The sequence below is a fragment of the Delphinapterus leucas genome, chromosome 20 (genome assembly GCF_059928025.1).
Source record: "Delphinapterus leucas isolate spDelLeu-1000000601 "Yukka" chromosome 20, BTC_Dleu_Yukka2, whole genome shotgun sequence".
NCBI lineage: Eukaryota > Metazoa > Chordata > Mammalia > Artiodactyla > Monodontidae > Delphinapterus > Delphinapterus leucas.
Window position 1 is genome coordinate 6,866,278 of NC_143148.1, and position 142,457 is coordinate 7,008,734.

General features: G+C 50.8%; 3 protein-coding genes across 4 annotated transcripts; 2 read left to right on the forward strand and 1 right to left on the reverse strand.

Moving 5' to 3' along the window:
* The first annotated feature begins 2,928 nt into the window (after positions 1-2,928).
* On the forward strand, positions 2,929-9,068 carry NAPSA (napsin A aspartic peptidase). The gene is given in 11 exon segments (XM_030761341.2): positions 2,929-3,583; positions 5,283-5,439; positions 5,535-5,658; positions 5,852-5,970; positions 6,297-6,502; positions 7,515-7,637; positions 7,845-7,989; positions 8,534-8,611; positions 8,613-8,645; positions 8,845-8,917; positions 8,920-9,068. Coding segments are annotated over 11 exon segments (1,278 nt in total). The 5' UTR covers positions 2,929-3,512.
* Positions 9,069-13,534: 4,466 nt separating this feature from the next.
* KCNC3 (potassium voltage-gated channel subfamily C member 3) lies at positions 13,535-28,166 on the forward strand. 2 transcript variants are annotated; one of them, XM_089902209.1, is made up of 5 exons: positions 13,535-14,508; positions 18,638-19,745; positions 20,289-20,291; positions 20,933-21,124; positions 25,230-28,166. In XM_089902209.1, the coding sequence occupies exons 1-5, from the start codon at positions 13,612-13,614 to the stop codon at positions 25,364-25,366; spliced, it is 2,337 nt and encodes a 778-aa protein (XP_089758335.1). In that variant the 5' UTR covers positions 13,535-13,611; the 3' UTR covers positions 25,367-28,166. The 2 variants fall into 2 exon arrangements, with proteins under 2 accessions (XP_089758335.1, XP_022441806.2); XM_022586098.3 differs by lacking the exons at positions 20,289-20,291; positions 25,230-28,166 and adding an exon at positions 21,359-23,811 and having other exon boundaries at positions 13,609-14,508.
* Positions 28,167-29,146: 980 nt separating this feature from the next.
* Positions 29,147-119,889, reverse strand: MYH14 (myosin heavy chain 14). The gene is made up of 42 exons (XM_022586090.3): positions 119,845-119,889; positions 114,353-114,763; positions 109,463-109,619; positions 106,379-106,406; positions 106,149-106,251; positions 105,435-105,458; positions 103,784-103,876; positions 103,350-103,413; positions 100,621-100,719; positions 99,524-99,664; positions 88,910-89,005; positions 86,524-86,642; positions 85,135-85,287; positions 84,872-85,045; positions 84,389-84,562; positions 82,251-82,365; positions 78,728-78,915; positions 75,737-75,858; positions 73,359-73,428; positions 73,061-73,221; positions 71,820-71,928; positions 68,920-69,051; positions 67,877-68,083; positions 65,156-65,293; positions 63,223-63,346; positions 62,474-62,645; positions 60,351-60,563; positions 59,629-59,773; positions 58,763-58,969; positions 54,292-54,396; positions 54,047-54,199; positions 52,568-52,816; positions 48,023-48,235; positions 45,462-45,674; positions 44,120-44,281; positions 41,764-41,892; positions 41,093-41,181; positions 40,885-41,008; positions 33,851-34,059; positions 32,003-32,111; positions 30,160-30,332; positions 29,147-30,000 (listed from the first exon to the last, which is right to left on the reverse strand). The coding sequence occupies exons 2-42, from the start codon at positions 114,758-114,760 to the stop codon at positions 29,841-29,843; spliced, it is 6,024 nt and encodes a 2,007-aa protein (XP_022441798.2). The 5' UTR covers positions 114,761-114,763; positions 119,845-119,889; the 3' UTR covers positions 29,147-29,840.
* Between the last annotated feature and the right edge of the window lie 22,568 nt (positions 119,890-142,457).

Sequence of the window (142,457 nt, forward strand, 5' to 3'; positions counted from 1 at the left end):
TTGCTTCCACTGCAGGGGGCACGGGTTCGATCCCTGGTCGGGGAACTGAGATCCAGCATGCCGCGCAGCACGGCAAAAAAAAAAAAAAAAAAAAATTGGGGCCGGAAGATGCAAAAGCCAGGTTTGGGGGGGACTCTGAGGTGTCAAGACTGAGTATTCCGGGCTTCACTGGTGGCGCAGTGGTTGAGAATCCGCCTGCCAATGCAGGGGTTCACGGGTTCAAGCCCTGGTCTGGGACAACTACTGAAGCCCGCGCGCATAGAGCCTGCGCTCCGCAACAAGAGAAGCCACCGCAATGAGAAGCCCGCGCACCGCAACAAAGAGTAGCTCCCGGTAGCTGCAACTAGAGAAAGCCCGCGCGAAGCAACGAAGACTCAACGCAGCCAAAAATAAATAAATAAATAAAATTTAAAAGAAAAGAAAAGAAAAAGACTGAGTATTCCAACTGCTGAGACAGAGGAGGGGGAGATGTGGGGAGAATTACTGTAGAGAAACTGGCCCTCCATCTGCTGTGTCAGGGAAATCCCTCAGCGCAACGAGTGCTCGAAGTGGTTGTTAAAAATATTTATTGACCCTTTGCAAGATGCCAGGCGCTGTCCTAGGTGCTGAGGACAGAGTGGCAAGTGAAACAGACCAAGATCCCTGACGTTGTGGAGATCAGATTCTAATGGGGAAACAAATGTTAAAGATAATAAGTAAATCACCAGTATAGAACGTATCACTGGGACTTCCCTGGTGGCGCAGTGGTTGAGAGTCCGCCTGCCAATGCAGGGGACACGGGTTTGAGCCCTGGTCCGAGAAGACCCCACATGCCGTGGAGCAACTAAGCCCGTGCGCCACAACTACTGAGCCTGCACTCTAGAGCCCGCGAGCCACAACTACTGAGCCTGCGGGCCACAACTACTGAAGACCGCACGCCCAGAGCCCGAGCTCCTCAACAAGAGAAGCCACCGCAACGAGAAGCCCGCGCACCACAACGAAAAGTAGCCCCTGCTCGCAGCAACTAGAGAAAGCCTGCGTGCAGCAATGAAGACCAAACGCAGCCAAAAATAAATAAATAAATAAATTAAAAAGTATCACTGGGCTTCCCTGGTGGCACAGTGGTTGAGAGTCCGCCTGCCGATGCAGGGGACACGGGTTCGTGCCCTGGTCCGGGAAGATCCTACATGCCACGGAGCGGCTGGCTCCATGAGCCATGGCCGCTGAGCCGGCGCGTCCGGAGCCTGTGCTCCGCAACGGGAGAGGCCACAACAGTGAGAGGCCTGTGTACCGCAAAAAAAAAAAAAAAAAAAAAAGTATCACTGATTCTAAGAAGCACGTGGTTTACTACTGATGACATTAATTATGTCGTGTTAATTTCAGTGAATGAAATGTTAGAAGATGTCAAGTGCTATGGGGAAAAAATAGATCAAGGTAAAGGAGATTGGAAATTCCGGGGGAGGATGGTTGACATATTCAATAGGGTAAACAGGGTAGACTTCACTAAGAAGGTGACATTTAAGCAAAGATTTGAAGGAGGAGAGGGAGTGAGTAAGGTTTTCTGGAGGGGAAACACTTGGACAGAACAGCCTGTGCAAAGGCCCTGAGGCAGGAGTATGTCTGGGATGTTTGAGGCACAGCCAAGAGTGAAGGAGGGGGAGTGAGAAGAGATGATGTCAGGGAGGGGACGCGGCCTAATCATATAGGGCCTTTCCATTCTGTAATGCCTTTGGTACCTCTGATCCTTTGATCCTACCCTTTTTTTTCCTGTTTCCCTTATCTCTCATGTCCTCCCTTCCTTAGGCTGCATAGATTCTGTGGTCAACCACCATAATCGTGCCCTTGCACAAACAACATTAATGCCCTTACTCTTTCTCCCTCAGTCATACTTGCCTGGCAAAACCCCAACTCTGGTTAAAATGAACTCACTGCCTCTGTGTGCCTGCTCTCACCCAGCTGAGCTTGTGAGTGGACACACTTCAGATGTGTGACTGCAAACACTCAGAACCAAACTGCAAGGCTGCCACAGTTTTCTTCTCCAGTCCCTAAGAAATCATTTTCTCATCTTCTTTCTCTAAACTTCTAGAAGCCCTCGCCCTTTTCGTTCTCACTTCTTCTTTTGCTGAAAAAAATAGAAGCAATCAGAAAGAAACTTCCCCATGCTTGCCTTAGGGACACTACTAGCTCACCTTCAGAGGTACACTGCTGTCCCTCCCATGACCATGTTTGGACAATCTGTAAGAGGCCAACCCCTCCACATAGGCACTGAATCCCTTCTCCTCTCCCTATTCCAAACTTTCCCTCTTGCAATGTTTCCTTCTCTCTCTTGCATCATTACTTGTACAACGCTTAAGGCTTTGTTCCTTTAGGATTCCTCTTCACTGGATGCCCACACTGCCCCGCGGTGCTGCTGAGGATGTTTCCTGAAACTTGCGGGTCCTAGGCCCTCCCTCTTTGCAACTTCGCCCTGAAGCTCACTTTCCTCCAGCATCTACCTAAGGGACTTTCCGGCTACAACATCCTAAAGGAAACCCAAGTTCAAGAGGTGGGGCCCCAACCATTTTGAAAGCGGATCTTCTGGCCTTACTGAAGCCTTCAGACGATGGCAGCCTCAGCTGACATCTGTCTGCAACCCTATGAGCCAGAACTGCATGGTCAAGCTACTTTCAAATTTTTAACGCAGAAAGCCCCCCCCAAAATAATAATAAATGATTATTTCTGCCTTAAATCACTCAGTTTGGGGGTGATTTTTACACAGCCTTAACTAACTAGTACACTCTCCCAAGTTTGCTTTTCTCTAGGTCTACCCAGTCCTTGTAAATGGAAATAACATTAACACAGTTGTAATAATGTAAATGAATTGCTTTTCCGGCAGATTCTTGGGCTCTGTCTCAGGCCTCTGGAATCAGAATCTCTGAGGGTGGTACCCAGAAATCTAGGGCACTTTTAAACTGGGTTTTTGGGTGCTCCTAAATATTTGAGAAACTTAATTATGGAAAAGGGGGCAGACAGAGAGACACTGCAAATTATTTTTATGCTTTTTCAATGGTGGTAGGGCTATGGACTTTTTGTGTGTTTCAGTATTTTCCAAATAAAACAATAGGAATCAGGGGTCCTGACACTTTGTCAGTCCCACTTAATATGGGGCAGAAGACGTCTAGTCTGACCCTCTCTTCCTTCCCCCAGACCTTTCACAAACGCCCCGCCCATACATTTGCTTGCCCCAGAAAACTCTTGTGGTTAATGAGAAAAAATGAAGTAAAAGTTATAAGTAAAGAATGGGTAAGGGAGGGGCGCAGGAGACTCTCCACCACCACCGAAGTCAGGAGTGAGGCACGCCAATACTTCCGGCGACCCTACCAAAATATTTGGCACATTCCTCCCAAAATACCACCCATCACTCCCACATCACCCACCAAGAAACTCCGTGTCTTAGTCACCTCTCAAACCTGGAAGTAGGCAGTGAACAGGGCGCAGTCTCGGGGAAAGAAAACGGAGCCGCAGGACGCCTGGGTCCACACGGGTCCCCAGAGATGTCTCCGCCACCGCTGCTGCTGCTGCTACCGTTGCTGACCATGGAGCCCACTGGGGCCACGTTGATCTGGTAATGGGGACCCCCACAACCCCAAAACCTGGGACGGACTCCCTCCCTCTTACCCTTCAAGTCTGGGGCTCCCCAGTTCAGCGACCCCCAAACCTGACACCCCAGAATCCATGATTCCTATCTTTTGGGTTCCCAGATCTCCAAATTGGGCTCTCACCCCTGAGGGGTCCACCCTGATATCTCGTAAGACCCAAGCCCTTTGAGTCTAAGGTCCTGCACCCTGAGACCCTTGGTTGGGGACCGTCCCAATCTTCTTAGTACACATTTTTGGGAGAACTCTGCTGATCCCACCCTGAGCTTTGATGATGTGATACTGAGCCCTCCAGACCTGTGACACCCATCTTCCAACAGATCTTGGAGCCCCAGATCTGTGACATTTAAAGTGAGACTCCCCCAGATTCGCATCTTCCAAATTGTTGAGGTCTCAAGAAGTCCAGTTTTGGGGACTCCTATGACCTCCCCCCCACCTCTGGTGCCTCCCCCAATCTCTCCCTTCCTCTCTTCTCTCCACTCCCTGGAACTCTTGATGGGGGGAGGGGGGTCTACTTTTCCAGGAAACACTTTTTCCCCACTTCACATTCTTAAGCCTCTCAAAGACTAAGTCATGGGTGGTGGCCGCAAAGATACGGGCGGCAGGGCCCCAAGGAGAAACTACAGGCAGATACAAACAGATTACTGCTTGTGATGTTTGCTAACCTACTTTTTGAGCTTAAGAGGTCATAGCCACTTCCCAAATCAAGGCAAAGAGCAATGATTCTCTGAGTTGACTCAGGACCACCAACATCGGCTTGAGCAGGCCCCAGGAGCTTGTTAGAAATGCAGATCCTCAGGCTCCATCCTAGACCTACTCAATCAGAAACGAGCAGTTCTAGAGACTTCCCAGGTGGTCCAGTGATTAAGACTCTGTGCTCCCAATGCAGGGGGCATGGGTTTGACCCCTGGTCGGGTAACTGAGATCCCGCATGATGCATGGTGTGGCCAAAAAGGAAAAGAAAAGAAAAAGAAAAAATGAAATTTAGCAGTTCTAAATTTTAACTAGCCCTCTAGGTCAGGGATTGGCAAAACACTCAGCTCAGGAGCCAAATCCAGCCTACCACCTGTTTTTGCAAATAAAGTTTAATGGAATTCAGCCATGTTCATTTGTTTACCTGTTGCCTATGGCTGTTTTTGTGCTATATTGACAGAATGAGTAGGACCGGGGCACGAACCCGTGTCGCCTGCATCGGCAGGCGGACTCTCAACCACTGCGCCACCAGGGAAGGCCGTTTTGGGCATTTTTAAAAGTTTATTTTATTGAAGTAGAGTTGATTTACAGTGTTGTGTTAACTTCCGCTGTACAGCAAAGTGATTCAGTTATACACGCTATATATATATATCCGTTTCCGTTACGGTTTCTCACAGGATATTGAATATAGTTCCCTGTGCTATGCAGTAGGGCCTTGTTGTTTATCCATTCTATTGATATATACATAATAGTCTGCATCTGCTAATCCCAGACTCCCCATCCATCCCTCCGCCACCACGGCCCCCCACCCTGGCATATGTTAGGGTCTTTGGAAGACTTTGTGTATGTCCATTCTGGAATGGCTTACTTTACATAATTTGGAAGGTCTTTTATTGAAACGTTCGGGGGAAAGTCTGTTTGGAATGGTGCGCTCTTGTAGAATCTTTGGGGAAATTTGTCATCGTGGTTTGGTAGGTGTTTGGTAGGGTTTCTACCACTTTGCAGAGTCTACACTGGACTCAGGGCCCTGAACCCACTGAGGGGATGGGATAAGCCAGCAGAGCCCCCCAGGTTGGAGGCTCCATCCCCCGGGGACAAGGACTTCTTTGTGCCTCTCTCCAACTACATGAACGTGAGTCACAGCCCCACACAGCCCCCCGCCGTCCCCAACCTTCCTGCCCTTGAAGTCAAGCTCTTCATCCAGGACCTCTCCTGTTTTGCCATCAGGTCCAGTATTACGGGGAAACTGGGCTGGGAACGCCACCCCAAAACTTCTCTGTCATCTTTGACACTGGTTCCTCCAGTCTCTGGGTCCCGTCCGTGAGATGCCACTTCTTCAGTCTGCCCTGCTGTGAGCTGTCATGGGGGAGAATAAGGCTGAATGGGGGTAAAGGGAGAAGGGGGGCTGGGCCCGGTCTTCCCAAGGGTTTTTGAGGACCTGTTCTCTTCCAACACACCCTCACAGGTGAGTTGGCCGGAAAGGCAGGAGGCACACTGGGGAGACCTCTTTCCACCAGTGACAGCTCCCTCACCTTCTGACCTAGGGCTCCACCACCGCTTCAACCCCAAAGCCTCCAGCTCCTTCCGGCCCAATGGGACCAAGTTTGCCATTCAATACTGAACCGGCCGCCTAGAAGGCATCCTGAGTGAGGACAAGCTGACTGTGCGTGACCTTGGCCCCGGGAAGGCTTGAGCCTGGGAGAAGCCCACCTCTAAGATTATCTGGTTTAGGGAGGGGCTTGAAGAGGCGGGGCCTCCAGGGTAAACGGATGGGGCTTTTGAATTGCGAGGCAGGGCTTCCTGGGGAAGAGGGCGGGGCTTCCCAGACAGGGGTGGGCCTTCTCAAGTTACAAGGCAAAGCTTCCTAGGCAGTTGGAGTCGTTTACAGATGTCCCCAGACCTGGGATTCATGCCTTGGTTTGGGAGACTTCAGAGACATGTAGGTAATGTCCTCCCGGAAGTAACTTACTCCATTTGAATCTACCCCAGATTGGGGGAATCACAGGTGCATCGGTGATTTTTGGGGAGGCTCTGTGGGAGCCCAGCCTGGTCTTCACATTTGCCCACTTCAATGGGATATTGGGCCTCGGTTTTCCCGCTCTGCCTGTGGAAGGAGTTCGGCCCCCACTGGATAGACTGGTGGACCAGGGGCTTCTGGATAAGCCTGTCTTCTCCTTCTACCTCAACAGGGAATGGCGGAGGGTCTACCTTCCTCTGAGTCCTAGCCCCAAGAAGGAAGTTCTGCCCTCCTTCAGGAAGTCACCGCCCCAATATAAGAAACACATGAACCCTATTCATAAGTTCCACTCACTAAGCAACACCTTAAGACCTACTAAAGAAACTCACCATCACTTAAAACGTTCCATGTTTCAAACTCAAACCAGGAAATTCCATGCCCTACCCCATCAAATACTGAATTTAAGAACCGCATCTTCACCATAAAGAAATCCCAATTCCATTGGAGAACACATGTCAGAAGTCAGGAATTGCCCATTTTAATCTAAGAAGTTACATTTACCTTTTAGGAAGCTTAAAACTTATGTTTAGAAAGCCCAAGCTGTTATCCAGGCAGTCTCCAGGCAGGAAATTCTGTGTCCCTTCAGTTATCCGGACGTCCAACCCAGGAAGTCCACCCACCTCTTTTTTTTTTTTTTTGGCTGCAACTTTTGCCCCCCTGCAGTGGAAGGGCGGAGTCCTAACCACTGGACGGCCAGGGAATCCCCCCACCCACCTCTTAGTAGATCCTGACCTTCCACACTTCCAGGAAGTGCCCGCCCCTACCCCCCGCCTTCCTATCACTTTCAGCCAACTGAGGAAGTCTAATTCCCCGGAAGTTCTAGACATGCAGTTCAGAAAGTCTCATCATCCACTCGGGGAGACTGATTTCTCACAATCACACCTACCAAGGCCAGTTCAGAAACCTCAATGCTCCACTCCCCCCAAAAGTTCTACCTTCTACAGTCAAATCAAGTCCTATGCCCACTTCAGGAAGCTCCCAAGACCCTAAAATCCTAACCTCCACCAAGAAAAGCCCCATTTCTCTTCACTTCTTGCCTTGCTTCCAGTCCCAACATCAAGGCCCTGCCTGCATCCCACTATCCCACCTAGAACCCAGACACCACCCCATTGGCAGAAGTCCCTCCCTTGGCCACTCCTGGGGCTGGCAGGAGAAGTGCCCACGACGCCTACAGCTGTCTGCCTCTGCAGGGACCCTGGGGCAGCTGATGGTGGAGAGCTGGTCCTGGGTGGCTCAGACCCAGCACACTACATCCCACCCCTCACCTTTGTGTTAGTCACGATCCCTGCCTACTGGCAGATCCACATGGAGCGGTGAGGAACCTGGCCTCCTAGGTCTGGGAGGAGTGGGCTAGAGCCTAAAATCCAGTGTCCTGGGGTGAAGGGAGCCGAGGACCCAGACTCCTAGGTCTGATGGAGGAGGGGTTGTGGGCCGGGACTCCTGGCTCTGCAGGAGGAGGGGGCTGGGGGTCTGGCCTCCTAGGATGCTGGCTCTAATGACTGCCTCCTTCTGCCTCACAGTGTGGAGGTTGGCACAGGGCTGACTCTTTGTGCCCGGGGCTGTGCTGCCATTCTGGACACAGGCACGTCTCTCATCACGGGACCCACCGAGGAGATCCGGGCCCTGCAGGCAGCCACTGGGGGAGTCCCCCTGCTAATGGGGGAGGTGAGGACCTGGTGTCTGGTGGGTGTGGGCTGGGGAGGCTAATAGGGATTTAATGGTGGACATTGGGCAGGATGCTCTGGCCTGCGGGTGGGAATCGCATGGCTAAGAGGTATGCACGGGCTGAAAACACTGGACCTTGTGAGTGACAGGCCAGGGGTTAGTGAGGGGAAGCAAGGACACCTCCCAAGTGTCTACTCAAGTGACTCCGGGGACAGGACAGGATGAGAGCGAGTAAAGTTATAATTAGTATAAGACTAATTACATACACCTATAGGCCCAGTATGGCCCGTGGGCCACGAGTTTTTGATTTTCAATGAGAGGAAAAGAGGTTTTGATCAAATGGGAGCCTAGAGGAAGTGGCAACAACTATATAGGAGTGAGGGAAAAGCCAATAAGGCTACAGAAGACAGCAGAGCCTGACCACACAAGGTCCTGAATACCTAGCTGCCCAAAACGGACATTTCCCTGTTGCACTGGGGAGTCACGGAAAGAATTTGAGCAGAGAAGGAATCCCTCGTCTCTACTTACTCCTCTTTTCCCTCAGTACCTCATCCAGTGCTTGAAAATCCCAACGCTCCCTCCAGTCTCCTTCCTCCTTGGCGGGGTCTGGTTTAACCTCAACGTTAACCTTAAAGGCCCAGGACTACGTCATCCAGGTAGGTGGCAGTCACAATGACGTCAGAGTGACGGGTTGAGAGGGTGGGGCTGGGAGTGAGACATCACTAGGGCCAAGCAGGGACCACATAAACATTTCTAGTGCCCACGGTAGTGGGCGGGGCGAAGCTCTGGCTCGTAGGAAGAAGGAACACCGGTGGGCGTGACACGACACCTGTGATCCGTCTTGTCGCCTTGTAGATTCCTCGGGGTGGCGTCCGTCTCTGCTTGTCTGGCTTCCAGGCTCTGGACATGCCTCCGCCCGCAGGGCCCCTCTGCGGGGCGATGTCTTCTTGGGCACCTACGTGGCCGTCTTCGACCGTGGCGACAGGAAAAGCGGGGCGCGAGTGGGGCTTGGGCGCGCTCGAGCTCCTGGAGCAGGACAGTGAAGGGGTGGGCTTGCGCAGGCGTAGTTCTCCGGTTGAGGCCCTGGTTATGCGCATGCGCATCCCCCGATACTCAGTAAAAATCTATTTCTATTAAACTTACCTGGGTCTCTTCCTTTTTTTTTTTTGCGGTACGCGGGCCTCTCACTGTTGTGGCCTCTCCCGTTGCGGAGCACAGGCTCCGGACGCGCAGGCTCAGCGGCCATGGCTCACGGGCCTAGCCGCTCCGCGGCATGTGGGATCTTCCCTGACCGGGGCACGAACCCGTGTCCCCTGCATCGGCAGGCGGACTCTCAACCACTGCGCCACCAGGGAAGCCCCCCTTTTTTTTTTTAAGCGCGTGATTTTTTTCAGAAAAAAGTTAGTGTCCGGCTCTCTGGAGTTGAGAAAGAAAGGAAGGAGAAAGGTATCACTCCTCTCCAAGGCGCACACTGGTGCGAGGGTCCTATACTACGAAGCCCATGAAGCCTCTCGCCTACACTGCCTCTCCTCAAATGCACTCGACGCCGCGGAGCATCACGGACGTTGTAGTCTAGGCGGTGTTCACGTCCTAACGGGGGCGGGCGCAGCCACAACACGCGTGGGAGGCGACAGGTCGCGACGGCAGCGACAGGTGGCAGTGGGGGGTGGCTGAAATCGTAAAGGATTTTCCAACCCTTGTTCTAAGGGGAGGAGATACCATTCCCGCACACTTAATCTCCTGTTCTTCTCTACCCTTGGGATTCCCCGGGTTGGGGGGAGCTGGGCTGCCCCTCCTCCGGCGATGATGTCACTACCCTCCTCCGCAGCCTCTCGCTGCCCAGAGCTGCGGGGCTGGGTCACCCCTCCCCCCATCGCTAATCCCGGATTCCCCCATCCCCGCCCCGCCTCGACTTGGGGTGAGTACGGGGGAGGGGGAGAAGGCACAGGGTCCGGGGGCGGTAAGACAGCCCAAATCCCAGTTTTGGAGGCGGGGGACTCGGGAGAGGAGGACTCAAAGGTTACAGCGGAGAGGTAATTCGAGGGTCTCGGGGGACCAAGGATCGTAGGCAGAGTCCCCACATTTTCAGCTTTAGTGCCTGGAAGATCGTCTTTCCTGGATTTAGAACTGATAGGAATGGGAGCGGAGGAACAAGGAAGGGGTCTTGGAAGGCAGGAAGGGGAAGACCCTTCCCCAATTCCAGGGCTTTGGGGAATGGGGGAGGGAGAGTTAGGAGGCGGCGCCAAGGATGACTGAGGTGAGAGTCTGGGGCTTTCAGGAATTTTGTGCCTTGAAGGCCTGAGAAGGGATAGACTGGGAAGGAGGAGGGATGGGGAAAGGGTCTGAAGACGCGAACAGACATTGGCCTCCCCTCCCCTGGTGTCCGTCGCTAAAAATCGAGTCCACGTCCCTCTGGCCTGTTTGCCGAGCTGGGTGTCCCATAACCCAAGCCCTCATTATGCCTCCAGAAGCCTCCCCTATGGGTGCAGAATTCAGGCTTACAAATCCCCGCATACCCTGGTGGGGCCTGGAGAGGGCCATGTGGGAGTGACGGCACCCAAATTTCCCAGGGCCTGATGGAGTCTGGATCATCCTTGACCGAGCCTCTTCCCCCAATCCCACGGTCTTTAATCCCGAGTCTCATTCCCTATTCTCCCCTCTTCCAGCCTCCTCGCTCCTCACCCCCCCCATCCCTGCCTTCCCCACTTCCCTCTGCCCCAGCCCGCACCTTCTCCCACATCTTCTGACCTCCGCAAAAACGCTGGTTTGGTAACTTGATCCCGTGCCTGGCTGCTATCAAAGGCTGAAGAGAAAAGTAGAGTTGGGTGGGGTGGGGGGAGGGTATAAGGGAGGATAGGTGACTTAGGTCCTTACCCTAGCCCTTACTCCCAGCTCCTAGTGCCTACCCAACCCCGGCCCCAGCATCCACCCCCACGCCCCACCTGCCTAGAAGCCTCACTCAACCCAAGACCATTCCCTCACCTCAGGATTCACTGCTTCTGCCTGGGGATACACCAGAATCCGGGGCAGAGAAGAGTAGGAAGCCCCGATGTCTTTTCTCTACCCTCCTGGGTCCCACGGGGGCTTGAGGACTGCCTGAGAACAGTGGATCAGGGGGCAGTGGGGGGAGTTGAGGTAAACTACCTCCCTGGTCCGCAGGACGGGCTCCGCTTCTGCAACTCTCTGCAGTGACGCAGCCTCGAGTCCTGGCCAGGTTGAGGATTAGAGACGGTGATGCGGTGGGAGCCTGAGAGAAAGGGACAGAAATCCAGAGGGAGGGACAGAGACTGAAGGACAGCAGGACAGAGCCCCAAAGAACTGGGGACAGAGACCCAGAAAAAGGGGGACAGGGATTCAGAAAGGGGTGAAAGAGGCACGGGGTGGGGGTGGGGGATAGAGGCCCAGGGAAGGGAAAGAAAGAAAAAGGACAGAAAGAGAAAAGGCAGTGACAGAGGGGGAAAAGAGACGGAGGAGGGGAAAAAGACACGGGGAAGGAGGTAGTAAAAGAACAAGAGCTAGGGGGACGGAGACCCAGATGGATGGGCAGAGACCAGAGAGAGGAGGGAGCCTGGGATGCCCTGGGATGGCGGTGGTGGTGGGGGGAGTGGAGGACAGACACAAAGAGGAGGGACAGAGACTGGAGGGAACAGAGACCCAGAGAGAGGCAAATCCGAGAAAAAGGTCCAGAGGTCAAGATGAGACTGGGGGTGGGGAGATCGAGACACAGTCAGGGGAGAGGAGACTGAGGCTTAGAGAGAAGAGGGGCAAGACTCAGAAGGAGGGGGACAGATACAGAGAACAATGGGACAGAGAACCAGAGGGAGCGCAGAGAGTAAGGAGGGGCCAGAGCCTCAGAGGAGTAAGGGCAGAGAGGGGGGGACAAATATTCAGAAAAGGGGAGAAAAAGAGACACTAAGAGACACAGAAGCGGGAGTGGGGGTGGAGAGGGAGGCGATACCAACCAGCCGCCGTACCTGCAGAGGGAGGAGGCGGGCTGGGAACAGTGCAGACCTGGGACGCCCGCAGCCCCTGACCCACCCACTTCCCTCCCACAGGCACAGCCTCCTGCCGCCGCAGCCGCAGCCGCTGGCCCCGCCCCAGCCCCCGCGCCTGCGCTCTACCACCCGGGGGGGGGCCAGTCCAGCCCAGGGGGCGGGGCCTGACAGGCTCCGGGGCCGTCCGCCTAGTTCTGGCCCCGCCCACCATTGGCCCCGCCCCAACTTTCTGCCCTCCCACCAGGACTCTCTGAAACCTAATCCCGCCCAATTTCCTATTGGCCCCGCCTATTGCCTCAGCCTAGACTATGTTTCCCGGCCTTTTGGTTTCTCCCCTCCGCCTCTCTTAAGACTCTCCTTACCAGTTCTCATCCATCCCTTGGTTCTGCTGGCTGCAGTCCGCCGTTATCTAGACCTCGCCCACTTTCCCTCACCTCGTTCCCCCTTCTAAGGCCCTACTGACCCTTAGAACTATCTCCCAGGCTCTCTGGCCCCCAAGACTTCCCGTTCTAGGTCCCACCGCTCCGTCCATCCCGGTAGCTTTGTACTCTGCAGGTCTCACCTTTTCCTTAGCCATTCTCTACACTCTTAGCCCTGCCCCGCCCCCACCTGGCCTGGTTGCTTTCAAATCCCTTAAAGCGCCGCTCCTCCCTTAGTCTTGCCTTTCCACAGCCCATTCAAGACTTTTTTTACCATTCGTGGATCCCACCCACCTCCCGCAGTCCCTCCGAATCCTTCCTGACATTCTCCCGGCCCAGCCCCGGCTAAACGGGCCGCGTTTCCAGCTCCGTCCCTGCCCCTTCTTTACCTCGCCTTTTCCCTTAGTCCTAGCCAGAAGCTCTCAGGTTTCCAGGCCTCGCCCATTTCCGCCCCTTCTCACTGGGTCTCAGTCCCTGTTCCCCTTGCCGTGTCCCCTTTCAGTCCAGTCTAGTGCCACTCTCCATTTCCAGTTCCCGCCCCTCATTCAGTCCCGCCCCCTCACTCTCCTAGCTCAATCAGGACTGTTTCTAATTTCTGTGGCGCTGCCTCTTCTTAAGATCCGCTCTGCCCCGTCCAATCAATGTTAGGAGCTCAACCCGGCAGTCTCCGTCTGCCCCACTTCACCGGGTATTGCTTGCCGGCTCTTTAGGTCCGTCTCTATGCAATCCAGACGGGCGCCCCGATGTGGCCCTGCCCCTGACTCCGCCAGTCACGGACAGTCAGGCCCCTTTAAATAGCTCGGACCTGTCCCCTTCCTCTGCCCGACCCGCTCCTTTTCTTAGTTCTATCAGATCTCTTTCTTATATTTAGCCCCGCCTCCTCTGTTCTCCCAGTGCTGCCAAACCAGGCAACTTTAGCCTCCCATCCCGCCTTAACACCTCGCTCGGCCCCGCCCCTTATCCCAGAAAGACCCAATCGGTGTGTTCCATTTGCGGCCCCGCCCCGCCCAGCTAGGCGGAGTTGGAGTCCGGGCCCTTCTCTCAGCTTTAGCCCCGCCCCCCACCTCTTCCCAGGCCAATCAATTCAGTTTCTCCCTCCCTGCGGTCTCGCCCCCTCCCTCCATCACCTCCTATCACCCAATCACATCTCTCTCCCCTGCGGCCCCGCCCCCTGAGACCCCGCCCCTCCTTCTCCGCCCCCCCATCCAATGCTGAGCTCAGTCTGCGTCTCATCCTTCCGCGGGCGCCAGGGGTCCAGCAAACAGCAGCCAGTGTCGCCGCCGCAGCCGTCCGAGTCCCCGCTGCCGCTGCCCCCGCCACCGCCACCGCCACCGCCGCCGCTGCAGCAGCAGCAGCAGCAGCCTGCGCAGCCCGGCCCCGCCGCGTCCCCGGCGGGCCCCCCGGCACCCCGCGGGCCCGGGGGCCGGCGCGCCGAGCCATGCCCCGGGCTGCCGGCGGCGGCCATGGGGCGGCACGGCGGCGGCGGTGGCGACAGTGGCAAGATCGTGATCAACGTGGGCGGCGTGCGCCATGAGACGTACCGCTCGACGCTGCGCACCCTGCCGGGGACGCGGCTGGCCGGCTTGACGGAGCCCGAGGCGGCGGCGCGCTTCGACTACGACCCGGGCGCCGACGAGTTCTTCTTTGACCGGCATCCGGGTGTCTTCGCCTACGTGCTCAACTACTACCGCACTGGCAAGCTGCATTGCCCGGCCGACGTGTGCGGGCCGCTCTTCGAGGAGGAGCTCGGCTTTTGGGGCATCGACGAGACCGACGTGGAGGCCTGCTGCTGGATGACCTACCGGCAGCACCGGGACGCCGAGGAAGCGCTCGACTCCTTCGAGGCACCCGACCCCTCGGGCGCCGCCAACGCTGCCAACGCTGCGGGCGCCCATGACGCGGGCCTGGACGACGAGGCGGGCGCGGGCGGCGGCGGCCTGGACGGCGCGGGCGGCGAGCTCAAGCGCCTCTGCTTCCAGGACGCTGGCGGCGGCGCCGGGGGCCCGCCGGGGGGCGCGGGCGGCGCGGGCGGCACGTGGTGGCGCCGCTGGCAGCCCCGCGTGTGGGCGCTCTTCGAGGACCCCTACTCGTCGCGGGCCGCCAGGGTGAGCGTGCTCTCGGAGCCCCCATCCCCCTCCCCTCTCCTGGAGCTCCCAGACCCTCAGAAACGCCCCATCCTCGCCCTTAATCCCTGGTCCTTCCCAGCCCTTCCTGGTCTCTCGGCCTCCCAGCCTCTTAGTCTCCCATACTCTGAACACACCCCCGTCTCCCGGCCATCCCCAGATCCTCAGAAGATCTCTCTGCCACCTTCAGAATACTCCAGACCTCTCTAAACCCCACCCAGCTTATCTAGGCCATCGTAGGCTCTTAGAAACTTCCTTTCTGACCGTGAATCTCTTAAACACACCCCCTGGACAACCCCACATCTGCCTTTCCTGGACCCCTCCTGAGACCCTCAGAAGACATTTCCTCAACCCTGAGTCTTCCTAGCCCCTTTTAACCTCTTCTCACCTCTCTTGGCCACCCCTCAGACCCTCAGAAGACGCTTGTCCAGCCCTCAGTTTCTTGTACCTCCTTAGATCCTCAGAAGACATCTCTTTCTAACCCTCAAAGTGTCCCAGGCCCTGTGAATACTGTCTCCACCCCCTGCAGACCCTCTGAAGCCTGCTCTCTAGCTTCCAGTCTTCAGTCCTGAAGCCTCTCCCAGCACCTCTGATTCTCCTTCTGCCCGTCTCCACATCCCCTCCCTATCTCCAAGTTTGAGTCTCCTGGTTACCTTTGAACCCCCCTTGCTTATTCTGCCCTTAAAGTCTCAGAATAGTTCCCACCCCAACCTCAGAGTCCCCTGGACTCCTCTGAACCTCCAAACCACTTGCTCTGGCTAGTATACTTCCCCCTCACTGCAACAGAGTCTTGGGGCTTCTTCTCTCCTGGGACCCTGCTGCCCCCTCTGTGTTCACATCCCTTCCTGCATCCTCCACACCAACTCCCCTCCCGAGGATTTCCCCATACAGCTCCAGACTTCCCCCAAGGCTTTCACACTCCTCCTCAATGTCTCCAGAAGAGTCCTGAGCCCCCATGATATGCTTTTCCTCTCCAGAACTTCCCATATGCCCTCCAGAATAGCTTCTCTCTCATCCACAGATTCTCCCAACTTCTTCCTTCATCTTTAAACTGCATAGCCCACTCTCGATCTCTGGGACGCCCTCCTCCCACCCTCAGCCTCCCAGCCTCTTTCCTAGTGGGTAAAGGACTTTCCTTCCCGCTCCAGAACTTTACCTAACCTCAATCCTTGGGACCCTCCTCAAGTTATCAGCCCCAAAACTTCCTCCTCAAAATAGCTCCCAGGTCTTTCTGATCTACCTTGGTATCTTCCCACCTGACGCCCCTCCCCAAGCCCTGCTCGCTTCCCCTTTCCTAACGCCCCCCCCCACTACCCATTCCAAAGCACAGGACTGGGCCTCTCAGACCCCCCTCCGCCCCCCGCAAAGTGAACCAAAGAGCCCACACTCCAGCCTTCTCCTCTCTCCAGTCTTATCTCTCTCAAAATTCCATATTTCCCCCAAAGCTCTCTTCGTCTCCCCCCCCAAAAAACTTTCCTCAAACATCTGTAACTTCCCAGGCTAAATAGCTACCCTTCCCCCTGGTTCTCATTTGAACCTCTTCCTCCTCTTAGCTTCCTCCCTGTGTTGGAGGAGAGAGAGGACAGTTCAAGATGTGGGGGTGGGAAATTAGAGAGAGGAGGGAAAGAGGAGAGACTCCAGGCCCCTTTCTAGCCTCCTGGGGACCCAAACACTCGGAGGAGGCGGTCCGGCACCCTCCCCCCACCGTGCCGCGTCCTGGGCCGGCCAGGAAGGACACGGAGGACCCGCAGTGCCGCATTCGCACTGGGGGAGGGAGCGAGGGGGAGGGGGGCCGGAGGCACCGCATAAAGTTTGGTCCCCGGGAAGCGCTGAGTTGGCAAGATTTGGGGTTGGGTGGGGGGGAGGTGGGGGAGAGGAGGTGCAGAAAGGACGTGGCCCTATATGCCCCCTCAGGCCTCTGAGCGGCACCCTCCCCCCATGGCCTGAGGAACCCTTCCCTCTTGTGACCCCATTGAAGTGTTCTGAGGTGAAACTAGGGGTCTGGGACAGCTATGGGGGACATTCATTTACTTTACAGAAGTGTTTTGAGTGTCCACGCGGTGCCAAGCATCTTCTAGCCGCCAAATAAGAGTTTGAGAGTTGAGAGTTGAGGCCAACGCAAAGTGGAGGGTCCGGCTCTACCTCCCTCTCACTCCTCTCCCCATAATCTCCTCTTTCCTTCTTACAGGGACTCCATGCCCTCCTCCTACCCCTTCTGCTTTTGAAGCATCTCTGGACAAGGGGGTCCTGACGCTGTCCAGCTTCTAAGCTGCGCACTGCGACGGGTGCCCACCTTTCTTTCTGTGTCCTGGGAGGGAAGGAGTTAATCAAGCTCCTGGCCTGTGGCCTCCCGCTGTGAAGCGGCACTGCGGCTGCGCACTGCCTGCTCGGCAACAGCCTGGAATGGGTTAAGACAGCTCTCAGGCCTTGCGGCTGCGCACTGCGATGGGGGAGCTGTCCGTGGTGCTGCCCCCCGCGCGCCCCGCCCCCTGGTCCATCCGGCCCGCCCCCACTGCGGTGCCGCAACCTGCGCCCTGCGCCCGGCTCGGAGGGGGGCGGGGGAGCACCAGGCATGCGCTCTGCGGAGGCCTCTGGCCTCTTAAACCACTGCGGAGAAACGAAGAGGGGGGCGGGGCAGAGGGCCAGAGTTGGGCCCTAGCCCACCCCAAGATCTAGGGTCATCTCTGAGGCGGACGCTGGCCCGCCTCTCGGCTCTGCACTTCAGATTAAAGTCAAGGTCTCCCAAGCCCGGACCTTGTCCCCCATCCCGTGGAGGAAAGGGAGTGCAGAGAGGGACAGTGCTGGCCCGGGAGCCAACCCTGGCTCTCCTCTCTTCTCTGCACCCCAGGCCCTCTCTCCTCTACCCATCTGATTAAAGCCCCCTCTGCCTCAAAGCCTATCCCCTTCCTTCTCTAAGGACTAACCCCACTCTTTCGACCTCCCTTCTACATATCTGATAAAGCCAACTACAATTTCTAGGGGCCTTCTCCAAGAGCTTGACCCTGTCTCTTCTCAAGGCCTTCATCAAAACCCACACCATTGGGCTCAGGACCATCTTGAAATGAACCAGGCACCCCTGCCCCCATATCTCTGAACCTCTGACAAGCCCCTTCACCTCTCCTTGGGCCTAGCCCTGCCCTCTCCCCTTGCCCTATGTTCAAGCCCCTGACATTCCCTTCCTTTCCAGAGCCTTAAACCCCACCCCTATCATCTTCCCTTTTTTCAGTCTTGACCCTTCACCTCCTTCTTCCTTCAGGGACCTAACATCCCTCCTCCCCTCTGTGGGTCCAACTCTGCGCTGTTCTCCCTGGGTGAGGGCCTCACTCAGCCTTCTCCCTTTTCTGAGACCCAGTCATTAGCATCAAGGTCCTTAAACACGGCACCTATCTGAGGCCTCAACCTTGGCTCCCTTTAACTGATGCCGCAACACCCTAATAACGGCTCAAGCCTTAATAAGTTCCAAACACTAGATCAAGCACTAGTTTTGGAGTCAGGCCCTTTGTATACTCATCTAATGTAATCCTTACAATAATCCTGTAAAAAATTTGAGGTTCGGAAAGATTAATCTCCTTGCCCAATTAGGCAGGGAAAAAGCTGGATTCAAACCCAGGCTTTCTTACTCTTAACCACCTCCTGGTTCTGCCTCCGACCCACCTTCTCCCCTTCGCCTTCCCTCAGCTCCAAGCTAAGCCCCAAAGCCTCTGAGACACAGGATGTATGATCTTAGTCTCCCTACCCACATCCCCCAGCAGAATGCTTGGACCCTGCCAGGGACCCCTGAGATACGACACAGGGAACAGGAGGGGGGGGGATGGTCTAGGAGACAGAGCAAGGAGGCAGAAATTGCTGTTTCCAGGAAAGAAGTGGCCCATCTGCTGCTGCCTCTGGGGCCAGCTCTTCTCCCGAGCTGGGGGAGGGCTGCCTCTGATCCTTTTGCAAGATTTAGAGAGAACAGGATGCAAGAAGTGATGGAGGCACTGGGGTTGGGACACCGGGGTTTCCCTGGAGTTTGTGTCTGGGAAAGGGGCCACTGGGAGGGTCTCAGGGAGATGGCTAATTGACCAGATGCCTGGGTCACCTTTTGCCCTCTCTCTCCTGTCCTGCCCCGCAGTATGTGGCCTTCGCCTCCCTCTTCTTCATCCTCATCTCCATCACCACCTTCTGCCTGGAGACCCACGAGGGTTTCATCCACATCAGCAACAAGACAGTGACGCAGGCCTCCCCGATCCCTGGGGCTCCGCCGGAGAACATCACCAATGTGGAGGTGGAGACGGAGCCCTTCCTGACCTACGTGGAGGGTGTGTGTGTCGTCTGGTTCACCTTTGAGTTTCTCATGCGCATCACCTTCTGCCCAGACAAGGTGGAGTTTCTCAAGAGCAGCCTCAACATCATCGACTGCGTGGCCATCCTGCCCTTCTATCTGGAGGTGGGGCTCTCGGGCCTCAGTTCCAAGGCCGCCAAAGACGTGCTGGGCTTCCTGCGGGTCGTCCGCTTTGTCCGGATCCTGCGCATCTTCAAGCTCACGCGGCACTTCGTGGGGCTGCGCGTGCTGGGCCACACTCTCCGTGCCAGCACCAATGAGTTCCTGCTACTCATCATCTTCCTGGCGCTCGGTGTGCTCATCTTTGCCACTATGATCTACTACGCTGAGCGCATCGGCGCGGACCCCGATGACATCCTGGGCTCCAACCACACCTACTTCAAGAACATCCCCATCGGCTTCTGGTGGGCCGTGGTCACCATGACAACCCTGGGCTACGGAGACATGTACCCCAAGACGTGGTCAGGGATGCTGGTTGGGGCGCTGTGTGCCCTGGCTGGGGTGCTCACCATCGCCATGCCCGTGCCCGTCATTGTCAACAACTTTGGCATGTACTATTCGCTGGCCATGGCCAAACAGAAGCTGCCCAAGAAGAAGAATAAACATATTCCCCGGCCTCCGCAGCCCGGCTCGCCCAACTATTGCAAGCCCGACCCACCGCCACCGCCCCCGCCCCATCCTCACCACAGCAGCGGCAGCATCAGCCCTCCACCACCCATCACCCCGCCCTCCATGGGGGTGACTGTGGCAGGGGCCTACCCGCCAGGGCCCCACACGCACCCCGGGCTGCTCAGGGGGGGAGCGGGCGGGCTCGGGATCAGGGGGCTGCCTCCTCTGCCTGCCCCTGGGGAGCCTTGCCCGTTGGCTCAGGAGGAAGTGATTGAGATCAACCGGGCAGGTGAGGAGGGGGCGCGAGGGGTGGAGGTGGGGGGCGCAGGCAGAGGTGGGGAGGTTGTGAGGGGGGCAGGAGGTAGTTGCTGAGACTCCGGAGAGATGGGGTGGTCAGCAACAGAGACGGAAGAGAGGAAAGTGAACAGCAATTGCTGAGGCCAGAGAAGAGGCACGGAAATAGACAGTGATGGAGAAGCAGAGATTTCGTGTGGAAGAGAGTTTTGGGGAGAGACAGACTTGCAGCCAAGGTATTCAGGGGAACCAGGGGGGTGGGGGGCAGAGTGGTCAGCCATATGGTGAGAGGGACTCAGAGAAAGAGATGGGGGGGCGGCTCAGAGCACAGGGAGAGAGTCTCACATGGGAATCAGGGGCCAGAGACCGAGGCCAGGGCACTGTTGCAGTGTCTGATGAAGGAGGTGAGCGGAGAGGAAAGTTGACTGAGCCTGTGCTCATCTCTCCCCCCCAGGGGAGTCTGTGTCTCAGAGACAGTGATTGGGGCATCAGTCCCAGGGAAGGGAGAGGCTCGGGGGCCCCACCCCCATGCCGTAAGTAGGTCAAGAAAGGGAGCTGGGCTGCCCGGCCCCCATCTTGCTCCCTCAGCCGCTGACCCAGTTTCACACCAATTAAAAATAGCTAAAGTCAGAGCCTGGGGGACCCCCACCTCCCCCCTCCCTCATCTGTCACCTTCCCAACACCTCCCACTGTGCCCTTGCCAGCGTCCGACACCCCTCCCTAAACTACCACCTCCCAGCCCCCTGCATCCCTCCCAGCCATCCCTCCAAACCTATCCCAAACCATGCACCCTACCCCAGCTGTGCCCTATTCGGTCCACTTCAACCAACCATCCCACCCTCCACTCTGTCTCAGCCTCCTTCCCAGCACCCGGTTCACTTCCCAACCACCTCTTCCCCCGTCCCTGTCCCTTCAAACACCCGACACCCTACCTCAGTCCTGCCCTTCTCAGAACCCAACACCCCGCCTGACCCCCACTTCCTAGCCTTCAACGCCCTTCCCTACCCTTTTGTCCTGCCCGAACTCAACACTCTCCCCACCCAGGACCCGCTCCCCAAATCCACCAGCCACACCCCCTAACCACCTGCACCTCCATCACCTCTCCTTGCTGACCTTGCCCTCTCCATGAGTTCCCACATCTCACTCTCTCCTTTGTGTCTCTGTCTGACCCTCGGGACACAGATCCCCGCCCCAACGGGGACCCTGCAGCAGCTGCACTTGCCCACGAGGACTGCCCAGCTATTGACCAGCCCGCCATGTCACCAGAAGACAAGAGCCCCATCACCCCCGGGAGCCGGGGCCGCTACAGCCGGGACCGAGCCTGCTTCCTCCTCACTGACTATGCCCCTTCCCCTGATGGCTCCATCCGGAAAGGTGAGGTGCCCTCCTCTGGCCCCCTGGGACCCTCCCTCTCCTCCCCTCCCCCAGGGGAGGGGAGAGAGGGAGATGAGGGAGGAGGTGCTGGACTTCCCTTCCCCCATCTCCTGGCCCCAAATTCCCTCCCTCTTAGACGCCCTCCCCCAAATTTCCTCACCACTGACCCTTCACCTGTCTTTATTCCATCTCCATGTCCCCCCCCGACCCTCTGGCCTTTTCCCCCACCCCCAGCCACTGGTGCTCCCCCACTGCCCCCCCAAGACTGGCGTAAGCCAGGCCCCCCAAGGTTCTTGCCCGACCTCAACGCCAACGCTGCAGCCTGGATATCCCCCTAGTGGACGAACCCCCTCCCCCCAGGGTAAGTAGCCCCCACCCTCTGAACCCCCTCCCTCCTGACTAACCCATCTGAGAACATGCAGCCCCCATTGACCAAGACTCCTGTCCCCTCACTCCGAACAGCTCCATCCAATTAACCCCCAGCCCTGACACTGGCCCCGCACCCACCTGCCCAGGACCTGCGGTGCCCCTCACTAACCCCTAGAACTAAGCCCAACCCTCCCCACCATGTGCCTGACCTCCCTCCCCGCCCTTACGACTGACCCCCATTCTCAGCCCCATCCACATCTCTCTCCCTGCCTCCCCCCTTGGTTTTGCTTTTGTTTATTTAACCGAGAAAATGGGGTACACACCCAGGACATTCTTCTGGGTGCAGGTTGGGGTGGGAAAGACTCAGCCACTCACGCAGTCACTTGTGGATTGGCCAGCACTGACAAAGCACACACAGGTTCCCGGTGCAGTGCTAGGCCCAGGGGATTCAACAGTGAGCAATCCAACCACACCCCTGCCCTCCACGAGATCTCAGTTTGGGGGAGAGGCAGACACAGACCTAGAACTGAGGCCGAAAAGCAGGGCTGGGCTGAGGAGCCTTGTCCCAGGATCTGGGGAGAGGCGGGTCTGCTCTGGGGCTTCGTGAGGACGCACCTGAGTGGGGAGACTGCAGTTCAGGAGGCTGGGGAGGAGGCTGGGATGAGGGTCCAGGGGGAGAGGACAAAGGCTGAGCCGGGGTCAGGGCTATGGGGGTGGAGAGGAAGGAAAGAGACAGAGTCGGGGGGCCAGGGGTCAAGAGAACAGGGTCAGGACTGGCCAGTGGGGGAGGTGAGGGAGATAGAGTGAGGAGACAGTAGATGAATTATTCAGCAAACATAACGAAGCACTTTCCACGTGCCAGGAATCCAACATATATTCTGTAATCCTCACAACAACCCCAGCTAACCCCTAACTTCATTCATTCATGCATGCATGCAGGAACTGATGATTGAGGGTAGAATTCCAGGCACTGGAGATTTAGCAGGGCACAAAGCAAGAATCTGCCATCAGAGTTGCTACTCTAGAGCCTGGGTCAACATACTACAGCCACGGGCCAAATGTGTCCACCAGCTGTTTTGTAAATAAAGCTTTATTGGAACACAGCCACTGTCTACAACCGCAGACTGGAATAGTTTCGACCGAGATGGTATGGCCCACAGAGCCCCGAAAATTTTGACCATCTGGCCCTTTACAGCGAATGTCTGCCACTCCATGATTGGAGGAAGCAGAAAACAAACAAAAGGATAATTACTCTGGCCAGGTCAGATAAGGGGTGAGAGTCTTTCTGAGAAGGTGACATGAAACTTGAAAGCTGAAAAAGCTCCAGCCAGGCAGAAGAAACAGCAAGTGAAAAGGCCCTGAGGTGCTGAGGTGGGATGAGCTTGGTCTGTTAAAGGAATAGCAGGAGGGAAGTGTGGCTGGAGCTGAGTGGCCTAAGGGAGAGGGGAGGAGTCTGGGGGGGGGAAGGTTTTTTTGGCCATGGTGAGAGGCTGGATTTGATCTTTAAAATGATGGGAGGCCACCTGAAAGCATTTGATCCATCGCTTATTCATTCAACACATGCCTGTGGAATCTCCCTTCGCAATACAGAGATACATCCTAAAGAATCCCTACCCGCAGCCTAAGGAGATGCCACAGCAGGACTTAGGGAGCCTCCAAGGACAGCCACATCTAAACCCCCTTGTTTTACAGAAGTTCAGGGAGGTCCATGGCCAACCCCCAGCCACAGAGCAGATGGGGGACAAGAACCCAGGCTTCTGGGGTCCTAGTCCAGAGGGGACTGTCTGGCTCTTCTTGTTCCATCCCCGGACCTCTCCTTGTTGCAACCCGCCCCCCACCTCCATCATCCTCCACTTTCATCTCATTACCAACCCCCTGCCTCCCCGCTCCCATCTCACCCCTCCCCCTGCTTGCACCCAGTCCTGTTACCCACCTCCCTTTGTTCCCCACTCCCAGGTCTGGATGGGCCCCTATGGAATTGAGGGGCAGGGGGAGGGGGGAGGATTCGGGAATGTGGGTGAGGGAGGACTGGGGGGGGCAGTTGGGGGGAGTTCCCTGCTTCTCTTGCCTCGGATGCCAAAATCCATTCATTGAACTCAAATTATGGCTGGAGCTGATGGGGCTGACTGAACTCCCTCCCCCAAGGTCCTGGATCCCTCCCTCTTCCACACAGCCTCCCTTCCTAACTAACCTTCCTCCAGGACCCACCCTCCACTATTACCCCCCAACCAAGATCCTTCCTCCTGACCTGACCCTCACCCGCCCCATGACCCCTCCCTTCTCCATCTCCCCTCACCAACCACCGGATTCCCGCACCTGACCCGCGCTCCCCCCTCCTCCCCAGCCCTCCCCCTCCTCTTTCCTTCATCCTCCCCTTCCCCCTCAGCCACCCCGGAAGCTCCTTCCATATTTGATGTCTCTGGCCGCCCCCATTTCACTGCTCCCCTCCCCCGGAAAACACCAGAGAGGAGGAAGAGATCTCAGCTTTTCTCCGTCCCCCCCACAGTGCGGCTGTGTTGGGGGGTTCCCCCTGGCCACCCGCCCCCCCGTGACTCTGTGTATTTCTGTCCCCAGCTCTTGTCACCGCCTGAGACCTCGTGAGACCCTCGGTCCCCCCCTGCCCCTTCCCCCCAGGTTAGCAATTGGGAATGGCTGGGAGGGGGTGTCCCCAAGATACTGGGCTTCCAACCTCCCCCAGGCCCTCTCTCCAACAGTCAAGATGCCCTCGTCCAGACAGACCCCTTCGTACTGCCTAGGAAAGCCCTAGAAGAGCCCAGACAGTGGCAGAACTCCTCAGACATTCCTAAGTTTTCAAGAAACCCCACAAGTGCCCCTAAGCCTTAGATCCCTTTGACTATCAAGACATTGTCAGGACCTTCCCATCAGAAGGTTCTCGTTTAAAGGCTTCTTGACCCTTTAAAGATACCCCATTACAGCCTTCAGCTGAGTCTTGCCCTCATCAGACTGCTCTAGGAGCTGTCCTCCTGCACCACCACCCCCCACGCCCAGGGAGGAGGCACTGCCAACTTGTGCTCCATTCAGCCCCTCACAGCGTCCCCACCCGCCTGTCTTCATTTCTCTACATCTAGGTTAGCCCCCTACCCACTGCAGCCCCACCCATTCCCTCCCAAGGCCTCTCCACCGGCTGCTCCCCCACTGGCATTCCACCCACGCTCCTTCCCCACGCCCGTGCTGCCCACCATCTGCCTCGCTGCCCCCCACCGTTTTGCCTCAGACGAGGGGGCCAACAGGGGGGAGGGGAGTTGAGGGGGGCTGCGGTGGGGGTAGGGTGGGGGAGGCTCGGTGGCTGCCACCCTGCCTCCTAACCCTGAGTCTCTCCCCCCTCCCCATGTCTGAACCTTTCTCCTTGATGCCGACTGACTGTCCAATTTGTTCACTTCTCTCTCTCTCCGTCTCCTTGGTCCGCCTCTGTCCATCTCTCCGTCTCTTGCCATCTGTCACTTTGTGTCTTGGTGTCTGTCTCTCCATCTCTTATCCTCTCTGTCTCCCTCACCGTCTCTCTCACCTGCCTTCTCTCTCTGACTCGCCCTCTCCATCTCTTCCTGTCTCTTGCCTTTTCCTGTCTCTGTCTTCTCTCTTTTTCCATCTCATATCCCTTCTGTTTCCCTCCTGCTTCTCTCTGTCTTGGGGTCCCTCTGTCTGTTGGACCCTCCCCCTGCACCCCTATCTCCTCGATTCCTCCCCGTGTTTCTGCCCTTCGCCCCCCCCCACCCAGGTTACGAGAAATCCCGCAGCCTGAGCAGCATCGCGGGCCTGAGCGGGGTGTCCCTGCGCCTCGCCCCCCTTGCCACTCCCCCTGGCTCTCCCAGGGCCGCCCGCCGCGCTCCCCCAACCCTGCCCTCCATCCTCTAGCGCTCCCTTCCCCCCCGTGGGGGGACTCGGGGGTGACAGGGAAGGTCAAAGGAGCTGGGGGTGGGGGGTGGGGGAAAGGGTTTTTTTTTTTTTTAAATCAAACAGTCATTAATAATATGCAACCGAGACGACGATGCCAGCAGACACCCCCGGGCCCCTCACCTCCACCTGGGTCCCCAGGATGGAGGGGGGGAGGAGCCAAAGCCCATCCCCCCAACTATTCGCCCCTCCTGAAAAAAAGCCTTCTCAGGTCTCCATGAACCATAGGAACCCCCCCCCGAATCGACTCGTGTAAATACGTCCAAATTACATCAATTACATTTTGGGGCGCCTCCCCAGTACTCTGCATGCCTCCCCCAAACTGGATCCCCGCCCTCTCCAACTCCACCTCAGCAATAAGCCGCCAGGAGCTGCATGCTGCGTGCGAGGGAAGGGGCATTCTGGGAAGCGGGTGGGGACCTCCATGTGGGTCGGGCTGGCCTTTAAGCTACCGGAGGGTCTCCTAGCCTCCTACCTTCCACCCCAGGAGGGCAACCCATCACGAAAAAAAAAAAAATAGCAGCAATGTGGGGGAAGGAGGGACAGTCACCCAAGCCAAAAACCGGAGCTGAGCCAGACGGTAGAAGCGGAGGCACGGGGGGAGGGGTGGGCTGAGGACAGCTGCTCCCTCAGCCTTTAGGAGCATCCCTCTGGTGAATTTCACTCTTTCCTCCTCCTCCCCCAACCCCCACCCCACCCCACCCCCGGGGATCTGCTCGCCTCTATTGCTGCATGGACTCAGACCTCCCATCCCAGTATTCCTGGGATGCTCTGGCCCTAGCACACAAAATTCCCCAACACCCCCTCCAGATTCCCATCACATGAGGCCTGCCCCTAGAATTCCTGAGACTGAGTCTGGCATCCCGCGTCCTCCAAATCCCCACACGCTCCTGGGACTTAACCGCTGCACACAGATGCTGTCCCCACCGCCCCCCCCCCACCGCCCACCCATTCCCTGAGCTGCATCCCAGCACCTCAAACCTCCAAGACTTGATCCAGCCCTTCAGCTCACTTTCAGCCTTTGGGATGCTCCAAATCCTTCTCACACTCTGGACATTTCCTCGACACCCCTAAATCTGACATCAGACATCCTCCTCAGGTTCCCCTGACGCTAGATTTTCAAGATAAGCTCAATCTGTCTGCAATTCCAGGGAACCAGACCTTCCCGGGGCACCCCCTTTCTTATGCCTAACCCTGCCCCTCCAAGAGCCCCTTTCTTTAAATGGTGCCCCAAAGGCACCTTCTTCATAGACGCCAGTGTTTCCCAGAGGGTCATATTTGTACCCCTGGCGATGTGCTAAGGTTTTAGGCAGTACAAGGACAAACACTTATTTTTAAAGTTTTGTCTTTCCTGGCATTTCGCACATAAGCCGGTAAGTCCAGATATTGCTGCTTGGCCAGGACACCGTTTATTTAGGTTAGAGGTGTTTACATTTAAAATGTAGAGGCTGTTCCCTAGTGGAGGGACGCTGGAATATCAGAAGCTTGGGAAACCACATATCTACCTGGGCTGGGATCCCAGCTCGCCCTTCCCCGGCCTTCTTCAACCCCCCACGTTCGCGGGTGGAAAATCATTTCTCATACCCCATCCTGGCTCAAGAAGGATGTGCTACCTACCCCAAGCCCAGGGACCATATCGGTCCCAGAATCCTTAAGGGACTACCCCTTTTGGAGCATGGGGCTCATGGAATTAGCAACCTCCCTCCCTCTGCTCCCACGGCCTCAGGAACCTCCCACCCCCCGCCTGAGGATTGGTGGTGGGGGTGTCACTGAGCACGGTTCTTGATGCAACGATTCCTATGCAAGGGGCATTTTTGAGTCCGCCCATCCTTCCCTTGGACCCTAAAACCCTGGCGAACCAGGGTTGAGGGGTGGGGCGGGTTCTGGGGGGAGCGGGGTGGGGTGGGGCAAAGGGCTAGGGGCTTTAAACACCAGGGTATGGGGTTGGAGACTGATTATATTGCCAAAGGGTTTAACTTCTTAAAGCAAAACAAAACCCCAGATACCCCTGACCCTCACGGAAGCCGAACGGTGCAGGGAAAGGGGGTGAGGATTTTTCTAAAGGGTACGGACCTCTTCCCAACGTCTCCTCCCTGCTCGCCAATCTGCCACACGTACCCAGCTTTTTAGTTCAGCTTTTAAAAATAGTCACAATCATTATAAACCTCTACACACGTTATTCTCGTTCCCCATCCCCCAAGTCAACAGTGTGGGATTCGGGGAGGGAGGGAGAGAGCTAAAGGGACAACTTCCAAGTCCCGACTCCCCTTTTCCCCCCGGCCGCCAGGGTGCCTGCAACTACATGCATGCGCTGCATGACGCGCTCCCCACACGCATGTCGCGCCCCTCCTGCGCTCCGGGAACGCACGGACACGGGGCGGGGGCGGGGTGATTGGGGAAGGAATGAATGGCGGGGGGTCTTTCTGAATACAGCGGCTCCTCCCCAACACACACACACAGCAATAAGTTTCTCTCACTCAAAAGTGGGCGGGGCGGGCCTGTCCTGTTGTTGGGGTGGGGGGGAGTGGCAAGGGGGCGCTCTCAGGGATGGGGGAGGGTGCCCGGAGTCAGTCTGGGGAGGGGAGGTCTGCAAATCGTCCAACTCTGGTGCTAATGGCGGGTCTTCTCAGCCCACCCCCAGGGCAGGGAGGGAGGGGTCGGCACGGCCCCTCCCCCAAGTCTCCCCCACGCCCACCCTGGGTGCATGAACCGCCCGTTGCAGAAGCTGCCGCATGTCACCCCCCCCAAATAAAAAGTGTCATGCCCCCTTCCCACCCACCCTCTCACTCCCCACCAAAATAAAAGTTTCCTTTTCATTTAAAAGTTTCATCCTCTTTGTCTCCAGAGAGGGCCTCCTGATGGGGCTAGGGGCTCTGGGGGCAGACAGAAGGTTGGGACAGAAGAGCAGGGTCGTATTAAGATGTCAAGGGCCTGCACTTTGAGGGTCCAGACATCCCCCTCATCGCCGGCTCTCACCTTGTGATTTTGGCGGGGGCAAGTACCTGCTTCAGTTTCCCTGATGGTAAAAATGGGGATCCACACCCCTAACTGGAAAGTCTGTGAGGGCACCTGGGTCATGTGAGCTCCTGGGTCATGTGCCGGTGACTAGTCCCCAGAAAAGGAGTGTGGGCTCAGGAGTTACCCACTCTGAAGCCAGACTGGGTTCAATTTCTTAGTAGCTGTGTGTCCTTGGGCAAGTCTCTCAACTTCTCTGGGCTTGTTTCCACCACTCTAAAAGGGCAAGGGGGGTGATCTATTAATTCAGCAAACATACTAAGGCCAACTACGTGCCAGGAACTGTTCTAGACACTGGAAGGCAATGAAATCCCTGCCTCTAAGGGTTGTGCTGAGGGTTGAGACTAATGTCCCAAGTTTAGCTCAGCTAAACAAATAGTACGCAGCAAACAGCTCAACAGTCACTACTATCATTGCTTTGCAAAGACTTGAGGGTCAACTAGAGTGCAGCACCCCTTCTGCCACTCGCTGATGGAGAGGCTTGGAGCAAGGGACCCTGGAGCACTGAGCCTCAGTTTCCCATCTGTATAATGCAGGGGATACTTTGGAGGAAGGTTGGGTGAGGGGAAAGTGAGTTCTTTCACATTAAATGCTGGGTACACGTGAGGTCCCCCGACACTGGCCAGCTGGATTAGGACCAGCAGACTGCCCCCCTCCACTCGCTGCCCCTTGCCCACCCTGTCCCCCTACCCCTGCAGGAACACATACAGCCCCCGAGGGGTCCAGTCGAGGTTGGAGTTTATTTCTGCCAGAGTCTGGAGCCTGGGAGGGTATGGGGGCCTCCTCCAACTCCCATGAGAAACTCCAACTGAACTGTGATCACACAAGAGCAACCAGAAGGGAGCATGGGGGGAGGGGGAATGCGTGAGATCCCCTTATCTTGCCCCTCTGCAAGGGTCAAAGGCTGGTGGTGGCCTGGGGCTCAGGGTGCTGTTGCTCAGAAGTTCTGGGGTCAGTGGCTAAGTGGAGAAAGACACGGGGAGAGAGAGGGAAAGAGGGAGCGGGAGGGGGAAGGGGGAGACTTAAGGGGGAGGGGGAGGAGAGAGAGGGAGGGGGAAGGGGCGTGGGAAGCCCTGGCTGAGGAGGGCAGGGGAGCCATGCTCCCTTCCTAATATAGATCATTCATAACTGAAGGAAGGATTTGGAGCTGGATGGGACCCCAGCTTGCCAACTATACCCGAATTTCTCCCGAGCGAGAGCGCCCCAGTCCTTTCCTCCCTGCTTGCCCGCTCCTCTGTGTTTAGGGGTTCACGGGAAGTCTCAGGCGACCCCCCGCCCCCCCCCCCCCGTGGGGTTGATAAGTGCTGTTATGCCAGAGGGTGGCACCATTTCCAAAGTGCAAGAAGCCAGAGGGTTGTTCGTGGGACAGGCACCAAGTGGGCCAGGGAGGGAGGGCCCGGTGGCTGCAGGCAGGGTAGGGTCACTGTGTTGGGGCCGCAGGGGACCCTTCGGGCTCCGCGGGCAGTGGCCCAGACCCCGGCTCCGCCTCCTCCGCCGCCGCCTCCTCGTCGGACACCACGCCCTCCTCCAGTCGGAAGACCTGGCGCACTGAGCGGGTGGTGAAGGTGAGGGGGCCGCGTCTGCGGGGAGGAGAGACCAGGGGGCAGAGAGAAAAGTGAGAGATAGGGAGATATGGAGAGACAGAATAAAATGGGGAAGGGGGCACAGAGAGATGAGGGGACAGCGAGATACTGGGGTTTATGGAGCGAGGGTGCGCATGTGCGGGGTGGTGGCCTTACCGAAGCCGGTTCCTCAGCGTGTTCAACTCCCGGTTCATGGACTCGGAGGCCTCTGTGACATCCTCCAGCTCGTGTTGCAGCCTCCGGCGGACTGCCTGGGCCCGGGACGCCTCCTCCTCGGCCTCCTCCAGCTGCCGCTTCAGCTGCTTCACTCGAAGGTTCCCCTTCTCCAGCTTGGCGTGAGCAGGGGGGCCGGGTCATTTCTCTGGGTGCTACCCTTACCCAGAGCTCCCCACAGCTCATCCCTCCTACATCCTGACTCTGTCCTGTGCCCTGCCATCTATTCATGCTTTGTTCTTTTCTCCTAGATCCTCTCACCAGCCTCCACCTCAGATTCAAATGTGAGGTCATCCCCCACTCGGCCTCAGAGGGATCTTTCTATGCTCAGGGCTGACCCTGCCCCTTCCCTGCTCAAAGTCCTCCGTGATTCCCCAGTACCCCTGGGACAAGGTCTCAGCCCTTCAGCCTGGCATTCCAGGCCCTAAAGGGTCTTCTTCCCAAAAACACACTGATCAGACCATCTTCACTGAGACCCTCCCCAGACCCTGTCATCTCTCTCTCCATGGAGGGGACATACATAATCTGCCTCCTACCTACTCCTCTGACCTCATTTCTTATCATTCAACCCCCCCAACCTCATTCTTCTCTCAAGCAATACTGGTCTGCTTTTTTGCTTGGAACTCACCAAGCTCATTTCCATACCCCAGGGTCTTTGCACCTGCTGTTCCCTCTTCCTGGCTCTTTCTCACCCTTCAGTATCAATTCAACTGTCACTTCCTTAGACAGGTCTTGCTGACACCCCACCCCCAATCTAGGGGGGATTCCCCAGTCCTCTGTGTCCCCCCTCTCTCTTCATTCTCTTTTTTCTTCATAGCCCCTGTCACAATCTGTAATTATCTTTACTTGTTTATAGGTTTATGGTATCTTTCTTTTCCTACGTTGAAAATGTGAGCTCTTTGAGAGCACAGTCCTTCTCTGTGTCATTCACAGCCACATCTCCAATGCCCTGCATAGTGCCTGGCACATAGAGGGTACTCAACAATTGTTTTGTGAGATGAATGGTGAATAAAACACAGCTGAGCTTTTAAGGGCACAGCAACTAGAATCAGTCACATTTGAGCCTGGGGTGGAAGCTGGCAAGAGGATCTCTCTCTATTGACTGTGTGACTCTGGGGCAAATTATATCCCCTTTTAAAGTTTCCATTTTCTCGCCTGTGAAATGGAGCTGATGAGGGAACGTAAGCATGTATTTTTTAAAAAGCAGGTAGCATACTACTTGGGACACAGTAACTGCTCAATAAATAATTAAGAAAACAGACTCTGCAGCCAGAGTGCTGGAGTGTGAACTCTGGCTCTATCTCTTACTAAATAAATAATTGTGAGCAAGTTAATTCACCTTTCTGTCTCAGTTTTCTCACCAAAATTAGAGGGAAAATAATAGTTTAACCTACCTCATAGAGTTCGGATAAGAATTAAGTGTACTATATGTTATGTTTTTAGCATATTGCCTGGCTCGTAGAAAGCACTCAGTAAACAGCAGGTGTTGTTATTTTAGCTGTGGCCTAGCCTCTGGATAGGGTTTAACTTCTTCCCTCTCCCTGGCTGTCTAAGGTCCCCACCAGGGCCTTTCCTGGATTCCAGAATTTATGGATCACAAAGTCACTGATTCCAGCTCTCTGCTGGTGCACCAAGCCCCAGGATGGTGTCTGCACTCAGTTCCAGTCCAGCACCCACACGTTCTCTTGTGATGGGAACTCACTGCCTCCAGAGATGGCATGTGCTACTTCTCTGTCAGTGGCCCCCCCACCACTCCCACTGCACCTCAATGACATCAGCTGCTCACCTGGTCCCGGAGCTGGTCAGCCACCCTCCGTTCCTCCTCCACCTGGAGCACCACCTCTTTAAGCCTCTTCTCAGCCCTGCGCACCAGCTTGCCAGAGAGGATGCGCTCCCTATGGAGAGGTATGAATGGGAGAATCAGGAGAGCTGCTCACCTGGGGCTCAGTCCCCCAAGCCTCGTCCAGTGGCTACCTGTTCTCAGAGTGGCCTCTGCCCTCTTTTCCACCCACAACTGGCTCCCACAGTCTACTCAGGCCAGACACTGGCACCCAGGCTCCCACCAGAGAATCTAGTCCCTAGCTTCTAGTAAGATGCCTGAAGGTCCTAAAAGTGTCTCCATGTCTATACCAGTTTTCCATATCCCACTCAGTCTCTCATATTCAACTGTATTCCCCCACCACCCCGCCCCCAGTCTTCCTCCTCTCAGGGGACTGACCCACTGACCACCAGTCCCTAAGTCAGACCACCAGGCATTGTCCTCACCCCTTCTCTCTCCTTTGCCCCACCCCCAGCCCGTTAGTAACCGAACCCTGTCCCATTGCCCCCTGGGCTCTGTTGTGTCCCCTCCTCAGCCTCACAGCCCTAGCCCCCAGTTCAGGACTCAGCATCTCCCACCTGACCTTCCCTCTACCTGGCCTGGAATTCTCTCTCAATTTCTTTCTCTAGCTTTCTGTGTTTGTGGAACAGTCTGGAAGCCCAAAGCTCCATCTCCAACCATCTCTGTTGTCTTCTCCCCTTCTCACTCACACACTTTCCCCGGACAAGCTCAGCTGTGCCCCAGGTTTCTACAACCATCAACAGCCTGTTGTCTGCTAAATCCGTCTCCTGAGCTCCAGCCTGGTTCAGCCCCCAGCCTCAGCTATCCCCAGACCCTGCACACCCTGCACTGGGCTCAATGCCTTCTCCCAAACCTGCTCCTCCTCCTAATCCCCCACGATCCACCTAGATATGCAGGTCAGACTGATGGGGCCATCCTTACCTCCCTCTCTTCCCTCCCGTCTCCTTAATTTCCCCCATCCCCACGGTCCCTGCTCATCCACACCTGGGTGAAGTCCATGTGATGGGGCCCCTAGCAATGGGCAGTGCTTGGCAGCCATGACCTGGCAGCCATGACTCGACATTCCCTTAAATCTGAGCCAGCCACATGACTTTCTTTCTTTCTTTTTTTTTTTGGCCGTGCCATGTGTGGCATGCAGGATCTTAGTTCCCAGAACAGGGATCAAACCCATGCCCCCTGCAGTGGAAGTGTGGAGGAGCCCTAACCACTGGACCACCGGGGGATTCCCTACATGACTTGCTTTAGTAACAGGATGTGACAGAAGTGACATTGTACCAGTTCCAAATCTAGACCCCAAGAAGCCCTCACTCTTGGAACCTTCACTTTGTCATGTGAACAATCCTGGGCCAACCTGGAGCAGAGACAAGTTAGCCTAGTTGTCCCAGGCCAGGCTGGAGACATACGAGAGCCCAGCCAAGATCAGCAAATCCATCTAGCTGACTTTCAGCTGAGCAAAGATGCATGAGTGAGGCCCACCAAGCTCAGATCAGCAGAACCTACCAGCCAACCCAAAGACTCATGAGCAATAATAAAAAATTGTTTTAAGCCACTTAAATTTTAAGGTGGTTTGTTATGCAGCTATAGCTAACTGCTACATTACTGTTTAAATTATATAGTGGGAATGCAGTTACTTGCAGCACAAAGCATCCTAAATGACATAGGAAATCATCAACCATTAATATTATGATGCCTTTTGGATGTTTCTAAACCATGTGCTTGTAACACAGCTCCCCTTCATCTCATTGACCAGAATGTGAGGATTGCCCTCCAGCTGTGCCCTCCTCTCCTGCCTACCTGCTCTCCTGCTCCAGCTGCTCCTCAGCCTGGGCCAGCTTAGACTCAAGGGCAGCGATGATCATCTTCTGGCGGGCCCGGGCCCCAGCGTCTTCCTCACCCAGGCGTCCCCGGAGCTCCTGGACCTGCCGCTCCAACTGCTGCCGCCCGCTCTCTGCCTTGGCTGAGAAACTGCGCTCAGCTGACAACTCTGTGGTCAGTGATTCCACCTGCATCAGTGGCAAAGGCAGGACTGTCATGGTGGAGTCTCAGAGGGAAGGTGGGAGGTAAATGCAGGCACCTCCCACAACTAAGTGAGTTGATGATTGTTAAATAAATAGCACAGAACCTGGTATATACTAAATACTCAACAAATGGTAGTGTGTATTTTTCTCCAATTGGCTCATCAGCCAATGGCAGTGCCAGCCCTGGGTTTTAACCTTTTAGATAGGTTTTTGCTATTTTAATAAGCCCACAAGATTATCACAAACTTGTTTAAACGCTATAACTTCTACCTTTGACTGTGAATGAGTCTATTCCAAGGGTTATCACAGTTTTGTTTTGTTTTGTTTTCTTTTTTGTGTGCGGTACGCAGGCCTCTCACTGCCGCGACCTCTCCCGCCGTGGAGCACAGGCTCCAGACGCGCAGGCCCAGCAGCCACGGCTCACGGGCCCAGCCGCTCCGCGGCACGTGGGATCCTCCCAGACCGGGGCACGAACCCGCGTCCCCTGCATCGGCAGGCGGACTCCCAACCACTGCGCCACCAGGGAAGCCCGGGTTATCACACTTTTGTTCGCACCAGGCTCATCTGGGGAGCTTGTTAAAAAATTGTGGACTGCAGGGTCGCCCCACTCCAGAGATTCTGATTCAGCAGGTCTGGAATGGGGTCCACGAATCCGCATTTTCAACAAGCATCTCAGGTGGTTTTGAAACGAATGATATGCAGGACCGTTTTGAGAAATGCTGGCTCAATGAACAGGAGCTACTACATTGGGAATGTGTAAACATACCTCTAATAATAGTGCTTGTTTATTTATTCAGCTCCTACTCTGAGTGAGGTCCTATGCCGGGGACACAGAAATTAGTCAGATCCAGTCTGATTCATACTTTACTTCATTTCACCCTCAACTTCATTTCACCCTCAAAGGAAGACATCGACGTGGTGATTAGCATATGCTTTTTTTTTTAAACCTTTTTTGGAAAATAAAACCGTGATATAGAAAAAGTAAAAAACAGATCAAATATATGGCTTAATGGGTTTATAAAAGGCAGACATCATTGTCGCCCCTGCCCAGGTCAAGAAACAGAACTTTACGCACCCATCCTAATAACAACCTCTTCCTTTTCCCCCAAATAGTATGTCATCCTGACTTTGGGGGTGATCACTTCCTTGCTCTTTTTTCGAGTTTTATTACTCAAAGATGCATCCCTAGATCCTATAGTTGAATCCTGCCCATTAAAAAAAAAAAAAAGAAACTTGTATGGACTTCCCTAGTGGTCCAGTGGTTAAGACTTCACCTTCCAATGCAGGGCGTGTGGGTTCGATCCCTGGTCAGGGAGCTAAGACCCCACCATGCCTCACAGCCAAAAAAACCAAAACATAAAACAGAAGCAATATTGTAACAAATTCAATAAAGACTTTAAAAATGGTCCACATCAAAAAAAGCTTTAAGGGACTTCCCTGGTGGTCCAGTGGTAAAGAATCCACCTTCCAATGCAGGGGACATGGGTTCGATCCCTTGTTGGGGAACTAAGATCCCGCATGCCGCAGGGCAATTAAGCCCATGCACCACAACTACTGAGCTCGAGCGCCTCAACTAGAGAGCCCGCGTACCACAAACTACAGAGCCCACGCACCCTGGAGCCTGTGCACCACAACTAGAGAAGAGAAAACCCACATGCCACAACTAGAGAGAAGCCCACATGCCGCAATGAAAGATCCCACATGCCTCAACTAAGACCTGACGCAGCCAAATAAAAATAAAAATGTAAAAAATAAAAAAAAAATCTTTTAAAAAATTTGTATATGACTTTTAAGTCTCTTTTAATCTACAGTTCCCTACTCCATCCCTTTTATTTCCTTACAGTTTATCTGTTGAAGAATCTGGGCTGTCTGACCTACAGAGTTTCTCTGCATCTGTATTTTCCTGATCACACATTCACGGTCTAACTCAGCATGCTTCTCTGTTCGGTTTCCTTCAAATAGGCAGCTCGGTCCAGGGAATTAATTCTTTTTCTCTATGAGTTTTCAAGGTAATGAAATGGTTCCATATCATTTTATGAAGGTGACTCTACCGTGTTGAACAGTCATCCACCAAGAACTCATGCCCATCTGGAACCTCAGAACGTGACCTTATTTGGAAAGACAGTCTTTGGAGGTGTAATTTGTTAAATGAAGATGAGGTCATACTGGATTGGGGTGGGCCCAAAATCCAATATGACTGGTGTCTTTACAAGAAGAGAAGGAGGCACAGACACATAAAGAAAACACAGGGAAGGCCGTGTGAAGATAGAGGCAGAGATTGGGCTGATGCATCTACAAGCCAAGGATTGCTGGCAACCAGCAGCAGCTGGAAGAGAGGCCTGGAACAGATGCTCCCTCAGAAGGAATCAATCTGATGACACCTTGATTTTGGACTTCTAGCCTCCAGAACTGTGAGAGAATAAGTTATTGTTGCTTTAAGCCACCCAGTTTGTGGCAATGTTACAGCAGCCTCAGGAAATTAATACAGTGACTAATTAGTATTTTTAAAAATATCACTGTGAACTCGTGTATTTAAACAGATTTGATGGATTTAAAGCGGTGCGATTCTGGCCCTTGTTGAAGCTCAAGTTGCTCCATTTGGGGCCAGTGGGAGCCTTTCCAGGTTGACTTCTAAGTGCTTTTGAGATAACCAGGGTGTGTTATGGACTGAATGTTTGTGTCCCCTCCAAATTCATACGTTGAAGCCCTAATCCCCATGTGATGGTACCTGGAGATGAGGCCTTTGGGAGGTAATTAGGATTAGATGAGAAATGTGAGGGTGGGGCCCCTACGATGGCATTAGTGCCCTTGTAAGGAGATACCAGAGAGCTTGCTCTCTCTCTACCCCCACATGCACAAAAAGTCGAGGCCAGTGAGTGCACGATGAGATGATAGCCACATATAAGCCAAGAGAAGAGGCCTCAGAATGAAACCTATCTTACTGGCACCATGATCTTGGACTTCACAGTCTCTAGAACTGTGAGAAATACATTTCTCTTATTGAAGCCGCCCAGTTTATAGTATTTTGTTATGGCAGCCTGAGCAGACTAAGGCATGGTATGACAAGATGGTCCAGGCTACTCTGATTCATTTCCTGATTCAGATCTGGAGTGAGCCATTTCTTTTGAAAAAAAAAAAAAGCCCCATTTTCTTTTAGTGGGGGAAATGGTATTTCTAGACCACGATGTTCATTGCTGTTGGGTTGGTTATTGTTTAGAGGCTTTTTCGGTGGACAGAGATAGGATGGATCTATACAAATTACCCCATAAGTTCACATGAATACATCCAAGTCAAATTTGGGACTAGAGGGTTTTTGTGTGTTTTTTGTTTTGTTTTGTTTTGGCCATGCCACACAGCTGTGGGATCTTAATTCCCCAACCAGGGACTGAACTCGGGCCACAGCAGTGAAAGCCCAGAATCCTAACTACTAGGCCACCAGGGAACTCCCTATTTGTTTGTTTTTAACTTAGCCTGTTCTCCATGACATCTATATATTGGTTCTCACGTGCTGATGATCCTCAGATTATGAACACAGGTAGAGATGATAGAATTAGAATATCCCATCCTTAATCATTTACTTTATCCCACATTATACACATAATATTACTATTACCAATATAATTACTGAATATAGTAATAAATTTTTCTTTGCATATTTGCCCATTCTCTCCATTTAAAAAATAGTTGTGTTATAAATAAATGAGCATTTAGCCAATTATCCTTCTTATTCCTTTTCAGCCTTCACTTAGTTGTAGAGCTACGGGCAGACCGTATGCTCGTTACTCTCTGTAGCTGATGTCTCTCTAGTGACCCTGATCATCTGAACCTGGATCTCCAGGGCAGTGGTTCTGACTCCTCATGCCTCAGAACCACTTGGAGAGCTTGTTAAAACACAGATTCCTGGGTTTCCCCACCTCCAGCATCCCTCATTCATTCGTTCCTCATTCGCTTGGTTGGGGCCCCAGAACTTGCATTTCCAACAAGTTTCCAGGTGAGGCTGATACTGCTGATCTCGGGGCCACACTTTGAGGACTGCTGCTCTCCTAGATTCTTCAGGAAGGGCTCCTGGGAATAACAGTCTCTTGCACGTTGACAACTTGTTTATGTCCTTTATACATGAAGGTAAGTCTTATATCTTATAGGTAACCAACAAGGACCTACTGTATTGCACATGGAACTATACTCAATATCCTGTAATGGAAAATAATCTTAAAAAGAATATATATGCATATATATAACTGAATCACTTTGCTGCACACCTGAAACTAACATAACGTTGTAAATCAACTCTATTAAAAAAGAAAACCAAATATCTGCACATAAAACAAAAAAGAAAAGAAAGTAAGTCTTGCTTGATACAAAATCCTTGGCTCACATTTTCTTTCTTTGAGTATCATAACTATATCCCTCCATTTTCTCCCAGCATAAAGTCTCGCTGTGAAAAATCTGATGACAATCTAATTTTCTTTTTCTTATATATCACTTGTTTATTTTTTCCTGGATGGCTAAAGAATTTTTCCCTCTCTTATAAGTCCAATCTGTCATGGTATGAGTTAGTATGGGTCAATATCTTCAGGTACACAGTGGCTACAAACTTTTCTGCTTCAGGAGTTTTCTTGCATTATGGTTTTTGGTTTATTTGCTCTGACCCCTTGCTTTGATTTTCTTCTTTGGGGGCTCCTATCATCCATATGTTGGATCTTCTCTGCCTGTCTTCAATATTTGCCATTTTCTTATGAATTCCTTTTTGTGTCTTTTATAAGTTTTATTTTGGGGACTTCGCTTCTGCCGCAGTGGTTGAGAGTCCGCCTGCCGATGCAGGGGACACGGGTTCGTGCCCCGGTCCGGGAAGATCCCACATGCTGCAGAGCAGCTGGGCCCGTGAGCCATGGCCGCTGAACCTGCACGTCTGGAGCCTGTGCTCCGCAACGGGAGAGGCCACAACAGTGAGAGGCCCACGTACCGCAAAAAAAAAAAAAAGAATCCGCCTGTCAATGCAGGGGACACAGGTTCGATCCCTGGTCCAGGAAGATCCCACATGCCACAGAGCAGCTAAGCCCGTGTGCCACAACTACTGAGCCCACGCACCACAGCTACTGAAGCCTGCACACCTAGAGCCACAACAAGAGAAGTCACTGCAATGAGAAGCCCGCACACCACGACAAAGAGTAGCCCCCACTCGATACAACTAGAGAAAACCCGTGCGCAGCAGTGAAGACCCAATGCAGCCAAAAATAAATAAATAAAATAAATAAATAGGAAATAGGTTTAAAAAAAAAAGTTTTATTTTGATTTTTTTTAAAAGGTTCTCCTTTTCACCAACAGCCAAAGATGTGGGCTGGGCTAAGTCACATCATTCTTTATATGACTGTAGTATCCCACGGGCTCTCCACTAGGCATATACTGGCTTATTTATTTCATTTATAATGAGCACCCAGTACTGTTTTAGGTAAAAACTAAGAACTAAAACTAAGACAGAGGCCCTATGCTCAAGGTGCTTACACTCCGTTGGGAAGATGGACCACAGACAAATAAGTAAATATATAATAGAATGCCAGGCAGTGGTAAGTGATATGAAGAGATTAAAGCAGAGAGAATGGAGAGAAATTATGGGAGGGAGGGTGGCTGTTTCACACAGGGTGGTCAGGGAAGGCTGTTTTGAGGGAGTGAGATGTGTGATGGTTTGGGAGAAGGGCTTTCCAAGAGGAGGAAACAGCAAGTGCAAAGGCCCTGAGGTAGTAATAAACTAGGCATAGTCAAGGAATAGTGAGGAGGCTGGTGTGGCTGAAGCAGAGTGAACTAGGGGAAAAAGGGTTAGAGATAACTAAGGTCTGAATTAGCCAGGGACCAGAGTGTGGGGCCTTTTTGGTGACTGAGATTTTACTCTGAGTAAGATGGGAGTGCATCATCATGGTGTATGACTGCTTCTCCTACTGGTCTAGGGGCTCCCCCAAGGGCTGAGCTGGGTTCTTACTCCTCTCTGAGTCCCCAGCATGAGAGGTCTCAAAATGTATCTTTTAAAATGTATGAAATAATAAAGATGTAGGTCTCTCTTTGGAAATCTCACCCCTCTAATGTCTGCTTGGCAAACTCTTAACTTCCTACAAGACCTCTTAAGGAATCACCTCTATCAGGAAGTCTTCCCTGATAGCCCCCAGCCTCCAGGCTGGATACTGATCCAGTCTCCTCTACATTCTCACAGTGTCCTGTGCTTCCTCCATTTTCATTTGAATTTCGGTATTGGGATAGGCTGTTTCCTCCATCAGACTAGGATGTCCTTAAGGGCAGAGACCTGGAATGATCCATCTCTAGGTCCCTAGCACCACCCAGAATAGGATATGGGCCTCCAGAAGCCTCATAAAATATTTATAAATAAATAAACAAATGAAATATGCTTTTGTCTGTCTGCCTAGCTCCTATGTATCTTTAAAACCCAGCCAAATGCCCCTTCTTGCAAATGCCTCTCTTGCAGAGAGTTCTCTCCCTCTTGTTACTGGGCCCTCAATGCTTATATTATCACACATGTCACTCTGTAATGTCATGGTGTAATTCCCTGTCTGTTTCCCCAGGGAACTCTGCAGGATAGAGACCCCACATAATTTATCCCTGAATCCAGCCTTTGAGAAGCTTCAGAAATACAAGTGAATGAATGTATCAATGTCTCCCCCACCTTGAGAACTCCTATTCAACCTTCAAAACCCAACTCAAATATTCCCTTTTCCTACGTCTGTTGAATAAGAGAACTGAAGGTGTTATGGTCCCAGGTCAGCAAGGACCCAGGCTGGCAGTGGGTGACCCAGCTGTGCTCACCTGCAGAAGCAGCTTGCGGTAGCGGTCATTGAGCAGCTCTGCATTGCTCTGCTCCTCCTCCAGCTCCTCTTCCATTTGCCCCAGGCGCCCCTCCAGCTGACGCTTCTCATCCAGAATGGCAGCCCTAGGGAGAACGGGCACGGGGGCGGTGAGAGAGCAGGATGGCCAGAGGAGGGCGCCCTGCCCCACATTACCAGGGACCACTCACTTGCTAAGGCTGCCGTTGGCCACCTCATCTGCCATTTCGTCCCGCTCCTGCTGGGCCTGCCGCCGGGCACGGTCTGAGGCGGCTAGTTCCTGTGATGAGCGAGAGAGGGGGTGGTCAGCTGTGGTGAGGGGAGGCTGTCTGGGCACTGGTCTCCCTGGCCCTCACACCTCAAGTCTCTTGGCCTTTTTTTCTCTGCACTTGAACATGCTGCCCCTGTATAACCTTGGAATGAACTTCAGTCTATAGGCAGATGTCTCCTAAATCCGTCTCCGGAGCCCCTGGTCCGTGTCCACCTCTTGCTGCCCCTCAAGGCCCCTCACCCTCATAGCCTCCTCACTGAGCCCACTATCTCCTTTCAAGCCAGTTCCTCCTCCAGTTTCCCCCGGTCATCGGGCCAGACCTCCTCGACTCCTCTGCCTCCTTACCACCCATAGCCCTGTCTGTCCTGCCCTTTTACTCTGCCCTGGTCCCTCCTCTGCGTCCCACAGCCCTGGCTCAGGCTTCATCCTCCCTCCCCAGCCTCCCAGCCTCCATTCTCCCCCTAGTCCATGCCCCACACCGCCCCAGAGAGGGCCTTGCGGCTGTGCCTCAGGACCCTCTCTGGGCTCCCAAGCTTCCCCCAGGCCCCGCCCCCCTCCCTTCCCCCACGGCCCCGCCCATCCTGGCATCACCTCCTGCAGTCGCAGCACTTCCGCCTCCAGCCCCTTGAGGCGCTTCTCACTCTCCCGGTTCTGGGCAAAGATCTCCTCCCGGGAGCTGCGCGACTCCTCCACCTCCCGCCACAGCTCCTTCATCTGGGCCTGGGAGGAATTTAGCGAGTGAGCGGACCCAGCCTGATCGTGACTCACGGGGACGCCCCCTACCCTCGCATCAGCCCTGTGGGGGCTCCCCGTGAGCAAGCAGAGCCCTGCGGACCTGGGCTTCTGCATCCCGCCCCCGGCCGCTGGCTGTGTGACCTTGGGCCAGCCCCTTCCCATCGCGGGGCCTCACCTCTTTAAAAAAGAAGCACATCAAAATTAAAGTAAGCCTAAAATGGGGATAATATTTGGGCTCTGCAGTAATAATAGGGATGGGAAACACCGATCACTTACCTTGGGCCAGGCTCTATTCTACAGACACACTGACTCCTTTAATCCTCACAACTCCAGTTGGTGGGGACTATTTTCCGCCCCAGTTTACAGATGGAGAAACTGAAGCACAGCGAGGTTCAGCAACGTGCTCAGGGTGGTAAGTGGCAGAGACAGACTGAACCCAGGCTGCCTGGCCCTGGAGTTCACCCTTTTAGCCACTTTGATACCTGGCCACGTTATTGATGATTGATTGATTGGCCGCGCCAGGTGGCACGCGGAATCTTAGTTCGCAGACCAGGGATCGAATCCGCGCCCCCTGCCGTGGAAGCGCGGAGTCGAAACCACTGGACAGCTAGGAAAGTCCCAAGCTACCTGGTCACATTATTAAGAGTGTGTAGGGATGCTGGTAAAAGGGTTTTTCTCCTCAAAGGTGCTTAAAATAAAGAAAAATAAAACACAAACGAAATGTCCATCGCCGTTAAAAAAAAAAAATCCCCACCCTATCTTTACAATGGTGTAGCTAGGGAGGACAGCGGGCAGGCTTGGTAGTAGAAGGATAACTACCATCACTGTTACTAATATTATTATTATCTGCTTGATAATAATAGGTTTTCAGTGTAGGGGTTTTTGCTCAGTGATGACATGGTTTATAATTTTCACTTTTTGGGAGGAATCTTCATACATCAGTGCTGCCCAACAGAAATACACTGCAAGGACCTAGGTTCTTTAACGTTTTCTGTTAACTACATTAAAAAGGTAAAAGGAAATAGGTAAAACTAGTTTGAATACTATATTTTATGTAGCCTAATATATCCAAAATATTATTATTTCCATTTATAATCAATGTGAAAATTATTGAGATGTTTTACTTTATGAAGTCTTCTGAATCTAGCATGTAACTTGGATTTTGGACCCACCCACCTTTTTTTTTGGCCTCGCCAGGTAGCTTGTGGGATCTTAGTTCCCCAACCAGAGATGGAACCTGGGCCCGCAGCAGTGAGAGCAGAGTCCTAACCGCTGGACCGCCACGGAATTCCCTTTTTTTTTTTTCCCCTGCCACATTTTAGATGCCCAGTAGCCACATGGGGCTGGTACCCTCTGTATTGGACAGGCCAGGTCTATACTTAAAAAAAACAAAAATAGAGACTTCCCTGGTGGTGCAGTGATAAGAATCTGCCTGCCAATGCAGGGGACACGGGTTCGAGCCCTGGTCCGGGAAGATCCCACATGCTGAGGAACAACTAAGCCCATAAGCCACAACTACTGAGCCTGTGCTCTAGAGCCCACGTGCCACAACTACTGAGCCTGCGTGCCTAGAGCCCATGCTCCCCAACGAGAGAAGCCACCGCAATGAGAAGCCCACGTACCGCAATGAAGAGCAGCCCCCGCTTGCGGCAACTAGAGAAAGCCCGGGCGCAGCAACTAAGACCCAATGCAGCCAAATAAATAAATAAATTTATATTAAAAAAATAGACTTTACTTTTTAGAGCAGTTTTAGGTTCCCAGCAGTTTGGGGCAGAAGGTACAGAGATTTCCCACACAGCCCCTACCCTCACACATGCACAGTCTCCCCCATTATTAACATTCCCCACCAGAGTGGGACCTACCTTGATGGTAGGTATCAATGATGAACCTACCGTGACACATCGTCATCCAAAAAAAATTCTTTTTAAACAACCATGTATAAGTTTCATAATGGGGCTGGGGGGGAACCCGAGGTATTTCCACTTCCAAAATGAAATACAATAGGAAATTGCACTTACACATTATGCATTTTAAATAAAGGAAGTAAAAAACAGGAAAAGAACCCAATGAGCCTTTGGGGCATGGATGTTTACAAAGCTGTTGCCTACGCTGGGTGCAGCTCCTGGGATCGAGAGGGTGGGGCCCCAGTTGGTTTTGGAGCCGGAGGGAGGTGGGGCCCTCCCTGGTCCGAAGCTTAAGCTCCGCCCCTTACCTGCATCTTGCGAAGCTGCTTCACGGCCTCCTCCTTGCCCTGTCCGCTGGCCGCGGTCTGGGCCTTCAGCTCCTCCAGCTCGGCCTCCAGCTTCTTGCGGGCGGCCACGGCCACAGCGCGCTGCTTGCGTTCCTCGTCGCGTTCCACCTCTGCATCCCTCAGCTGGGACGGGGGAGGCCGGGAGGGGCGGGCTCAGGGGACGGGAGGCCCAGTCTCCCTCTACATGCTAGTGACATAGATGTCTACCCTCCAGCCCTGGCCCAGGCCTCCAGCCCCGTTCCTCCTGCCCCTTGCCTCTCTCCACCGCCAAACCCCATCATCCTCTCCAACCCCACAGCCCCAGCTCAGGCCTCACCCTCCCCCCTTGCCCCAGCTTCCTCTCTGCTCCCATCTTTCCCCCGCCAGCCCATTCCCGATGGCTCCAGAAGGGTCCTTCTACAATCAGAGCTGACACTGCCCCTCCCCTGCTCATGGCCCTCCTGCGGCTCCCCAGTGCCCCCAGGACTAAGTTTTGGATGAGCCCATGGCTGGATCAGTGGAGCCAGGCGAGATCAAAAAAACACCCAGAGACACCCCCACCCCACCCCCCCGCCTTGGATCACGTCTTCATCTCTCTCAGGGCCTCCCAGCTCCAGTCTCCCCCGCTCCAGTCTGCTGCCCACATGGCCCCAGAGGGGTCTGACACTCAGAGCTGACCCGCCCCTCCCAGGCTCAGCACACATCACCTAGCAGAGAGCCTTGCCCACTGCAGACCACAGGAAATTCCTCCACTGAATGAATACTGAATGAATGAATGGTGCAGAGACAGAGAGAAAGAGATGGAATGAATGAGGAAGCAGGTGAAGGAGTAAATGAATACGGGAGGAAGGTCGTGGATGAAGCGGGGTACAGATGAGCTGGTCAATGAATGCGTAGATGAGTGCCTGGGTAGGTTGTGGGTGTGGAGGGCTAGATAGTGGAGTGACTGGGCTGGGGACAGGAGGTTGATTGGAAGCGGGTGTTGGGTGCATGGAGGGGAAGTCAGATGCAGAGTTGGTTATGTAGAAGTTCTGGTTGCTGGGGAGGCTGTGTATGGGCGGCCAGGTGGCTCAGTAGATGGGGTGGTAGCTGGGTGGAGGGTTTTGGCGGATGGAGGGTGTCTGAATGGGTCAACAGGATGTGCGTGTGGGTTCATGGGTCATGATGGGTGAGTGGGTTGGGAAACAGGAGGCTGGCTGGCTAGCAGGAGGGACTTGGGTAGAAACACGGAGTGGAGTAGAAGGTGGGTGGGTGAGACTTCCGGCCTCTCTTGCTGCCTGTAAGCACCAGGGCATCCCCCGCTGGACGGGCGCCCTGCCTGTACCTGCTTGGCCAGCTGCCGCCGCCTCTCCTCACCAGCCTCGTCTCGGCCCTGCAGGTCCCGCTCGTGCTGCGCCTTGAGGGCCTGCACGGTCACTTCCAGGCGCAGCTTGGCATCGTCAGCCGCCGTCAGCTCATCCTCCAGCTCCGTCACTTGTGTTCGCAGGTCGTTGGCTGCCTGTTCGGCCACCCGGCGGGCTCGCTCCAGCTCGTGTACCTGGAGGGGAGGGAGAGTTAGCACTGGGGCACCTGGGTGACCGAGGAATGGGGAGGCCAGGACCCGAGATCTATCCTAGGCTAGAGGGGAGGGAAGCTTTGACAGACGAGGGGGAGGCAAGTTGACGTGCCCATCCTAGTTCGTTCATTCACACGTTTAACATTTCCTGAGCACCTACTTACTATGTGTCTCATTCTGGATCATCCTAGAACATATTTTATTAATAACCTATGCACCATAATTCTATTATCTGAAGCTCCTGAGAATCCAATTCCAGTGTTTGTTAGGTCGGCTGACTCTCACTCATGGTGGATTATTTCCTCGTAGGTTTTGTGATCTTTTTTTTTTTTTTTTGGCCAGGACCTGCGCAGCTTGCGTGATCTTAGTTCCCCGACTGGGTATTGAACCGGGGCCCTGACAGTGAAAGCTCAGAGTCCTAACCACTGGACGCCCAGGGAATTCCTGGTCTTGTGATTGGTTTGTGAGCTCACTTCGTTGTGGCTTCACCTTCAGGAATCCCATGTGGAAATGTGTTGAAGGCACGTAGCTCCAGAGTTAGCAGTGTTGGTTTCTGCCAGACTCCCCAGGATATTACCAACCCACTAGCGACTACTATTTTTTTCTCAGCGTGGGGCTTTCCAGACCTTTCAGGGAGGTGTAAATGAAAACCCCAAATACCCTGTGAAAGCAGACCTGGGCTTATGAATTCTCAAAGACACCCCCCCACGGCCTCTCCTTAATTGTCACCTCCTCAGAGAGGCATCCCCTGGCCTGTCAGGGCCTCCCTGTTACCCATGCTCCTGGCACTGAGTCGCTCTCTGACTCAGCCCTAGTCACGGTGGTCCTTTTCTATGTGCTTATGTGTCTTTTTGGGCAACACCCACCTCCCACATTGGCCTGTACGCTCCACAGGGCAGGGACTATATCTGCTTATCACCCCTGCCTAATTACCCTCATGAAAATGCTGGTCAGTGACAGTATCTACTTTCAGTGCTTAGAAGGGTCCAACTGGTCCCCCTTTTATTTGGCACCTGCCAATCAACTTGGTTGACTTGAAGGACTCAAACTTCTCCCATCAACATCCTACTTCCCACCAAGGCCTTTGGAGTCACTATATATAACTTAACACTTTTCCCAAAGGACAGACCTTAGCAGTTTGAGCATGAGTTGGATTATCCTTGGGGCTGCAGGCCAAGGGTGTGCCATGGGGATGGAGGTTCTTTCCAGGCCTGGCTAAAAGCTCCATTGGATTAATGCCAGAGCATGTGGAGAAAATAAAGCCCTCAGCCATTGCACCCCTGGCAATAAGGAAGGATGCTGGGACTGTGTCTGCCCAGGGACCCAACTAAACACGCCTTCCATCAGTGCCTCCCGTCATTAGCCAGGGTGGCTTGTGGCCCTGGGCCTGTTCTGGTAGATGCTCCACAAATATATTTATTGCGCACATGAAAAAAGGATGGTGTGGAGGGTGCCTCAGACCTTTCAGAAGCCTGGGAGGCTGGGATACTGGCTGGGTGAGGGGGGACTGGGAACTGGCCTGGGAGACCCCCGCACAGGCCCTGGAGGGATGTATGTGTTGGGGGAAGATAGAGATCTGGTAGGGGAGCCTGTGTGTGCTCAGTGGAGTTGCGGGGTGGCAAGGCGGGGTGTCTTCACAGTGTGTGTGTGTGTGTGTGTGTGTGTGTGTGTGTGTGGTATATGTGTGATGTGTGTGTGGTATGTATGTATGCGATGTGTATAATGTGCGTGTGGTGTGTGCGCTATGTATGTATGTGGTGTGTGTATATGTGTGTATGTGCATATATGCGTGTGTTGTGTGTGCACGCGTGTGCACATCCGCATGTTTGTGGAGTGCGTCTCAGGCTGTATGTTGTGGTAAATTTTCTTCATTTTCTTTTTTCTTTCTCTCTGAGTCACATACACACAAGATGAGTGGTTCTCATGCTCTGTGTGTACACATGAGCAGGCGTGCTTAATGGAAGAGTCGCCTCACATTCCATGAACACACAGGTGAATACGTATGTTTTTTAAGCAGCGCTCATGTTCAGTGTGTGAACATATACGTTTGCTGGAAGATTCTCCTCCTGTTCTGTGCCCGTGAACATGCACGGTGATGACTGGCTCTCCTTACTTTCTGTGTGTGTTGTGTGCACGCGTCTGCTTGGCAGAAGATTCTCCTCCCGTTCTGCACGTGTGCATGAACACGTATGTCTGGTACGTGAACGTGGGGCTCTGATGCTGGTTCCCTTCACCCCGCGTGTGGGAGAGCACACACGTGTGTACGTGCGCCCCAGCGTCACGGGTGCTTGTGTTGCCACGTGTGTGTCCCCGGACGGGGGGCTGCTCACGCTCTTGCCGACGTCATCCTTGCTGCTGAGCAGCGCCTCCAGCTCGGCCCGCAGCGCCCGGTTCTGCCGCTCCAGCTCCTCCCGCGCCTCCTGCTCCTCCTCCAGCGCCCGCGTCAGTGACAGCGCCCGGGCCTCACGCTCCCGGCCCTCCGCCTCGACCCGCTCGCGCTCCTCCACCGCCCGAAGGACGGCTGCCTTCTCCTCCGCCAGGAGCTTCCGGGGTGAGGGAGATGGGGTGGGGGAGACAGGTTAGCTGAAAGGAATGTACAGGGGGATGGGGAAGACAGGGCAGCCAAGGGCAGAGACAGACAGACAGACAGACAGAGGCAGAGACACAAGAGGGAGGTAGAGGGATTAAAGTCGCAACCATGTCCCAAAGCAGCCCAACTCTTCAATGGACCACACGGTTGGTGGGAATGTAAACTGGTGCAGCCACTATGGAGAACAGTATGGAGGGTCCTTGAAAAACTACGAACAGAGTCACCATATGATCCTGCAATCCCACTCCTGGGCACATATCCAGAGAAAACTACTATATGAAAAGATCCATGCAACCCTATGTTCACAGCAGCACTGTTTACAACAGCCGAGACATGGAAGCACCATAAATGTCCATCGACAGATGAACGGATAAAGAAGAGGTGGCGTATATACACAATGGAATATTACTCAGCCACAAGAAAGAATGAAAGAATGCCACCGGCAGCAACATGCATGGACCTAGAGACTGTCATACTAAGTGAAACAAGCCAGACAGAGACAAATATCACATGATATCGTTTATATGTGGGCTCTAAAAAAATGATACACATGAACTTATTTACAGAACAGAAGCAGATCCACAGACATAGAAAACAGACTTACAGTTACTAAAGGGGAAAAGGGGGGAGGGATAAATTTGGAATTTGGGATTAACAGATACATGCTATTATGTATAAAATAGTTAACCAACAAGGACCTACAGCACAGGGAACTATACTCAATATCTTGTAATAACCTAAAGGGAAAATTATCTGAAAAAGAATGTGTATATGTGCGTATATATATATACATACACACACACACATATATATATACACACACACATATATCTGAATCACTTTGCTGTACACCTGAAACTAACACAACATTGTAAATCAACTATACCTCAATTTTTAAAAGTTAAAGGAAATTCTGAGTTAAAAAAAAAAACCTCTTAAATGGGTCAACTGATCAGCCCCTCATTCTAGATAAACAACTGAGGAAATGGTGTTCCTTTCTTCCTCTTGGGGTAATGGCAGGAAAAAAATACATAAATTTTTAAAATGTACTTCAACCTTCACTGTTTTTTAAGACACAGCAATTGACAATGAAACCTACAAGACATGCAAAAAAGGAAGAGAATGGGACTCACAGTCAAGAGAAAAATCAGTCCATGGAAACAGACCCACAGATGACCTAGATACTGGGATTATCACACAAGCACTTTGACTGTGTTAAGTAAGTTTCAGGACAAGATGGATACAATGGGTGAAGAGGCAGGGTTATTGCAGGAGGCATTTGAAACTGTAACACAGAACCAAAGGAAAATGCCAGAACTTCAAAATACAATATCTGAAATAAAAAGGTCACTGGATGAAATTGAGAGCAGAATGGACACACGTCAGAAGAATCAGTAAACTTGAAAACAGGTCAATAGAGATGATCTAACAGAGCAAAGAAAAAATATTGTAAAAAAAAAAATTAGCAGAGCTTTAATAACCTGTGAGACAGTATCAAGCAATCAAACATACATGTATTTGGAGTCCCAGAGGAAAGGTTAAAAAAAAAAAGGAGAGGAAGAAGTAAAATTGTCTTTAATCACAGAAAACATAATCGTAGCAAATCCAATGGAACCTACAAAACACCTACTAGCACCAAAATGTGAGTTTAGATAGATCGTAGGATACAAGATCAATAAACAAAATTGATTACACTTCCATATTCTAGCAATCAGAAATTAGCATCAAAAATGAAATACGTGGAAATAAATCGGACAAAGATGTGAAAGATGGGTACTGAAAAGTATAAAACATTTCTGAGATTAAATTAAAGAAGATCTAAATATATGGATATATATATCTTGCTCCTGGGCCAGAAAACTCAATATCATGAAGATCAATTTTTCCCAAACTAATCTACAGATTCAAAACAATCTCAAACCAAGGAGATTTTTTTTTGCTGTAGAAATTGACAAATTGATTGTAAAATACTGAATACACATGGGAATGCAAAGGGCCAAGAAGAGGTAAAATAACTTTGAAAAAGAAGAAAAAATTGGAGAACTAATGCTATCTGATTTTCAATATCTATGCAAAGCAAGTCAGTGGAGAGAGTCTTTTCAACAAATAGTGTTTGAACAACTGGATATCCAGATACATATAAAATTAACTTGGAGCTATGATAGCACCATATATAAAAATTAACTCAAAATGGATCATAGAAAATTAAAAGAAAAATGGATCATAGACCTAAAGGTAAAACCTATAACTAGACAACTTTTAGAAAAAAACTCATAGAAGGAAACCATTGTGACCCTAAGTTAGACAAAGATTTCTCAGACACAACACCAAAAGCATAATCCACAGAATAAAAAATTAAAACATTGGACTTCATCAAAACAAAAACTTCTGCTCTTTGAAAGTCTCTACTAAGAGAATGAAAAGAAAAGCTACAGACTGGATGAAAATATTTGCCAAGCAATATATCTGATAAAGAACTCATATTCAGAATATATAAAGAACTTTAGAAATTCAATGATAAGAAAAGAAACAATCCTTTTTTTAAAAAAAAAAAAAAGGCAAAAGATTTGAACAGGGACTTCACCAAAGAATATGTATGGATGGTAAATAAGCACATAAAAAGATGCTCAACATGGTTTATTGGGGAAATGTGAAGTAAAACCACTACATCTCTTGGAAACGTTAAAGTTTTATTCATGACAGTCAAAAACTAGAAACAGCAACTCAAATGTTCATCAACAGTATAGTACTTTTCAAAATGTGGTCTAGAAAGGAATAATAATCAGCAGTTAAAAAAAAAAGAGGAATGAATTATTGATGCATGCAAAAACATGGATGAGGGACTTCCCTGGTGGCACAGTGGTTAAGAACCCACCTGCCAATGCAGGGGACATGGATTCAAGCCCTGGTCCAGGAAGATCCCACATGACGTGGAGCAATTAAGCCCGTGTGCCACAACTACTGAGCCTGCGCTCTAGAGCCCGTGAGCCACAACTACTGAACCCACGTGCCACAACCACTGAAGCCCACGCGCCTAGAGCCTGTGCTCCGCAACAAGAGAAGCCACTGCACCGCAACAAAGAGTAGCCCCCGCTCGCCGCAACTAGAGAAAGCCCACGCGCAGCAATGAACAAACACAGCCAAAAATAATAAATAAATAAAATAAATAAATTTATTTAAAAAATGGATGAATCTCAAAGTAATTTTTCCAAGTGAAAGAAGCCAGTCAAAAATGAGATTTATATAAAAATAATTTATATAGAACTCTAGGAGATACAAAAAATTTTTCAAAAACATTTAAAAAATGTTTGATGATCTATGGAATGATATTAAGCAGTCAAACACACATGTATTTGAAGTCTGAGAAGAAGAGGAAAGAGAGAGAATGGGGCAGAAAAATATTTGAAGAAATAATGGCTGAAGATTTCCACATCTGATCAAAAACACCACCCCAAAGATATAGGAAGCTTGGCAAAGATAAATACAAAACCCCACAGCTGGATATCATAGTCAAACTGCTAAAAACCAAAGAGAAAGAGAAAAAATTAAAACCAGCCAGAAAACCACATCACACTACCTGCAGGGAAACAATGCTTTGAGTGACCACTAACTCTTCATCTGAAACAATGGAGGCCACAGATCATGGAATGATCTCTTTGAAGTGTGGAAAGAATAAAACCGTTTACCTGGAATTCAACAGTCAGTGAAAATACCTTTCAAAAATGAAGGCAAAATAAGGACTCTCACATTTTGCAGATGAAGAAATTGAGGCACAGAGAGGTCGGGCGATTTGCCCAAGCCACACAGCCAGAAAGGGCCTCAGCTGAGATTTGAACCTCAGGGTTGCCTGATCTTAATGCTCTGGGGTTCTGAGAACTTTATTCCATCCTCAGATTGCCAGCTGCTTAACATTATCCCTATCTCCTAGATGGGCAAACTGAGGCTGAAATGGGACAAGCAGTTTGCCTGAGGTCCACAGGAGTCAGCAGGAGAAGCAAGGTGTGTTATTTCATTTCATCTTCCTACAACCTTCTGGTGTACCTTCAGGACTCTTTTGGGAGTAAAAGTGGGTACCACCAATAATTATTTTGGGGCAAGAGACATAAGCCAGGATGGATGGGTGTCCTATTTTACAGAGGCTCAGAGGGAAGAGGCATCTGGCCCTAAGGTCCTCCCAAGTTCACAGCTGAGCTGTGACATCACATGTTACTGATTGCTCACAATGACCATGGGCAGCGTGGATCAGCATCCCAATTTCCCAGCTTGGTAACCCGAGGTGCCTCACCTGGTCGAACTTGCGCTGCTTCTTCTCCAGCGCGCTCACAAGCTGCCGCTGCTGTTCCAGGTCCACTGTGGCATCGTCCAGCTCTTGCTGCAGCCGCCGGCGGCCCCGCTCCAGCCTCTCCACCACTTCTGTCTTTTCTGCCAGGCGCTGGGTCAGGGCCTCAACCTCTCGGGTGGCCCGGCGCCGTGCCTCCTCCCCTGCCTCCAGCGCCCCCGCCTCTTCTTCCTGGCGCCGCCGCCACTCTGAGAGCTGGGGTGGGGGAGGAGAGAGAGGGAGGGTGTCACTCATGGCTGCGATCCAGGTGTGAGTTGGTGGGGCCCCATTTCCCAGATGAGGAGACTGAGGCCTGAAGGGGGAAATAATTCACTTCATTGGGCACTTCTGCCTCATGAGTAGGGATGAAGTTGTGAGTTCTATGAGCCCCAGCTCCTCCAGGAGATTAAAATGGTTCCCATCAGGGCCCAGAAGATGGATCAGGCCTGGGCTCTGTCCTGGGGAACCCCCAGTCTGGTGGGGGAGACTGAACATCACAGCCAGGGTGATGGAGGCTAAGGTAAAAGAAGTATGAGACCCATGGGAGTCCACAGGAGGGGTTCAAAAATCTATTTAGAACATTCAAGAGAGAATTCCTGGAGGAGGGGGCATTTGTGATGGATCTTGAAGTATGCATAGGAGTTTTCCAGTTAAAGAAGGATATTTGCAAGCATACATTCATCACTCATTCATTCAACAGGCATTTCTCAAGGTCTCCTATATGTCAGGCTCTATGTTGGCCTATGCTGGGGATCCAGACCTAACTCTGATGGGGTCCCACTTTCAAGCTGCTCCCAGTCTGATGCGGGGACTCATGGGCAAAGACAGTTCCAGCCAGGGTGACTGGAGTGGGGACAAAGGAGAAAGAAGGGTTGTGGGAGCCCAGAGCCGAATGGTCAGGGTTTTCCCAGAACAGGAGAGGCTGATGCTAAGTCCTGAAAAATGAAAAGGGTGCTCCCGAGAGAAGTGAAAAAAGAGATGAGAGATGAATACAGCTAAACATGAAGGAAGGACCAGAGAGTGCAGGGCCTCTGACACCCAGCTGAGAGGCATGGGTTTGGTCCGGGGGGAGCTGGAGAGCCATGGGAGGTCTGTGAGCTAGGGAAGGGCAGGGTCAACTCAGGGTGTAGAAAGACCCTGTGAAGTATGAGCTGGAAGGGGAGAGACTAGGGGCAGGGAGGTTTGAAGGGAGGCTGAGATGAGGATCCAGGTGGCTGGGGCTGTGGGGACAGAGAGTAGGGAATGAAACAGAGAGTTGGGGACAGGAGGGATGGGAGTCTGCACCTACAGGCTCTGGGGCTGAGGGAGAGACAGAGGCGGGTATGGCTTGAAGGGGTCTGGCCTATGACATGCTGGGCAATGGGGCCACCCCGGAGCAGGGGAACCCAGGAGGAACAGGCTGGGAGACTGGGCATCCCTTTGAGATCTCCCTGCGGGGCTGTTCACCTGGGCCTGCGCAGCCTGCAGCTCGCGGCCCGCCCGCTCCCTGGCAGCTGCCTCCTCATCCAGCTGCTCCCGCAGCCCTGCCGCCTCCGCCTCCAGGGCTCGTGCCCGGGACCCCAGGGTCAGCTTCGCTCTGGTCTCCTCCTGCAGCAGCTCCTGAAGAGGGATGGGAGAATGGATGTTACGTGTGGGCAGGAGCGTGGGGAGGCCTGGGGGGAGCCCGGTGGTGAGAGGTGGGCTGGGATCACCTGGGCATCGTGGAGCTGGGCCTCCATGCTGGTCAGCTCCTTGCTCAGCCTGATGGCTTTGGACTCGGCCTCGCTCAGTGCTCCAGACACAATCTCGAGTTCAGCCTGCAGGGAAGGGACATCTTCTAATGGCGGCTTCCAGCCAGCCAACCCCTCTGCTCCTCTGCCTCTAATCCCTACCACCATTGCTGGTGAGGATGCACCAGCATGGAAGGTGCAGCTGCCATGGAAACCAGTCTAGCAGCTCCTTAAAATGGCTCAATGCAGAGTTTCCATACAGCCCAGCAATTCCACCCCTAGGTGTGTACCCAGGAGAAATGAAAAGAAGTCTAGGCAAAAACTTGTACAGGGGTGTTCACGACAGCATTATTCGCAATTGCTGAAAAGCAGAAATAACTCAAATGTCCATCCACGGATGATTGGATAAACAAAATGTGGTCTATCCAGACAATGGAATATTATTTGGCCATAAAAAGGAATGAAGTACTGACACATGCTACAACATGGATGAACCTTGAAAACATTATGCTAAATGAAAGAAGCCAGACACAAAAGGACAAATATTGTATGATTCCATTTCTATGAAATGTCCAGAATAGGAAGTCTAGAGAGACAAAAGAAGGGGATTAGTGGTTGCCGGGGCAGGGGGTGGGACTGGAGGATGATGGCTGCACGGTACAGGATTTCTTTCTGGGCTGATGAAAATGTCCTAAAATTAGGTTACGGTGATGACTGTACAACTCTATGAATATACTAAAAACGATTGAATCGTACATTTTATTTTATTATTTTTTTAAATATTCATTTATTTATTTTGGCTGTGCTGGGTGTTAGTTGTGGCATGTGGGATCTAGTTCCCTGACCAGGGGTCAAACCCAGGCCCGCTGCATTGGGAGCACAGAGTCTTACCCACTGGACCACCAGGGAAGTCTCAAATTGTACATTTTAAATGGGTGAATTATACGGTATGTGAGTTATATTACAATAAAGCTGTTCCCCCGGCATGCACATCACCACCACAATGATCCCGGGTGCAGCTCCTGGTCTCACGTTCCTTCGCTGTAGGAATCGGGCAGCAGCTTACCACTTTCTCCCCCCTGGACTGTTGCCTCCATAGTGTAGGACCTCATCTGCTTTGTTCCCTGCTGTGTCCTCAGGGCTCAAAACAGAGCCTGGCACACAGTAGGTGCTCAGAAAATGTTTGTTGGGTGAGTGCCTCCAGCACACGTGTGTTACCCTGAACCTTCTTCTCTCCCTTTTTGAGGTTCACTTAACAAACAAGGTTGGGTTCAAATTCTGGCTGGTAAGAAAATTTATCTGAAAACTTGGAAATAAGAAAAGGCAGTGGTCAGGCATCCTTTAGAAAGGACAGGACTGGGACTTCCCTGGTGGCGCAGCGGTTAAGAATACACCTGCCAACGCAGGGGACATGGGTTCGAGCCCTGGTCCGGGAAGATCCCACATGCCGCAGAGCAACTAAGCCCGTGCACTACAACTACTGAGCCTGTGCTCTAGAGCCCGTGAGCCACAACTACGGAGCCCGTGTGCCACAACTACTGAAGCCTGCGTGCCTAGAGCCCGTGCTCCGCAACAAGAGAAGCCACCGCGATGAGAAGCCCGCACACCACAACGAAGAGTAGCCCCCGCTCACAGCAACTAGAGAAAGCATGCGTGCAGCAACGAAGACCCAATGCGGCCAAAAATAAATAAATCAATCAATAAATCACTTTGTTGTACACTTGAAACTAACACATTGTAAATCAACTACACTTCTATAAAGCTTACATTTGATTGCCCTTTGGGACATTAACCGGTTTTGTCTCTGACTGCGCCATTTCGTTCTGGCATTCTCTCTTTTGCTGACTACACACACACCAATTTGTTGTTGTTTCTCTCCTTGAACATCTTTGACATTCTGCTGGATCCCTCATTAATGCTTTTTTTAAAATATTTATGTTTTTATTGAAGTATAATTGATTTACAATGTTGTGTTAGTTTCAGGGGTACAGCTAAGTGATTCGGTTATACATACATTATACACATATTCGTTTTCAGATTCTTTTCTCATATAGCTTATTACAAAATATTGAGTATAGTTCCTTGTGTTATACAGTAGGTCCTTGTAGTTCATGTATTTTATATATATTAGTGTGTATATATTACTCCCAAATTCCTAATTTACCCCTCCCCTGCAACTTTCCCCTTTGGTAACCATAAGTTTGTTTTCTATGTCTGTGAGTCTGTTTCTGTTTTGTAACTAAGTTCATTTGTATCATTTTTTTAGACTCCACATATAAACGATATCATATGATACTTGTCTTTCTCTGTCTGACTTACTTCACTTAGTATGATAATCTCTAGGTCCATCCATGTTGCTGGAAATGGCATTATTTCATTCTTTTTTATGGTTTATTAATGCTTTAAATAAATCTTTGACGTGGGCTTATTATGTCTTTGTATGACGGTCATGCTTTGAACTTCTGAAAATGATATTTTGAGCTGACCTTGGTACCTCCTGGCTGTGCGACTTGGGCAAGTGATTCCTATCTTTTTTTTTTTTAAAAAATTATTTATTTATTTATTTGGCTGCGCCAGGTCTTAGTTATGGCATGCAGGATCTTCGCTGTGGCATGAGGGATATTTTAGTTGAGGAATGCATGCGGGATCTAGTTCCCTGACCAGGGATCGAACCCGGGCCCCCTGCATTGGGATCATGGAGTCTTAACCACTGGACCACCAGGGAAGTGCCTGATTCCTATCTTTTTGGTGCTCAGTTTTTCTCATCTGTGAAATGGGGATGATAACAGGACCTACCTCCCAGGGCTGCTTTGAAGAGTCAATGAAATAATGAACGTAAAGTGACTAGCTCAGTGCCTGGCATATACCTGTGCTCAATATATAGGTACATCTGACAATTTTTGAGAGCCTACTGAGAACCCAGGAACTATTCTAAAAGCTTTCCAAGTTTAGGCTCGCTGGATTCACACACCGACCCTATGAGGTAGATACTATTATTAGTCTAAGTTTACATAAAGGGAAGCCGAGGCACAGAGAGGTTAGGCAATTTGCCTAAGATCACACAGCTACAAGTGGTGGAACTGAGATTTTAGCCCAGGCAGAATGGCTCTAGAGCTGCCCTGTCCAATATGGTAGCCACTAGCCTTAGGTGGCTATTTAACTTTAAAGTAATTAAAATTAAATAAAATGAAAATCCAGCTCCTCAGTTGTACTCCTCACATGCCAGGTGGATAGTGCAGTTACAGAACATTTCCATCACTGAAGAAAGTTCTACTGACCAGTGCAACCTAGAACTCCTGCTATCAGCCACCAGACTCTACTCCTGGTGTCACTTTTATTTCTGTAACACGTAAAGTGCTTAGGAGAATGAGCACTACATAGCTTAATTCCATGGGGGCAGCCCCTAGCTGTCCCCCCAAATCCCTTCTTCCCTGGTCCCACTGTGACGGGCTGTTAGGTAGGCCCATGGCTGCCAGCTAGAAACTATATTTCCCAGTCTCCTTTGCAGCTAGCTGTGGTCATGTGATTATGTTACGGCCAATGGAATGCAAGCAAAGTGATATATGCAAATTCCATCCCATCCTCTTTTCCCCTTCCTAAGCTGGAGCACACAGGTGCCCACAATCCAGATTTAACTCTGAAGATGAGGTCAATGCCCTCAGGGATAATGGAGTGACCTCATGGAGCATAAATGTCCCGCCAGCCTCCACTGCTTACTCTGAGCCTATTTCCTGAGACGGAAGACACATGTCTTTTATTCAAGCTGATGAATTCTGGAGTCTCTTTGTTATATCGACTTAACTTTCACCTTAACTATACACTCTGTTAATCCTGAAATTGAAAATGGTAACAGTGTTTTCCCCGCCTTGGGGCTGGGGAATTAAAAGTCATTCTTACCCTCTTTCTCCTTCTTTGTATTCCCAGTAATAAACAGGTATTGGTCGCTTAGTTAAAAAACATAATAAAATTTTTAAAACCCACATTTTTTCTAACAGTCATAGTATGATATTGTCCTGACACAGGCCCAAGTATTCACGCTGGGTTTTTCTAATCAGACCATGGATTATTTAAGACCAGAAGATAAGAGGGTGGAGGGTGGGCGCTGTGGCAGGGTTAAGAGCTACAGGATCAGTCATGCCTGGGTTCACGCTTTGGCTGAGGGACCCAAGACAATCAACTTCACCTCCCTGGGCCTCAGTTTCCTTGTGTGTAAAATGGGAACAATATTAGCACTTCCCTCAAAGAAGCATTAGGAGGAGCCTTTGGCAAAATACACAGGATGTTTGGTGCATAGTAATCACTCACCAAATACTAGCTATTAATGTGTGATTATGTTGGAAAAGTTGGAAAGGACAGTAGGGTTGATGTGGACCAAACTGAAGTCCAGAGAGGGCAGGCATCTCACCCAAAGCCACACAGCACAGACCACCCCCTACCTAGCCGCCCCACTCACCTGGGCTCGCTGCAGCTTCTCAGTAGCCTCTGCTCGTGCCCGCTCCCCATCGCCAGCCCGGCCCTGCACCTCCTGCAACTGTGACTCCAGGCGACGCCTCCGTTGCTCACCCTCCTGACGTGCGGTCTGCAGGTTGCTTAGCTCCGTCCGTAGCTCAGACACTTCAGCCTCCAGAGCCAACCGGGTCTTCTCCCATGTACCTTTGCTCTGGTGGGGGAGAGAGACAGCAATGATTTTATGATTCCCTTTCTCTACCAGACCAGGCACATGAACGCCCCAAGTCCTTTGTACTGTCTATTCCCTCTGGAACTCCTCACTGTTCCTTAAAGACCCAGGCACATTCCTGCCTCAGGGCCTTTGCACTGGCTGTTCCCTCTGCCTGGAACATGTTTCCCTGTGATGCCAGGATGGCTCACCCATCACCTCCCTCAGTTTTTTACTCAGATGTCATCTTTTCACTCAATCTCTCCAAGGCCTCTCTATTTCAAATCACAACACGCCCCCACCTGGCCATTAGCACTCTGAAACCCCTTTTCCTGTTCGTCATCTTCCCGTAGCACTTATGACCCCGCTATATATTATGAATGTGTTTAGATTGTTTACTCTCTGCCTTGCCTGCTAAAACGTGAGCTCCACGACGGAAGTGGGTATTGGTTGCTTGGCTCACAGCTGGGGCCCCCAGTACCAACCCGGGAATATACTACATGTTCAATTAACATCTGCTGAATGCAAGATGGATCAGGGACATGGATACGTGAGGAGAAAAATGGGCTGGCCTAGAACCAGCCAGAGGTACCTCCTCCAACCCAGCATCCTGCTTCCCCTCCCCATGGCTCCCCATACACTCCTCCCCCATCTCAACCCACCCTCCGGGCTTGCTCCAGCTGCTCTGCCAGCTCTCCCAGTGCCTGGCCATGGCGCTGCCGCAGCTCCTGCACCGCCACCTCATGAACGCGCGTTTCCTCCTCCAGAGCCTTCTTCAACTCTGTCACCTCCTGTTCTCTCTTGGACCTTTTATTGGGGAAGGGGAAGGGAACAGAATTTCAGAATAGAGGAAGGCTGGGACTTCGAGGGAGCCCCTGACTGCTGGTTGTGCCTCCTTTTATTCTTTCCCTCCAAGGATGGGGACCTCACTCTACATTCCCCAAGGGATCTGGGCAGTGATGCTGCAGAAGAAGGGTGGCTTTAAGGGTGAGCTCCTATGCATCTTTCAAAAACCTTATTCAAAAGGCCCCTTCTCAAAGAAGTCTTTTTGGACTCCCTCCCATAGAGTGATACAAGGGCCCTCTCTGATCATCCACGATGCCCTGTCGTACTCCATTAAAGCTCACTTTGTTCTGCACTGTGTCTGTCTTTGCCCGAATCTGCCTACCCCTGGACTGGGAGGTCCTGAGGGCAATGCCTGAGTCTTGACTCATCTCTGTCCCCAGCGTGGCCCACGCTGGGCCCAGAGCCCGTGTCCAATAAACAACTGTTGAACGACTAAACAACTGTGTAGATGGAGAGCTTGGACCCACATCCTTTTCCCTGCCCCGCCCCCAGCCCCCATGTGCCCCACCTGTGCCAGCTGCAGGCCACCCAGCCTCACCGGAGCTCCTGCTGCGCATTGGTGGAGTCCAGCGTGTCCTCCAGCTCGCTCCGCAGCGCCTCCAGCTCCTCACCCAGGTCCCGGCGCTGCTTCTCTGCCTTGGCCCTGGCTGCGCGCTCAGCCTCCAGGTCCTCCTGGGCCTCGGCCAGCCCCGCTTGTGCTTCCCGCAGGGATTTGAGCAGCTGGGCCCGGGCCCCGCCCTCATCCTCTGCCCTGGGGGTGGACGAGGACCAGGGGGTTGGTATAGGGGCAGGCAGGGGGTGGGGACGATTTCTAGGGGTTGGAGGGCCAGACACGGCCAGTCCCCGGTTAAAAGCCCAGCTCTGCCCTTGGGCATGTGTCTCCAGTACTCAGAGCCTCAGTTTTCTTAGCTGTAAAATGGGGATGACACCACCAGTAATCACAGGGACACTTATTAAGCTCCTGCCACTTGAGAGCACTTTATCATTTTGTGTAACATTCATGCCAAATGAGGAAACAGAGGCCCAGAGCGGGAAAGTACTTGCCCTGGTCACACGGTCAGTGGGTGGCTGACCCCAGAGTCCCTCCTCATAACCCCTATGGGATCGAGCTCTTGCAAAGAGAAGCTGAATGGAGCAGCAGCGTGGACTCTGGGTTAAATGGCTCAGGGAGGTGGTCCAGTGGTTAGGACTCTGCACTTCCACTGCAGGGGGGTGTGGGTTCGATCCCTGGTCTGGGAACTAAGATTTCACAAGCCGTGCGGCAGTGGCCAAAAAAAAAAAGAAAAAACAAAAAAAACCCTGTAAGAATGGCTCAGGGAGATGCACCGACCACGGTCTGTATCCCCTGCTCGGCCACCTGCCCTGGCAAGTGACAGCTTCTCTGAACTGCAGGCTCCTGATCTGTGAGAAAGCGTGATTGCCCCCCTTCACAGGGCTGCCGCGAGGTTGGCAATGTAGCGCCAAAGGCTACGTGTTATATGATTCCACGTGAAAGAGTAAGAATTGGCAAACCCTATGCGGACAGAAAGCAAATCGGTGGTTGCCGGGGGTTGGGGGCAGGGGAAACTGGAAGTGACTGCGTCATGGGATTTTTTTTTGAGGTGATGAAAATGTTCTGAATAGAGGTAGTGGTTGCACAACATTGCAGACACACCAAAGGCCACTGAACTGTATGCTTTAAAATGGTTAATTTTTTTTCTTTCTGGCTGTGCCACGCATCTTGCAGGATCCCAGTGAAAGCACGGTAGTGAAAGCACGGAGTCCTAATCGCTAGACCACCAGGGAACTCCCTAAAATGGTTAATTTTGTTATGTGAATTTCACCTCAATACAAAAGAAAACGGAAAAAAATAACGGCAATAACGGAAGGTAGGAACAGACACACGCAGCATCTAATGAGGGCTTAGGGTGTGCCAAGCATGTTCTCAGCCCTTTCTCATTTAATCCCTACACTAATCCTAGGAGAGTTTCTATAATCATGCCCTTTTTCCAGATAGAGAAACTGAGGCTCGAGAGGTGATGTCACCCAGGTGAGCTCACATGGCCAAAAAGGGGGGGAGCCAGGATTTGAACCCAGAAGTCAGGCTGGAGGGTGCGTGTTCTTAACCCCCCTCCACCGACCCCGTGTCCCATCGATTCTCAGATGCACGTTTTCCCCACATTGTAACCTCTCTGAAATCAAGCTGCGCCCATACACAAGGGCACCTCAGGTCGCATGGAGTGCAGTGGGTGAAAAGCACTTGAAACACCGCGCATCATATCTGGCACACAGTAAGTGCTCAATAATTGTGAATGACTGTAAGTATGATGATTATGATTCCTAAGATGGCCAGACCACCTATCCAATCACAGCGGACTCTGGGCTGTTTGGTTTTGAGAGGCTGGGGTTGTGGGAGAAGAAGAAATAGCATTTCCTTGCCTCTGTGCAAGAAACTGTGTAAGTCACCAGACACGTAGGGCCCGGTTTCAGTTTTCCCTTAACCAGGTGGGCTTGGAACTCTGTGTCCATCTTACAGAAGGGGACACGGAGGCTCAGAGTGGGTGTGCACGGCTGGTGAGCGGCTCGGCCGAGCTCTGTACCTGCGGGAGGGTCTCGCCAGGCGCCCCCAACGCTGGCAGGCGGTGCCCCCGTGCTGTGCACCCCACCTGGCCCACTCCGCACCTGGCCAAGGCGACCTGCAGCTCCTCCTCCTTGCGGCCCAGCTGGGCCCGCAGCTCCTCCGCCCGCTGCTGCTGTTCCACCATCTGCTCCTGCAGCTCTGAGCCCTCCACGTCCAGCCGCCGCTTCAGCTTCTCCAGCTCCTGGCGGCTCTTCTCCTCCTTCCGGAGGCGATCTGGAGGCGGGAGGTGGGGGGGTGGGGCATGCACAAGGGAGCCAGACCCACACACCCAGGGAGACCCACGGCCCCGCAGTCAGGCTGAGCTCAGCGTCTCTTTCCACCCCTCCCGCTCCTTCCCAGCTTCCCCATCCCTGGGATCGCCCACTGGTCCCCAGACCCCCAGATGCCTTCTCCCCTCCGGCCCCCAGGGACAGCCCCTGCTCCTGCCTGCTGGCTCTCTCTGCCCTGCCCTTTCCTCCCTGCCTCCCCGGCCTCCTCCTGTGCTCTCTCCCTTCCGCTTCTGCTTCTGAGTCCACAGCAAGGGACAGAGATAAAGAAGGGTCTGAAACAGCTAGCGGGACCGTCAGATTGAGAGAGACCCAAGACACTTAGGAGAGAGTGAGAGAAGTGGATGGAGAGAGACAGAAACAACTTAAGAGCTGGGAGGACACCTAACCTGTCCCGAGTCTTCTTTCCTGCCCCCATTTAACAGATATGACCACTGAGGCCCCACAGCACATGGAGGTCACCCGAGGTACCCCCTGACCCCGCTGGAGTGTGCACGGGCCCCCACTGAGGGGCAGGTGCTCACCCTCCATGTCTGCAATCGTGGCCTCGTATTTGAGTCGAAGCTTATTGAGGCTCTTGACTTTCTCCTCCTCCTCAGCTGCCTGGGATGAGAACTCGGCCAGACGCTCCTCCAGCAGCTTCCGCTCCTGAGGGTGGTAGGAGGTGGGGGTGGGGCGTCAGGGGCCCGACCCTCATCTTCGATATCATTCTCATCTGCGTTTCTGCTTATCTCCATCCTTCCCTGACCTTTCCTGCTCCCACCCCCTTCCCTCCTTTTGCATTCTTTAGGGTCTAGGGACCCGTCCTACCCCCACCGGGTTCACGCCTGTTAACTGTGGAGACTCCCACTATTTGAAGGACACTCCCATTCATTAACCCATTGGCCCACAGATGGATACTGAGGTTGATTCAAATCAATTGTTATTATAAACAACACTGCAGTGAACATCTTTGCACATGTGCTGCACTTATGGGTGAGTTCTGGAGCCTTGTGACTACTACAGGTCCAGCTCATGGACCAGCAGCATCAGCACCAAACGGAAGCTTGCTAGGAATGGAATCTCAGGTTCCACCCGAGACGTGCTGAATCAGAATCTGCATTTTAACAAGTTCTCCATATAATTCCTGGGCACGGTGGAGTTTGAGAAGCACTGGCCTGGAGCAGCTCTTTTCTTTTTTCTTTCTGTTTATTATTTTTATTTATTATTTTATTTTTAAATTTATTTTTGAGCAGCACTTTTCAAACTGTCAGTGGTTTTGGAAATCAAGGCAGGGGGTCAGCACTACCTCAAAAAGGAACAAATAGAACAGAGTAGAAGAGAAGAGCCACTGCATCCAAGGAATGTTGCAAAAAACTGTGCATCCTTGAGCTCTCAACTCAGGCACCATTGCCTCCAGGAAGCCTGCCCTGACTACCCGTAGCACAAGTCAGGCCACCCCACTTCCATGGTTTTCTGTTCTTTTCTGACAGTTTATAATTAGTTCATGATGTGTGGTTATATTGATTTCCTGGGGTGACTCATCTAGCTTCCCTCTCCCCCCATGCCCCTGTGAGGACAGAAATGGTTTTCTAGTTAGTTAAATGCCATATCCCCTGTGCCTAGTCCAGTCCTGGCTGTGCCATGTTAAAGATGGTGGCAGACTCTTCACCATGTCCCCAGCCAGAGGCAGAGTCTAATTCCCCAACCCTTGAATCTAGACTGAGTCTGCTTTAAGCTCAGTGGTCTGCAGACCACAGCCTGCAGGCCAAATATGGCCCACTGCTTGTGTTTATAAATAAAGTTTTATTGGGACACAGTCACGCCCATTTGATCACAGACCACCTGTGGCTGCTTTCATGCTACAATGGCAGAATTGAGTGGTTGTCACAGAAACGGAGTGGCCTGCCAAGGCCCGAATATTTACTATCTGGCCTTCTAGAGAAAATGTTTGCCAACACCTGATCTATAGAATTCAAGGGAAGTGATGCCGTGTCGGTTCCAGCCTTAAGCCTTTCAGAGACCTGCCCACTTCCACTTCTTTTTCTGGGAGCCCTGAGCTGCCAGGTGAGAAACCCAGGCTCTCCCGTGGGCAGAGAGGTCACACAAAAGAGCACCTGGACACCAGCCCTCCAGCGCCCGCCACTACGTCATCGCGACTGCCTAAGGGGACCACAGTCCAGCCCACCCACACAACGATGGGATGTAATGAAACGGGGGTCGTTTTTAGCGATGCGGCCTTGGGGTGTCGGATGATCCAGAGATAGATAATGACACATAATAGCTGCTCAATAAATACCAGCTTGAGTGAAGCTGTGACAGAGACGCAAGGAGCTGGAAAGGGTTCAAAGGAGACACAGCCAAGACCGAGAGTTTGAAGACCCCTAGAGGTGGGGCAAGCTGGGGGGGATGCAGAGAAGGACCTGTGCTCACCAGTGAGCCCACTCCCCCTGCCCTTGGGGCTCACAGCCCACCCACCTTGCTCAGCTTGGCGTTCTGATCTTCCAAGAGTAACAGATCCTCCCCAAACTTTTTCAGCTTTGCCTCCGTCGTCACTTTCTCCAGCTGCAGCTTCTGCCGGGCCCCTTCCTCAGACTCGAGGTGGGTCTCCAGCTCCTGCAGTGGGGAGAAGGTAGGGTTGAGGACCCAGCGGCTGGGGACTGGCGTGTCATGGGAAGGATGGGTGGAGGGGATGGTTCACGGATCTCCGGGGCTCGTGGCTCAGACAGGTCCACAGTCTGAGTGGGGCTGGGAAGGATCCAACGCTTACTTTTCATTCATTGGGTCAATAAACACTGATTGAGTGCCTGGTGGGGGCCAGGCACCGTTTGAGGTATTAGGATAGATAAAAATCTTTGTCTATCACATTGAAATCACATTCTTGTATGTGTGTGTGAAGATTATAAACAATAAACATGTCACAGAGATGGGCACCGTCCACTACGGCAGTCGCCAGGCACGCGGGGCGATTTGTGGTGTGAGACTGGAAATTAAGATTCAATATTTTGCAATGACATGAACGGACCTCAAGGGCATTATGCTAAGGGAAATAAGTCAGACAGAGAAAGACAAATACCAGACAATCTCACTTATGAGTGGAATCGAAGAAACAAAACTAAAACAAGAAAAAAACACAAGCTCAGGGCTCTCCTGGTGGCGCAGTGGTTGGGAATCCGCCTGCCAATGGAGGGGACACGGGTTCGATCCCTGGTCCGGGAAGATCCCACATGCCGCGGGGCAGCTAAGCCCATGTGCCACAACTACTGAGCCCAACTGCTGCAACTACTGAAGCCTGCGTGCCTAGAGCCCGTGCTCCACAGCAGGGGGAAGCCACCTCAATGAGAAGCCCGCGCACGGCAAGGAAGAGTAGCCCCCGCTCGCCACAACTAGAGAAAGCCCACACACAGCAACGAAGACCCAACACAGCCAAAAATAAATAAATAAATGAATAAATAAAAACGCAAGCTCAGGGAATTCCCTGGTGGTCCAATGGTTAGGACTTGGTGCTCTCACTGCCGAGGGCCTGGGTTCAATCCCTGATCGGGAAACTAAGATCCTGCAAACTGAGTGGCACAACAAAACAAAACAAAACAAAACCCACAGGCTCATAGATGCAGAGAACAGATTGGTAGCTGCCAGAGGTGTGCGGGTAGGGAGGTGGGAGAAATGGGTGAAGGGGCTCAAACTTCCAGTTATGAAATAAGTCATAGGGATGTAATGTACAGCATGGCGGCTGTAGCTAATAATACTTTATTGTGTATTTGAAAATTGCTAAGGGAGCAGATCTTAAAAATTCTCATCACAAGAAAAATTTTTTTCTAACTACTTAAGATGCTGGATGTAAATTAGACTTATTGCGGTGATCACTTTGCAATGTATATAGGTATCGAATCATTATGTGTACACCTGAAAGTAATATAATGTTATATGTCAATTACACCTCAATTTTTAAAAATTCAATATTACGTGTGGCCTTGATGGCTGGTAAAATTGGGAGTCCCTATAATGGCCTAATCACAAGTCCTTCTACCTGCCCTGCTACCAAAGATAAGGTCCCCTAACCAATAACCCTCTGTATCCTGGGGACCAGACAGGGTACCTGCTTATCCCTATCTAGTAAGCTTCAGTTACCTGCTAGTCCTTGGAATTATTTAAAACAAACCAATCGGGAATTCCCTGGTGGTCCAGTGGTTAGGACTCTGCGTTTCCACTGTAGGGGGCATGGATTCGATCCCTGGTCGGGGAACTAAGATCCCGCATGCTGTGTGACACAGCCAAAAAATAAATAAATAAATAAATGAACAAACCAATCACATCTTCCTGCAGGAAACAGGGGTCACCTCATCCTCTTGTTACTACTAGGCTTGCCTCTCACAGCTGCAGCTTGTTCATGCCATTCCTGAATGCAACCCCACTGTGACTCTCTGTGCCATGGTGTCTGCCTCCCTCAGGCTGTGAACATTTGTGACTAATAACGTGCTTTCTGTCTCATCTGTCCAGGATCAGGTGTGGTGTGTTAGGCCATCTCCATAACCACAGGGCAGGATCCCCGCCCCCCTCACCAATGGGGTCAAGAGGAGGTAATTAAAGCACTACTGAGTTCTTAAAATGTGACCAGTCTAAAAAAAAAAAAAATGTGACCAGTCTGAGTCATCGAATTTTCAATTTAATTCGATTTCTTTTAAATTTAAAACCAGTCACTCAATTAATTATTGGGGAACTTTTAAGTATGTTTGGATCAACTTGGGGATGTTAATCTACTTTTTTTCACAGAAGAAGTTATGAAACACAAATGCAGATGAAGTCCTGCCAATGAAAATTGAGCATCTGAATTGAGACGTGCCTTAAGTGTAAAATACACAATGGATTTTGAAGGGGAACCATGGCAGGGCAGCCTGCCTTGGAATGCAGCAGCACAGAGGCAAATGGAGCCAGGAGATGGAGAGAGGCAGAGTACTGAAGCTACTGCTTGAGCACCCGGATCCAGCCATGCCTGAAGCTTACACATACTAGAGTCTCCCATTAATTTGAAAGCCAAAAAAAAAGTATTCTTTTTGCTTAAGACACTTGGAGCTGAGTTTTGTTTTGTTTCATTTTTTCAAATTCATGGCCAAAAGAGGCAGGGTTTGCTGAAGCACAGGTGTGTGGGGTAAACAGAAGGGGTGGAGGGAGGCGGCCTCGGGCGCACGGGGGCCAGACCTGTATATGTTGCTGCAGCCTCCTCTTCTCGGTTTGCAGCTGGCGGCTGCACTCCTCCTCCTCGCCCACACGGGCCTCTAGCTCCGACACCACCAGTTCCAGCTCCTGCTTTCGGGCTGCCAGCCGCCCCCGCGTCTCCTCAGTCTCAGCACACAATTCTGCCTCTGCTCGCAGCTGCTCTGCCAGGCGGGCACGCTCCTCTTCCAGCTGCGGATGGGGTGGGAGGTCAGCGTCCGTTAGGTAGTGCTCCCAGGATGGCCCTCAGTGGAGCACAAGGTCCCTCCTGCCCCCTGAGTTACTTTGCCCTTTGAGGCCTGGGGGGCAGGAGGGAGAGATGGAAGACAGTCCCCCATCCTGCTCTTCATCTCAGGATGACCCCTAGTCACCAAGTCAGACCCCTGGGGGCCTCCCTCTCCCTCACCTCCCTACAGCCCATCAGTCCCCAGCTCCATCCCTCCTGCCCCCCTCCTCTCTCCCCATAACCCTAACAGGCTTGAGCCTCATCCTCTCCCAATGGACTCTCTGCCCGCTCTCCCAGCCTCCAGTCTCTCCATCTCCAGTCCATCCTCCAAATAGCCCCAGGGAGGACTTTCTATCAGCTCACAGTGCATTTAATACTCCTACGCCTAGAAATTTAACCAAAGGAAATAATTCTGAAAAAACAAACAGAAAAATGCTCAAGAAGGGGTTTGCTTCAGCGTTATTTTAAGATTCCAGAAATACTGGCAACAGTTAAAAGTCCACCGCCTGTGTAGGATAGCCCAGCCCCTGCCCTGCCCGATGCTGGACCAGCCTCCTGATCATCTTGGCTCTGCAGCAACCAGCCCCACCCCCACTCAATACCCTGGCTACATCCCCAGGGCCCCGCTCCCAGCATCTCGCTGCTCAACCACACCAGTTTCCGCCCCCATTCGGCCCCAGTAAACCTCGGTTCTCCGCCAGCCCGCAACCTACCCCTGCCCCCGACCCAGCTCAGCTGGAAGCCCCGCCCACCATCGGCTCCTCCCACCGCCACGCCCTCACCCGGGGACCTCGCCCCTTACCTGCGCCACCCGGCCCTGGAGCTCGCCCACCTCGCGGGCACTCTGCTGCTGCAGCTCCTGCACTTTCTGTAGTTCCTGCGCCCGTGCCTGCAGCACCTCATCCTGCCGCGTTACCTGCAGCAGTGGCTTCACCTAGGGGGACAGGAGGGATGGTGGGTGACTGGCTCCCACCGTGGGAGGCCGCTGGGCTCAGGAGCTAAGAACTCACGCTCTGAGCAGGGCCGCATTCCTGGGTTCGCATTTCAGCTCCTCCACTACTGGCCTTGTGACCTCATCAGTCGGAATGAGTGAATGACTTCACATTTGCCAACAGCCTAGAACAGTCCGGGGTACAGTACAAGCAGCACTAAATGTGTCCCTTTTTTGCTACAGGGTCCCTTTGCCTACAGGAGACACTTGCCTCAAAGTTCTTGGTCCAAGGTCCATAGTGAGAGATGCACTTTACACTGTGTGATTCCAGGCTGGAGTGACAGGCCAGCCCGCCCCCCCCCCCCGCACATGAATAACCAAAATGAAAGTTTCACCAAACCACCCTCCCCTTTGCTAAGCGGGATATACTCTGCTCATGTCTGTTCTATTGCTTTTCTTTGGTTCTCCTCAACTCCGATTCTTCTCAACTTCTCTACTGTATTTGATTTATTTTATTATCTTCTTTTCTGAGCTAATTCATAGCATTTATCACAGCTATAACTTTCTGTTTATTTGTGGGATTCATTCACTGATGCCTGTGTGGACCAAGAATGTTGCCGGACGTCGCCTGACATATCGGTAAACAGAGGATGTTAAGGCCATCAAGCCGTGAGCCGCTGCAGCTGCCCCCAACGGCGCACCCTGAGGGGATTCAGGATGGAGGAAAACAGGATACTGGCCCTAGGTCATTAAGGTGCATATCAAAGGAATAATTTCATTCAGCCCAGACTCTTGCATCTTCCCATTCAGAGAAAAGCGCTAAATTCATTAACTCAAGATGGCTGGTTTTTCTTTAATTAGCAGTAATCTTGATGTTTGACTACCTGGTTTTGTTTGCTTGTTTGTTTGTCTCAAAACTCCTATATATCCCGGCTCCTCCCTTACCTCTTTGGAACAGTCCCTCAGAGCTATCTGAGGGCTGTATCCCGGGCTAAAGTCCTCAGTAAAGCCCCAAACAAAACATAATTCTCAACTTGTAGGTTGTGTATTTTTTTTCAGTCCGACACCTGGCAAACCACACCTCCTGTCCCCAGACCTAGGATAGGCAAACTTTTTCTTAAAGGGCCAGCTAGGAAATATTTGAGGCTTTGCAGGCTATCCTGTCTCTGTTTTAACTACTCCATTCAGCTGCTGTAACTCAAAAACAGGCACAGACAATACAGTAACCAAACCAACGGGCATTTACAAAAACAGGTGTCTGGCCCATGGGCCATAGCTTACCAACCCCTGCCCTAAACTGCGGGCTCCACGGGACAGGGCACTGTATTTTTTTTTTTAATTGAAGTATATAGTTGATTTACAACGTTGTGTTAGTTTAAGGTGCACAGCGTAGTGATTCAGTTATATATAACTATATACATTCTTATATATTCTAATATATATATATATTCTTTTTTAGATTCTTTTCCATTATAGGTTATTACAAGATATTGGGTATAGTTCCCTGTGTTATACAGTAGGTCCTTGTTGGTGGGGCATTGTCTGTTTTTATTTACCATTTTATTATTGTACCCTCAAAAGTTACTGGCACATAGTAGGTGCTCAGTTAACATGGGCTGAGGGCATGTAGGCTGACAGTTCAGACGTCATATTCAGAATTACACTGAACAGCTGTGTTTTTGCCTCCAAATCTCCATCCTCCTTCCTGCTCTCCAATTTCCCATTGGGAGAACACCCTGCCTCGAAGCTCAGACACTTGGCTCTGCCCCTCTGCATTGGGGAGGCATGTGATGCCGGCCTGGCTCATCTGATGTGTACTGACTGGTTCTGGGATGGTCATATGACTCCAGCCAGGCCAGTGAGAGTGAAACCTGGGACTCTGGCTGGAGCTCTCTGATAAGAAAAGACCACAGTGGCCTAGTTGGTGGCCGCCATGTGGGAAAAGTCTGCAGGGATCATCATGGAGGAAAGTCACATGAGAGGCACAGAATGTCAGATAACTAACATTGTTTGGGCCCTTGTGCAATAAAGGGTTAACTCAGCAGGTCTGGGTTGTTCAAACCCTGCATATTTCAAGGAAAGGACTGGCCCTTGGCTGGTTCCTGGGAGATCATCTCTAAACCTTTGGATTATCCTGCCTGATAAGAGTCCTTTGTTTACCTTGACCTCTGGAGGGGCTGGAGTAACTAAGGTCAACCACGTGGACAGTCAAGGGGGTCAATCACATGCCTATGAAAACCCTAGACACTAAGGCTTGGGTAAGCTTCCTTGGTTGGCAATATTCCATATGTGCTGTCATACAGCATTTCTATAAGAATTAAGTCCCATCTGTACAATTCTACTGGGAGTGGACAATTGGAAGCTCGTGTCTGGTCTCTCCTGGACTCTGCCCTGTGCGCCTTTTACCTTTTCTGATTTTAATGTCCATCCTTTCACTGTAATAAACTGTAACCATGAGCATAACAGCTTTTCTAAGTTCTGTGAGTCCTTCCAGTGAATCATTGAATCCTAGGGGGTCTTAGGGACCTCAACTCAACCCTAGATCCAGCTGCACCTAAAGCTGTCCCATATCTTTTATCCACGTTGGTTTGAGTCAGATTTTTTGCTGCTTGTTACCTCAAGAAGCCTGATGAACAAAAGGTGGGCTGATTAGTCCCATTTTACAGATGCACAAAACTGAGGTCCAAACCAAGAAAGTCACTTGCCCAAGCAGACCTGGCCCCAAGGACCTGTCTCCTTGCCACTTGGGCCACCTCTCCAGGTGCCCTCACCTTGATGAAGAGCCGCCACCACTGCCAGTGTCTCAGCTTGAGGTAAGCTGCACAGTTCCGCTGCATCACCCTCAGAGCACTCTGCTGCTGCTGGCGCTTCTGGAAGGCCCTGGGTGGGGAGATGGGTGGGTGGGACAATGGAGACTCAGCCCCTCCAGGCCCTGTCCCCTTAGCAAGGGAGCAAAGCTCTCTTCAATTAGTCAACCATTATTAAATGCCTACTGTGTGCAAGCACTGCTCTATTATCAGTAAATCTTGTTGGGTTCCGTCTATCAGTCTCTCTGCCCTTGACTCTCTCTGCCCTATTCCCTCCTCTCTGTTCCCACAGCCCCAGCCCCAGTTCAGCCCCAGCCTCATCTTCCACCCACTGGACCCTCACCCCAGCCACCTCCCCAGCTTCCCAGCCTCCAGAGAGGGCTTTCTATGTCCACAGCTGACCCACCCCTCTCCTGCTCCTCAGTGCCCCTGGATATGGTCCCTGCCCCTCTGCCTGGTGTTTGGGGAGTCCTTTATTCTCTGATCCTTCCTCTGGGCCAGTTCTAAGGGAGAAGGAGACTCTCCTGAAAACTCCCTGCATTCCTGAAATGTACCAGGCTCTCACATCACTAGGCCTTGGCACAAGCTGTCACTCCTGCCTGGAACACCTTTCCCATCCTCCTTCATCTACCTGGTCTGAAGGGCCTCTTGCTGTACCTGTATGACCCCCATCAAAGCACATCTCGCCCTGGACTGTGACACTTTGTGCCCGTGTATGTCTCCCCCTCCAGATTGGAGTCCCTTGAGGGAATGGCCACTAAGGTGATCACACGGACCTGGTTTGCCTGGGACTTTCTCTGTTTTAGCACAGAAGACCATGCATCCTGGGAAACCTCCAGTCCCAGGCAAACCGGGATGGTTGGTCACCCTATGGCTGAGTCTAGCTCTTCTCTGTGTCCCCAGCATTGCTCAGGAGCCTCAGGGACTGTAGAACGAAGAAGCCTGGGCATCCAGTGGCTCCATCCTTTTGTTCTCAGCCCTTCTACCATCCTGGAGGCCCTGACATCTGGAGCCAACTGATCTTCTACCATCCTGGAGCCTCCCTGACCCAGCCTCTGGGGCCATCTGGTCAACCTCCTTCCTGACCCAGCCTCTGAGACCATCTGGTCAACTTCTCTCTGCAGCAGCCCCTGGGGCCATCTAGTCAACCCCTCCCTGAACCAGCCTCGGCCAACGTGACCCCAAGAGATAGTGTGGAGCCGCACTTGCGAGCCAGGTATCCCCGGGCAGCTGCCTGGAAGGACACAATGATGTCTGTGACCTTCAGGTCCCGCTCTTCTTCTAGCTGGGCCAGAACCCCTGCCCGGAAGAAGATCTTGCTTTGTCCCACGCGGTAGAGGTTGGGGTCCAATTCCAGGGCCTGGATCTGTGAGAGTGGGGGAGGGGTCATGAGGAGGAAGGGTGATGAAAGGGGAGGCTCCAGTTCAACCTCCTCCACCACCTGAGACTGTGCACACACGTTCACACTCATGCACACACCCTCAGCCTCCACCCCACACTCACCATCTTCTCACAGGCCTGCTTCCCATCCATAAAGCCCTTGGGGATGGCATTGGGTGTCAGGATCTCGTACCTGAAGTGGGTGGGGAGGGGTGGGGGAGGGGTGAAGAGTAACAGCAAACTGTCACCATGGCCAGGCACTGGGTTCAGAGTGACAAATAGCAATAATAACAATAACAATAGGAACAGTAAGAAAAACAAATATTTAAGTATTACCGAGGGCCACACACCAGGCAGAGAGCGTTAATACCACCACCAATGGCAACATCATCAATATGTCCTAGGTGTGTCCACCCCTAGGACACACCACGTGCTGATTACGACTGTTTAATTACACCAACACCATAGGTCATTGAGACGTAAAAGAAAAGCGTGTCTCGGAAGTGTGAGAATACCAACAAATAGGGGCTGATGCTCTTGAACTTATTACGTGTCAGGTCCTGAGCTAAGTGCTTTACAGCTGTTTCTTTCACATTTCTCAGTGCAACTCCAAATTTTAAAAGTACGTTTCATAAGCACACATGTGTCTGTCCTCAGAGCCTTTCTCCTGCTGTGCCCTCTCCCTGGATCCTGACATTTCATTAAAAATAATGCATACTAGATATACAACATATATACACAAACACATATATCATATACATAATATTATATATTAATGTCATATATTAATATGCGATATTTTTTGACTGGTGATTGGGAAATGTGTGTGTGTGTGTGTGTGTGTGTGTGTGTGTGTGTGTGTATCAGAGTGTATCAGAGTTTCTCAGTCACCAGGGATCTTGTTAAAATGCAGATACTAATTCAGTAAGTCTGGGGTGGGGCCTGAAAATGTGCATACCCAGCAAGCTGTCAGGTGATACTGATGCTGCTGGCCTGGGGACCACACTTTGAGTATGAAACTGCAGACCTGCACTGTCCAGTGCAGCAGCTACTGGCCACACGCAACTACTGAGCCCCTGAAACATGGCTGGGGCAGTTGGGCAACTGGATTTTTAAATGCGGTTCATTTTAACTAAGTGAAATTTAAATTTAAAAACTGAAGCAGGAGGGACTTCCCTTCCCTGGTGGGCCAGTGGTTAATACTCTGCGCTCCCAATGCAGGGGGCCCAGGTTCGATCCCTGGTCAGGGAACTAGATCCTGCCTGCTGCAACTAAGACCCAGCACAGTCAAATAAATCAATAAATATTAAAAAAAAAACAAAACTGAAGCAGTGTAAAATATTTTTCTGTTCAACACAATTTATTTCTTTTCTTTTTTTTTGGCCACTTGTCTTGTGGGGATGTTAGTTCGCCAACCAGGGACTGAACATGTGCCCTCAGCAGTAAAAGCAGGGAGTCCTAGCCACTGGACCGCCAGGGAATTCCCACAATTTCATTGTTTTGATAGGACTACATTTCACTTTGACCACTGGAAATTTAGTGTCTGAATTGAGATGTGCTACAGGTGTAAGACATACACCAAATTTCGAAGACTCAGTAGGAATAAAAGAATGCACAATGTCTCAGTACTAATTTTTTATATTGATTACATGTTAAAATGATCTAATATCTTGAGTGTACTGGGTTAAATAAACTCTTATCATGTAATTTCACCTGTTTCTTTTTACTTTTAAAAATATGGCTACTAGAAAAATTTAAATTGTATATGGGGCTCACATTCTCTTTCTATTGCATGGTGCTGCTATATACAGCTTGCATGAAGCATAATTTTTGTTATAATATTCACCATATTACTGGCTTATTATATGTTGATATTTTTTTCTTCTCTCCTATTCGACTGCGTTTTTTTTAAAAAATAAACTTATTTATTTATTTATGGCTGCATTGGGTCTTTGTTGCTGTGCGCGGGCTTCTACTCTTTGTTGCGGTGCGCAGGCTTCTCATTGCGGTGGCTTTTGTTGTGGAGCATGGGCTCTAGGTGCATGGGCTTCAGTAGTTGTGGCACACGGGCTCAGTAGTTGTGGCTCACAGGCTCTAGAGCGCAGGCTCAGTAGTTGTGGTGCACGGGCTTAGTTGCTCCGTGGCATGTGGAAATTTCCCAGACCAGGGCTCGAACCTGTGTCCCCTGCTTTGGCAGGTGGATTCTTAACCACTGCACTACCAGGGAAGTCCTCGACTGCATTTTTATAAGAAATGCCGATTGCGATACCCAGATCGCAACATAGTACTCTATGCCCTTTCTCTTGGGGAGTCCAGTGGATGGGGGCATTGCTCTCCCATATCACAGAGGAGAAAGCTGAGACTCAGTAACCAAAGGAACTTGCCCGGAGGCCCCGCCCCTCCACTCGCGCTGAGGCCCCACCCCTGACCCCTCCCAGAAGTAGCAGTTGGGGTGCTTTGGATGCAGGCACCCAAGCCCTACCCCTCCCCATGCCGCTCACCTCTGCCGGAATTCCTGGAAGAGGATGCGGTTGGGAAAGCCCTGGCGACAGATGCGGATGCCCTCCAGGACGCCGTTACAGCGCAGCTGGTCCAGCACCAGCCGCGGCTCCAGCTTCCCAGCCTGCAAAGAGCAGTCACAGACATGCGAGGTCAGTGGCTGCCACACGGAGGCGCCACTCACTGGATGGCAGCTGTCAGGGGAACTCAGGTGGATGGCAGTTTGGGCAGGTCAAAAATGGTTGGCAATTTCATCTGGTTCAACCTATAATTTACTGAGCACCTACTACATGCCAGGCAGAAATGCCTGCCCCAGGGAGCTCACTATCCACTGGGAGAGGTCGACAATAAATGAGGTCAAGACATCACAAACGTCAGAAGTAAATGAGTGCTAAGTGCTAAGGGGCAAAGAGCAGAGGGGAAGGAGGACGGAGAGTGCTCAACTTGCATAGGACAGTCTGGGAAGGTGATGTGTGAACAAAGCACGTACATCATCATTTTTGGTAGTTAACTTTCATTGCCTTTTCTTTCTCTTACTTGCTTTTTTTTCCCCCAAAGTAATACACAAATGGTAAAAATCTAAACACTACAAAAAAATGCAAATTACACGTTGTGAAAAACAACTCTTGCCTTGCCCAGGCCCCCAGAGTGGTCAACACAATACCCAGGTTTTTATGGAGCCTTCTAGATCAGTGGAGTCCCCTCACATGCTTAAAAAAGCAAAAACAAACAACAAACAAAACCAAAAAAAAAAAAAAAGCCCTGGCCCCAGGCTAGGGCAGAATATAAATATCTGGTGGGGACGAGGGTTAAAAAATGAGAACCACCATTCTGTATCTTTTTCAAGGGCTATCTAAGCATACATGTATTTATTCATCCATCAAACGTTTATTGAATATTCACTGTATACCACACAATGTGTTCTAGGCACTGGGGACTTAGCAGTAAAAAAGGAGATAAAAGCCCCTGCCCTCAGAATGTCCCAGCAAAAAGGGAGTTTCTGTTTATTTATTATTATATATGTTCCCTATTCCTTGGTAATCACGCTTCCATTCTGTGGGAGGGAGGGCGCTATTCCTCCCCCTATGCTCTCAGTCCATGAGTGGCTAGGACTGACCTCATCCTGGCTCCAGACATGGTCATGTGACTCAGGCCAGGCCAATCAGGCTGGTTCAAGGGTGGGCACAAGGGCCATCCTAGGCCAGTGAAAGCCAGCCCTGGGACTTCTGCTACATCCATGCTGCCAGAGGCTCTCTCTTTCCTTTAGGGTTGCTGAACTGAAAGAATGAAAGTCTGGAGCCACTGGTGGCTGCCGTGCCACCCTGAGAATGGAGACAGAGATTCATCAGAGAGGAGGCAACACATAGAAAAGCAGAGCCAAGCAAAGGAAAAAGATTCCTGACATCACCGTTTGAGCACCTGGATCCAACTGTGTCTGAACCTAATCATGGAATCTTCAATTATGTGAATCTATACATTCTCACTTTTTTTTTTTGGCCGTGCCCTGTGGCTTGTGGTATCTTAGTTCCTCAACCAGGGATGGAACCCGGGCCCTCGGCTGTGAAAGCGTGGAGTCCTAACCACTGGACCGCCGGGGAATTCCTGATACATTTTCACTTTTGCTTAAGCCATCTTAGTGGCTCTCTCAAAAGAGCCCCAAGGAAATGGCTGAAAATAGCTGGAAATTGGAAATAATATATAGGATGGTCTCACAGTAACATTTTGGTTTTTTCCCTCCCTCCCTCCCTCCTTTCCTTCCTTCCTTCCTTCCTTTCCTCCTTCCTTCCTCCATTCCACCCTTCAACAAGACATTTGGCAGGCTTGAGTGGGAGGTGCCCAGCAAGGTCAGGAGACTGATTACTAAAAGGGGACTGAGAAAACTAGTAAATCTGTGCTATATTACAGGATCTCACTGTTGCTAAAAAGAGATGTTGGGCTGGAACTTGACATACGGGTGGGAACTCATAGTTTTCAATATATAAAGATAGTTATAGAAATAAACATAGATGTTTAAGTGTATGTACACATATGTGTGTGTACATGTATATACATATGTGTATGCATGCATGTACACTAGTGTGTACGTACATAGCTCTATTTACTGAGAGGTCCTGGGAGTGACACCTTGATACCATGGAGCACACCTAGCACCCAGATCTTAGACTGTAAGCACCATTCTCCACTTAAAAGGACCAAGGCTCTTTGGAGAAGTGGCTGAGTCCATGTATGCTATATTTCATCAAATAAAAGCCACTATCAATTGTAAAACACACTGTTATCTTATATACCACCAAGAAAGAAAAGCTCTTGTCAATTAAACTCTGACAGGCCTTTGATTGTAAGCCACATCCCAACTTCAGAGATGCTAAAATGTCACAATAAATGTGTCTTAGATTTGATAAAATATGGTATTTACAGCTATGAGAAACACACAGATCCACCTACTCAATAACCACAGCTCCTACTTTCTGAGGACAGTATAAGCCCCAGGCACCTAGTTTCACCTTCTACTATGCTGACCCTTTTCTACAGGGCCTATTCTCTGATTTTCCCAACAAGAAAACTTATTGGTGGCCTAGGAGGCCAGGCATGGTCTCCCCACACTTACATGACACTCCCAACTCCAACGGTCTTTTTTCCATCCCTTGTACCTTTCATGCTCCAACCAACCACTGGGCTTCTGCACAAGCTGTTCTCTGCTTAGAATACCACTTATCCTTCCAAGCTCAGACCTCACCTTCTCCAGGGAGCCCTCCCTGACTTCACTGTATTCCCACTACCTGGCACTTAGTAGGTGCTCAGTAAAACTTACGTCCTATGAATGAATGAATTTTCCTAACAGGGCATTGAGCCTGGGAGGGAAAACAACTTGCTCGAGGTCACACACCCAGTCAGAAGTGAGCCTGGGGCCAGACATGGTTCCAGCCACATCCAGCGACTGGGACTTTACCCACTGCCAGAGCTGCCTTCCCTCCCCGGGCTGGGTCACTCACCCTCTTCTCGTGGTTGGGGATGATACAGCGGACGAAGCTGGGGTTGGTGTTGCTGAGTGTGGCCATGAGGCGGCTCAGGGACTCCTTGTAGAGCTGTCCCACCGTCCGGAACATGCCCCGGCGTGGGCGGCCACCAGGCGGGCCATCCCCAAGGCTGTTCACCTGCTCCAGCCCCACGATGCCCTCCACTGTGGGAGGAGGAAACAGATGTAGAGAGCGAGTAAAGTCAAAGGTCAGTTTTAGGGGGCTGGGTTGGCCAAAGGTCAAGGATCTTATTATTTATAGGACCTGGCACTTTACATATGAAACACCTCTCACAGCCTAGTAAGGTAGGTGTTATCAGCCCATTGGACTGACCAGCAAACTGAGGCTCAGAAAGATGGAAGACTGTGCCCAAGGCCACACAGCTTAGGATCCGAAGACCCAGGATCTGAACCCAGGCAGTATGAATCTTCTCGAACCCTGGTCTCTGACCCTTTTCCATTTTCCTTATCAGCAAATGATGATGATGAAGATAGAAAATGCTTCCTTAGCACTTATTCTCTGCCAGGCACTGCTCAAAGCACTTGACATACATCAGCTTATTTATAAGCCTATAAAAATCATTCCCATTTTATAGATGAGGAAACTGAGGCACAGAGAGGGAAAAGGGCGATAACCACAGCTGCATTTTCAGGAACTTGAAACAGTGTCACATTAACAATGTAATGAAGTCTGGTTTTATTACGATATTTGAAATAAAGCAATATTTAAAATAAGGCAAAAAATTAAAAATACATAAATAAATGAAAAAACATAAAATAAAATAAGGCAAACTGCCTCCATAGTCACCATTTTCCCAGAAAGGCCTGATTTCATGATAATTTTTTTTCCCTATTGTCATTTGATGCTGTCACTTCAACTAGTGAGAAATATGCACTCCTTTGTCTCAAATTCTATGTACTGAATCATTCCCAGTTTCTCAAGAACCTGCAGCTGGGGCAGAATCTGATGGCCTGCAGTCCCCAATCACGAGGGTTATCACGGTCAACTAGATAACTCGCTCTGAGGGCAGTGCTTGGCACACAGTGGGGGCTCAGATATGGCATTTTTCCTCCCCAGGTTCAAGTCTCCCTCCTACCGCCATGCTCCTAGTTATTTTCAAAAGGATAATTATCATTTATTAAGTTCTTATAGCACAGGTAAGAGCAGAGGCTCTGGGTTCAAATCCCAGCTCTGTCCCTTACTGGCTGTGTGACCACAGGCAGGTGACTTAACCTCTCTGTGCTTCCATGTCCTCATCCGTATAACAGGGGTAACAGTACTAACAGCTGCCTGATTAGGTTGTTCAGAGGATTCCATGTGTTAATAATGGTAAAAGGGCTTTGCACAGTGCACAGCACACAGTACGGGTTCAATTAATGCCAGCTGATACTATCACAGTTGTTTGCACTTTTACATGCGGTTTAGTTAGAAGAAGGCCTTGTGCTGCTACAAAGAGTCTGGAAACTGCTAAGGGAGCCAACAAGGGGTGGGGACAGGAAAGAAGAGGGAAAGATCTCTGTATGGTAAGGAAAGGGGATAGATGTTCAAAACCAGGTTCCCGGTCCAAAGGGCCCACCCTCCTTGTCTGGCAAATCTCACCCGTTGATGCACAGCAACACCCACCCCCTGACGGAGAAATGGCAGAGCCGTGCCTCCCTGAAGATCCTGGGGGCGACGGTGGGAAGGAGCCAAGGAAAGAGAACTGCTGCAAGCCCCCGTGTTCTGGGTGGGGGTGAGGACAGATGGGGGGAGAGGCAGGGAGATGGGATGGGAGGTGCAAAGGGAGCAGCATGAGAAGAGGCAGGAAGAAAAAAGAAGAAAGGGTTATTAGTCAACAGCACAGAGCAAAGCAGGAGGAGGAACCTGATCCTGGCCATGAACTTTTAAAGCCAGGGAGACTGTCCTGTTCAGCTTTATGAGGGCATCAATGTTGGTTGAAAGGGCGAATGTCCCCTGCGAATTTAATACCCGGGGGGGGAAAAACTTCTCTCCCTATAGGTTGAGTCTGTATCTGTTTTATTAGGTATCCCCTTTTGCCCTGGCCACCAGGAAGCTCAAGGACTAACTCAAGGCTCCCACCCAGCTTGTTGAAGAGAGTTTGTCTCATTTCCCTTTTCCCCTGGGCTTCCAGGATGTTGGGTACCCAACTCTGGGCTGTCAGGATGCCCGAAAGCAAAGCCAACTCTGGGCTCAGGGCAGCTGTAGTAGAGACTGATGCAGAAATGGCCCCAATCCCCCACCCCTCTCTGTGACTTGCAGCTCCTTGAATCTGGGCTGGCCTTGTGACTTGCTTTGTTCAGAAGAACTGTGGAGGAAATAATACTGTGTGGGGTTCCAGTCTAGGACTCAAGAGGCTTTGCCACTTCTACTTTCTCCCTTGGAACACTTTGAGAGCCGAGCATATATAGGATGGAGCATGTGAAGGATTAGGGGGAACATCATGTGCTCATGAACATGGCACAAATTTTAAAGAAGTTGACGGGGAAGATTTTCAGTCTGAAGGAGATGATTCTCGGCAGAATCTGGTTCTGTTACTGAACATCAAACAATGCTTTTCAATCCCTCTTGTATAAACTATATGAGATACTAACATCAAATTTCTCTGTCTAAAATCAACTCACCATATCAAGGTGTGCTATGCCCTTTCGCTCTGTGAGTTTGTTTTGGGAATGACTCATCTTGCTTATTTTGTTCTCTTGTCCAATTGCATGGGCTGGCGCTTCTACTACTATGCTTTTCACTTCAATAAAAGATTAAGGCAAACTGACAGATTCTGGAAACCCAGAATCAGGAAACCAAGATGCTGGTTCTGTCCGTTTTATAAAATCATCTCTCAAACCTCCTCTAAGGATGGGGGGCAAGGATGGACAGGGCTTGCTGGTCTGAAAGTGTCAGTCTGAAAAGACTGATGGCCAAACTCACATGGGCCTTGTTGGAGCAGGAAAACTCCAAAACTATACCTGGGTTTTAGCTCTTTTTTTTCTTCCCTGAATCCCTGAAGGGAACTTTGGGAGAGATCAACGAAAGCAAAGCCTAGAAGTTGACTAACCTGTAAATACTGCCCTTCCGAGTTCTCTTGTTGTTTTTAATTCTTTTTCAGTCGAATCTCTTGATTTTTTTTTTTTTTAGGGATCGTATGCCATCTACAATTAATAACTTCATTGCTTCCTTTTGAATATTCATATACTTATTTCTTTTTCTGGTCTGATTGCATAAACTATTATCGCCCAAACAGTGTTTCCCAGCAGTGTTGACAGTGGGCATCCTTGTCTTGTTTCTGATTAAGGAGGAATGTTTTATCATTGAGTGTGATGCTGGTTTGAGATATCAATCAATCAATCACTAATTGGAATCACTACTGGAAGGCTGTCTGGCCTACTGGCACCAGTTCTGCCTCTGAGCTGACGACTCAGGTCTGGAACAAAAGTGCTCACACTGTGAGCTGGGAGAAGGGATGCACAGAGCTCCAGGGACAGGGCCTGTGGAAGCTGGTCCTCACCGTCTTTCCAGATCTCTGCCGTTAGCCGGTCTGTGCTCTGGTGAAGCAAGGCTGCGACACTGTCATTCAGAGGGTCCATGTTTTTCATCAGCCACTCACTGGCCTTGTAGTCAACCTGAATGAAATTGGGCACAGGAGGGTGGTGGGGTGGTGGGTTCACCAGCACTGCTGATTTCCCAGGGAGCCTCCCAGAAGCTCTGAGATTCCCAGCTCTGGGGCTCACCACTCAGGAGAGAGCACCGGTGGACACCTTGTGCCCATATCCTGAACTGCACCCACCTGCAGCATGGTCCCTCTCCCTTTCTGTATTTCCCTTAAGAGGACTCTGCCCACCTCTGGGACCTCGTCCACCAACACTTCTTTCCTTATTCATTTAGCCACTCTGGTCCTCAAACGTGCAAGCTCATTTCCACCTCGGGATTTTGACCCCTGCCGTTCCCGCCACCTGTGATTCCCTCTCCGTGGATTTTCACGTGGCCAGCTCCCTTCCACGGAATCACAGTCTTGACCACCACGATTCCCTGCACACGTTCCCCCCCACCAGACGGTGGCTTCCAGAGGCCAGGGCCTGAGTCTGACTCACAACCAGCAGGGGACTGGGCACACAGGAAATCTTAGCAAATGTCTGGAAAACAACTGAGTTCTAGAACAGAACACATGGGTCTCCTACCCCTCAGCCTTTGTGTACGCTGTTGCCTCCACCCATTCTTTTCTGGCTACGGGTTACTCATCATTTATTTTATTATTATTTTTTAAAATATTTATTTATTTGGCTGCACCAGGTCTTAGTTGTGGCATGCAGGATCTAGTTCCCTGAGTGGGGATTGAACCCAGGCCCCCTGCATTGGGAGCATGGAGTCTTACCCACTGGACCACCAGGGAAGTCCCTACTCATCATTTAGACCAGGGATTGGCAAACAATGGCCTCCCGGCCAAAACCACCTCCTTTTATAAATAAAGTTTTAGGGACCTTCCTGGTGGTCCAGTGATTAAGAATCCGCCTTCCAATGCAGGGGACGCAGGTTCAATCCCTGGTTGGGGAACTAGGATCCCACGTGTCGCGGGCCAAGTAAGCCCGCCCGCCACAACAAAGAGGCCGCGAGATCCGACGCAGCCAAAAATAAATAAATAGGGCTCCCCTGGTGGCACAGTGGTTAAGACTTTGCCAGCCAATGCAGGGGACACGGGTTTGGGTCCTGGTCCGGGAAGATCCCACATGCCGCGGAGCAACTAAGCCCGTGTGCCACAACTACTGAGCCTGCGCTCTAGAGCCTGCGAGCCACAACTACTGAGCCCGCACGCCATGACGCCTGTGTGCTTAGCCCGTGCTCTGCAACAAGAGAGGCCATTGCAATGAGAAGCCCGCGCACCACAACGAAAAGCAGACCCCGCTTGCCGCAACTAGAGAAAGCCTGCGTGCAGCAACAAAGACCCAATGCAGCCAAAAATAAATAAATAAATAAAATAAATAAATAGATAATTTAAAAAATAATAAAATAAATAAAGTTTTATTGGAATACGGCCCTCATTTATGTGTGAACTTGTGGCTTCTTTCGTGCTCTCATGGCAGAATTGAGTAGTTGTGCCAGAGACTGGCCCACAGAACTGAGACTATTCACAGAAAATGTTTGCTGACCCTTGATTTAGAGTTCAGATCAAGCATCACTCTCCTCTGTGAGACCTTCCCTGGGATTCCTCCTCTGGACTTTGACACGATCCACAGCTGGCCCCATTAAAGTACTTATCGGCCTTATATCCCGATGGTCTGTCTTCGTCTCCTTCCCAGATAAGGAACTTTGTGAGGACAGAATCATATCTGACATGGGTCCCCAGCTTTGCTCAGCACAGGGCTGAGCCCACAAAAGGCATATGTTGGCCAAATGAGTGAATAAAATGCACCTAATTCTCCACCTGGTGAACTCCTATCCATCTCTCGAAACACACTGCAAATATCCCCTCCTTGAGGAAGCCTTTGCTGACTTCATCAGACAGAGTCCTCACTCCTCCAAGGGCTTTCCTACCCCTGGCCTGGCTGTGACTTGTCCCAGTGGACACCAGGTGGCCCCTGCTTTCCCTCTGCACCCTCCCTTCATCCTCACTCCCACCCACAGCCCCCAAGGCTGGCCCCTGCTCCCTACCTTGCCCGCATAATGCAGGACACTGAAGTCGGCCTGATCCCGCAGAGTCCTTGGCCGCTGGAATTTGGGGTGACCACCCTGCTCTTGGGCCACCTTCTCCACAAAGGACTTGTCTGTGGCCTTTGGGAACCAGCACTCCTCATCCAGCAGAGCGAGGAGCCCAGGGGGGTTGGCCTGACCATTAACAGAGGAGGGCAGAAGAGTTAAGTCAGATCCCCAAATACTGGACGCTTAGGTTGCTGCTAATTTTTAGTTCTTGTGCCACTTGGGACCTACGAGCAAACACGAGAACAACCGTTATGGCCATCGATTAGCCCTTGGATTCGAGCCACGCCCCGTGGCAGGCATGTTCTGGGTTCTAATCGTCCAGCAGCCACACGGATCTATGCCGTTTTCCCCATTTGACCGATGGAGAGGCCTGAGGCCGGTGGGGTGAGGAGCTGGACCAAGGTCGCGCGGAGGGTGGAGCGGCCGTGGGCTCACCGGCCGCTCGATGAGGTCGATGCAGGGCTGCAGGTCGAGGCCGAAGTCGAGGAAGGCCCAGGGGATGCCCTCGCGCTGGTACTCCTCCTGCTCCAGCACGAACATCGTGTGGTTGAAGAGCTGCTGCAGCTTCTCGTTGGTGTAATTGATGCACAGCTGCTCGAAGGAGTTCAGCTGCGGGGGGAGGGACCTGTGAGAGAGGGGGACAGGGACCCGGAGAGAGGGGGGCAAGGCCAGCCCCCAGCCAGGCACAAAGCGCAGACCTGGAAGATCTCAAAGCCGGCGATGTCCAGGATGCCCAGGAAGGAGGCGCCTTGGCGGGGGCTACGGTCCAGGGCTCGGTTGAGGCGCAGGACCAGCCAGCGGAAGAGGCGCTCGTAGGTGGCCTTGGCCAGGGCCTCCAGCGCAAAGTCAGCCTGCAGGTCAGGGCACACAGTGAGGGCCCAGCCTGCACATTAGTGCCCCCCGACCCCGCCCTGCCGGCAAGGAGGCACTGGGTGCGGACGGAGCCCCATCGTGGTTCGTCAAGAGCAGTGACATTAACAACAGCAGATCATTAGTGACGCCCTACTGTGCGCCGGGCACTGTGTGAAGCGCTTGGGGGCACATTAGTTCATGAATATTCCACCCACCCCTTGAACCAGTTTCCACGGCAGAACAGGTAAGAGGGTGGAATCTGGAGACCAACATCTAGATTGGAATCCTAGCTCTGCTACTTAGAGGCTGTGTGACCTCAGGCATGTGAATAAACCTCTCTGTGCCTCAGTGTCTTCATCTGTAAAATGGATCCTATCAATAGTACCTTGACTGAGAGCAGAACCCAGGTCAGTGTGATCCCCAAGCTCATATCCCTCACTGTGCCTTCTCTGTCCTAGCACCTCGAGAGCCCAGCCTGGGGTCAGGCAGAGGCCTCTGCCCCAAAACTGGAATTCTGAAAACATCTAGTCTGTGTTCACCTCTCCCCACCCTCACTGCCACCACCCTTATCTGTGCTGCTGTCATCGCTTGCCGGGACTATGACAGCGGCCTCCTTGTGTCTCATTGCTTCCACTGGGGCCCCCGGACCCAATTCTCCACACAGTAGACAAGGGAATCTTTATAAAGACAAACTGAACCAAGTTATTCCCTGGCTTAAATCCTCACTGGCTTTCTGCTGCACTCTGCATAAAACTCACCTCCTTATTGTGGTTCCTAAGACCTCATGTGATCTGTCCCCTTCCAACCTCTCTGACTGCAGCTGCTACCACCCTCTCCCCCACTGTCTAGTCTCACTGATCTCCTTAATGCTCCCAACTTGCCAAGCTTGTTCCAGCCCCAGGGCCTTTACACATGCTATATTCCCTTTGTCTTGAACCATCCAAGTCTCAACTCAAATGTCACCCCTTCCGAGAAGACTTTCCCGAGCACCTCAATCCCTTCCTTTGAAGAAAGCACCCGTTTCTTCCTTTATTATCTGATTCCCTACTACAGCCTGAGCTCCCTGAAGGTGTGGTCTTTGCTTCCATGACTGCCTTTATTCTAGCACCTAGACCAGAGTCGGTAACTGAACAGACACTCAGCAAAAGTTTGTTGAGTGAGCGAGAAAAAACTGGCATAAGCTGCTTAAAAATCCAGGGCCCTCCCTGCGCCCACCTGCCGCCAGCCTTGCCCACCTGTTCCTTGGTCTGTGCTTTCTGCACGTAGTCCCGGCCAACTTTGATGCGGGGGGTGAGCAGGGCGCGGGAGAAATCTGTCACCCCCAGGCCCAGGAGGCGGCAGAGCTTCTGCGCAGCTGAGGGCGAGAGGCACCAAGATGCGATCAGCACTGGGAGGTGGGGACAGTGCAGAGTGGGGGAGGGGGGAGAGGGTGCCACCCCCCCACTGTTGGTGAAACACCAGCCTTTCCCGCTAGAGGTATTACGGGTCCTAAAGGTGTGTGCATTCTCCAGCCCAATAATTCTCCTCCTGGAACCCTAAGTTGGCAAAAATAATTCTGGATGTGGGCAAAAGCTGGACTAGGAGGATGTCCGTCACAGCACTGTTTACAATGGAGAAAACCAGGAAGCAACCTGAATGTCCAACAGCTAGGGATTGGTTAGAGAGTCAGGGTGCATCCATTTGAACAAATGTTCTGCAGTCACTAAATATTATTATAAATAATAATTATTTATAACATTATTATTACTAATAATATAAGCATTATAATTATTATTTAATAAATAATAATTATTATAAATTACATGGTACACTTAAGATGTGTACATTTCATGATTTGTATGTTTCACTTCAAGTCCATGAAAGAACTGTAAACAAATATTGGACGCCAGTAAATCATATACAGGCTGAAGGGTCTATACCAATATCTGAGATTTTGAAACGCGCCAGAAAAGGAGATGGATGAACAGAGGATGCAAAGATATTCGATAAAGCAAGTGTAGTAAAGTGTCAGTGGTAGAATCTTGGTGGTGGATCTGGGTGTTCGGTATAAAATTTTTTGAACTTTTCTATATGTTGGAAAGTGTCTCAATAAAATGCTGGGGGAAAACTCTTGGAATAAGAGTTCAGTGAGGTGGCCAAACCTAAAACAAATCTTTAAAAATTCACTGCTCTTCCCTATTTTTGTAGGAATAAAAAATTGCCAAAATGTTAATAGCTGTTTTGGCAGAAGATGGAGGAAGGGCTGTGTGGGCAGGTGTATTTCTTCTTTCGCCTCTGAATTAAAATGATCATTAAGAAGTGCTTTTGAGCCTCTATCACTTGCGTCACAGGAAGATACTTACTACAAACACTCAGCTCCAGCAAAAGAGAAAAACACTGAGGAAGAGACACATTAAAATGTCAACAGTGGTTATTTCTGAGAGGTGATGAGGATTTAAGTCAATCTCTCTCTCTCTCTCTCTCTCCCCCCCCCCTCCGATGCAATTGCAATTTCTAATTCTTCTACAGTGATTCTGCATTATATGGGAATATTTAAAAACTGAAAAAACAGCATGGAGCACTATGCTGTCAGTAACAGGGTGACTTAACAGGGTTCTAAGCCCTTGGTGTGTACTTGGCCAGCCGGTGGAGCCTGGGGGCTGCTTCTCCAATTAATGTTTGCAAATGCAGAAAAGGAAATACAAGGGATTCCAAAGGAGATTAATTATACTGACATACAGTTCTCCTCACAGAACCCAGGTGAAGCAACCCCAGTAGAGTTCTAGTTAATAACCTTGAAAAGTTACCCCCATTGCATTAAGGAGGTGGGGGGAAAGCAGGTTTCAAAACAGTTTATAAGGTCTGACCCCAATTTTGTAAATCAAACGAATGAGTATGTATGGCACACCTGCTGGGTGTGTGAACCTGGCCCCCAGATGTCACAGGGATAGCTCAGATCAGTGACATCGTGAGAGATGCCCCTTCCTTCGTATGTTCTGTGTTGTACAGCTTTTGAAAATAGCCCATAGGGTGTCATAATCAGGACAGAAATCTCTTCCCATCTCGAGGGGAAGGCGGTGTAAAGCAAGATTCCATTTCTGTGATAATTATTTCCACACTGATACAGACGTAGAACAAAGCCCAGAGAGAAATGCCCCCAAAAGTGTTAGCAGTAATTATGGGTAATTTCCCTGCCTTTATACTTCCCTGTCTTGCCATATTTTCTTCCCCATTCAGATTGTATTCTTTTATAATAATAAAGAAGCAAAGCTATTTCCATTTTGATAAAAAAAGGAATATCAACTATACTTCTGCTGAAAGGCAAAAAAACCCCAAAAGTATATATATGCAGAGCGCAGAGGCCAGGAGGAGATATGGCCAGTGCTAATGCTGGTCTTCTGGGAGGGGCTGGGATGATGGAGGGTCCTGCTGTCCGCGCCCCCTTCCACCTTGGCACACTGGTGTTGTTCAAATTTTCAGCAGAGCTCACACTTTTTATAATCAAGAAAAGAGTGGACGGTGTTATTTTGGTAAAGGTTCAGCAAAGGGCAGGAAATCAGGGTGGTCCTGGATGGGAGGTGGGTCTGGCTGGGAAGGGAGGATGCTCTGTACGTAGGTGGGTAGCAGGCCATGTGGTGGTACCTGTGTTGTCAGGCATGGAGGCTTGATCGGTGTTCCGTTCTCTCTTCAGGACAATGTTGCCAAACTGGAGAACGGCCGAGACCATCCGCAGCATGGCTAAGGGGCAGCAGAGACACAGATCAGCGAGGCTCAGGGTCCTGACATGTGGTCTGAACTAGCCCCTTAGAAATCTAGCTTAAACAAGGACCTGCTGTATAGCACAGGGAACTATACTCAATATCTTGTAATAACCTATAATGGAAAAGAATCAGAAAAAGAATAGATATATGTATATGTATGTATAACTGAATCACTTTGCTGTACACCTGAAACGAACACAACATTGTACATTAGCTATACTTCAGTTAAAAAAATAAGATAATAAAAAAAAGAAATCTAGCTTAAAAACCTTACGTCAAATTATACCACCACCTGACACCAAGCAGCTCTTAAATACATGAACGGATAAATGAATTCTGTATTTTATTTTATTTTTTGGCCACACTGCGTGGCACGAGAGATCTCAGTTCCCTGACCAGGGATTGAACCCGCGCCCCCTGCAGTGGAAGAGCGGAGTCATAACCACTAGACCTCCAGGGGAGTCCCTGAATTCTGTATTTTATATTCAAAGTTTGCTTTATCGTCATTTGGTGTCTGCTCATGTCCATTTTATAGAGCAATGCATAGAAGATTTAAAAGGATTTAGAGAAATGAATGAGGAAGATCTTTAGCAATATGGAAAGATTTCTAAAATATCGAGTAAAAAATTCGAGGTGCAGAATGGTATATATGGCAACCACTATCTATGCAAAAAAAAAAAGGCAGAAAATGTCAAGGTCAGTCAATTTTCCTTATTCTTGGTAATTATGTTCTATAGGGTCACCTGAAACACTGAATTATCGAATGTGAACAAGTGTTCCTATGGGGGAATACAGGTTTGGTTCCTGGGAGCCTCTGGTCACATTTTCATCAACTGATCAATGCATCACCTTGGTTTATGTGTGTTTCTGTTTAAAGACACCTTATCTGATGGGAATGTAAACTGGTGCATCACTAGCTAAAACAGTATAGAGGTTCCTCAAAAAACTAAAAATAGAATCGCAGCAATCCCACTCCTGGGCATATACCCAGACAAAATTCTAATTTGAAAAGATACAAGCACCCCTATGTTCACAGCAGCACTATTTACAAAAGCCAAGACATGGAAGCAACCTAAATGTCCATTGACAGATGACTGGATAAAGAAAATGTGGTACATATATACAATGGAATATTACTCAGCCATAAAAAAGAATGAAATAACGCCATTTGCAGCCACATGGATGGACCTAGAGATTATCATAGTAAGTGAAGTAGGTCAGAAAGAGAAAGACAAGTATCATATGATATCACTTATATGTGGAATCTAAAATACGACACAAATGAGCATATCAATGAAATTGAAACAGACTCCCAGACACGGCAAACAGACTTGTGGTTGCCAAGGAGTAGGGGGGTAGGGGAGGGAAGGAGTGGGAGTTTGGGATTAGCAGATGCAAACTAATGTATATAGGATGGATAAACAACAAGGTCCTACTGTAGAGCACAGGGAATTATATTCAATATCCTGTGATAAACCATAATGGAAAGGAATATGAAAAAATGCACACACACACACACACACATACCCAGTCACTTTGGTATACAGCAGAAATTAACACAACATTGTAAATCAACTATACTTCAATAAAATTTTTTAAAGACATATTATCTGATATACAGCATTGATTCACATTGAACTCACAACCAACATTCACTACAACTGGAGTCTGAAGGAAGCTCTTCTCACACACGTATTTTCTCTGTAAAGCACATCACAGCCTTCCTGCTCTTACGGACACTGGACAGCATTAAGCACTACATTTAGGGGGACATTTCAGACAGTGAAATCACCAACCAAAAAGCACCCCAAAAGTGAAAAGCGTGGCACTCAACAGACTGTAGAAAGGACAGTGGTTTACAGTATGGGCTGGAACAAGAAGGCTGAATGTCACCCCGTGGGCAACTCAAAACTTTCACTCCTCTATGCATGACAGCAATGACCACAAAAGCACCAGGATTGCTGGTTTGGGGGTTACGAATAAATGTCGTGTGTAGGTGAATTCTCCAACTCGGACATCGTAAAAGAAGATCGATTGTATTAATATTTGCACGTCTGCGCAAAGCGGCTAGAAATCTCGCCGTGAGTGGGCAGTGCTGCCCCCTAGAGGACGAGGACGTCTCGGGAACGTGCAGGGGTTGGTTAGCATAGGGATGGGGGCCACCCTGGCAACGTTTCTGGATGCCACAGAGACTGGGCAGGTGGGAACCAGAGGAGTTGCCCTTCTGTATCACAAAGAGTTGCCCACATTCCGTTTGATTGCGAAACGTCCCAGTGGACATTCACGTCTGTGAAATCATGGTTTGGGATGCTCTGAGACTAACCCCAGCAGTTTTATGTATACGCACAAAAGTGTTTTGTGTTTGGTTTTAATACACAGTGCATTTTCTAGGAGGATAGTCACTGAGGAATCCGAGGGAAGGCTGGTCTTGGTTTTGTTCAGAACTTATCAAGATTTGGTCATCGCGTCAAAGCCTCCTTGTCTCCACCCGCAAAGCTGCCCTCGGCTTGGAGTGGACCATATAACACGCCTACATTAGGCTGGGCTCCTGTCTGCTGCTTTCGCGGTGATGCTTCAGACCAGCGCCAACACCCAGCTACCTCATCCACGTTCCTCCTAGAACAGTCTTCACGATTTACGGATTGAAAAGGACACTGACCTATTTTCACTTACTCCAGGTCCTGTTCCAAACACTCACAAATGACCTCATGTCACCTTCGGAACAACTCACTGAGCCAAATCCTGCAATAGCATCTTGCGATGGGAAACAGTAAAACCCCCATTTGACAGACAGGGAAACCGAGGCACATTCAGGTAATCAACTTACCCAGGATCACCCAGCCCATAAGCGGCATGGCTGAGACACACCCGGCAGTCTGGCCCTGGAGTCTGTATTCTTAACAGCCGTGCAGCCCTTTCCGTCCCTCTTTTAGCATAAAATTCGGACGTTTGTACGAACGTAGAGCACACACACAGAAAAGCACACAAAGCACCTCCATGCAGCTCAGTGAGATCTTACAAAATGAACACACCAGTGGGCCAGCCCCTCAGAAGCCCCCTTCTGGCCACTCACCGAACTCGGACAGATTGCACACTCACAGGATTGCAAGGAAGAAGCCAGGTTCAAAAGTGCGGCTTCCCTGGTGGCGCAGTGGTTGAGAGTCCGCCTGCCGATGCAGGGGACACGGGTTCCTGCCCCGGTCCGGGAAGATCCCACATGCCGCGGAGCGGCTGGGCCCATGAGCCATGGCCGCTGAGCCTGTGCGTATGGAGCCTGTGCTCCGCAACGGGAGACGCCACAACAGTGAGAGGCCCGCGTACCGCAAAAAAAAAAAAAAAAAAAAAAAAAAAAAAAAAAGTGCACGGACTGTACGGGTCTGTTTGTTCCAAATTCAAGAGCGGGCGAAACAACTCCATGTTGTTAGATGCCAACATAATGGTGATGGGGGTTGCAGTGAGGGGAAGGGGCTTGAGGGGGCTTCGAGGTGCGGGTGATATGGGGTGTCACTTGCAGAAATTCCCCTGAGCTGGGTGCTTTGGCACCGCGCTCATTTTCCGGTGTCTATGCTACGTAAGCTTCTGTACAAAGTTTACTTAGGAAAAGGGAGTGGCGGAAGGTGGAGGGGGGAGCCCTTCTGGGAGACCCATGCCAAAAATGCGTAACCCGAATCTAATCACGAGGAAACACACGCATGTTGACAAAACAACTGGTCTGTAATCTCCCCAAGTGTCAAGGTCACGAACGATAAAGACTCAGGACCGGTTCCAGATGGATGGAGAGTAAAGTGTGACGACTAGATGCAACGTGTGTGATCCTGGACTGGGGAAGTGTGTGTGTGTGTGTGTGTGTGTGTGTGTTTAACTTAAAAAATTTTTTTTTTTGCTATAAAGGACATTATTGGGACAGTTGGCATAAGGTCTGTGGATTAGATAACAGTACTAATAGTGCCAATGTTAATTTCCTAATGATGATACTGTACTATGTTTGTGTCAGAGAATGTTCTTAGGAAATAAGCACAGACAGATTCGGGGGGGGGGTGGGCGGTAAGATGAGTAATGCCCCCTCTCCGCAAAATGTCCATGGTCTGAATCCTGTGAATGTTACCTTGCAGGGAAAAATAGACTTTACCGATGTGATGAAATTCAGGATCTTAAAACGGGAGATTAATCTTGCATTATCCAGGTGGATCCAAAACGTAATCATTAGCGTTCTTATAAGAGGGAGGCAGAGGGGGAAGGCCACATGAGCAGAGGTTAGAGTGATGCATTTTGTTTTTTTTTTCAATTTTTTTGGCCGCGCCGCGTACCTTTCGGGATCTTAGTTCCCCAACCAGGGATCGAACCCAGGCCCTGGCATGAAAGCACAGAGTCCTAACCACTGGACCACCAGGGGAGTCCCTAGAGTGATGCATTTTGAAGACGCAGAAAAAGGCCATGAGCTAAGGCATACGGGTGGCCTCTGAAAGCTGAAAAAGGCAAGAAAACGAATTCTTCCCAGAGCCTTCAGAAGGGACCAGCTCTGCTGACACCTTAACTTTAACCAGTAAGACTGATTTTTGACTTCTGACCTCCAGAACTGTGAGGGAATAAATGTGTGTTGTTATAAGCCACTACGTTTGTGGTCATTTGTGACAGTGGTCATCGGAAATATGAAGGGTGAAGGGATCCCTGGGCTACACCCCTACTCTCGAACAGCTCAGAACAAGTAATTAGAAAGACAGACAAGGATAAAGCAGATGTGGCAAGATGGTAATGTTTGAGGAATCTGGGAGAAGGTATGCAGCGATTTTGTGTACTCTAAAACTTTTCTGTAAATCTGAAACTATTCAAAATAAAGAGGTTAGGGACTTCCCTGGTGGTCCAGTGGTTGAGACTCGTGCTCCCAATGCAGGGGGCCCAGGTTCGATCCCTGGTCAGGGAACTAGATCCCACATGCTGCAACTAAGAGTTTGCATGCCGCAACTAAAGATTCCCCATGCCACAACTAAAAGATCCTGCATGCCACAACTAAAAGGATCTCACATGCTGCAACAAAGATCCTGCGTGCCGCAACTAAGACCCAGCACAGCCAAATAAGTATTTTTTTTTAAAAAAAAGAGGTTAAAAAAATCCCTGAAAACAGAAGGGGGGGTGTGTTGGTCACTGGCCTGACAGCTTCAAGAAGCCTTACTCTGAAGGACACACAAGAAACAGCTAACAGAGGTTGCCTCCTGGGAGCCCGGGACACTGGAATGATCATAGACTTTTAGTTCTTTTTGAATTTCATACCCCTTGAAATGTAGTCAAAAAAAAGACCACTGCTGAGAAAAGACTCAGTTTCTGGAATTAGACAGTGAAATTGCAGTGATGATTCACACCACCTTGTGAATATATTACAAATACTGAACTGTATACTTGACAATGGCGAATTTTACGGTCCATGAATTCTAGTCCCCCAGGGAAAAAAGGTTTTGGTATAGTTTTCGGGGCACGCTGGGGTGTGCAACAAATCTGAATTTTTCCTTTCGATCTCCATCAGGATCGTAACTCCTTGTGGAAAGTATCTGTTCCTTATTCACCTTCTAACTGTATCCTCTGCACACAGTCAGCACTCCATAAATGTGTTCACGAATGAACTTCAGCTTGCCACTTTGGGGGGAAGAATTCCTTCCACAGTCCCCACTACTTTTGGGATTCAATCTTATCCCTTATCAAGGTCTTCGGCACCCTGTCCCCAATCCTCCCACCTGCTCCAGCCTCGGGTCCCCTCAGTTACTCCAACCAGCCAGGCCAACCTCTTTAATCCCCGCCAACACCTGACACTCTCTCTTGCCCCCAGGCTTTTGCCCTGGGAGTTCCCTCCCCATAGAGGCGGTCCAGAACCACCTACACCTGCTTAATTCCTGCCTGACCCTCAGGGCTCAGCCAAGCGCCGCCTCCTCCAGGGGCTGCCCCGCCCCTTCCGAGACCCCACCCCCCCACCCCCCTGACCCACAGTCACTGCTCCATGCACCTTCCAGCCATCACTCTTCCAGGGGATCAACTTTAATCCACTTGTGTGATTTGATGCTCCCTGGGTCTCAGCGCTCCAGGGGGCAGGGGCTTGTTCTGTCTTGGTCACGGTTCATTTCTCCCAGCGTCTGCAGGGGTCTGGCCCGCAGACTCTATCATGTTTTGAATGAATCGATATACGAATGAACAAATGGCCAAGAATTAACTAGTGGGGGGTACATTACTGAGGCGTGACCTGGGGCAAGCCAGTGGCCTCCTGGGCCTAGGTTTCCCCTGCTGGGCAGTGGGAGGGGCTGGGCGGGGGTGGGGGGGTCAGGGGGCTGGGGTGTCGGGAACAGCCCAGGGTCCCAGAAACGCTGGGAGGTTTTGCGGCAGGGCAGCGAGGTACCTCCCAAAAGATAAATAAATGAGCACATCTCCTGATAGACTCACAAAGGCATCATCACCCCTAACAAACTGGATGATTATTCATCCTAACCATCAAGCTCAGACCTGACCCAGACTCGAGTTCCCCCGGTGGCCTTTAAAATGGCCTTTTACGGTTGGCTTCGGAACCTGCGTGGGTTCCAAGCACCCGGTGAACCTGACGCCTGAGGGGTTGGCAGTCAGCTCTGGCTGGTGACTTCAACCCAGCCGGCGGTAAGCAAGCCCCAACCTGCATGGGCGGAGGCGTGGGGCTGGCGAGGCTACGACGGCCTCACGTGACAGGAGCTCACCTCCCTGCGTGCTAGGCTGCCTGTTCCACCTCCCTGGTGGCATTTACGGCGCCAACGTGGATGGGAAGTGAGGAGGGGCGTGGAGGTCCTGCTTCCACTGGCCCCGAACGCTCTCTGCCCTGGGCTTCCCGTGGGCGACCCAGAGGCGCCCACCTGCCTCTCTGGAAACGGATCACGGGCTGGCTTTGGAGTCAGACCCGGGTTCCACCACCACCTCATCAAAGGCAGTGAGTCCTATAGGGCAGACACCCCACCTCCCTGGACCTCTGTGTCCTTCTTTCTTTTTGGCCATGCCATGAGGCTTGTGGGAGCTTAGTTTCCCGACCAGGGATCGAACCCAGGGCCATCCCTAACCTACGAGTCCTAACCACTGGACCGCCAGGGAACTCCCCATCTCTGTCTCCTCTTTCTTCCAAAGGAGAGTCTAGAAAAAAGGTGACCGGCTGGCTCCACTCCTTGGAAGTGAGACACAAAATCACACTGTTATGAGACCCCATCCACCTGCCACACCAGCAAAAGCAAAAAAGCTGACAACAGTGGTTGCTGGCAACCACGTCGGGGGAACAGGTGCTCCAGACACAGGGTGGGAGAAACTGGAAACTAGCGCCACCTTCTGGACGGCGGCGAGGTCGATTCAGTACAATTTAAAAAAACAGAGTGGGGTTGGGGGAAGGGAAAGGGGCTGGGGGTTAGAGCTGAAAGCCAAGAAGTCATGAGCCCGTTAACTGCTGGATCTGGTGCCAGGTTCCTGGGGGAGGGGTGGGGGGTTCACGACCCTCTGCTCTCTACTTGCATACCTGTTTGAAAGGTTCCGTAAGAAAAAGGTAAAAAGCAAAATTATTCAGCAGTAAAAAGGAAGGAAGCACGGATACATACGACCACATGGATGAAACTTCAAACCATCATGCCGAGGGAAGAAAGCCAGCCACAGAGGATGATATATTGTATGATTCCATCTGTATGAAAGGTCCCGGATAAGCAAATCCATAGACACAGGAAGCAGATCTGTGGTTGCCAGGGGCTGGCATTGGAAAACCAGCAGACGACCGCAAAGGGGCGCAAGTTAGCTTCTTGGGTCACTGAAAATGTTCTAAAATTGATTGTGGGGATGGCTGCACAGCTCCGAAGGTACTAAAAGCCACTGGCTTCTATTTGGCCACGCCACAGGGCCTGCGGGATCTTAGTTCCCCAACCAGGGATCGAACCTGGGCCCTTGGCAGTCAAAGTGCGGAGTCCTAACCCCTGGACCGCCAGGGAATTCCCTGACATATACTTTGAATAGGTAAATGTTTTGGTATGTGAATGATATCTCAATAAGGCTGTTAGATTTCCGTGAAAGCTGGATAAAACCAAAAACTGCACCTCTCCTTGGACTCAGTATTTTGTGGCTTAAGAACTGATCCTGCAGTTCTGTTCGCCCACGAGCACAAAGATCTACTTATAAGGATATTCTTGGCACTTTTTGATTCCAACAGCAATAGGAGGCAGTCACCCGAAGGGTGTGTCTGCAAGGGACAGACAGGTTACAAGAATCACGGTTCATCTAAACAGTGAAACCTTCTGCAACCACAAAAAAACCTGAAATTCACCTATACCTACAAAACCAGAAAGACTGCCAAACACGCTGTTTGCTGGGAAAAGTAGGGGACAAAGCCCACGCTAGCACGGGGGGCGATGAGCTGAGCGTTCTACCCCAGTGCCGCCCAGGACCCAGGCCAGGGTGCGGGGCCTGATATGCCAGGTGTTTTCATTGTTACTTGGTGCCTCTGAGCGGGTACTGGGAGGAAGGTCAGGGAGGTGGGGCCCCATCTGGATCAACCACTGCGCAGGAACTTTTAAATCAGGAGAGAAATACAGTAACATTTTTTTTGGGGGGGGAGGGGGCGGGCAGCATGCAGGATCTCATTTCTCCCACCAGGGATTGAACCCATGCCCCCTGCAGTGGAAGCGCAGAGTCTTAACCACTGGACCGCCAGGGAAGTCTCAGAAATTCGGTAACATTTTGATCAACATTAGAGCTGAACATCAGCCCTGGGGCTGGAGAATAATGTGTGTCTTTTCTTACATGTCTGAAATATTTCTGGCAGGAGATGCAGGAAACTTAACAGTGGAAAACTGGGCTCAGAGGGGCCCAGGGCGACTCGGTTTTCACACGATGACCTTTGATCATATTCAGATTATGTCACTACACGCCGCCGGTGCTGCAAAATTTTTGTTTCGGGACTGGAGACACTGGAGCTGCTGCCCGCGCCCACCACACGGCAGGAGGGTTACTTGAGGTGACCTGTGTCAGGAGGGCAGGCGGTACCTGAGGGGCTCAGGCCCCCACTGTGGCCTCCATCTGAATTTGTTTGTCAGTTGCCCAGGGAGGAGCAGGGCAGTTACGCAACCCGTGGTTGGGAAATCTAGCAGGGAGGCCTGGGACCCTGTGTCAATATGCCTGAGGACGCTGGCCTGTTCGCTGCCTGGGTGGACAGCCAACCTGGCACTGGGTCTCCAGCCCTCCCTATTGGCCCTGGAGCCCACAGTGGCTCCCGAGGCCTTCCACAGCCCCAGAGACCAGAGGAGAATGAGACCCAGCCCCGGCCCCGCTCAGAACTAGAAATCAGGGTCTCCACGGGACTGGTGAAAGGAATCACAATTCATCCAGACAATGAAATGCCAGGTAGCCGGAAAAAAGACTGAGATTTTCCCCTCTATGTGTGCGTAATGGGTTGAATCGTGTCCCCCTACTCCCTCCAAAAATACATTAAAATCCTAATGCCTGGGACCTCTCAGAATGTGACCTGATTTGGGTATTGGGTCGTTGCAGCTGTAATTATTTAAGTTAAGATGAGATCACACGGGAGTGCGGTGGCCCCTAATCCAAAATGACGGGTGTCCCATAAAAGGGGAGATTTGCATACAGATGCTTGGGCAGGGAGGCGGGCGCACCGCATGAAGGTGAAGGCGGAGGTCAGGTGACGTTTCTAACAAGGAAGAAGTTAGGGGAGGGGAAGGCAACAGATTCTCCCAGGACCGACGAACCCCACCAACACCTCGATCTCGGACTTCTGGCCTCCAGACCTGGGACATGATCAATTTCACTTGTTTAAGGCACTCGGTTTATGGTGCTTTGTGATGGCAGCCCTGGCAAACGAATACAGTACTGCAACGGAACTACTGTCAAAAGGTACTGTTTGGTGAGAAAGGTGGGGGGCAAAGCAGCAGAACACGGATAATGAGCTGAGTATTTCACCCCAGTGCCCCCGAGCCCAGACCAACCAAGGAAGACCCTGGGCCAGGGGCAGGGTCTTCCCTGCACCCTCGCTTCAGCCTCCTCCTGCCCTCCAGTCCATCCTCCACACGGCCCAGAGCTGCTCCTCCACGGCTCCCAGCCCTCCCATGGCTCCCCAGTGCCCTCAGGACAAATCCCAGCCCCTCAGACTGGCATTTGAGACCCCACCTGCCTCTGTGGCTCCATCTCCCCACTCCCCTGGGTCACCCACTAATTGAATCCATTCGAGAAGTTTCAATTCCTCAAACATGCCACGCCTTTCCTGCCTCAGGGCTTTTGCACATGCTGTTTCCCCCTGCCTAGACCGCTCTTCCCAGATAGCACCAATGCTCACACCTTCGGCTCTCCAGGCCTTTGCGCAAACATCACCATCTCAGTGTGTCCTTCCCGATCCCCTGCTTAAAGCTTCCTCCTTCCTCCGTTCCCTGTTTTAGTTTTCAAACCAAGCAATGAATGGCCAGGTGTCCACCCCCATCCTTCATGGGGGGCTCTGGGCTCATGGCTCACTCACAGGTGATTTCCTCGTGGGTGAATCCCAGGACCCGCAGGGACTCCAGTGTCTCCTGGAGGAGCTCACGCTCCTGGCCAGGAGAGGATGATGGCCCGTTGGTCAGGAAGCGGTAGTGGGAGAACGGCTCCAGGAGGAGGTCGGCTGTAGGAATAACGGGGGGAGGCCAAGGTCAAGAATGAGCTGTAGAGTCAGACTCAAGTCCCGGCTTCCTCAATAGCCACCCCAGGAAGAGCATCACTTCCCCACTAGGAACCTCGGTCTCCTCCTCTGTCAAACGAGTGGGGATCCATTCTTCAAGGGTTTGGTGGGAAGGGCCAGGCGTGAAGTGGGTACTTAGCACATATTAGACCTTTCCTCTTCCCTCCTTCCATAATGATCCTCAAGTCGCAGAGTTGCCCAGAGAAGGCAGGAGCCGCCCACTGGCAGAAGCAACAGGGCTGCGGGTGCCTGAGTTAGCAGAAGCCATGGGACAGGAGGGGTCGATGGCACAGGGTTCGGAAGCCACCGTAAGCAGGAGGCTGGGTGCGGAGGGGCCAAGAGGCGGCCCAAGCTACGGGGTGGAAGAAGCCAGAATGACAGGGAGCCACAGGGCAGCGGGGCCACTGTAGACGAGACAGCCTTGGGGCGTTTCCACAGCCAGAGGGCCGGAGGAGCGCAGAGCAGGAGACAGAAGGAGTCTCAGGCAGGAGCCATGAGGCAGCAGGAGCCTACAAGCCACGCAAACCACGATCTTCGGGAACCACGAGATGGCAAAGCTGGAGTTGTTACAGCACCCGCTGGAGTAAGCAGAGCCCCGGAGTTTCAGGAGAGAAGTGAGTGTGGGCAGGAGACACGTGGCCACGTAGCTGGCATGAGCAAGACCCGGGAGACAGCGGGAACCAGAGGGCAGCAGAGTCTGGGGGTGGCAGGAGTCGAGAGGCGGCAGAAACCAGGGGCGGTGGGATCCGGGAGGCGAGAGAATCCACCACCCAGCAGGAGCCTGACACAAAGCAGGTGCTTGACAAAGGTTAGTGCCTCCCATGTCCTCCGCCCCAGGGGGTCCACACGCGGCCACCACCCAGACCCGCGGGAGGGGTGGGGAGCCATTGGACACTAACCCTTGAGCTGCTCCCCGGCGCCTCCCAGCAGCTGGTAGAAGATGTGGAAGCTGCATTCGTCCTTGGCCTGGCGGATAGCCCTCGACTTCTCCAGCAGGTCTGGGTGGGGGGTGAGTTAAGGTGCTACATGGAGGGGAACCCCCTGCTATCCCGTGGAACAGTGGAGTCACTCATAGCCCCGGCCGGCGACCTGGTCGCTAACTGGACCAGTGGCTTTGGACATGTGTCACTTAAGGCCTCAAGCCTTAGTTTCCTCATCTGTGCAAGGGGCCCGATACTAACACGCGTCCGTGAGTCTATGAGGTGCTGTCGGGGTAAATGAGTTACTATGTGACAAACACTGGAGCTGTGCCTGGTTTTTTGTTACCAAGGATAAGAATACCTCCTGCTGTCATGACCCTCTCAGCCTCAGTTTCCCCGTATGACTACTGGGGCTCTCAGCTTCTCCCTCTGGGAAAGCCACATGGCACGTTTACACACTGAAAATCGGTGAGACGCCTTAAAGGAAAATAAAACATCGGATAATTGGTGTAGCCGTCTGTGTCCTTCACTCATGGACCTCCGAGCACATATTTTGCACGACTGTCATAATGCAGGACCTGCCTTGGGGAGCCTCGCCCAAGATGGACTGCAAACCATTGACCCAAAACCCTGGGGCGCTAACCTGCTCGGGTGAGACAGGGAGGACCCACGGGAGGAGGTCCCACAGGGCAAGGTGGGGTGAAGGGAGCATGCGCGACCTGGGAGACCCTGGGTGATGACAGCCCCGAGCCTCGTTTTCCTCTTCTGTGAAATGGGATAACAGCATCTGCCTCACAGGGTTACAGAGACGAGGAGCTGAGTTAACACATGGAGGGTCCTCAAGACACTGCTAGGCACGCAGTAAACCCCCAAGAAATGTTGGACAGGCTGATGCTGGTGTGAGGGGTCAGGCCAAGCCCGGGATCCATCTGTTTGACCCCGGGGATGGCACCTGCCCCGCGAACACCAATGACCACAGGCTGGTCATTGGCCCCGAGGCAGAGACAGCCAGGAAGGAGAGCCGTGCCTGGTGGGGGCAGCCCCAACTGGATGGGGAGTGTGGATGGGAGAAAGTTAGCGTTTGGAAGCAGGCAGAGAAGATTCCGGGATCCGTGGAGGCCTGGGATGGCAGGATGGATGGGGCAGGGAGAGCCGTGAGCTCTAAGAAGTTGTGTGAGCAGGAACCATGATGCAGAGGGGTGACGGGCCGCAGGAACTGTGGGGATCAGAAGCTGGTGGCAGCAGGGGACATGAGGCCTTGAGCCCAAGGAAGAAGTTACCAGGTGACAGCAGAGTCCACGGGGCCCAGCTCCTTGACAGAGAGATCCCTGTTTCCTTACTCCCTAAGCCCTCTTAGGAAAAACCCTTCACCAACACACTGCTTCTCAACCCTCCCCCAGATTACCGGCGGGGTCCGGGGAGGGCAGTGAGCTTAGATACAGCGGGGATGGGGATGTGATTTGTTATGAATATCAACCACATTGCAATGAAGAATTATTAACAATATTAACATTATAAGGACACTGCTAATCTAATCATTCATTCCTAATAATGATAGCTCGTTCTTTTTTTTTTTTTTTTTTTTCCTCCGTGCCACACGGCTTGCGGGATCTTAGTTCCCCGACAAGGCAGGGACTGAACCCGGGCCCTCGGCAGTGAGAGCGCCGGGTCCTAACCACTGGGCCGCCAGGGAGTTCCCAGAGAGCTCATGCTTGAGTGCTTACGATGTGGCAGGGGCCACGCTAAGAACCTGCCTCACTTCAGACCCTTCCAGAGTAGGTTCAACGATCCGTCCCCTTCTACAGAGGGGAAAACTGAAGCCCGGAGAGGTCAAATCACGTGCTCAAGAGCCTCAAAGTGTCAGAGCTGGGATTCGAACGCGGGTGGGTGTGATTTCTTCGCTCATTCTCTTATGCTCTGCACTCTTGGAGCTTCTGGGTTTTATCTTTTAAATTCCTACCGAGCATGTGTGGGAAAGGTTTGACACAGCTGGCCTGAGTCAGCCGGCTTGCGAGGCCCGCCTCTGGCTGGTGTCTGGGAATCTGGATTTCGGGAGGGTTCCCAGCCTTCCTTGGCTGATAGGAGGGGCTCCCTGCACCTAAACTGTTTGTGCAAAACAACATGGTTTCTTCTGAACACCCGCTTTCCTTCAGGGACTCCGGAATTTGGGTACGTGCCAGGGAGAGGGTGCCTATGTGATCAGCCCCCAGTAAAAACCCTGGGCACGGAGTCTCTGATGAGCATGCCTGGTAGAAAACATTTCACACGTGTTGGCACACCTGGGAATTAAGCACATCCCGTGTGACTCCATGGGGCAAGGCCTCTGGAAGCTGGCGCTGCTTGCCCCCCTTACTCAGCCCCACACGCCTTCCCCTTTTGCTGCCTGCGCTCGCGACCCTTATGGTTAAGTCATAGCCGACCCTCCGCCCCATAGCGAGGCTGGGCTGGCCTTCTCCTAAAAGCTCCGGGAGGCCCTGCCCTCCTCCCTTCATGTGGAGATGCTGCCACTGCCCCTTCCTGAGGTTCTAGGATCCTTCCCCTTCTGCAGAGGGGGAAACTGAGGCACAGTTTCTGAGCTGCAGGGAGCCAGGTTTCCCGGCGAATGTGGACACCTGTTTTCCGTAAGCGGTGAGATCCCAAGAGCCACTCTCCTTGGCTGCCACCCCTCGTCCCCCCACCAGGCACCCCTCCAGGTGGTGAGAGGATACAAGTCTCGATGTTGGCGCCCACGATGTACCCGGCAACGTCGAAGTTGATGCGGATGAATTTGCCCTGCGAGGGAAGCAGGTGGAGGGACTTAGCCAAAGGTCCCGTGGGCCTAGAGAGCACCGCCAACCCACACTCACGCCTCCCAGAGCCAGGGCTGCCTCTTGCTTTCTCCCTCCACTGAACCCCACTCCAATCGTGAGGTTCCAGTTCGGGGGGCAGTTCCTAGGGGAATTCAAGGTCCAGGCCCCTTTGACTTCTTTCTTTGGGACCCAGGTCCCCAGCTCCTTCATCCCTCAGACCTAGGAGCCACGGCCCCCAGGCCCCTCCTCCTTCAACAGACCCATACATCCTGCCTCCCCTCCACCATTCTCCTAAGCTCCCAGCTCCTGTTTCACGGACTCAGGCCCAGGCACCGCCCTCCCCCAGCACTCACAAATCGGGAGGAGTTGTCATTCTTTACTGTCTTGGCGTTGCCAAAGGCCTCCAGGATGGGGTTAGCCTGAAGAAGCTGCCGCTCCAGCTCACCCTGCAGGGGCACGGGGGATGACCCGTCAGTGGGGGGAGGGGGGTTGGCCCAGCTGTAAGGGGGGTGGATCTGTGTCACAGCTGGCTGAGTGTCTGTGTGTGGGGGGCCTTTGTGTGTCCGGGTGTGTGCCCTCTTTCCCGCATCTGGGTCTTGCCCTTCAGTCTACTGTGAAGGGAACGAGGAAACATCTGAGGAAACATCTCCAGGATACATTGTTAGTGGAAACAAAACAAAACAAAAAGCAAGTTGCAGGAAAATACCTGGAGTGTGATCCCATTAATAAAAAATAAATTGAGGGAAAAGCACACCACAAAACAGGACTCCTATTTCTATAAGGATAGACACGTCAGTAAACATTTAGAGAAAGGCCTGCAAGGATACATGCCAAACTGTCAACAGCATAAGACACTCCAAGGAAGGAGGACTGAGAGAAGCAAAGAGGAATTTCACTTTATCTGATCGTTGTTGTTGTTACAGCGAATATGTACTCACGTATTACTTGTAGAATTAAAGAAAAACCTATACCATCTATGTAAAGTGCTTCAAACTGTTTGGCAGCTTGGTAGTTTCCTCCCCCAGTCGGGCTGATCCATGGGTAGGGATTTTTTATTTATTTATTTTTTTTAAGATAGGAACCTTTTTTTAAAATTGAAGTATAGTTGATTTATAATATTGTGTTAGTTTCAGGTATACAGCAGAATGATATGGTTATACATATATATGTATATACCTATGTTCTTCTTTTTCCGATTCTTATCCATTATAGTTCATTACAAGATATTAAATATAGTTCCCTGTTCTATACAGTAAATCCTTGGTGTTTATCTATTTTATACATGGTAATGTGCATCTTTTCATCCTCTACTCCCAGTTTATCCCTCCCCCCACCCCCACGGGTAGGGATCTTATTCTGAACTTCCCTACAGCCACCTCGCTGTCAGAGCCAGGAACATAGTACGTGCTCAGTCAACAGCAATCCCCTTCCCCTCTTTCCTAGCCAGGCTCTCAAGGACACCAACTATTTCTTCAAATGCCCTGTGAGCCCTCAGACACTAGCCTGAGCTGGGAGTACACATTACGCCTACCATAGCTGTCAGCGTGGGTCTGTGGGTTGTGTGAACTCGTGGTGTCTGTGGGCTCTGTTAGCAGATCAACAATAAATGGTAGTTTGGGCCTCTGGGTTGTTTCACATTGGGATCTGTGGCCAGTCTGCACAGACACAGTAGGGCTAACAGAAAGGGCTGTGTGGTTGGGGTCTGCACACGTGCGGTAGGACCACACTAAATGCCAGCATGGGCCCTAGGTGTGTGCATGCAGTAGGGCTGCCATAAGCAACAGTGGGGTGGGGGGGGCCTGTGTGCACACAGTAGGGTTGTATGAAATGACAGTGTGGGGCTGGGCGTGCACACAGCAGGACTGTCATAAGTGGCAATGTGGCTTCCTGGCAGGGGTGACCATCAGTGCCTGAGGGGGCCCTGTCTGCCAGGAAGACTGTGGTTTGGGGTGACCCAGGTGGTATGAGGGGTGACAGGACTCGAGGTGATTCCCCACTACTCACATAAGACACGGTGCCGGTGGAGGCCTGGGGAAGTCACAGGACACGAGACACGGACCGGGACACGGACCAGGACACAGCACATGGAACGTGGACAGACACACAGGTGAAATGGTGGTCTCAGGTGGCGGGTGGGGTGAGGCGGAGAGACGAGGGGCTGGGGAAACTGGCCATGTGGAGTGGGGTGGCATCGGGGGGCGGGGGTTACCCACAGCACCTGGGGTTTGAATCCAGGCTGGTCCTTCCTGGGTGTGCGGCCTCGGACAACCAATTCACCCCAGCTGTGACTCTTCCCGTCTTTAACGCAGGAAGACCACACCCACCTCACTGGCGTGTTATAGTAATAGAAGCAAAGGGACTAGCACTATATAAATGCTCACTTACAGAGCAAACCTGGGCATTGCCAGAACCTAAACAGGCCTGACACACAGTGGATGCTCTGGAATGTAAGCACCTACTGTGTGCCAGGTGCTGTTCCAAGGGCCAATGAGGCCAAGGACTGGCCTTCACATTTTTGTGTCTACCCTGCCTCTGCTCCCAGCACTGTATCAGGCACACAGTAGGGACGCAGGGGGCATGGGCAGCCAGGAGAAGGCCCACAACTGTGTCCCTCCATGAGGGAGGCAGGGAGTTAGCTATGGGGGGAAGCAGAACCTGAGATGGAGGGGGCCTTGCTGGTGGCAGGGTCCAGAGTACATCCCAAGGCAGGTCACTTACCGGGACACCCGGCTCCTTCCTGCCCTTTGGCGATGATGCCACGTGGGCGAGGTACTGGATGACTTTCTTGGTGTTTTCTGTCTTCCCAGCCCCAGACTCCCCGCTAAGGGGGGGCACAAAGGGAAACAAAAAGGGTCAGCAATGTTCCGAGGTAAGCCCCGCCCATTCCAAGCAGAGCCACTCCCAGCCGGGACCCCGCTTCCTCCAGGAAGTCCTTCAGGATTACTCACGTGCAGAGAATGGATTGATCCTCACGATCTGTAGGGGACAGAGAGGGACGTGTCACCTGGGAGGATTTCTCCAGCGAGACACTGGCCACCCTCTTTTCAAAATCCTTCCCAAGGGCTAAGGAAAAGCTTGGATTTTGACATGTGACCCTCCTGGATTCTAATACCTAACCCTAACTCAACCTCTCATTTGCTGTGTGACCCTGGGAAAGCAGCTACCCCTCTCTGAGCCTGTGTCCTCACCTGTAAAATGGAGACAACAAACTCCAACTGAACAGAATGTGATTCATTCAACGAACTTCAATTTGAGTCCCTACCGTGTGCTGCCTTGTGCGGAGTGTGTGAAATTCAAAGACATGAGAGTGAGATCCTGGACCCCAGGCTCAGCCTCTAATAGAAAACAGGCCACAGAATCATAGTTATGGTGACTGGTGGCCCATTGGTGGGTCATCTGCCCAACTTGAGGGCAGAGAGCACAGCTCAGTCACCACCATCTCCTCCTGCGCTCGCCCTGGGCTTGACACAACCCTTCAACAAATGCACACTGACCACCTACTAAGTGTCAGACACTGAGGGCAGTGGGAATTTGCAAGGTCCCTGCCCTCATGGAGTATCCGCTTGAGTGGGGGATAAAAGCACATGAACTAGGGGAGTTCCCTGGTGGCCTAGTGATTAGGACTCTGGGCTTTCACTGCCGTGGCCTGGGTTCAATCCCTGGTCTGGGAACTGAGATCCCCGCAGGCCATGCAGCACAGCAAAACAAACAAACAAACAAAACAACAACAACCCCCCCCCCCAAACTAAAAATGAAGATTTGACAGTTGGCAATGTCTGGAGACATTTTTGGTTGTCACAACCTGGGAGGGTTGTCCTACAAGTTTTAGGGGTAAAGCCCAGGGATGCTGCTTAATATCCGATGAAGCACAGGATGACCCCCCACTCCAAAGAGTCATCCAGCCCCAACGCCAACAGAGCCAGGGTTGAGAAGCCCTGGCCTGAAGTCATAAGAAGTGACTGAGGGGAGGGGTCGAGGGCCAGAAGGCGTCTCAGAAGAGGTGCTGTTTCAGCTCAGCCCTAAAGGTCGAGGAAGCAGGGAAAAAGCATTCCAGGCAGAGGGCACAACCAGTGCAAAGGCCCTGTGGTGGCACCAAGTTGGAGATGTTTGAGAGACAGCAAGGAGGCCGGTGAGGCTGGGGGAGGGGGCAGAGCTGGAGATGATGCAGATGGGTTTGGAGACCACGATTAAAGGGTCTGGATGGTTTTTAAGGAGGGCAGGAGGTCTCTGGGTGGTTTTTAGCCAGAGAGAGGGCTGCATTCAATAGGGCCTCAGAGTTAGCAGCCTGGTTTGGGAGCCTATGGACATGGGTTCAAGGCCCAGCCACCTCCCCGCCTTGCTGTGTGACCTTGCATCAGTCTCTGAGGTCTTCTGTGCCTTACTTTCCCCATCTGAAAAATGGGGCAGAGTGGTTAGGACTTGGTGCTTTCACTGCAGGGGCCCGGGTTTGGTCCCTGGTCGGGGAACTAAGATGCTGCGAGCTGCACCGCGTGGCCAGAAAAAAAAAAAGAATCTCGGAGATGAAACATGGGGCTCAAAACAGCCCCTACCTCACAGGGCCATAGTCAGAACTCAGAGAGAATCTTCAATGTTTTTTTAATATACCAGCTAGTATATAATACAGTTTTGTGGCCTGTTTTGTATCCAGGGCTGAACCTGGGATCCAGAATCTTGCTCTCATGTCTTTGAATTTTCACATGCTCAGCACAAGGAGGAATATGGTAGAGGCTCAAATTGAAGTTTCTTGAATGAATTACATTCTGTTCAGTTGGAGTTTATTGTCTCCATTTTACAGGTCGAGGAAACTGAAGCTTAGGGGGAATTGCTTGGAGGTCCAGTGGTTAGGACTCGGCACTTTCACTGCTGGGGCCCACGTTCAATCCCTGGTCGGGGAGCTAAGATCCTGCAAGCCTCATGGTGTGGCCAAAAAAAAAAAAAAAGAAACTGAGGCTCAGAGAGGGACAGCCACTTTCCCAGGGTTACACAGCAAGCAAGAGGCTGAGTCGGGGTTGGGTATTAGAATCCAGGAGGGTCACATGTCAAAACTCAACAGTGCCCAGCCCAGGACGAGGACATGATACAGTGTGACCTACACGCAAGCTGCAGCTGGGGGCCTTGGGTTCGAATCCTACCTCAGCCACTGACCCACCAGTGGGACGGTGGGCAGTGACTGTGCTGCTCTATGCCTCAGTTTCCCCATCTGGCAACCAGGGATAACGAGCACACCTCCTCCATAGGGTGGCTGTGATGTTAAATGTGTTCATCCCTGAAAAGTGTTTGACCCAGAGTAGGCACTCACTCTTATTTTCTTGAACATTTATTCCTGTTATATTAACTAGTATAAAAAATATGTAACAAATTAGATTATATAACCAAATAAAATGTTACCTCTGACTAAATACAAATTTATAATGTGACTATAAAAACATTATATATAAATGTTTGAGTGCATAATGCAGGTATTTGCAGGTATTTTATTATATATATATATATATATATATATGCATGTATGCATACATAATAAATATCTAATGAGTGTAGTATGAATACTACATGGGAATTATGGAATTTTGCCAGCACTGATCGACATTGTCATGGGGTGAATGGCAGCCCCTCTGACGAACATCCTTGCGCAGTGCTCAGCCTGCCCAGATGTACACAGCGACCCCATGCTGCCCATCGTCTAAGGGGCAGCCATTCACCCATGACAATGTAGATCATGTCAACAATATAAATGCTGAATGAATGAACAGTCTTAAGAATCACTGTTTCAAGAGGAATTTTTGCAAGAGCTGGCAACAGTGAGGTCCCAAATGAGACTTGTTGAGGGAAGGGGTGAACAGAGAGACAGATAAAAAGGGGCCTGTCTGGTAGGACCCAGAGCCTTGCCCACTCAGCCCTCCACTGGTGTTACCTCCTGCCCCACAAAGAAGCCTCACAGTGTCTGAAATCCTTGACCTGTCATCTGATCCTGACCCCCAGCCCAGTCCCCACTGAAGAGGCACCTCCAGCAGCCCAAGCCCCACACTCACCCTGGAGCATGCTTCGGTAGGCCCCTTCAGTCACTGCGTACACGTGGGGCGGCACTTCGTGGCGCTTTTTGCCCCGGTACATCTCCACAATCGCCTCCGTATAGATGGGAAGCTGCTTGTACGGGTTGATGACCACACAGAAAAGGCCGGAGTAGGTCTGCAGTGGGCAAGAAGGAGAGGGCCTCAGCTAGCTGCCTGCCTGTGGCCCAGAGGGTGGCATGGGGCTGCCGTGTACAGCTGGGCAGGTTGTGCACTGCACAAGGACATCTGGCAAAGGGGCTGCCATTCACACCATGACAATGTAGATTTGAACAGTTGTTACAGTTTCAGGCTGATGGTTGAAAAGAAGCTTTCCAAACTGCACAAAGGTGCTGAGGATTCACACACAGAGAGAGAATGTAGGCTCTGTAGCCCGGTCACTGCTTGGACTCGCACATGCGTGAAAGGACCATGTGCAAGTTCATCTGTAGCATCATTTTTAAAACAGCGACAGACTGGAGACAATCTGGATGCTCGGTCATACAATGGATTCCTATGATGCTTCTGGTGTACTGTATACAGGTAGAAAACTATCTCCAAAACATTATCATGGAAAGGAGACAAGGTAAGAACTGTTTGCACTGAAAGGGGTACAAGAAGAATATTTTTATGAATTTGCTTGAATACACAGAATATTTCTGGAAGGGTGCTCCCAGTATGTGCAGCAGCTGAAACGCAACAAGAGCATGTCTGCAGTTTCTGTTCACAACAGACTCACAGGACCTGCTGCCACGACCGTCTTGGTGGTTCCTTCCTATTGGAGGAAATGCTAAACAGGTTCTCAAGGTGAGTGAAAATAAAGATGTGATTTTTTTTTTTTTTTTTTTTTTTGCATCCAAGTTCATGGACACCCTGAATTTGTCCACACAGCTGTTGGGCCTGAGTGCAGGACCCTGTAACGGTTTAAGAACTGTTCCAGCTCGGACAGAGCCTCGGGTAGACAAGACGCACTTAGGATGGATAGAGGCAGTTAGACAGCTAGAGGGCTAGCTGATCACCTAGCTAAACCAACCCAGAGAGCTAACGAGCTAAGTTAGCTGGACTAAGCTAGCTAATCCAGCAGAGAGTTAGCTGCTTAGGGGCTTAGCTAGTTAACTATGAAACCAGTTAGCTACTTAGCCAGCTAGTTAGCTACTTAGCTAGTTGAATGGCTAGCCGGTTACTTGTTGGTTGGTAGCAGAACTGCTTTAAGCTCCCAGATGGCTAGAGCTTCTCAAGCAGAGCGAGGGTGTGGCCACCACAGGCTGCCCGGCTCCCAGGTGCCAAGCTTTTAAGGATGGGAGGGTGGGTGGAACAACCGGTTTGCTGGGTGTCTGCCCTCCCTGCCAGCAGCTCCCAGGAGCTCTCGAGGGCAGGGCGGCCGGACCACATTCCCAGGGAGGGTATCTCATGGCTGCTGGCGCCCAGGCCCCCACTCCTGGCTGACAGAGGAGCCTTCCCGACCCGTGGCACTCCCCATCTCAGCCCCCTCCTGCCAACCATACCTTGTGGCCAGGGCGACACCCCAGATGGAACCTGAGCTGGCTGCCAAGGCCAGGGGGCAAAGGGCAGAGGCTGCTGTGCCTAGAGAGGGTCGGGGACACCTGAGTGGCCGGGGCACAGCTGCGGAAAACCTGGCTGGAAGGGTCTGGGGTAGCTGCTCCAGCCCTCGGAGCTCTGAAGGCAGACCCACCAGGTGCAACTCCCTGCCTCCCCCTCTCCTCAGCCCCGTGGCTCTCCCCACAGTCTCGGTTTTCTCCCTGAGAAACCCTCCCCGTCTCATTACAGAGGCTGTGGGGATTAAGGATGATAATGAATAAAAACCAGCCAGCCCAAGGCGGGGCCCCATAAAAGGCACTCCAGCCATGGGTCCCAAGACGCTCACGTTCCCATCCCACTGGAAAGCTAAGAGTTCACTCAGACTCGGATGCCACGTCATCCTGGGTTTTGAGCCCTGTGTGACTTAGCACAAGGGGCTCGCCCTCTCTGAGCCTCCGTTGCCAGTCCTGGTAAAATGGAGCTGTAACACACACACACACAGTCTAGAAGGATTCTGAGAGTGGCACGCCACCATGCATCTTCCAGTGCCTCACGGAGCAGAGAACATGGCCAGTGTTCAGCAGATGGGTTCCCTTCCTGCCCTGAGCATCCCAGTGAAGGGACCGAGACCTTGAGCCACTCAAGGCCAAATAGCCTATTAGTGACAGAAACTGGGTTTCTAGAACCCCGGACGCCCCCCACTCCTTGCACTGGGAAGCGCTGTCTTCCCCATCACCAGTTGGCCAGTTAGTATTTATTAAGCAGGGCCCAAGAACGAACAAGGTGGAGTTTGAATCGAATCTTCTAGCTGCGTGGCCTGAGCAAGCACCTTAACTTTTCTGGGTCCCATTTTCTCATCACACAGGGACGGGAACAGCGCTTACACAGAGGGCTGCTGGGAGCCATCCACAAGTTCCCGTTGCAAGTACAGGGCTCAGCGTGGGCCCTGGAGCCCTGTGCACGCATATTTATTTATTTGTTTGTTTGTGTATTTATTGGCCGCGCGGCACGTGAGGATTTTAGTTCTCCGACCAGGGATCAAACCTGCACTGCCGCTGCAGCCTTAACCACTGGACCTCCAGGGAGCTCCCTGTGTGTGTTTAATATGTTAGCTGTTAGCTACTCCTGGGCTAATGGCTTCTCCTCTCCAAGTCGTGGACCAAGGAGGTGATAACCCCTACCTCACAGCCTTACGTGGAGAGGGGGTCAACAGATCATATTGGAAAGAAGTTTAGAAGAGCTCCTGATGGAGAAAGCAGGCCCTCACTAATTGCTAATAATTATTGTTAAGGCCCTATTTGCTTCCTGTCTGGGCTTCTGGAATCTTCTATCTCACTTTCATTTGTCAGGTCCCAATTCTCTGGCTCTTGGGCCATAGCCTTAGCTCAGGCCTTACCATTTTTTCCCCTGAACTTTCCCAATAATCTTCCTAATGCAGTGGATAGGATGTAGGGTCTGCAGTCAGAAGGCCTGGGTTCAAATCCCAGTTAAGCTGGTTTGTAGCTGGTGGGGCTTTGTCCAAATCCTGGCCCCTCTCTGAGGCTCAGTGTCCCCAGCTGCACAATGGGGATGATAGGAGATACCTTACAAAGTTGCCGTGAGAGTTCAGAGTGTTTATTAACAGGAAAAGGGTGGCTCAGTGTTTTGGGTGCCCCTCTGATCCCCTGTCTTTGGTGAGGTCCAGGGGAGTGGCCTAGACAGAGGTCTCTTTCCCAGGACTCGCAAAGGTTAGTGAGGAATCATAAGGGCCCAGTACAGCCTGGAGAAGCTGCCACCTCCATCCAGGGCCAGACAGCCCTCAGTTCAAATCCCACCCCTGCCACCAAAAGCTGAGGGTCCCTGAGCCAGCCACTGTCCCTCTCACAACCTCAGTCTCCTCCCCAAACAGGAATCAGATTTCATAAAAAATATTCTAACCTTGTGCTTGTGACCCTTAATGGGATGGATACTGGGGCCAGTTTATTTATCTTTATTTTTTGATACATCTCATCATTTATTGAAATATTCTTTTATTACTCTCATTAAAGTTTTGTGGTTTTTAAAAAAATATAAAACCAGCACTTTTCCTTTTAGGGTTTTAGCGAGGTATTTTGTAGTTTTTCTTGTGCGGTCACTTGAAATGAGTAAGGTAGTGAGGCTCTAAGTGAGCACTCTAAGCTAGTGTTTGGAGCACAACTCTGGGGCCAGCTGCCTGGGTTCAAATCCTTCATGTCCATGTGACCTGGGACCCAAGTCACTTAACATTCCTGAAACATCAGGTGATAAGGACAAGCTCCGCCCCAGAAGTGAGCTGATAACCCACAGGAAGCACTTAGTACAGTACTTGGCACATCACAAGTGCTTGATAAATATTTGCTAGCCACCCATGATCATTATTTCTCATTACTATTGTCCACATTCCTTGTCACTCTCTCTAATCCTGTTTGCTCTGAATAACGCTTTGGCTGTCCCTTAGAACCACCCTGGAAGCTTTTTAAAAAGACCAGTCACACCCTCAGAGAGCCTGATTTAAATGGGGTGAGGCGGGGCTTGAGTGTCGGTATTTAAAAAACATTCCTAACCTGATTCTAACGTGAAGGCAGAGTTAAGAACTGCTGCCCTACTCCACCTGTTTGCTTTTAATGTGAGACAGTGAATGCTTAACAGAGACTAGACCATAGTCAACCTCACTATCATCAATCCCGTCTTAACCCTAAGAGGCATCATAGCAAAGCGGTGGGGCCTGGAGCCAGACTACCCACGTCTGCCAAGTCCAACTGGGTGACCTTGGTCAAGGAACTTGACCTTTCTGTGCCTCAGTTTCTTTATCCGTAAAATGGGGACAAAATGCTTTATAATTGTGCAAATGTATTGAAACGATATATTTTAGAGTGCCTGGTACATGCTTAATAAACTTTAGTTTTTATTGTTATTAAATCTCTCTGGGCCTCAGTTTCCTTTCAGGTATAAAACACTCTACTATTTGTAAGATGAAAGGAAACAAATGCACAGAGCCAGGCATGCAGTTTTCCATACTCAGTGGCTCCCATTAATTATCACTACAGATCCATATCCCTTTCTCAAAACCTTTGGATGTGTTATATTTGAGGATTCAGAATTTTTTTAACTTAAGGAAAATAATAAGGAGCATCTACCCTATAATATTACAGGACGCCCCCAGTGGGGTCGGAGGCACTCTTTATGCAATAGTTTATCATTTGGCACGTAAGCGTAGGCAGGGTCATACGACATGGGATAAAGATTATACATAGCCTCAGGTTGGTTCAAGTTGTGGTGCTGACACCCAGACCCCGCACCCCGGGCAATGCCCTCCCGGGGAAGGAGGCCACTCACATAGATGAGGCCGGAGTAGTATCGCTCGCGGAGGTTGTGCAGCACGGAGGCCTCATTGAGGCAGGTCAGCTCAGCCATGTCCTCGGCCTTGCTGAACTTGGGTGGGTTCATGCGCTGGATCTGGTCCCGCGGCAGCCGCAGCCGCCGCCCACTCTCCGCCAGCTCCACCTCGGCTTCCTCCTCGCCCTCGTCCCGCAGGGCCGCCGCCTCGAAGCCGTGCAACTCCGAAGGCACCCACACCAGGCGCCGTGCCGTCCACTCCACCTGCGGGGACATGGCCGAGCCCCCGGGCACACTCCCCACGCCCGGCCCACGGGGCGCGAACAGGAACGGCTGGGCCGCCTCGGGCACTGGGCCAGGCCTGGGGGGTGCCTTCCGCCCGGGCACCGACACGGTCACTGCTGCCATGGTCTGCAGGGAGAGAGCAGAGGGCGAGGTTCAGGGAAGGGGGGGGCTCCATCCCCACCCCAGATCCCCCAGGCAGTCGCCACTGCCTTTCTCCACCAGACCTCGATTTACACGTCTGCAAAATAGATCCACAGATCTTCCTTTACTCATTCCACCCATTCACCTCTCTATCCATTCATTCATTAAATAATTCTGTTTGTGTGTGTGTGGCCACACTACGTGGCTTGTTGGATCTTAATTCCCTGACGAAGGATTGAACCCTGGCCACAGCAATGAAAGCTCCAAGTCACAACCACTGGACCCCCAGGGAATCCCTGATTCAATAATTCTTTAATAACAACCTAAATGTTCATCAACAGATGAATGGACAAAGATGTGGTACATATATACAGTGGAATGCTCCTCAGCCATTAAAAAAAGAATGAACTAATGCCATTGGCAGCAACATGGATGGACCTAGAGATTATCATACTAAGTGAAGTAAGTCAGACAAAGACAAATATTATGATATCGTTTATATGTGGAATCTAAAACATGACACAAACAAACTTATCCACGAAACTGAAACAGATTCACAGACATAGAGTACAGATTTGTGGTTGCCAAGGGGTGGGGGATGAGGGAGGGAAGGATTGGGAGTTTGGGATTAGCAGATGCCAACTATTATATATAGAATGGATAAACCACAAGGTCCTACTGTAGAGCACAGGGACACATATGCAATATCCTGTGATAAACCCTAATGGAAAAGAATAGGAAAAAGAATGTATATCTGTATAACTGAGTCACTTTGCTGTACAGCAGAAATTAACACCACATTGTAAACCAACTATACTTCAATAAAACAGATTTTTAAGAATTAATTCTCTAATAAGCCAAGCTGTGAGCCAGGCACTATTCAAGGCATCAGCCATATAGCCAAAGACCAGCCAGAAAAAGATCCCTGCCTTCCTAAGGTGTTTACATTCTAGCCCTGCTCTGGCTATTTCGGGAGCCATGGCCCTGTGTGGCTACTGGAAGGTTGAAACGGAGAATCCAAACTGAGGTGGGTTCTGAGCATAAGACACACACCCAGTTTCAAAGACAGTACAACAGAAAGCTCATTCGTGTTTTTTACATTGGATGACATATTGCACTGATAATATTTTGGATGTATTGGGTTAAATAAAATACATCATTAACATTCATGTCACTTGTTCCTTTTTACATTTTTATTTTGAAAGTGGCTAGAAATTTTTAAATTACACATTTGGCTTGCATTGTGTTTGTACGAGTTCGCACTGCTCTAATCCCAGGAGATGGATTCAAAGATAAATAAGTAAATTATATAGTACGTTAAATGATGATACATGCCAAGTAGAAAAATGAAACAGGGAACAGGAGATGTTAGGGGTTGAGGGGAGCTGAAGTTTTAATTGGGGTGGCCAGGGAAAGCCTCTTTGATGTGGCATCAGAATAAAGATCTGAGGGAGATGAAGGAAGCAAGCCATGGGAACGTCAGGAGGAAAAGCATTCCAGGCTGGGAGAATAGCTCCGTGCAAAGGCCCTGGGGCAGGTGTGTGCCTGTATGTCTGTGGCACTGTGAGAGGCCAGTGTGGCTGGTGCCAGGTGATCCAGGCAGAGAGGGCGGTAGGTAAGGTAAGATTAGGGACCAAAGGGGTCAGATTGTGTTGTGATGAGGACCTTGATCTCATAGATGTGAGCCCTAGGAGGGTGTCAATCTGATTTCTGTAACTCAGGTTCCCTGACCACCTCTGGTGTACCCCAGAACAGACCTGAATCTCATCCCTTGGTTAATGGCTTCCTTCCCTGTGACCTGACTTCCTTCTCTTTATAATGGGGAGACTGGCCCCATTCATTCACTTCTGCATTCACTCAACATTCCCTGAGGCTGTTCAAGTACCAGGCTCTGCCAAGAGTGAGTCTGGAGACCCAGAGATGAGTCAGACAGGGCCCTGCTTTGAGGAGCTCCTGGTCTGGGGGTGATCTAGCCTCGGACAGTTCTAGTCTCAGACAGTCAGAACCCAAGATGAGCTGTGAGCTGACAGCAGAGGCACTGGGGGAGCCAGCCTGTGCTAGACCCCTCCCCGCCCTTAAAGGGGCCGCAGACCAGTAGTGAACAGACCACGGCAATTCTACAGCAGTCTAAGCACAGGTCAGGAAAAAAGTTGGCCTCTATTCTCTCCTCAAACGGCCACCCCTGCCTGGCCACCGCCACCCCTGTCATAGGAACCCCCCAATGTTCTGTCTCTCCCACCTCGGTGCCTCTGCCTCTGCCCTCCAGGCCCCCCCAACCTCCGACATATGCCTGGAGAAGTCCCTCCAAACACCCAGCTCCTCTTGGGGCATCCCTAAATCTGGTCCCATCAGGCTCTTGTCTTTCCCTCACCCAGAAACTCAGCTCCAGGCCACATGTCCCTCTTCCCCCCAGACCCTCTCCTCACCACCAGCAGTCCCAGGCCCCCAGCCCACCCCGTGACGTTTGGCCCTGATGCTCTCATTTGGTCCTGATGCTCTCGGGACTCAAACCCAAGGCCCCTGCACTCCAACAGCAGGCTTCTCCCACCGTTGGATACCATTTCTCCACTTCCCAGGCCCCAAGTTGCCCAGGCTCACCCCAGGCCTCCTGTACGGCCCTGATCCATTCACAGCCAGCAGCCCTGATCCATTCATAGCCAAGGCCCATCCCTGGGACTTTACCCCCACCCTCACCCCACCCACTTCCTCTCCAGCCTGCGGCCTTTGACCAGGAAGGGTTTGGGAGTTTTTTGCAATCACCCAGCCCTATGCTTCCCCTCCCTAGAGCCAGGAATCTGGGCCCCCAGTCCCTCCTCCCTTGGACCCATGAGTCCGAGCCCCCTCACCTTACTGCAGGCGGGCTAGAGCTGAAGACGCCTGGGACATCCAGATTCTGAGGGCTGATAACAGCTCTGATGAGGTGGGCCTGCCCCTTTGGCAGCCCCACCCTCCCTAGCCTGCAGGAACACCTTTGCCAGGGCTCATTTCTGTCACCAGCGCAGGTGAAGGCACCTGCCCTGGGAGGGGCAGAGACTGCTGGGCTGGAAAGGAAAAGGAGCCAGGGATCGCCCCTGGGGCAGGGGCTGGGGCCCTTGCAATCTGGCCCTCTGACCTCAGTCTAGTGCTAGGATTCAGGGGTCTGCTCTGCCCCCAGACTCGGAAATCTGGGCCCCCAGACCCAGGAGTCCAGGTGCCCAGCCCCTTCCTCCTTCAAGACCCACAAATTCAGGCTCCCAGACACAGAGTCCTGGCACCAGTGCCTTCCTCCCTCCAGACCTAGGAGCCCAGACTCCCAGAGCAGTCCTTAATCGGACCTGGGATTCCTGACCCCCAGCCCCTCTCCTCAGATCTCGGAATCTCAGCACCCAACCCCCATCTCCCTGAGACCCAAGTGCCCGTGTAGCTGTCCCCTCAACCCGCGGATCCTCGGGGCTACCTGGGGGGCGCCGGCTTGGTACAGGAAGCGGGAAGATGGGGAGGAGGCACGGGAACCCAAGTCCTCTTCCGAGCTCTCAGGTGCGGCTACCTCCGCGGTCCAGCGCGGGGCGGGGCCACGTCACGTCACCGGGAGGGAGCCCGGCTCTGATGTCACCCAGCACCTGCCCGGCTTGGGAAGGGGGCGGGTCCTGGAGTTGCAAGGCTCTAGACAGGGGGACGGCGGGAGGCGGGGATAAGCCTGTTGCCAGGTGGGCGGCAGCGGCGGCAGCAGCAGCGCCAGGGGCCCCTCCTTCTTCTGGAGAGCAAAGGTCAAGGACCCGCGTCAGAGGGGGCTGAGGACTCCGGGGGTTCAAATCCCGCTCAAGCTTCCTGGGCATCGGCTTTCCTCTCCGCGAATTGAGGCCAATGAAATGAATAAGCCGATGTGGGAGAAAGTGCCCAGCCCAGCGCTTAAACAAGTAATGCCTCACGACGTCATTTAATCTCGCTGAACTTCAGTTTCCCCGACCCTGGAAATGGGACCACACAATCCACAGAAAGCACTAGGAGTAGCAAAGAAGACGACAAAATGTTTTTCTAGGTTCTGGAGCTTCAGTTCACTTCTCTCAGGGGTGAATTGAGGACTAAATAGTGGTAAGCGCACCTACTATGTGCCGGGTGTTTTCCTGCTTTTAGAACAGCTGTCCAAATTCATAGAATGATCTCAAAAACCAGTAAGATAGGGACAGTCAGAATCTCCACTTCTCTGATGGGGAAACTGAGGCATGGAGAGGTGAACGAAGTAAACTGCTCAAGGTCATACGGTCAGTAAAAGGGAGAAATGGGATTCAAGCCCAGACCATTTTCTGTCATTCTAAAGAGGGGATTTGAGAGCAACGTGTCCTCAAAGATGTCAATTTCCTCCTCCCAACTGGTAATTCCCTCAACCTGCTTCCCCATCTATTAGAGACTACAGCCTTCCTTGGGGGACTACTGTGGGATTAAAAAGGTAAAGGAACCCAGCACACAGTTGGTCTCTGAAGTGTTGTTCTCAACCCTGTCCCCCTGCAGTCACCGCCTCTGTCCAGCCTGTTTTACCCTCCCTGTAAAATGGGTGCAATATAACCCATCTCGAGTTAATATAATTAAAGGTAATTATTTAGTTATAAAAATAAAAGCACCCAAGTACACCGTGGGGGCTCAAAGATGTCCTTCCCCACCCCTCTGTTCCGCCAGTCATGATGATCCCTGTCTCTGGTCCGCAATTTTTACACGTGAAAATAGAGACACTGTCATCTGGGAGTGGGGGATTGAAGGCAATGACTAAGGTATTAAAGCGTCCAAGGTCCCAAAGCGAGCCTCAGTTTCCCCTTCTGCGGAGTAGGCCTGGGGCTCCGGCGAGGACCCCGACCCGGCCTCGCACATAGTAGGAGCTCGAGTTGGGGGAGTGTAGGCGCCCCGCCCCACCCCCCTCCCTTCGACCCCCGCTGCCGTCCGGCTGCTCGCCCGAGGTGACTGTCCGCGTCACCGCCCCTCCCCCGCAGCTCGCACCGGCCTCCGGAGCCCCGACCGGAGCCCCGAAGCTCCAGCCTCCCCGGGCCCAGTCCCACTTCGCCGCCTCAGGCGGGCATTTGGCCCCGGGCACTCACCGGCTTCCAGGGCCGTCCAGAGGCTTCGGCCTGGGGAGAAAGAGAGGCGGGCCAGTCAGGAAAGCCCCGCCCACACAAGCGCAGCAGGGGCCAATCGGCGCCCGCTGCGACAAGCTATGGACCCGCCCACGAGGGACGCTCCCGCCAATCAAGAGGAGCGGCTGGCGGGCGGGGCCAATCAGAAGTTGCCGGAGTGTGCCAGCCGTGGGAAAAGAACGGCGCCGGAGCGTGGAGCTAGGCGGCGCGGTCATAGGCGGGACCCAAAGTCTGACAGGCAAGGGGTGAGACCAATGGCGAGACTCGGGGGGCGGCCAGGGGCGGGAAGCCCAAGGGACCCGGGTGAATGGGCCGCTTTGTGCACGAGGCATGAATGAGGGCCTTTGTAAGGGTCGGCGTGGGGGGGGGCGGCCGGAGGCCGGAATGCCTGGGTCCCCCGGGAGCCGGCGGGCATGAAGGAAGGGAGAGAGAATTCACTTTTGTCGAACGCCGACCGCGTACCACCAGGCACTCTCCCAGGCTCTCACCCACCCAGAGGTGTGGGCATTACTGTCAATAATAATAATGATCATTTATTGAGTGCCCGATGTATGCCAGGAGCTGTGCTAAGCGCTTTACCTGCATGATCTCATTTAATCCTTACAACTACCTCTTGGAATTGGTGCTGTTAAGAGCTTCATCTTCCAGGTGAGATAAACCGAAGCTTAGAAAGAAGGTGTTTAATTGCGGAAAGTCATGGAGCTGGCAAGTGGCAGAGCAAGGACTCAGATCCCGCCAAATCTGACGCTAGAACTTGCGCTCTTAACCACAAGGCTACACCCAGACGTTAGTTAATGCTTCCCAAATTACAGATGGAAAAACTGAAGCTCGGGAGAGGTAGGCACCTTCCCAAGGTCACAGAGTGAAGGCTCCACTGAACCCCGAGGTGGTGTCCATGTCCGAAGCTAGCATGTCGCTGGAGAGCCCTGCACCACTGAGCTGTGTCCCCAGTTTACAGGTGTACATTGAGGCTCCAGGAGGAGTGAGCCTCTGGGCTGGCAGTGGGGGTGGCTGCTTGGGACTCAAGTCCCAGCCAGCCTGCCAACCTGGCTCTGCTGCTCAACAGCTGTGTGGGCTTGAGCCCGCTTTGCTGGCCTTTTGTGAGGGTCCATTTATTTCTGCATCTGTAAAATGGGGAGGATGGTCTCTCTGGCTCTACCTTCACCTCCCTCTCCCCCTCCCCCCACAGCCTATTGCCCATGGGATCCTGTCAGACTTTATTCAGATTGTGCCCCTCCTCTGCTCCAAACCTTTCATGGCTCCTTCTCAGAGTAAAAGCGAAAGTCCTCACTATGGCCCACAAAGCCCTGCATGATGTGGTCCCCAGGGGCCCCGTGTGATACTGTTTTCCCTTCATTCAGCTCCAGTGATACAGGCCTTCTGGCTGTTCCTCAATTCCTCAAACACTCCCCAGGCATGGTGCTGCCTCAGAGCCTTTGCACTGGCTGTTCCTTTCACCAGGAATCTTTCTTCCCCCAGGTTTCGCATGGCTGCCTCCCTCTCACGTCATCAGGTCAGATCCAATGTCACCTCCTTCAGCAGGTGTTTCCTAACCATTCTGTAGAAAACATTTCCCCTCATCACTCTCTCTCCCTTTGACTTTGCTTTGTTTTTTTTTCCTCATAGCACTAGTAGAGGTTTGTTTGGTGGTTGTTTTTTTTCTACTTGTTTACCTGTTTATCTTCTGTCTCCCCACTAGAACGTAAGCCCCACAAGGATGAGGATCTTTGTTTGGCTGCATGCTGGCTCCTCTGGGCCTGGCACACAGTAGGCGCTCAATACGTGTTTGTTGAATCAATAGTAACAAGTCCTTGTATTGTGTGAATTAAATGAGTTAATACATGCAAAGAGCTTAGAGCAGTCCTGGCCTCGGGGAAAGACTAAATAAACAAATTATGATTATGCTTACTGTTGTTATTTATTGCTCTACAAATGGCCTGCTGAGAGCATGCAGGAGAGAAACAAGAGAGAGAAAGTCCAGAGCAAGGGAAAGATGCCAGAGAAAGGGAAAAATAGACAGGTAAGAGATGGGAAATGAAGAGACAGAAGGAGAGAGCTGGAGTTGGTCTGAGAGCAGACAGAAGTGAGAGCATCCAACTCCCAACGCATTTGCTCAGCAATGGCAAAGGTGAGTCCTTGTAGGCAAGAAGCTTTGAGATTGCCATGGCCACTGCCCATTTCTTTGCAGACAGGGAAACTGAGTTCCAAGGAGGGGAGGACCTTTCCAAGGACATCCTCAGTGATAACACAGCTCACAGGTATGAAGCTTGACTGTGTGCTGGGAACATGACCCTCATGTCAATGCCTCCTCATGCCAGTCCTATGAGTTGGCACTGTCATTACCTCACTTTACAGTCCCGCAATGTGCCCAGGGTCTCCCACCTGCTCCTGATGGCAGATCTGGGCTCAGACTGCAGTAGGTCAGACTCCTGAGTCTGTGCTGTTAACCAAGACAGAGAGGAGAGCACCTGTTACTCTGGCCCGAGTGTCCGCCATGGAAGCCTCCTGCCGTGAGGCTAACAGGAGCTGCTGTTTATTGAGTGCCTACTGTGTGCTTGACATTGTGCCCTTCGTATGTATTTAACTCATTGGATTCTCTCAACAATCCTACGAGATTGATACTTTTATTATCTGCATTTGATTGATAGAAAACTGGGCTCAAATAGATGAAAATCTCATGTGCCCCAGGGAAGAGTGTGGCCTGGGACACAACAGAAGTTCAAACAGGAAGGAAGCCTCGGGCATGCACATTCTAACCATTTCCTGCCTTGTGACTGGTGATGTCATCAGCAACCTCTGGGATTAAATCTACCTGGCAACTAGTGATGTCATCCTTCCCACCGAGGGTCTAAACTGGAGATCTATATGGGTAACTGATGACCTCACCAAAGGATAATACTGAGCTTCCTTTTGCTGAGGGTTTTCTATGAGCTGGATGCCTGTACTAAGCACATTAATAGTTGCTGGTATTTACTGAGTGCCTACTGTGTGCCAGGCCCAGTTCTAAGCTCTTTATATGTATTAAGTCCCATAATCCTCCCAATAACTCTAAATGGTAGGTACCGGCGTCATACTCATTTTATAGGTGAGGACACTGAGGGAAAACTGCCCAAGACTGCACAGCTAGAAAGCATGAGAGCTTGGATTTGAACCCAAGCAGTCTGGCCCCGGAGATTGCGTTGTGGATCCCTATGTGAAACCACCAGAATGTAGCCGAGACCCAGGAAACCAGGTCAGAAGGAGACACTTTGCTGCCTCAGAGCCCTCCATCTGGCCTCCATCCAAGTCTGCCAGACAGGGTCCTCAGGATAAAACTTCAAACTCATTCCCTTGACGGTCAAGGCATCCCCACCATGCATCCACCTCTTCACCCCAGGCACTGGGATTGTCTCCACTAAATTGTGAGTCCTTGGCTATGAGGGACCAGGTCTGATTCCTCTCTGGGTCCCGAGGGTGCAGGATAAACTGCAGTAGAGAGGGAACTCGGAAAATGGGGATGGATAGAATACTGGGATAAATGTGTATAAGAAGAAAGGGAAATAGGAGTGTGGGAGCTTTCTCAGTTCCCAGCGGGATTCCTTCCAGCTGAAACAGCCCCATTATTCGTAACTCATAACTACCTTGTTATGCAGGATCTTAGTAATGGGCAGCGCAAGTGTGGGGGGAAAAATAGCAGGGAGCTAAGTTCATGTACAGAAACGAAACGTTGGAGCTGAGACGGGAGGAGACAGGAGAGTCAGGGAGGGGGCTTCTCTATGGAAGAGGGTTAGGGGGATTTTTTAAGTGCGAAAAAAATGGGGGAGCAGTTTCCATGCCTGGCAGGGGTTAAGGAGCCCCAAGTCTTAATAGAGAAAAAGAAAGGGACAAAGAGTGTGTTAAGTTTCTCTGTGGGTCCTGACTGTATTCCTGCCTGGGCAATTCCTCTGTGGCAAAGATGTGATTGGTTCCAGTATTTTATTTTTGGTCCCTGGGCTGTTGTTTTCCTGCATGTGACTGGAACTGGCTTTGAGACAAGAGTAATCTGGCAGCCTTGTGTGGGTCACAGATGAGTGACAGGCTCAGTTATGCAACAACAAATATTTACTGAGTGCCTACTATGTGCCAGGGCTTGTTCCTGACCAGGGGTCTGCCCACGTTTTCTGTAAAAGCCAAACAGTAAATATTTGCAGCTTTGAGAGCCAGATGGTCTCTGCTATAACTACTCTACTTGGTGGCAGAGAAGGAAAGCAGCCATAGACAATATGTAAATGAATGGGTGTGGGTTTGTTTCAATAAAACTTTATTTATACAAACAGGAAGTGGGAGCATTTAGCCTGTGGGCTGTAGTTTGCAGACCCCTGTTCCGGAAGCCGAGGAGATGGAGTGAACAAAGATGTAGTCTCAGCCCTCAGAGAATTCAGATATTAATCTACTCCTATATGGCAGGCAGAGGAAAGCTGTTCACATCTAAGTTAGATCTTATCCCTCCTCTGCTCAGGGCCCACCTCTGGGTCCAGTCTCAAAGTTAAAGCAAAGTCCTCACCAGGTCCCACAGGCCCTATACCAACAGGCCCTCTTTGTCCCCTCTCTATCCACAGCTCCCACCCTCTCCCCCTTGATTACTTTGCTCCAGCCATGCTGGCCTCCTCAATGCTTCTCAAACACACAGGGCTCAGCCCTGCCTCAGGACTTCTGCACGTGCCATTCTCTCTCTACTAGAATGCACTTCCCTTAGAAAACCACTTGGCTCCCTCATCTCCTTCCAGTCTTTACTTAAATACCACCTCCTCCATGAGGACTTCTCTGAGCAACCTCTCCTCTGGACCCCTGATACCCCTCACCTGTTCTGCATTTTCTTTGACCACAGCACTCAGCATTCTCCAACCTGCCAGTAATTTACTTATTACACTTATTGTTTATTGTCTGAAGCCCCCGACTAGAATGTCAGCTCTGTGTGGGTGGGGATTTTTGTCTTGTCCCCTGCTGTGTTCCCAGTGCCTACAACAGAGCCTGGAACTCTGTAGATCCTCAACAAATACTTTCTGGGTGGTGGACACAGACACCAAACAAGTGAACACATAATTACAGAGCACAGTGACAAGTCAGGGTAAGTGCTACAAAGAAATAGCAATGGAAGGTAAGAGAGGGAAGGGGTTGGGTATGTTCTTTCAAAAAGGGGGTCAGGAAAGGCTCCCTGAGGAGGTGACATTTGGGGTGGAAATATCATATGACCGTGGATACTGATGAATAAACACATGAATGGATGGATGTGTAACTGGTGGAATAAATGAATGAATGAGGGCATAGATGTTTGTTTGAATGGATGGATTAATAAATGAATGCATGGAGGTATACACAATGAATAAATAAGTGGGCAGATGGATGGAAGAATCAATTCATGCATAAATGGTGGAACAGCTGGACAAATGGACAGAAGGACTGATGATGGAAGGATGGAAGGATGGATGGATGGATGGATGGTTGGATGGATAAGTGATCTTTCATGCCTCCATAACCTTTGCACATGTTGTGCCTTCTGCTCATTACTCCTTCTCTCCATCTCTTCACCCCAGGAAACTCCAGGTCAACTTCTCAAGGCCCCCTCTGTGCTCAGAGTGTGTAGAGGGCTTCCTGGTCTCACTCCACCCTATGCCCCACAAGAGTTTTCTCACTCTCTTGTTGATACTCTGATCACACTGGATTGGAATAATGTCTGCAGGTACCTTTATAGACCAGCATCCTCCATCTCATTTCCCTAGCCAGATGTACCCCTGGTAATATTTTGGTGTGTATTCACAAAAAGTTTACTATGTAATTTTATGAGTTTCCTGACCCACAGAAACTGTGAAATGATAAATATATGTTATTTTAAGTCACTAAATTTTTTGTTATGCAGCAATATAAAACTGTCTTGGGTATTAGGCTCAGAGAGGTGAAGCAACTTGCCCCAGATCAAGGGGCAATTCCTGCTCTGTCATCCAACGCCTGGTGTCCTTCCAGTATAGCCTCTTCCCCAGGTGAGGGCACTCAGCTGTCTATCTCCCCCGCTGGGCTGGAAACTCCTCAAGGACAGGGACCAGGGTCGGTTCCTCTCGGGCTCCTCGGAGCCCGACACAGCGGCCGGTGTCCCTCGGGCCTCCAGAACCATCTGCCAACCTGAACGAAACGCAGGCTGGGGGGGCAGATAAGGCAGGTGTATCATTAATGAATATATAGCAGGCTGTATATGATAATAGCCTGGTGACAGGGTGGAAACTATATATGCCAAGAGTCCCCATCTGGTTTCAACTTGCCTCCTGCCTCCTCGTCTCCCCCTCCCCTGCATTCCAGCCTCCTGGGGAAACACCTGTCCCAGGACCCACCTCTGAGCCCCAGCCTGAGCCCATGCAAGGACCTCTCCTTGGAATGTCCTTCTTTTCCTTTCTTCCATTCCCACTGTGACAGGTGATTCAGGCAATGCCCACACCTCACCCACGTGAGCTCACCTTTGCACACCAGACAAGCCTTCCTTTGTCGTGGATCCTTTCAGCATCTGATAAAACCTACGGACTCTTTCTCAGAATAATTAAGTTGCGTTATTCAAAAAAAAAAAACGCAGCACAGAATTCTGTAACACAAATGCATCGCGGCTCATTTTACACAGTCCCCAGTTGATGGGGTTGACGGACATTTACATTGATAGAACCCCTTAGATTGTCTCCAGCGTTTTGCTATTATAAATAAGGAAATGGGGGAATGGTGAATGTTCTCATATATGTCTCCTTATGAATACAGAGCAATTGTTTCTCCCTAGTGGATACTAGTACTAGTCCTGGTAGATCGTAGGGCACGTGCATTGTTCCCTAATTTTTATTATGAAACATTTCAAGCACGTAGAAACATTGAAAACAGGTATGCAATGAACACACAGTTAGATCCCACAGTTGTACCATTTTACTGTATGTGCTTTATTACAAATGTATCCCTTTTTCCTTCGCTCTATCTCAGTGGTTCTGGACCAGGAGCAACTTTGCTCCTGGGGGGACATCTGGCATTGTCTGGAAGCCTTTTTTTTTTAATTGTCGCAACCTGTGTGTGTGGGAGAGAATCTTATTAGCATCCTGCAACCCACAGGACGGTTCCCCACAACGAAGCATTCTCTGGCCCCAAATGTTAATAACGCTGAAGTTGAGAAACATGGCAGTCTGCCCATTCGCTAAAATAATTTGCAGACATTAGTCCAGTTCATCCTACACACTTCATCACACACATTATCAGCTAGAGTTTGTTATTTCTTCAATGGTTCTTTCTTTGAGGTAAAATGTATATACAGCAAAACGCACAAGTCCTAAAGATACCGTTCGATACGTTTTGACAAATATATACCCAACTATGAAAATATAGAGAACATTTTCATGCCCCAGAAAGTTACCACATGCTCCTTCCCTGTCAATCCCTGACTCCACCCCGCCCCTCACCCGACCCCAGGCAACTACTGCTCTGATTTTTATCACCATAGATTAAGTTTTATCTGTTCTAGACCTTTTCATGAACAGAAACCTACAGTTGGTAATATTTTGTGTCTGGTTTCCTTCACTCCGCAAAGTGCTTTTAATATTCATCCATGTTGTTGTAGGAATCCGTAGTCTCTTCCTTTTTATCAGTGTGTGGTATCCCACTGTATGGACGTACACATTTGTTGATCCCTTCTCCTGCTATTGGACACATATTTCCAGTTTGGGGTTGTTATGAATAAAGCTGCTATCAATACAGCTGCATAGCACAGGGAGATCAGCTCGGTGCTTTGTGACCACCTAGAGGGGTGGGATAGGGAGGGTGGGAGGGAGACACAAGAGGGAGGAGATATGAGGATATAGGTATATGTATAGCTGATTCACTTTGTTATAAAGCAGAAACTAACACACCATTGTAAAGCAATTATACGCCAATAAAGATGTTTAAAAAAAGATACCATAAAAAAATAAATAAAATTATTATAGAATTTACCCCCCCCAAAATATTCTTTTACCAGTCTTTTCTGTGGATACATGTTTTTATTTCCCTAGAATGGAATTTCTTAGTCACAGAGTGGATGTGGGTTTAATGTCTAAGAAAATGCCACATCTTTTCCTGAGGTGGCTGTATTAGCTTCCTATTGCTGCTATGACAAATTGCCACAATCTTAGTAGCTTAAAACAGCACAGATTATTTAGTTCTGGAGCTCAGATGTCTGAAATGGGTCTTACAGGTCTAAAATCAAGGTGTCAGAGGAATTGTGTCTCTTCTGGAGGCTCTAATCCATCCCTTAGACTGAGTTTTAGGATCATACCGCCCAGTATGGTGGCCCACTAGTCACATGAGTCTGCTTAAGCTTAAATGAATTAAAATGAAATAAGATTGAAAATTCAGTTCCTTAGTGTCACTAGCCATATTGCAAATGCTCAATAGCCACACGAGGCTTGTGGCTACCATGTCAGAAGCACAGATCTGGAACTTTAATTTCCAACCCTTCTCAAGGCTGCCTTCATTCCTTGGCTCCTGGCCTCATCACTCCAACCTCTGCTTCCATCTTCCTCTCTGACCCTGAGGCTCCTCCCTCCCTCTTACTAAGACCCTTGTGATGACATTCAGGACCCACCTGGATAATCCAGGATACTCTCCCCAACTCAAGATCCTGAATTTAACCATATCTGCCAAGTCCCTTTTGCCACGTAAGGTAATGTTCACAGGTCCTGGGGATCAGGATGTGGACATCTTTGGGGGATATTACTCTGCCTGCCGTTTACATTTCCACCATCAGTGAATGAGCATTCTGGTTGCTCCACCTCCTCACCAACATTTAACACTGTCAGTTATTTTAATATCAACCATCATGGCAGATGGGTTGTGCCTCATTACAGTTTCAATTTGCACTTCCCTGATGACGAATGATGTTGACCATTTCTCCAGGAGCTTATTGGCCATCTGTATTTTCTCCTTCATGAAGTGTCTGTTCAGATCTTTTGCCCATATTTGAATTGGGTTTTTTTGTCTTTTTCTTTCTGAGTTCCAGGAGGGATGTGTGCCTTTTTTATTTGACTGATTCAATTCACACTCCTGTCATCCACATAGAAAGTTCCCAATCTGTCCCTCTTTTTTATTCTTCTATCTCTCTTATCTCCCCTCCACTGCCACCTCAGAAGTCCTTGAGGCTCTCTGTGTCTTTGAGGAAAGCAGGGTATTTCTTTACACTTCCTGGGGAGTAGGTTTAGTTTTAGGACCACTTTGCCCAACATGGTCGCCAGTAGTCACATAAGTCTGTTTAAGTTTAAATGAATTAAAATTAAATAAGTTTGAAAATTCAGTTCCTCAGTCCTGCTAGCCATATTTCAAATGCTCAACAGCCACATGAGGCTGGTTGCTACCATGTTGGCAGCACAGACATGAAACATTTCCCTTTCGTGGAAAGTTCTAGAAGTATCTACAGGGAAATCAACCTGTCTCTTGCAGAAGTGACTGCCTTTCTTAAGATTACACAAATGTGTTATTATGCCAGACAACTGCCTTCCCACTGCAGGTGAAGAGAAGAAGAAATAAAGAAGTGGCAAGAATGAGAAAAAAATCCAAACATTCCACTCATTACATTAAAAAAAATACACACTTAATTACCATCTAATGATTATTTACTGAGTGCCAGGTGCTTTCTTGACTAGGTTATCTGACATACGTTTATTCCCAGAGACATAAAGGAGGGGCAAGAGAGAAGACACTCCAGCCAAGCCCTTTCTTTTCCAAATAGCAGAGGGGTTAACTCTTTAAATTCCACACCTCTTGGTGTCAGACATCCCGGAAGGAAGTCTCTCATAAATGTTCTGTGCACTTACCCTAAAACAAGACTCATTATCTTTCCTGCCAAACCTGCTCTAATACCTGTATTTTCTCTCTTGGTAAATGGCTTCTCCATACATCCAGTTGTCTAGGTTAGATAACAGAGGCACCATCATCACTGCCTCTCTCCTCCTTGCACCTCTCCCACAGCTGGGCCCTCTGGCTCCCATCTCTGCCCAAGCCTTTCTCTCCATCCCCATGGCTACAGCCTCAGTTCAGGCTCTTACCCCATCCTCCTCCCAGGCCTCCAGATTTCCCCTCTGGCCTGTCCCCCATGTGGTCCCAGGTCTTTCTACACCCAGAGCTCATCCTCTGCTCAGTTCTCCCAGGGCTCCCCAGTGCTTCTAGGACAACATCCCAGACCTTCAATTTTCATCTCTGCACAAGCACTGCCCCCTTTACCCAGAATTCCCTCCCCCTCTCTCCCTGGTGAACTCCTGTTCATCCTTTAACACCTAACTCAAATATCCCCTCTTTCAGGAGAAGAGATATGTGTCTGGAACTGAGAAGGAGGTTAAGTGTCCTAGAGATGCAAGGTTAAGATGTCTGGGTTAGGTGTCCTAGAGATGCAGCACCCTATAATACTGCATGCCACAGCCCCATAAAACTAACCTGTGCTTTCTTCTCTGTGTAAGCCCAGTGGTTTCCTGCCTCCTTACCTTTGCCCAGTCTGCTCCCTCACCTTGAATGCCCAACCTCTCTCTTCCACATATCTGAATTTCACCCATCTGTAGTAGTTTGCTAGGGATGACTAGAACAAAGTTCTACAAACTGAGTGGCTTAAACAACAGATGTATTGTCCCACAGTTCTGGAATGTAGAAGTTCAAAATCAAGGTGTAGGTTGGGTTGGTTCCTTGTGAGGGCTATGAGAATCTGTCCCAGGCCTCTCTCCTAGCTCCTTGTGGTCTCATGCATTCCTTGCCTTGTAGATAACGCTCTCCATGTCTTTATATCATCTGCCCCCTGTATGTGTCTGTGTCCAAGTTTCCCCATTTTTTTAATAAAGACATCGGTCATATTGGATTAGTGTCCACCCTAATGATCACAGCTTAACTTGAGCATCTGCAAAGATCCTGTTTCCAAATAAGATCACATTTACAGGTCCCTGGAGTCAGGACTCCAACATCTTTGGTGGGGCAGGGACATACTTCAACCTGTCAAGGCTTAGCTGAAATCCAGTTTCCTCCTTAAAGTGTTCCCTCATCGCCTAACCCTCACTGCCCTGTCTCTAAATCTCCAGAGCCTTGTCCTCCAGACTCATTTCATGCAGACTTGTCTAGTTATTTTTGTCTGTATTTTGTAATTGTCCTCTTAGGATGGGAGCTCACCAAGGGCAGCATCAATGCCTTAGACACCCTCTCTGTCCACGCAGTGCATTGATATAAAGAAAGTGCTCACTCTACGTTTTCAAAATTAATGAATTAATTGATTCAACAAATATTTATTGAGCACCTACTAATGACAATCTCTGTGCTAGTCCATGGTGATGCAGGAGTGGACAAGACAAACAAAAATCCTTACCTTCATGGATTTTACATCCCAGTGGGGAGAGAATAAACAAGGTAAATAAGTCAGATGGTAATGCACACTCTATTTGTTTTCTGGTGTGGCCATTAAAAAAATGACCACAGGGACTTCCCTGGTGGTCCAGTGGTTAAGACTCTGTGCTTCCACTGCAGGGGGCATGAGTTTGATCCCTGGTTGGGGAACTAAGATCTCACATGCCATGTGTATGGCCAATAAATAAATAAATAAATATTTAAAGAATAAATAAAAGTACCACAAACTGGATGGCTTAGAAACAATAGAAATGTACTGTCTCAGGACTTCACTGGTAGTCCAGTGAGTAAGAGTTTGCAGGGGGCCCGGGTTCGATCCCTGGTCAGGGAACTAGATCCCTCATGCATGCGGCAACTAAGACTTCACGTGCCACAACCAAGACCTAATGCAGACAAAATTAAATAAATAAATAAATAAATATTTTTTTAAAAAGCAGAAATTTACTGTCTCATGGTTCTGGAGGCCAGAAGCCTGAGATCAAATTGTCAGCAGGGCCATGTTCCCTCTGAAACCTGTAGGAAAGAATTCTTCCTTGTCTCTTCCTAGCCTCTGATGGCTGTCAGCAATCTTTGGCACTCCTTGGCTTGCAGTTGCGCCCCTCCAATCTCTAGTTTTGTTGTCACATGGCATTATCCCTGTGCATCTCTGTCCATACATGGTGTTCTCTTTATAAGGACACCGATCACATTGGATTAGGGGTCCACCCTGCTCCAGTATGAGCTCATTTTAACTAATTACATCTGCAATGGCCCTATTTCCAAATAAGGTCACATTCTGACCTACTGGAAGCTAGGACTACAACATACCCTTTTGAGGGGCACACAATTCAACCCCTCGCACACACTAAGGCAAAACACAAACAGAGAAGGGGGACAGGAAGTGGTGGGGTGAGGGGCTGCTCCCTTAGATAGAGTGGTCTGGGAAGGTCTCTCTGTCACTCGAGTCATAGCCTGAAGGAGAGGAGTTGACTGTTTTCTCCTATGAGTAACAAATATAAATTTCACCGCCTGGTGTTTATGACATTTCCCTTGGTATCTTGGAGGTGTTTAATTTGTTTTTTTCCTGCTCATTTCCTGGTCTGAAACTGGTGATATTAAAAGGGAGTAGACTCATGGGGGTGTGGTTCTCGTAAGAATCTGAGAATTTTTACACCGTGTCGAATTCACTCTGTCAGCAGTTCTGAGAAGCCCCAACAGCTGTGAGGCTGCGAAGCCGTCAGATCCCTATGCCACCGAGAGATCAGGGGCCTCTAGTGAGTCCCAGCTGCTGTATCCCAGCCAACGCCCCTGCCATCTTTATTTACAATAATATGCACACAAAAGGGGGGCTCACTCCACAGGTGTACAGCTCAATGAATTATCACAAAGCGAGCATGTCCAGGAAGCCAGATTAAAAAATCAGGATAGCTCTCCTTGTGTTCCTTCCCTCAAGGGTCACCTTTGTTCTCACTTCTATTGCCATAGATTAGTTCCTCCTGTTCTTTTTCTCTTTTCATCTCTCTCTCTTTTTTTTTTCTTTCGGTTCTTCCTGTTCTTGAATTTCATATAAATGGAATTGGACAGTCTGTACCCCTTTCATTTAACATAATGTATCAAGGTTCTATGTTGTGGATTGTTTATTCTCATTGCTGTATGGTGGGTGTTGGCAAACTACAGCCTGGGGGTCAGAGCCAGCTTGTTGACTGTTTGTATAAATAAAGTTTTATTGGAACACAGTCACTCCCATTCATCTACTGTTGTCAGTAGCTGTTTGCATGCCTCAATGGCTGTGCCAGAGCCCATATGGCCCAGAAAGCTGAAAATATTTACTATTTGGTCCTCAACAGAAAAAGTTTGTCAGCCCCTGCTGGATGACATTCCATTGTACGAATACAACACTGTCTATTTATTCATCCAACTGTGAATGGGTATTTGTGTAATTTCCAGTTGGGGGTATTACAATAAGGCTGCTAAGAACATTCTAGAACAAGAGTTGTCAAACTTTTTCTGATCTCTTTCTAATTAGATCAGTGATTCTCCACAGGGAGCAATTGTGTCACTCAGGAGACACTTGACAATGTCTGAAGACCATTTTGTTTGTTGCTAAGGTCTGAATGTTTGTGTACCTCCAAAATTCATATGTTGAAATCCTAATCCCCAAGGGATGGTACCTGGAGGTGGGGACTTTGGGGCGGTGATTAAGTCATGAAGATGGAGCCTTCACAATCGGGATTAGTGCCCTTCTGAAAGGGACCCCAAGAACCCCCTTACCCTTACAACCATGTTTGGATGCAATAAGAAGTCTGTGACCCTCACCCAACCGTGCTGATACTCTGATCTTCAACTTTAAGCCTCCAGAACTGTGATAAATGAATATCTGTTGTTTATAAGCTACCTATCTATGGTATTTTGTTATAGCAGCCCAAACAGACTAAGACAATTGTCATGACTGGTAAGGAGTGCTGCTGGGTAGAGCCCAGGGATGCTGCTACATCCTACAATGCACAGGGCTGCCCCACAACGAAGAATCATTGGCCCCAAATGTCAGTAGTGCAGAGGCTGAGAAACCCCACCCCAGAACTTTACTCTGGAAGTGCAATCCATGGACCGGCCGCATAGCAAATCTGAGAAGCTTGTTAGAAATGTAGACTCTCCAGCCCCATCCCAGACCTTGTAAATCAGAATCTGCCTTTGAACAGCCTCCCCACAGAGGAGTTATATGTTCATTAAAGTGTGAGACCCAGCCTACATAAAGAAGTAGCCAGGGCTTGCATGGATAACAATGTACGGATAACAATCAACATGAAAGCAACAGCTATAAGCCCAGCCTGACACGGGGATATGTATGAAGTCAAAAACCAGGAGATACTTTGCTGTCAGACGTGGGATTCTTTTCCAAAATTGCGGTCAACTCTCCTGATGATCTCAGAGTACAATGGAGCAAAATCTCTCAATTTACATGCCAGCCACACCCCTGGAACAGTTGGTATAACTCAAACTGAGCAAGAAGCATTTTGTGTTTATGGGCAAAACAGAGTTAAGTTCCAGGGTCAGATCATTATAAACAGGTTTTCCATCTACCCAAATTCTCTTCCCCTTGGCTACCAGGACCCAAGAAGCTGACGTTGCCTGACCGAAGCCACACAGCCAGGAGTCTAACCCTCCATTACTATCTTCAAAAGACAAGCACATGTCCTGGTTACTCCATTCCTGCACTTACTCGTTCTTTCATGCATTCATTCATCATTCATCCAATAAATATATATACTGGGTATCTATTGTGTGCCAGGCGCCGGGGATACAGCACTGAACAAAACAGAAGTCCCTGTGATCCCAGGTGGCCTCAGCCTGCAGCAGCTTGAAGCAGGATTTCGGTTCCCCAGCCAGAGATTGAAGTCAAACCATGGCAGTGAGAATGCTGAATCCTAGCCACTAGACCACCAGGGACCATTGGCCAGTGACAAGGCCCTGGCCCATCAGCTGTGTAGAAATGAATTCCCACAAAGAGACGAAAAATAGTGAAACAAGTAAATTGTTTATTAGGAGGAAAAAGGGTACGTGTGAATAGACTCAAATGAGTGGGCTCAGAGAGGGAGTCGCGCCCTCACGGTAGTTTGAATCACTTATATGGGGCAATTCTTCCGGGTTTCCTTGGTCAATCATCTTGCTTTGCCTGGCTCTGAGTCTGTATTTCGTATATCTCAGGGTCCTCCCCTGCGTGCGCGCACATCTCTTAGCCAAGATGGATTCTAGCAAAGAGGCCTATGGGTAGGTTGACAGCACCTACTATGGGAAGGCGCCCCCTCCCTTTTCGACCTCTGAGGAGCCTTTCTGTACATGTGTAGTTGGGAAGGTCTCCTTGACCTTGAGAATGAGAAATATGTGGTCTACTTATCTCTTATCTGGGCAGGGCTCAGCTCCTCTCTCCTGCTATTGTCTTCATCTTGGAGTATCTGTCCACAGAGGATAAATTCCAGCGGCTCAGCCTGCAGCCCATCTATCTCCTGCCTCACCTGCATGGTGCACCTTTCCTTACCTTGTGCCACAACTATTGAGCCTGCGCTCTAGAGCCCGCGAGCCACAACTACTGAACCCTCGAGCCACAACTACTGAAGCCCGCGCGCCTAGAGCCCGTGCTCCGCAACAAGAGAAGCCACCGCAGTGAGAAGCCCATGCACCGCAATGAAGAGCAGCCCCTGCTCGCTGCAACTAAAGCCTGCGCACAGCAACAAAGACCCAACACAGCCAAAAGTAAATAAATAAAAAATAATAAATTTTAAGAAAAAAGAAGAGTGAGAGGTAGCAACTGGCTGCCACATTGGACAGTGCAGCTTAAAAGTGGAGTCCTGGGGCTTCCCTGGTGGCGCAGTGGTTGAGAATCTGCCTGCTAATGCAGGGGACACGGGTTCGAGCCCTGGTATGGGAAGATCCCACGTGCCGCGGAGCAACTAGGCCCGTGAGCCACAACTACTGAGCCTGCACGTCTGGAGCCTGTGCTCCGCAACAAGAGAGGCCGCGATAGTGAGAGGCCCGCGCACCGCGATGAAGAGTGGTACCCGCTTGCCACAACTAGAGAAAGCCCTCGCACAGAAATGAAGACCCAACACAGCAAAAATAAATTAATTAATTAATAAACCCCTACCCCCAACATCTTTAATTAAAAAAAAGGGGGAGTCCCTTTAGGTCTGGACTAAGCTTCCACTCTCTTGGCTGGATTTCCTTCTCTCGGCCAAGGTTATTATCATTCTTTCTCTCCAAATCCGTCTCCTTCTCTCCCCTCACACCATCCCCAACCCATACTTCCTTTGCCACAGGGTTTACATTTATCCCTTCCTCTCTGAGTCCGTGGCTGTCAGTATGCATCCTTGTTATTTTTGTCATTCATACATTTGCTCATTCATTCACTCACCCAACAAATATTTACTGAGCACCTACTGTGTACCAGGTGCTGATCTAGATGCTCGGGGGTACAGCAGGCAGGAAGTGCTTGTCCTCTTAGAGCTTCCTTCTTATGTAGAATCCCCTCCCTGCTGACGGCTTCCATGGAAAGATGCATGATGCTCTGAGAATATACAACAGAGGGATCTGACCTTGTTGGGACCATCCAGAGTGCTTCCCTGAGGAGGTGTCCTTATTGAGCTTTGACTTGAAGAGTGAGTAGGAGTTATTAGGTAGAATGGGAGGGAAAGGTGGTCCAGGCAGAAGGAACAGCATAGGCAACGGTCCCGTAACAGGAAGATACAAGGTTCACGCAGAAAACAGAAAGGTCAGTGCAGCTGGAGAGAAGCAAGCAGGATGGAGTGTGAGGTGAGGCCGGAGATGTGGGCACGGCTCAGTGGTGAGGAATGTGGACTAAATCCTGAGCTCACAGGGAGCCTCCGGACACTTTAAGCAGAGAGGACAGGATGGGATTTTGTATCAGAAGGATCCCTACAACAAAGAATGGAGAATGGACTGGCGGGGGCAGGGTAGGGAGAGCAGATAGGGAGCCGTTGATCACTCTGGAGTGACCGAGATGACCTCATTCATTCATTTGTTCACAACAAGACCTCTCCTCTAAACCCCAGACTCACTTATCCTCCTGTCCACCTGACATTTCCCCATGGGTGTCAAAGAGACATTTCATCCTGTCCCGAGCCGAACTCCTAACCTCTCCCCCTCTGTCTTCGTCCCCTGTTGCTGCTGTAACCGATTCTCACACATTTCGTGGCTTCAAACAACACAAATTTATTTTCTTCCAGTTCTGGAGGCCAGAAGCCTGTCATCAGTCTCACTGGGCTAAAATCAAGGTGTCGACAGGGCTTGTTGGCTGGTTCCTCTGGAGGCTCTGAGGGGAGAATCTGTCTCCTGGCCTTTTCCCACCTTCTAGAGGCTGCCTGCACACCTTGGCTCATGGCCCACTGCAACCTCTGTTTCCATGGTTACATCTCATACTACTGCCTTTGGTCCTCCTGTGTCCCTCTTATAAGAACGCTTGTGATGATACTGGGCCCATTCAGGTCATCTAGAATCATCTTCCCGCCTCAAGATCCTTCATGTAACTCACCACTGCAAAGCCCCTTTTACCATGTAAAGTCACATACTCACAGATTCTGGTGATTAGGCCCTGGCCATCTATGGGGGGGGCATGTCATTATTCAGCCTACCCCACCATCCTTAGACCTCCTCCTCTCTGTCTCCCTGTGTCAGGGGGAGGAAGGTCCATCCTTCCAGGCCAAAACCTCTGGATTCCTCACTTTCTCTCACATCTCATAACCAACTTGTCAATAGATTCTGTAGCCTGTACCTTCAAAAATATGTTAAAAAAAAAATATGTTCCAGTTTCCACCACTCCCCATTACCCATCTGCCACCACCCTGGTCCAGCCCACCATCACCTCCTGATTTATCTATTGCCTCCTTGCTGGGCTCTCCCCTTCCATCCACAGTCTATTCCCCACCTGGCAGCCGAAAGAATCCTGTTAAAACCTCAGACAGATCTCATCCCTCCTCTGCTCAAAATTCTCCCAATATGGACTGAGTGTTTGTGTCCCTCCAAAACACATCTGTTGAAGCCCAAAACCCCCAGTGTGACAGTATTAGGAGGTGGGGTCTTTGGAGATAATTAGGTTTAGCTGAGTTCATTAGGCTGGAGCCCCCAGGATGGGATTAGTGTTGTGGCCCTATAAGAAGAGGAAGAGAAACCAGAGCTCGTGTTCTCTCTGCCGTAGGACAGAGGGAGAAGCCACTGTCTGCAAGCCGGGGAGACAGCTCTTACTGGGGAAAGTATCTACTGACACCTTGATCTTAGACTTCCCAGCCTCCGGACTGTGAGAAATAAATTCCTGTTGTTGGAGCCACCCAGTCTATGGTATTTTTTATGGCGGCCTGAGCAGACTAAGATACCACCCGGCTTCTACCTCACTCAGAGTAAAAGCAAACTTCTCACCATAAGGCTTTGTACAACCCACCCCATCTCCCCTCTGACCCTGTCTCAGATCTTCCACTCTTTCCATCATGCACTCAGTTGCTATCACACTGGTTTCTTTACTGCTCATTGAAAATGCCAGGCACGTTCGCACCCCAGGGCCTTTGCACTTGCTGTTCCCGCTGCCCAGAAAGCTTTCCCCTGGGACATTCCCATGACTCACTCCCTCATCTCCATCCAGACTTCACCTTCATCAATGAGTCCTCCCCTGGCAGAACTATGGAAATTATCAACACCCCACACACACACTCTCATTCTCTTTTCCTGCTTTATTTACTTCTCTGTGGTGCATAAGACCATCTAATAGGTTACATGTTTTAAGTGTTTATTTTATTTATGGTCTGTCTCCCCCTTTAGAACATAAGCTCCAGGGGTTTGTGTCTGTGTTGGTCACTGTTATAGCCTCAGTGTCTAGAACAGTGCCTGGCATGCTCTGTCTCTATGAACGAATGAATGAATGAATGAATGGATGAATTCAAAAAATATTTCTGCTGTGCTCCTAGGACAGGGGTGGAGGCTGGTTCTGGAGACCCACAGAGCTCAGATAAGGCTCCTGACCTGGGAGTTCAAGGTCTGGGCGTGGGGAGGGCTGACCCCTAAAGGGAAAGAGAAACCAATACCACAATATTGTCTGATAAAGACTGAGGGAAATGAGTTTGGAGGCTGGAGGGGCATACAAAGCCTGTAAAAATAAACAGTTGCCTCTTCTTCAATGCTAATACGTGGGTCAACTATGACCCATGGGCCAGCTGTCTGTTATATTAAATAAAGCTTTATTGGAACACAGCCTCGTCCATTCTTTGACGCATGGTGCTTTTGCACAATGATAACAGAGTTGAGTCAATGCAAGAGAGACCATATAGTCTGCAAAGCAAAAAATATTTACTAACTGACCCTTTACAGAAAAAGTTTGCCAACCTCTGCCCTAACGTTAAAAGTTCACATTTTCTGAATATTTATATTTATATATATGGTTCTCCCCCTCATGTTTTGTTATGTAATCTTCACCTCAACCTTTGAGATTATGAATATCCCATTTTATAGACGAGGAAATGGAGATTCAGAGAGGTGAGGTGATTTTCCCAAGCTCACACAGCGAGCGACGGAGGGGCAGGGCACAGAGTACGCTTGATTTTGCACCTTGTGTTTTTCCCTTAGTAACACATTTGAAGAGGATTCTGTTCGCAATTGTGGGCAGCTATCAAATTTGTTTATTTTACAGCCTCCTCCTGGAATCTATCTGAAGTCTCCTCCTGAAGAACATTTAGGTTATTTCCCCTCTAATCTGCTAGGATTAGCAGTGCTGAGGTGAATATCCATGTGCTTGGTTCTTCAAGTTCATGTGTGACTGTTATCTGAAGGCTGAATTCCTAGACTGGAATAGCTGGTCAAAGGGCACATGCCAGACTGTGACTCGGGCATGGAGTTGAGTCCACTGGGCAGGTGGGGAAGGAGAGAATGGGGAGGGCATTCTGGGCAGAGGGACCTGCCTGCACAAAGTCTGGAGGTGTGAGTCAGACTATCCCCGAGTGCCCGCATCTCGTGGGCATAGGTGATATAGACGTGCAAGAGAGGGTGATGCCAGGTGTCTCCAATGAAGGGCTGGGCGCTGTCCTGGGGCCACTGGGGAGCTATGAGAAGGCTGTGAGCAAAGGAGGGGCAGGATCAGCTCTGGGGTCCAGGAGGGAATGGGCTGGTTGGGGAGATTGGAGGCAGGGAGGCCAGGGAGGAGGCTAGGGGAGTGGACAGAGTCTGAGTCTTCCCCAATCAGAATTTCTGAATAGATCAATGAAATACCTCTCCTGCTGCTTTCAGCTTATGTTTATGGGGGTGATACTTGCATCTCGTGGATGGAACCCAGAGATGCAGCTGAACATCCTACAGTGCACGGACGGCCCCCACAAGATGAATCATACAGCCCCAAATGTCAGTAGTACCTCAGAAATTCTGATGTTTATTGATAAACATAACAGTTAATACTCTAGAAGTCTCATAGCTCAGGGTTAGGGGTCGGGCCAGGTGACCTGCATTCAAATTCTGGCCCCACCACTTACTCGCTGTTTGATTTTGGGCAAGTCTAGCCTGTAAACCTCAGTCTCCTCATCTGTAAACTGGGGGCAATACCTTACCTCCTTTATAGGGATACTGTGAGGGGTAAATGAATCATTATGTCTTAAATCTTAGCCCAGGGCTTGGCGCAGAGTTGCCAATGTTGGCTGTGATCTTGATTGAGCACCAGCTGTACACCAGATGCCCTTGGGACACGTGGTAACTCCCTCCAGCTTCACATCAGCCCTGCAAGTGCCGTGGTACAGATGAGAAACTGAGGCACAGAGAGGCAAAGGCTCTTGCTCAAGGTCACACAGCAAGTGTGTGGCTCCCTGAACAGAGGTTAAAGGACGGCAGGAAGGAAAGAAAAGAAAAAGTAAGCCAAGGAAAAGGAGAGACACAGGAAGATGGAGATCCAGAGATGGAAGACAGAGACCAGACAAAGGGAAAGACAAAAAGAGAGAAATACAGAGTGAGGGACAGAGCTTGAAGAACAGGAAGGACCTGGGGAAGGTGTGGGGCACTCTGGCCCCAGGAGCAGCCTCGGAGCCAAAGTCTGAACAGAAATGTCATAGCCCCCTGCCCAGCCTGGGTGACAAGAGTTGAGAGGAACCCGGACAGTGGGTGTGACAGTATTTGGAGCCTGGAGCTTGTGGGTGTAACAGTGCCCCACCCCGTGGGTGTGAGACTCACTGAGCCAGGGCAGAAGTGCCCCCAGAGATGCCCCAGGTGATGGGCCCCAGCCCTGCCTCGGGGCAACACCAAAAGGCCCAGGCCAGGATGTGTGTGTGTGTGTGTGTGTGTGTGAGAGAGAGAGAGACAGTGTGTACACTATTAATTCAGCAAATAGCACTGCACATTAATTTTAATTTTTAAATTGCGGTTCAGTTGATTTATAATGTGTTAATTTCTACTGTACAGCAAGGTGATTCAGTTTTACATATACATGTACACGTTCTTTTTCACAGTCTTTTCCACTATAGTTTATCACAGGATATTGAATAGTGCTTCCTGTGCTCTACAGTAGGACCTTGCTGCTTATCCCTTGTGTATATAATGGCTTGCATCTGCTAATCCTCAACTCCCAATCCTTCCTTCCCCCACCCCCTCCGCCTTGCCAACCACAAGTCTGTTCTCTATGTCTATGAGTCTGTTTCTGTTTCATAGATAAGTTCATGTGTGTCATACTTTAGATTCCACATATAAGTGATATCACATGGTATTTGTCTTTCTCTGTCTGACATACTTCACTTAGTATGATAATCTCTAGGTCCATCCATGTTGCTGCAAATGGCTTCGTTTCATTCTTTTTTATGGCTCAATTATATCCATATATATATGCCACATCTTCTTTATCCATTCATCTCTCGATGGACATTTAGGTTGTTTCCATGTCTTGGCTACTGTGAACAATGCTGCTATGAACATAGGGGTGCATGTATTTTTTTAATTGTACTTTTGTCTGGATATATGTCCAGAAGCGGGATTGCTGGATCATATGGCAACTCTACTTTTAGTTTTTTGATGCACATTATTTATTTATGAAGGTTTTTTATTGTGAAATATAACACACATCCAGAAAAGGACATAACACATAACGTCAAAGCAATCCACATGTTTGCTGATGGATGACCGTATACACAAAATGTGGTCTATCCAACCAATGTAATATCAATCAGCCTTAAAAAGGAAGAAGGGACTTCCCTGGCGGTCCAGTGGTTAAGACTCCACGCTTCCACTGCAGGGGACATGGGTTTGATCCCCGGTCGGGGAACTAAGATCCCACATGCTGCTGGGCACAGCCACAAAAGAAAAAAGGAAAAAAAGGAAGGAAATTCTGACACATACTGCAACGTGGATGAACCTTGAGGACATTAGTGAAATAAGCCAGTCCCAGAAATACAAGTATTGCGTGATTCCACTTATCTTAGATACTTAGAGTAGTTAAATTCATAGAGACAGAAAGTAGAATATTGGATACCAGCCGTTGAGGGGAGGGGGAAAACGGACTTAGTGTTTAATGGGTACTGAGTTTCAGTTTTGCAAGATGAAAACAGTTCTGGAAACAGATGGTGGTGATGACCGCACAACAATGCGAATGTACTAGATGCCACCACATTGTACACTTAAAAATGGTGAAAATGGGGCTTCCCTGGTGGCGCAGTGGTTGAGAGTCCGCCTGCCGATGCAGGGGACAC

Excerpts from the sequence above, each read along its gene's own strand:
- KCNC3 (XM_089902209.1), top strand. The coding sequence starts at position 13,612 with ATGCTGAGCTCAGTCTGCGTCTCATCCTTCCGCGGGCGCCAGGGGTCC. Across the intron at positions 14,509-18,637 it reads ACTCGTCGCGGGCCGCCAGG|TATGTGGCCTTCGCCTCCCT; the intron begins GTGAGCGTGCTC and ends CCTGCCCCGCAG. Across the intron at positions 21,125-25,229 it reads TGATGGCTCCATCCGGAAAG|GTTACGAGAAATCCCGCAGC; the intron begins GTGAGGTGCCCT and ends CCCCCCACCCAG.
- MYH14 (XM_022586090.3), bottom strand. The coding sequence starts at position 114,760 with ATGGCAGCAGTGACCGTGTCGGTGCCCGGGCGGAAGGCACCCCCCAGG. Across the intron at positions 65,294-67,876 it reads GGCTGCAGCAACATATACAG|GAGCTGGAGACCCACCTCGA; the intron begins GTCTGGCCCCCG and ends TCCCCACTGCAG. Across the intron at positions 54,397-58,762 it reads AGAAGCTGCAGCGAGCCCAG|GCTGAACTCGAGATTGTGTC; the intron begins GTGAGTGGGGCG and ends CCTTCCCTGCAG.